The 144,179-nt window shown below is 39.2% G+C and overlaps 4 protein-coding genes across 5 annotated transcripts in view; all 4 read right to left on the bottom strand.

Moving 5' to 3' along the window:
* MYLK3 (myosin light chain kinase 3) overlaps positions 1-17,619 on the bottom strand; it is a 59,740-nt gene extending 42,121 nt beyond the window's left edge. The window contains exon 1 of one of the 2 annotated variants that reach the window (XM_082366809.1): positions 15,184-17,619. In XM_082366809.1, the coding sequence (XP_082222935.1) occupies positions 15,184-15,237 (54 nt within the window). In that variant the 5' untranslated portion in view covers positions 15,238-17,619. Of the gene's footprint in view, positions 1-3,818; positions 6,165-15,183 lie in introns of those variants that run through there. The other variant, XM_082366808.1, reaches the window with a different exon arrangement.
* Positions 17,620-22,912: 5,293 nt separating this feature from the next.
* On the bottom strand, positions 22,913-30,549 carry CEACAM18 (CEA cell adhesion molecule 18; the record flags this gene model as incomplete). The annotated part of the gene is given in 5 exon segments (XM_082370231.1): positions 22,913-27,488; positions 27,491-27,881; positions 27,883-28,028; positions 28,031-28,159; positions 30,504-30,549. Coding segments are annotated over 5 exon segments (942 nt in total). The 3' UTR covers positions 22,913-27,258.
* A 24,071-nt stretch (positions 30,550-54,620) lies between these two features.
* LOC309616346 (UPF0547 protein C16orf87 homolog) lies at positions 54,621-86,777 on the bottom strand. The gene is made up of 4 exons (XM_082366830.1): positions 84,745-86,777; positions 78,975-79,071; positions 66,251-66,433; positions 54,621-60,495 (listed from the first exon to the last, which is right to left on the bottom strand). The coding sequence occupies exons 1-4, from the start codon at positions 84,808-84,810 to the stop codon at positions 60,377-60,379; spliced, it is 465 nt and encodes a 154-aa protein (XP_082222956.1). The 5' UTR covers positions 84,811-86,777; the 3' UTR covers positions 54,621-60,376.
* Positions 86,778-88,203: 1,426 nt separating this feature from the next.
* On the bottom strand, positions 88,204-137,582 carry LOC309617712 (uncharacterized protein; the record flags this gene model as incomplete). The annotated part of the gene is made up of 5 exons (XM_082370230.1): positions 88,204-89,104; positions 89,426-94,160; positions 106,177-106,279; positions 136,747-137,105; positions 137,576-137,582. The coding sequence occupies 4 exons, from the start codon at positions 137,580-137,582 to the stop codon at positions 93,772-93,774; spliced, it is 858 nt and encodes a 285-aa protein (XP_082226356.1). The 3' UTR covers positions 88,204-89,104; positions 89,426-93,771.
* Between the last annotated feature and the right edge of the window lie 6,597 nt (positions 137,583-144,179).

Raw genomic sequence — 144,179 nt, 5'->3', positions numbered from 1 at the left:
AATCATTAGCTGCTTTGGCCTGCTCTTTTGTGACTCAGGGAGGCCTGGGAGACTTCAGCTTTTCTACAAACAAGAGGCAGGGGAGGTGGAGGGGCCTTTGTACTGGAGTGGGGGTGGGGGGTGGCACAGGGTTCTGCCTGGTTCCACGTTGGTCCCACTGGAACCAGTTTTCCTATGCTGTGCCCACTTCTCTCAGTCCTGTTTCCTGCTCATGTCTTTGGGATTCCAGGACAGCAAGCTTTGCCCTCTTAATGGTAACAACATAACACATGGAAACACTTAATAAATAACTGCTAGCTGCTGTCATCATGATTATCACCAGCATCATCAATGTGACCAGATGTCCTGCTCTGCAGAGACCTCTCCTTTGGTCTCTTTTCAGACTCTGTCCTGCCACCCCCGTAGTTGGGGGAACTGGAAGCATTATCACGGCTGCCTCCTGTTTCACCCACCAGTAGAGAAAGACTTGAACAGATTGTCCTTTGGTAGACCTTGTGGGGCTCAGACTGTCCTCTCCCGCCCTTTGTCTTTGGTGGAGAGAGGCGTGCGCACACACACACACACACACACACACAAACACACACACATGCAGAGCTGGGTTTTGACTTCAAGGCTCAAACTTTTGGTTCCTGCCTTGTCCGATGCATCCATAAGAAAAAGGCTAGACCCCGAACGCCTAGGCATCTGGAGGACTGATGCCTTCTGAGCAGCTTGACTGTGATTCTACACGTCCTGGCTGAGCCCTTCCCTGTCCATGAGAGAGCACGCGGCTTCCGGTAATAATCTGATTCATTGTTACAACCAAACGAAGTGCCACTGGGCACTCCAGACCTGAGGAGGAGCTTCCCGAGGTCCTGGCAGCCAGTGCTAAGACTGAATTCAATTCCACAGATGGCTATGCCCCTACTCTCCTAGGAAATACAAAGAGGATCTCCAGAAAGTCTCCACAATGCACTGCTTTCAGCGTGGACAGTGTGTTAAATAGCTGGGGCTCGGTCACAGCTGTCTAATGGCCAGCCCTGCCAGCACACAGAGGGAAGCAGAGCCCTCACAGTCAGCAGGGAGCTGACAGCCTGACTGGGAGACTAGATCTAGCCCTGCACATAGTTACTGACATGTGTATTAAACACAAAGACCAGAAGAGAGATCAATCACGTGCCAGATCAATCACAGGCAAGAACTATGGCAAGAACTCAGAAAACGGAAAGTTCCATGACTTCACCCTATCCAGAAATGCCTAAATATCTGCAACACGTATGACAGCTAATTTCACTAATATATGAAGAAGTCTTACAAATCAAGAAAAAGGCAAAAAAAGAAATAGAGGGGAAAGGGCATGAGCAAATTAAAACTACAATGAGATATATCATTCTGTCTACTTTTGGTTATGTTTGAAATTTTTCAAAATAAAAAGTTGTTTTTTTTTTAATTTTAAGAATTAAACAAAAAAAGTTAGCTTTAAGAGGCAGATGACCAATTGCCTTATTTGGATTTTAACTCAAATAAACAAATTATAAAAATAAATAAATAAGGGACATTTGAACACTGACTGGTAATATCAAGTTACCATTCACATTTTAGATCATGATAATGTTTTTTAAAAGAGCCCTTATGTTGGGCTTCCCTGGTGGCGCAGTGGTTGAGAATCTGCCTGCCAATGCAGGGGACACGGGTTCAAGCCCTGGTCTGGGAAGATCCCACATGCCGCGGAGCAACTAGGCCCGTGAGCCACAACTACTGAGCCTGCGCGTCTGGAGCCTGTGCTCCGCAACAAGAGAGGCCGCGATAGTGAGAGGCCCGCGCACCGCGATGAAGAGTGGCCCCTGCTTGCCACAATTAGAGAAAGCCCTCGCACAGAAACGAAGACCCAACACAGCCAAAAATTTAAAAATATAAAAATAAATAAATAAAAGATTACTCTAAAAAAATTAATTAGTTGATTAATTAAAATTAAAAAAAGAGCCCTTATGTTTTAGATATATAGCTGAAATGCTTATGGAAGAAATAATCCATTATCTCAGATTTTCCTCAAAATAATCTGGAAAGAGGGAAGTGGGTGGGAAGCATCAGTCCAGTTATGGGCTCACAGGGTTCATTGTACTAATCTCTATTTTTATAAATGTTTGACATTTTTTATACTAAAATGTTTTTTTAAAAACACATGCATAATAAGATGTTTTCATCCACCAGACAGGCAAAGAGTCAAAAACTGGATAATATGCTTTGTTAGCAAAAATGGGGCAACAAGCATTCCCATACGTTATCGAATTAGAATAACTTCTTTGAAGGTTGGTTTGGCTTCATTTATTGTATAAATTTACCCTTTGGCTTAGCATTGCCACTTCTAGGAGTGTGTCATATAGATAAACTCACACTTCCATGGTTAGTCACTACATCATTATTTATAACAGCTAAGAATGAGAAACAATATAAACAAACAATGATATGGGACTGATTAACAAATTAAGACACATCCTCAAAAATAGAGCTCTCTGCAACTTAAAGAACAAGAACGAGGAAGCTTTCTAGCTATAAATATGAAACAATGCCCCAAATATATTAAGTTAAAAAAAAAATCCAGGCCAGTACAATGTGAATAATATTTGTGTTAAAACAAAACAAAAAAAAGAGGGTGGTGTGTATACCAGTGTGCTTGTAGATAAACAGACTCTATCTGGAAGGCTTCACAGGAGACTGGTTCCTATGATTGTCTGGGGTGGAGGGTTGTCCCGGGGACTGGGGGGATGCAGTAGGAGGGAGAATGTTTTTTTACCATGTGCATAAATTAGATTTATTTTCTGTTTTAAGGCTGAGGTTGGTTATCACTGTCAAGAGCAGAAGGTCACATCTCCCCTGCAGGCCTGACTCTCAGGGGAGGTGCAGAAAGCAGGGAGCTGGGGTGGGAGGGGCCGGCTCTGGAGAAGCAGCTGGGCGGGGAGGGGAAGGGATCGGCAGAGCGAGTTCTGGCCTGGCTGGGGAGGGGGAGGGAAGGCAAACTCCTGCAGCCTTGCTCCTGAAAGCCTCAGTCGCTGACAGAGTTTAAGCGCAGACTCCATGCTGGGGGGAAGCTGCAGAGATCTGAAAGGGTGGCTCCAGGCCATCTGAGTGTTGCTAGGTGGCTTACCCTCGCTGTTCCCAGTGTTGCCTCTGCACACACACACACACACACACACACACACACACACACGCACGCCCCAGCCAAGCTTCCATTAGCCAGTGGATCAGATTATGCAACCCTTGGGAACAGCCGCTCCCAGAAATGCCACACTCCACCCCCAGGCTCCGGCTCCCGCCTGTGTCCCCCGTGGGTCACTGTCAACACTCATCGCCCCACAGGCAGCTGCGCACTCCGCCCACTCGGGGACAGAGCACACGGCTGGGGACAGGAAGGGAGGGGGGTTTGGGTTTCTGAAGGGGGCTCTGTCAGGGTAAACTGAGCGCTCCCCACCTCTCTCCCACCCCAGGTGTAAGGAGAAAAGAAATTCCTGGGATGTCAAAGAAGTGTAACTGCCCTCCTCTCCCTAATGGCTCATTTGTCCCCCACTTCTAGGTTCCCTGCACAGCCCAGGGCCCCACAGAGGCACTGCCTCTCCCTTTCCCTGGGAGAAATCCACCTGTCCTGCCCTGTCTGGAAATCCACCTATGGTCTTTAAGCTTCCATCTCTCCTTGTTCCCATCAACAGGTCACGCAGGGGGCACAAGAGGGGACAACAGCCCTCCAGCTCTCCTAAGACTAGCTTCCTGTCTGGTCTCCCCACCAGGGCCCCGAGCCTCCCTTCCAGCCAGAAGGGCACCGGGGCAGGGCAGCAGGAACCAACCTCCGCAGGGCCGTCGGCCAGACTTCCCTTCCTCCAGGGAACACTGCCTTGCATGATGAAATCCACCACCTTCGAGTTCTGGAGCACGGCCCCCAACAAAGCTATGGCTTTGTCCACAGCCACCACCATCCGGAAGAGGGCTTCTAGCCTGGCGCCCTGCTGGGCGACATCCTGCCGCCCGGCCCTCACCAGCTCCAGGACCTCCGGCCACCCAGCCTGCATGTCAGCGGGGGGAGTGCGGTCGGCCCCAGCTGGGCCCAGAATACGGGAGGCCTCCAGCCGGTGCAGGCCTTGCTCCAGGTGGCCCATGCCTTGGTACACGCTTTGCAGTTTCTCCATGACGTCTTCTTGGAAATTTAAGAGTTTGTCAACCTTCTCATCCAGCACGTTAAGCTTTTGGTCCATGGTGGTTAAGCAGGCCTTGCCCAGCCCCGGCAGCCCTGGCAAACTCTCCTTGGGGGCTCCTGACATCCTGATGAAGATCGCCAAGGGTGAGGAATCGGAAGAGCCGCAGACCTCTGGCTTTCACTTGGGCAGTGGCGTCTGGAAGTTCATTGTTCTTTAGCTAAGGCTCACCTGGGTTGTTCAGGGCGCCCAGAGGACCAGACTCTCTCCGAGCCGTTGCCTTTGCTTATCTCCCACTCTGCCATGGCCATGAGTGACAGGCTGGGCTTGGCCCAGGCCCTTCCCCTTGGGGGCCCCTTTGACATCACGGCAGCATTTAACATTCCTCTCTGAGAGGCTGCTGATGGGCAAATATTTTAAGAATCTGCCCAGGGCAGGCAGAGTTCGTGTAGCTGAAACTAAAGGTTAGAAGAAAAGGGATCCTTTAGGTAACGTCCTGATAGCTGGACTCTACAAGGGGGCCTCCGGGATACCAGGGCAGAGTAAGGGCTTTAGAGGTCCAAAGCACTGAGAAGCCGATGGGTCCCACCCATCACATACACATCCAATTCACAGTAAGAAGCTAGACCAAAACAGAAGGAAATGTGAGGCCATTCAACAAAGTTCTGATTTTGCCATGATGAAAAAATTTGACGCTTCTGCAAATTAAAAACAAAATTTTGGTTCCCCTACTTTGCTGATGCCCCAAAAGTGTTTAGTCTGCTCTGGGGTGAATCAGCAGGTCCCTCCCCACATGGGGCCAACAGTCACTAGTCACTTATCCCTAAAAATAGAAGTGAGGAACAGTGGCCTAGGTTACTCACCAAGGATCGTCCCCGCAGGTCATGTTCCTTGCAGATCCCTCTGGGGACCATTTGCCAGTGACCCCCTTCTCCCCCAAGGATGACTACACAGACATCAGGCACCCAGCCTCTAAACTGAAACAGGCACAGTAAGGCCCTAGAGAGCAAGGGGGCCTGCGTTTCCTGTGGTTTCCAAATATTTTAGCCTCAGAAACACTTGGTTCAAATGAAACTTTTACAGAAGCCACTATAAATATACCAGACAAAAGGACACGCTCAGGCTGACACTAAGGTGGGGTGTGAGGGGGCACCGCAGAGCCCAAGGTTGCCGCGGAACAGTCCACTGACAGCACTTGCATCCAGGCCCTCAGAGAGAGAAAACAAGGCCAGAGAGGGACTCTGTGCAAGGTGGCCCCGGCACACGACCTCCTGAGGATAGCGCAGCTCTGGTGAAGGCTGGCACCAGGGAAGCGAGTGTTAGCATACCCCTAAACGCCCTCCTTCTGAATAAAAGCAATTATGAGAATAAATTTGACCTGGAACTCTGACATCTAAAAACACCTTGGGATCGTTTTGCTGTTTTAAGCTGTAGGTGAGTGGTAAACACAGTGTGCAGCTTGACCACAAACCCCTCGCCACTCACCCTCTGTCAGGACAGCTGCCCTTAGCAGCCCATGTAGAAGTCCAGACCCATTTCTGGGAGCACAGACTGGGTGTCACTGATGGAACGGCCCAGAGCATGCTCAAAAGGGCACTGGTCTGTTACATTTACTGTGATTTAAAACACACAGATAAACTCTCCTTGGAAAAAGAAATTTGGGACACACCAGGCTCCAGTCCCTCCTGGGGATTCTCCCTCAGCAGGACCTCAGCTGTCACAGAAAGAAACCAGCACCTGGGTAGGGACTTACTTCTTCCCCCGTAATTCCTGCTTAATACTTCCCTGTGGAAATACTGTTCCCTGGATCAAACTTTGGGAAGTGTCCTCCTAGAGAAATCTCTGGAAGTCTAACACCCAGCACAACGTCTGTCCTACAATAGGTGCCGATAATCTCTGTGAAAGGAAGTCCCCACAGTCTAAAGAGACAGATGCTGTCTCTGGGAGACAGTTCCCACCAATCCTTGGCTTCACTATGACCGCTGCTCTAGAGAGTTTCAGAACAGCCTGCATCCAGGCAAGTCCTGGGTTAATAAAGCCTGGAAAGATATCCCGAAAGTCTAGATGAACACAAAGGACACAAATAAATGTCCAAGACACCTATTTATATCAAAAGCTAATTATTTAAACTACAAAAGTATTTGCCCCAGGTCTCCCTTAAGCGACAAGTAATTGCAAGGCAGCTGGTTTACTGCAAACATGTCTGCTGCGTCATCCACTGTTACAGAACCACCTTGAAGGCCTCTGAGGCCAGAACAGTGCCCCTTTGGCTTGCCTTGATCCCCAGCACACCAACGTGCCTGGCACATAGGTATTCAAAGCAACTATATGGAAGGAATGAATAAAGGAGGCTCCAGCAGGAGCCGGAGGCTGGGCTGGCCACCGGGAGAATTGTGGAAGGAGGAGGCTGCAGCCCAGATTTCCCAGAACAATCAAATGAGCAGAGGGCAGGAAGCCCTGACAATTCCCAGAAGTAAGCTCTGGGACCCTCTGGGAGAAAGCTCAGAATATGCCGACAGGACAAGTCCTTAGGCCTCTTTGATGAAAAGGAGCAGCCAGGAAAACCAGCTTTGAACCCCTTTCATTTCTCAGCCTCCAGAAGACATGAGTTTATGAGCACACGGGTTCTCTGAGGGCTGGTGCATGGCTTCTCTCCAACTCCCCGATTTAGAGGGCACAGCGAGAGCCATGGGCAATTCCTTTTGGGCCATGCCGCCTGCCCAGAGGACGGGGGAGGCATTCCACCCACCAAGTCAAGAGAACGCAGACCAGAGAAGAGGCAGCCAAGCTGGATGGACACAGAGCAGCAAGTGCAATGACTCCTCATCCTTCCTGGGTGAGGACTGAGCTGATCCACTCCCGGAAAAACACAGGCTGACCTCTGTTTGCCGTAGGCTGCGGTCAGTGTGTGCTGAACCCCAAGACTCTTCCCTTGTCTTTCTGGTGACAGCCAGCTTCCCCTGAAAAACCCCAGAGAGGCCTGTGGACCCTGAGACCCTAGGTGGAGGAAGAGGGGAGCAGAAATGCAAGGCTGAGGAGTCCATCCAAAGCTGTGGCTCTCCTCCCTCCCCACCCTCCCTGCAGATCAGAGATCTGTTTCTGGAGAGATGGAGCAGTCCACAATACAACAGTTCTATGCACTGGCTTTGGGGTCCCTGGGGAGCTCCCCATCTGATCCTCTACAAAGCCAAGCAGTCAACAAGCCTCAACCACCCACCCAGGTTTTTGTGCCTTATTCTGAAATATGCACAGAAAAAAAGGATCACCAGGTATTCAAAGAAAGCCCCCAAGATGAAAAGGGGAGCTCAGAACAAATAAACAGAAATATGATTGTGGCAGAAACAGGGAAAACAAGAAACAGAGGAAAGTTTTTAAAAAAGGTTCTCATTAGTAACCACAGAAAAGTGTGAAAGACTGTTCCATCCATTAAAAAAAGAAGAGGGTGTTATGGAAAAAGAACAAACATAGAATAAAAGAGAGGTCTTTTACAAATACGAATGTTAACATTTAAAAATCCAATATAGGGATTAGAAAACAAGGTTAAGATAATATTCCAGAAAACAGAACTGAAAGATGAAGATGTATACATTAGGAGAGAAAAGATAAGAAAGAGGGACAGTGGATCCAGCTGGTCCTACATCTAATTAACTGGAGTTCAGGAGGAGAAATGAAAGAAAGAGGGAAGGAATTTATTAAAGAAATACTACAGACATTATGCAATTTTAGAACAGAGGATTAAAGAGAAGATTATAAAAGCTCCCTGAAATTTAAAAGAAAAAAAAATCACATATCAGAGAACTGGAATCAGAATGACATCAGACTTCTCATCCTAAAAACAGCCAGATGTGGCAAGACAGTTAGGTTGTATGTAAAATTCTAGATGAGAGAGAATTAGAATTTTGAAGACATTGCACCATTGTCAGAGGACAGAATAAAGAGTTTTAAGACTTTCCAAGATGTAAAAAAATGTATGCCCCCTTTCTAAGGAAGCTGCTTGGAGGATAAACACCAGCAAAACCAGGAACTAAACAAACAAACAAAAAAAACAGAGCTCCAGGAAACAACAGCTTCTACCTATGCCCAAAGTTGAAGCAGGAAGATGGAGGGTCCCCAAAAGGGAGGACTTCAGGGGGGAAAAAAACAGTATACAATATAATATAATTAAAGACATGTAGTAAAATATTAAGAGCATGGGGCCTAGGGTCAGACCATCTGGATTTAACTCCTGCCTCTGCCAGCTTTTAGACAGAATCATGAGCCAGTTTATTTAACCTCTCTGAGTCTGTACTTCCTGGGCTGTAATATAATAACAATGCACGCACTTCATGGAGTTGCCAGGAGGGTCACTTGAGAATGCTTGCAAGGCACCTGGAACAGAGCTTGGCACACAGTGAGTGCTCAAATGTTAGCCATCAGTATGATGCCGGCAACAGGGCAAAAGGGGAACAAAAGGAATCAGAGACTCCGAGAAAATCAGAGATCAGGAAAGAATGAAATTAAGTACATGATTGAATTTTCAGTGAATAATATTTATATAATATAATATTACATTATATATATTATATAATTTTATGCCATAATAAAGTAAATACTTTATTAAGTTAAAACAGTGATATATGTATTACAAGAGTTGTGAAGGGAAAATGGGGAGAGCTAAATCTTTGTCTCTCTTAAGAGGAAGTCCATAGATAATGAACAAAATTGATGAGGAGAGAATTGGAGGCGAACACCAGGAGAAACAGCTCGAAGACTTCAGCGTGTTTGCGGCTGGGGAGCAGGATGGGAAGCAGGTTTTGCAAAGCTCAAGGGCACAACAGCTGAGGGGGAGACGGACATGCGGTAGACTGTGTAGGTTTGTGGATTTATAACAAGTGTGGCAGCACAAGGCAGTGAAAGGTCTTGTTCTAAGAAAATCAAACATCATGACAGTTTTCTGAGAGACAGAGGCCACGTATCTTGAGGAAAGGGGTGCTTACCTACTTTCATACCTAAGTGCCCGTAGGGGCCAGCGGCGTACCTGGAACTTAATCTCCCCGAACACAGCTTTCCTCATTTGTAAAAGGGGCCCATAACAGCGCAATAACCTCAGGGCTATTTGAGTATTCGGATAAGTAAAACACTTAGCACGGCACCTGGCACATGGTAAAGTACATGAAAACGTAGAGCTTGGAACTCACCACCCCTCACCACACCCATCCCACCCCAGAAGGTCAGCCAACAAGGATGGCGGTGTACTCAGTCCCCTCATTGTGCGGTGGGGGCAGGAGGACGAGGGGGTGTCTTCCCAGTCCTAAATCAGCTCCCCCAGCCACCTGGCCTGGCCCAGGCCGCCTCCCCGCATGCACCATCAGCTGATGTGTGCTCAGAAAGGGCAAACGCGTCCTCCACGAAGCTGCGCTTACTCCTGGAAGGAAACCAGAGCTGAAACAGAACCTCAGAAAGTCTCGCAGGCTTCAACGTGGACAACTTCGGGGTTAGCGGCCCCTCAGCCTCCTCTGCCCGCTATACGGCACGTTAGTCGGGAAAGGCCTGCGCTGACCGTCCCTGGGCTGCACCCATCAACCAAAGCTTCCTGCTGATGGAGCTTCTTGGTCCAAGAGGACCCAGATCGGGGGGACAATTGTCACCGAGACTCCCTTAGTCCCATGAACCGAACAATGCTTCCTCGGGTTCCTACTTCAAAGCAGACCGGCCTGCTTACCGCAAATATCTGGGTGTAATCCGACGCCCGCTACTGGCCTCTGGCGCTGGGACTGCGAAGTGCCAGAGTGGGGCACAGTGTCCCGTCCTGCTGCTGCGGCTGTGCCAACCCAGTGTTTACTCTGCCTGGAGATGCCCGACTGGCCGGAGGCCTGGGAACGACGTGGGCCGGCCAGGATAGCTTCTCTAGAACTCGGCCCACAGCGATAAGCCTGGCATTTCCACTTATCACTGAGCCTGCCCCAGGCCCCAGAGGCATCCAGAGGTTTCACTTGGTTATCTGCTTTGCTGGGCGGTATCTGCCTCCCTGGGGGCCTACTTCCTGCATCACTTAGCGGAGTGTCCAGTGTGAAACAAACACCACGTGGTCCAAGGAGAGAAGAAAGAAGGGAGGGAGTCCTAGGACAGAGCTGACCTGAGTTCAAAACCCAGGGGCCCAGGAGAAGAGCTGGGGCTCCTTGCCTTCAGGCAGCCCTCCAAGACAGAGCAAAGCCCTGAGCAGCAATAGAACAGGTTGCTTCCGGAGATGCTTGCACCCTGGCTGGGAACCTGGTTAGTTATCTCCCGGCTGGGGGGGACCAGCTATTGCCTCTTCAAGGAAAACTGCTCAGGAAACAATGAAGATATCTAGAGCCCCAAAGGCTGCGGCATGCTGCAGTGAGGGGAAGGCTGTGACCTGCCCCTTCTGCTGAACGAGACACCTGCTCCAACTCAGCTGGTGCCCTCAGGGAAGCTCCCTGGACAGATCTTCCCAGAGTGCCCTGGGGGAGGCCAAGCCCTCCACATATACTGGCACATGTCCACAGACAGACAGACGGAAACACGCGCATATCACTCCAGGGCCCCAACTCACCTGGCCTGGCTGACAGGAATCAGAGAAGGGGCTGCAGGCTTTTGATATTGGCTTGCTTTGCTGAACCTGACCATGGGCAGATCCTGCGCTAAGCACTTTAGCCGCACATGTCTTATTTAAACCTTGCTACAACCCTATGGGGCAGATTACTATTTACCATCCCCATTTTACAGAGGGGGATCAATCTAAAGAACTAAAGTGGCCTACCCAAGGCCACGAAGTCAGAAAACAGTGGAGCCAGAATTCCAACCCAGGTTGATAACTCACAGCACTTTGTCACTCTCAGAGACAGAGAGGACTTCAGAGACTGCAAGGGTCAACTCCCTCATTTTGTAGACGGAGAGTCTGAGACCTGGAGAGGGGAAGGGACTTTCTGAAGGTCACATAGTAAGTCAAAGGCAAAGGCAGGACCAAATAACAAAACTGTTGCCCTCAGAGTGACCATGGAACTCCCCATCCTGCTCCCTGGGTTTCAGAAGGGTGTGTGTGTCATGAAATAGGCCTCTGCCCACAGGCTCAGCTCTGACAGTTGTCTGAGGAGATGAGGAGGGGGCCACAGGGCAGGGACCCCCAGATACTATATTGGTTGCTTATTCTTTCGTAGAAAAACGTCTACAGCTTATCTCATCTGGCTACCCAGAAAGATAGCCACAGTCCTGCCAGGATGAAACCAGGAAATGTGCTTGGGAATAAAACCAAAGTCAAGTTGGCCTCTCTGAAGAAGCAGAGAGGGAAATGACAGCTGCATGACTGGCCTGGGCCTCAGGGAAGTCCCCTGTTAGCTCTCAGGTGGCTAGTGGGTTTGTTCCCAGGATCTCACGGTCTTCTGTAGTCAGCATTCCTACCCCTGGTTGAAGCCTTTTTATTTCATCATTTTCTTTCCCACATACCTAGTCAAAGTTGTTCCCAGCCAAGCACGGTCAGATGGAATCAGCCTGAAAATACCAGAGAAGAGCAAAAAGCACCCTCATAAGCCAAATCCACACCAGCAGCTATTCATTCATTAAACATGTACAGAGCAACACTTATAAGGAAATGATAAAAGCACTAATATTCATCGAGCGTTTCTATGTGTCAGGCACTGTGCTATATCTTCACATAAATTACTTTTGCCCCTCACAACAATTCTAAGAGGAAGAGACTATTATCCCCATTTCACAGACAAGTCAACTGAGGCTTGGAATGACGAAGCCGTTTTCCAAAGTCAGTGTAAGGACCTGTATATCAATGCAGGCAGCCAAACTCCTGAGTCTGCTTACCACTGAAGGAGTCGAACTGAAACATTTTGTCTAGAACCCGACTTTGTCTCTGGGGGGCTGCATTTGCCAACTGCCAATTCAGAAACACAATTATATTTGCAAGTTGGAACTAGGCCAACCAGTTTCTTGCCAGCACATTGTATTGCCTGTCCTTCTACCGGCTCACACTGGCAGGGTGGACCCACCTGCAAAGTGCTTTGATGTGTGCTCTACTTACGCTCATCGGAGGTGCATGGATTATGAATCTTATTTTACTCAGGAAGAGACTGAGGGTCCCAGGGAGAGGCAGTGCAGAGCTGGTCTTGGCCCCAGGGCCTGTGTTCACTGTAGTAGGTAGGGTTTCTGACCACACACACACACTCACACACAATCACAATCACTTTAGGATCCCCAACACATCTGACTTGATAGGAATCAGAGAAGAGGTTGCAGGCTTTTGATAGTAGCTCTGAGCCTGACCACGGCAGACCTGTGCTAAGCCCTTTAGCTGCAATATCTTACTTAAACCCCTTGATTGTGCTGACTCTTGCGAGCTCAGAACTCTGCTTGTGCCATGGCAAACTTGGGAAGTCTGGGCGGGAGCAAAGTTAACACACTGGAACAACAGAGAAGGTGGCACAGCCACTAACTGCTGGGTGCAAAGGATGTGGGTGGGATGGGGCAAAATTATATGATGCACCAGTGTTTCCAGCCTTCTTGTATCTGAGAAAAAGAATTCCATCATCATCTGCTCAAATTCTCTCCCCGCATTTTATCCCTACCCTCCGAGGAGAGCCTGGTCTCAGGATTTTTGGTGTCAGATCTGAAGAAGGGGTGGAATCTGACGTCTGGAGGAGACAATTTAGTGAGCTGGGTAGCAAAGTACCAAGAAGGGGAAGAAAAGACGGGGAGAGATAGACAGGGAGCAGGGCCTGGGGTTGGGGAGCTGCAGACCTGGGGCAACCCCATGATGTGAGAGAATGGGTGAGAAAAGAATGGAGGGTTTGGAAAACTGTGTGCTGCCACATGTGGATGGTCATGGGGAATCATAAGTAGGAATGGCAGAGTGGCCTACCTTCCATGGCCCCAAGTCTTTGCAGAAACTCAGTCACTTGATGTCAACCAATACAGGGTGTAAGAGGGAGGTAAAGAACTTGGAAGAAGTTTTGGCAAAGTGAAAGGACTTCTTGCCAGAAACAGGACTTGGGCTGAGCCTTGAAGGATGGGTGAGATTCGGGGAGGCCAGGGAAAGGTGAGGGCACAGAGTGAACAAAGCTCCAGGTGGAGCCTGGCAGATGGAAGTGACAGTGCAGAGACTGGCCTCAGGCCACGAGGTGTCAACGGAGGCCCAATTGATTCAGCAGGCAGGACCCTTAAGAAAGTGGACCTGGGGCTTCCCTGGTGGCGCAGTGGTTGAGAATCCGCCTGCCAATGCAGGGGACGCGGGTTCGAGCCCTGGTCTGGGAGGATCCCACATGCCGCGGAGCGACTGGGCCCGTGAGCCACAACTACTGAGCCTGCGCGTCTGGAGCCTGTGCTCCGCACCAAGAGAGGCCGCGACAGTGAGAGGCCCGCGCACCGCGATGAAGAGTGGCCCCCCGCTTGCCGCAACTAGAGAAAGCCCTCGCACAGAAACGAAGACCCAACACGGCCATAAATAAATAAATAAACCCAAGGTTAAAAAAAAAAAAAAAAAAAAGAAAGTGGACCTGGAAAGTCAAGCAGAGACATTTAGACCCAAAGGAGCAAGATAAAGGGACAACAATCCTGTGGAATGTTTTTAGGTGGGAAACAACATGATAAAATTAGTGTCTAAGAATGGACGGAATGATTACCTAGGGGTAGGACGGATTGACTCAGAGGTGACACAAAGCCACTTCTGGGATGTTGGAGGTGTTTTATAGCCCGGGTGGTGGTTACATTGGTTCATGCCTATGTGCATACAGGTCTGCAGTATTCAATTCAAAAGGCTGTAAGATTTGTGCAGTGCGCTGCATATAAACCATGCCTTAATCAAGTTCTGTTAGTATGAAGAAAAGGGAGGAAGGGGGAACCGATGGATGTGACGGCAGAATGCAAACAGATCAGGAGGGCACAGGGTCATCATCTGCACAGACGTTAAGATCAGCAAGTGTTTACCAGTTCTGGGATGTATGCTGTTGCCAAAACACGGGAGCGCTGAGGAAGTGGAGTGACATCTGAGAGAACAAGTCTTTGAAACTCCTTTCGCAAGTGCTGACTAAAGCTCTGAGGCCCTCCTTCCACCACCCCCATGCCCGCAACCGAAGCAGGACCCCTCCCCAGTGTAGGCCAGACACTCTAAGGATCTGCGGTGTTCCACCCAGATCCACTAGGTGAAGGCTTCAGCCCAACAGCAGGTCGCAAAACAGCAAGTACGTACATTAGACTCCCATATTTGTTTAAAATATATATATATATATATGCCAGTATGGTTAATTCTGCATGAGAGAATTGCAGATGATCTTTCTCTTCTATATTTCATTTATATAATTATTCTAATTTTTAAGTGTATTATTTGTGTTATTAAACAAGTTTGTTTTTCTATAATAGTCACCATTCACCTGGACCCACAGGAATTATTCTAGACAGACAATATGCACCAGAGAAAGGTTTAATTAACCAAGAACAGAGTGACAGACTACCTCAGGAACCCAGCTAGCAGAAAGCAGCATTTAATAACCTTATAGGGAGGTCAGAGGTCAATTGCTTAACCTTAAATGAACAGAACAAATGTATAGGTAACAGACTCAGGACTCCTCAGAAATAGCAGACCTCCAGGGGATAGAGCAACGATTCCTCTTTGCACTTTGTTTTTTAAATAGATTTTTGCCTCCTTCCAACTTGGGAACAAAAGTTCCAGACTCCACGTGCAACTCATAAACTATACAGGAGAATTAACTTGGGAATTTTTTAGAGCTAAGTTGGCAAACATCTGGAAACAATCAACAACCACAGCATTCTCAAATGATTTGAGCCAGAAGTATTACTAATCACAGCAATGTTTGAAAACAGTCTTGAAGTCTGAATTACACATGCAATTCCCCCAAACCTGCACAAAACCAAAGACAAATCCATGCACTTAAAATTGTTAGTTTTTATTATTGTTTGCTTGTGATCAGACTCTAAATGTGTTTTCCGGAGGGTCTACATGCCCCTAATGCACCTGCTGAAAACACACACACACAGTAAGTTTACCATCTGCACTTACATACCACCTTCCATCCATGGATCCTGAGTGGTCTGTCAGAAATGTTGTTTTCATAAGTCCCCAGTGAGATGCGTAAATATTGTTACCTCCATCTTATATGCAGATAAACTTAAACATGGGGGCAGCTAAGTGGCTTGTCAACAGTTATAACCCAAGACAAAATCCATGCAAGCCACCCTCTGGTCTCCCTTCCTCTTCTGACCCTGCCTTTGAGCTTTCTTGTTGGCCCTGGTTTAAATCATGCACGCAGGCCATTGTTTCCCTGGTGATGGAGGTGGCATTCTATTTCCTGCCCTGAATCTGGCCCGGGGCCCTGGTGGCACCGCATTTAGCCACAAGTGCATCAGCCATGCGTGAGTGGGGACAGCTTGGCTCTTTGGAAACCTAAGTGGCATGTGTCAGCTGGCACCAGCCTGCTAAGAGCCACTCCAGGCCACCCTGCTAACTCTTCCATCACTAGCCCAGAGCAATCCATGATGAAGGCAATGACGACTCTCCAGGAGCTGGATGAACAAATGGGAGCAGCTCAAAGGCAAACTCTCTGGCCCGGCTTCAGTCCAGCCCTCAGGGAGAAATAATCCTTACATGCCTGGGAATCAGGCCCCTAGACAAGTCCAGCACTCCCTCTGCTTATTTCTATGGACAAAGTGTGATGGTCACAGATTACATTCCTAACAGGCAACTGAATTTACACTTCCAGTTTCCAGCTGCAGTGTTTATTTTTATGGTTCATTAATTAATGTGTCCTGGAATGACCACTCAGAATCACCTCCAGAAAAATAAAGTCGCTGGGGCATCCACGAGGTAATGAGTTACCACCTGAAAAGTTTCTCTGGCGGCTGCAGTCACTCTTAGAAATTAAGGGTGGAGATTGTTTTGTGAACTCTCTGTCATTTGGTCAATAAATGCCATATACTGTCATTTTTAATTAATTTCAACTTCTCTGTTAACCTTACTGGATGGTCGTGTGCATTTATGAACTGCAGGCTGGGTTAAATGCCCTTCCTTCCCATGTGCTCCCGAAGCACCACGTACATATTCCTCTCAGACCCTGCGAGTGACAATAGCTCTCTGGAGCATCTACCTTGTGCTAGGTAAATGCTAGCACTTTACTTTTTTTTTTTTTTTAATTCTAGGTATTACCACTAATAGCCTCATTTTACAGATAAGGAAACTGGCCTAGAGAAATCACAAAGTCACCTGTGATTGCCATAACAAATTACCACAAACTTAGTGGCTTAAAACAACAGAAACATATTCTCTCAGAGTTCTGACGGCCAGAAGTCTGAAACCAGTATCACTGGGCCAAACCAGGTGTCAGCAGGGCTGTGCTTTCTCCGGGGGCTCCAGGGGAAACTCATTCCTTGTTTTTTCCAGCTTCTGGTAGCAGCTGGCATTTCTTGGTTTGCAGCCGATCAGTGCAGTCTCCTCCTGCAGTGATCGTGGGATCACACTGCCTTACCAACTCTTCTGTGTGTGTGTCAGATCCCCTGCCTCCCTTTCATGATGATATATGTGACTGTATTTAGATCCCACCTGGATAGTACAGGATAATCTTCCCATCTCAAGGTTCTTAACTTAATCACATTTGCAAAGTCCTTTTTCACCATATAAAGTAACATGCACAGGTTCCAGGGATGAGGAGGTGAATACCTTTTGCGGGGCCATCATCTATCCTCCCAGCCACTCACCTAGTAGGTAGGGCCTTCAAGTTTCTCTTCTCACGTGCTCATGAGGGTTCATTGGCTGAGTGGTGAATGTGTAGCACAGAAGTCAGAGCTCAAGCTTTGGTGCTAGGCAGGCCCAGGTTTGAAGCCCAGCTCTACCACTTACTGTGTGACTTTAAGCAAGTACCTTAACCTCTCTAAAGCTAATATATGGGATTGTTTTGAGGATTAAATGAGATAATGAATGTGAAATGCCTAATACAACAGTGCCTAAACATAGTTTAGTGCTTGGTGAATTTGTTAAAAGCAGAGTGTAAGCTGGAGTTCTGACCTGCCAGAACTGGCCATGCAGAAGGATTTCTGCTCTTCAAAAGTGGAGAATGTGACCTTTCTCTAGGGCAGGTGTGGATCTGGGTCCCCAAAATGTGTATTTTTGTCATAGATATTCTTACCATTGTTAGAAAGAGGATTCATTTGGAAATTAACACTCTGATGATTCTCTTGAGGTTAAACTGATTCCAGTTTCAAGACCTGTAACAAAAAGAATGAACAATAAATCAAGAGCTTAGAGCATGGTGAATAAACTAAGAAAAATGGCAGGAAAGGGTAGGAAAAGAACAGTAGGAAAAAAACAAGGACGTTTTAAACCTGGGCATTTGTTATTAGTATGTTTGAGAGATGACACGCAAGCTGGTTTGCCTCCTTAACTCTGATCAAAATAAATGTGATCTGATTCTGTTCCATTCATTAACTGGGGTAGGATAATATGAATTTTGTTTTTGTTTTTGTTTTTGTTTTCATCCACATTATTATTTAGATCTCTTTCAGTTTCTTAAATAGCTGTGGGTGGCTGAGAGGCATGTATACCCACCTCTTCTTTGTGCCAAGACTGCAGACTGATGAGCTGCAGGAGGGGAAAACAACGCAGGCAGATGGGTCCTCCATGGGGGCAGGTTTCTCATAATCCCACCTGCACACATGCAGTGATAAACTGAACGCTCTCCCAAGCTTTCTTCATCCACGTGATAATTTCTTGAAAACCTTCCCCTCTCGACCAGGCACCACGGAGATAGATCTGCAAGAGCCAACTTCAGTAACAACTGTCACCCTTTGCCGGCTTCTGCCAGTTTTCCCAGGATGCTGTCTGCTGGCTCTGGAGCGAGTGGACTGTCCCAGGGGGTCTCATCCTGGTCACCAGAAGCTTCTGTGGCAGAACTTCCTCAGAGCCGTTTGTAAACAGGTAGTTCATAGTTTCACACTATTCTAGTCACCACCTCCTGTCCTCGATTTCAATTTCCAAGATTTCAGTTACCCGCAGTCAAACTCAGTCCAAAAATACGAGACGGAAAATTCCAGAAATAAACATTTCGTAAGTTTTAAGTTGAGTGCCGTTCTGAGCAGCGTGATGAAACCTCGCACCGGCTCCCTCTGTCCTGGGTCGTGGATAATATGAATTTTAATAAAGAAGTTTTAGTACTGTACCTCTAAATATTATCATATATTATGATCTGTTCAACTTGCTATATTTCATTCAGTCAGGTTTTTTCAGTTTAATCCACTGGGGTTCTTTACAGATATGACAAGGATTTCTCAATTTGAGTGGAAAGCATGCTAAGGGACAATGAAACAGGAAAGTAATAGATTTTGCCTCTCTGAAAAAGAAAAACTACAAACGACTTAGATGTCAACTGGTAGGGGAAAGAATGATAGCTCTACATCTACTGCCATGAAAAGCTATCCAAGACATGTGGTCAAGTTAAAATTCACAAAACAACATATAAAACTTGATCGATCTAAATAAAAAAGACAAACAGCCTGATAACCAAACAGATACAGATATATAAATACATTAGCAATAGTCAAGGATATATACCTAGTTATTAACAGCAGTTACTTCCTGGGAAAAGAGCAGAATTGCGTTGGGGAAAAAAAGAAGGGAACAGCCAATTTCCCGTTATAGTCTACATGATTTTTTATTTGCATTTTTATAAGGAGCATGTTTTTATATATTACTTGTACACTTTTTAAGCAATAAAAAATAATTTTTTATTTTTAAAATAAAGCAATAAAAAATAATAATTTTTTATTTTTTTATATTTTAATTTTTTATTTTATTTTAATGTAACCATTACATTAATTAATAGTTCTTTTGCTAGAAATATTATTTGTGGGGTAATAAACAGTAAATGTGTATTGTTGCTTTTTATTAGTGAACCAGACATGCTCTCTCTGCCTTGACTCTTTGTACTAAAGGAACAGAAGTACAAAAGGAATAAATCCATACCTGAAGGAGAACAGAGTAAGGAGGTATTACTTGGGGATGAGATAGTTAGCATATATCTGGAAGCCAGAAAGTTGATGGAAGAGGGTTAACAGGTAAAGGATGCCTTAGACAGCCAGCCCAGGACAAGCTATGAGGGCAGCAGGGGAGGGCTGCCAGTTAGCCTGGAGAACTGGGCAAACTCTAAAGGTGGATCAACTGTACCCACCTGCTTTTCTCCACCACCCGCTTCCACCCTCCAGTCCCTCCCTCATACCCAGTAAGTACAGGCAGCTGGCACTTATCCTCAGGCAAAAGTAAACAAACAAGTTCCTGATAGCTCTTCTTTAAAGAAATTAAACAATTCTCCATATTGGAGAATCTAAGGTTTTTAGTCATCAACTTCATGTCTCACAGTAAAGTTCTCATTCTGGCCATCAGGTGGGCTCAGCCTAAAAATGAGTTCCCACTCACCTCCCCCACCTCATGTCCAGAGCACCCAGTCAGAATTATCACTGGAGAGATGTCACTCCAATTGCATGGACCTTCTTTCTTAAATATGACCAGATAAGCAAAGATCACCAAGATATTAGCAGATCCAGCAGCTTGAAAGGGAAAGACCAAGATATATAAACGTGAAAAACAAATTCTGGTGAAAACAAAAATAATCAGGGAATAGAAGAAAACTTGACTCAAAGAGATTTAAGAAAGATTTTTATGAAGAAGATGTTGATTTGAAAAAAGAATAATCAGAGAAGTGATTAGGGATTTAAAATATGATAGCAGAAATAAAATGTTCACAAATCATAACATAAAGTAGAGGAAATCTCCTAGAGCATAGGATAAAAAGAGAGAAAATGTGAAAGAACAGATAAAATCCGAAAGTCCAAGGTTCAGTAAATGGAGTCCCAGGAGAAAAGTATAGAGGAAAGGCTGGGAGTGGGAGGGGAGGGATGAGTGAACTCCAGCCATTTTCCCATCTTTGCATCACTCATTTCCCGGGGAGCTCTAATGGGATTCCCATCACGACTGAGGGGTAGTATGCTCAGGAAGGGGAGTTGAGGGTGGCCAGAAAATGGCAAATGGCTATCACTTTCTTAATGTGCCCTGATATCACCAAGGAAGCCAGGGCCATAGCTTCTGTTCCTGTGGGCACTTGCATTCTAGGGATAGCTCATCTGAATCACTGAAAGAAACGTTAAAATCCGGGCAGGGTGAGCAGAGTCTTTCAGCTCATCACTAATGACCTGCCTTCAGGCTAACATCAGTACACCTTCTTTGGATGTGATTGTTCAGTTACTTACAATTGCACCCAATTCCCCAGGATTCAGCTCATGTTTCTCCATCTTGTTTACAAGGATATCATAACTTTTTCCAGTGCCCTGGTCTACAGAGTGAAGAAGGTACCTCTTGGATAAGTACCTGGCTAGTAAACATTCTGCCTTTTCCAGGAAAGCCCCTAACGAAGTCAGTAGACTCCCAGCAGCCATGTCTGTACTATGGGATTCTGGTCCCTACTCAACTGGCCATGACTGACTGATCCAAGAGTAGATTTCTGATCAATTCAAAACAACTGGTTTTTCCATTCTAGAAAGTTGAAAATTGGTCTAGTAAGAGAGATTCTGGAGACAGTCTTTAGGTTTCAACCTACAGAGAAGGGCCATGAATTCCCATAAATTCAAAAAGACAGGGTAGAAAAAAGCCAAAAAAACCCAAAAAAGGCCACAAGTGAGAAAGTATACGACAAGAGTCTCAAAAGTATGGTTGTCAAGAACCAAGAACTACAATATAGGCAAAGGTAGATTAACTGGAGACTTTCAAACCTCAGATGAAGAAACGGAATCCATTAGACAGGGTTAGGGAAGCAGTCGAGGCTTAGAATTGAAAGATGGGGGCATGGTAAGAACTCTTAGGAAAGGAAACTTTTTTTTTTTTTTTTTAGGGAAGGAAACTTTTGAATTAGCATTTTGTTCAGAAAGAGGTGGTAAGGCCAATGAGGAGAGCATAATAGTCAATATAAAAGCCAATCAAAACGTAAACAAAATATTTTAATCCAAAATTTAAATACGAAAAGAAAAACTGCAACACACTTAAAGAAGATACCAGCATCAATCAGGAAGGTTAAGACGAGCACTTGGCTTTCTGCATTTTTTGTTTTAATTTTATTTTGGCTGTGTTCGGTCTTCGTTGCTGTGTGCGGTCTTTCTCTAGTTGAGGCGAGCGGGGGCTACTCTTCATTGTGGTGCACGGCCTCCTCATTGTGGTGGCTTCTCTTCTTGTGGAGCACAGACTCTAGGCACACGGGCTCAGTATTTGTGGCTCGCGGGCTCTAGAGCACAGGCTCAGTAGTTATGGCGCATGGGCTTAGTTGCTTCACGGCATGTGGGATCTACCTGGATCAGGGCTTGGACCCGTGTCCCCTGCAATGGCAGGCGGATTCTTAACCACTGCGCCACCAGGGAAGCCTGGCTTTCTACATTTCTATGTAACATACCCAACACAGTTAAAAAAAAACAAGTTCTGTCTACTTAAATCTCCTACTATTTTCTAGATGATGTCTATGCTGCCTTCAGCCAGTCGCAATAATATTAAGCTATTTGAAATGTATTTCCCTGTTTCTCCTCCATCCAACAAGATGTTGTATTTCTGTTATGAAGTTGGAGTCACACTGACCTGGCTTTGTATACAGTCTCTGCCACTTCCCAAGTATGTGACCTGAGCAACTTTCTTGAATCTTTGAGCTTCATTTTCCTGATTTGTAATTATTAAACACAATCATACGTGGAAAGCATTTGGCATGGTGCCTGGGACATAGTGAGTACTCCATAAATGGTAGTTCTTTTCTATTGTTTCTGCTATTGTTCCTTTTATTTGCACTCAAATGCTGGCACTACCATAAAAGACATAAACAAATGTACTCAGATGTGTTCAACTGATTCTTTTGTTACAAACATGTTTGACATTTTTAAGTGTGCTTTATATTTCTACAGCCTCAAAATCACACTTAAAACTTTTAACCCTGAGCTTCCTGATGAAGGTCAGAAGTTAGTTACATTTATCAATATATTTAGCACCAAATTTATATAGCTCTTGGGTTGTAGCTTTTGAGTTAAAAGAGGCGCCTGGCAAACTTGTGTCAGAGCTGCCTTTGCTGGAGCAGAAGCAGATGCTCTCAATAATGACGCGTGAAATTTCGAAAGTGAATTTCTCATCTGCAAGTCTAATTAGCAACCGAAGAGTGAAGGTGTTTTTGTTTGTTTTGTTTATGTTTTGTATTTCACTGAGATAAAATTTTCCAACCCAAAGAAAAGTGAAGTCTAACAGGTCTATAACTGGAGCCTTGGGAGTCTCACACACAAATCACTTCCAATTAGTCTAGTCAACCATTCTTTTCTGGACGTTTGCCATATAGAAACAAAAGGAGAACACTGAAAACAGCCCAGATACGTGGGAAGCAACTTGGAATCACTGTCTGCTTCATCTATTACAAAGAAAGATCTGCCACATATGTCACACCACTGTCATAGAAACACGGAAAAATTTTCTGTGGAGCATTTTCTAGATATGTTAGATATAAAATACCAAATGAATATCTAAACTCCCAGAAGATCTTTGAAGAACAGATAGATTTGGGCTTACAGCTCTCCCGCAAAAACCAAACAACCCAATTCAAAAATGGGCAAAGGATGTGAATAAATATACAATAGCCAGTAAGCACATGAAAAAGTGTTCAATATCACTAGTCATTAGGGAAATAAAAATCAAAACCACAATGAGATACCACTTCACACCCATTAGAATGGGTACTGTTTTTTTTTAAAAATGAAGGAGGAAGGAAGAGAGAAAGAAAAGAAGAAAAACAAGTGTTGGTAAGGATGTGGAGAAATTGGCACCTTTGTGCATTGCTGGTGGGAATGTAAAATGGTGCAGCCATTATGTAAAACAGTTTGGTGATTTCTCAAAAATTAAACATAAAATTACCATATGATCCAGCAATTCCACTCCTAGGCACATACCCAAAAGAACTGAAAGTAGATACTTGTATACTAATGTTCCCAGCAGCATTATGCACAATAGCCAAAAGGTAGAAACAACCCAAGTGTCCATCAACAGATGAATAAACAAAATGTGTTATATACATACAAGGGAATATTATTCAGCCTTAAGAAGAAATAAAATTCTCATTCATGCTGCAATATGAACCTTAAGTATTATTCTAAGTGAAATAAGCCGGATACTAAAGGACAAATGTATGATTCCACTTATATGAGGTACCTAGACTAGGCAAATTCATAAAGACAGAAAGTAGAATAAAGGTCACCAGGAGGTGGGGGGAGGAGAGAATGGGGAGTTATTGTTTGATGCGTACAGAGTCTCTTTGGGATGATGAAAGAGTTTCAGAAATAGATAGTGGTGATTGTTATACATGATTGTGAATGTACTTTATGACACTGAATTATACACTTAAAAATGGTTAAAATGGTAAATTTTGTTATGTAGACTTTAACCACAATTTTTAAAAAACATAAATCCACCTCAACCCACATAAAACTAAAATAAGACGTCTAAAGTCCTTGGGCCAAGTATAATGCCACAAAAATGTTCGATAACTACATCTGGCAAGCAGCTCAGCCCAGGAATGTGATACCATAATAGCATAATAAATACTAAAAGGCTCTGAAGCAGATTTCTCTTACTGGTTAAAACAGATGGAATTTTTTCATTAAAAAAAAAAAGAAGAAAAATATTAGAGCTTTTTGATGGTTATGTTGTTAACAGATTCTGAATAAAGATTAGTTCAGAGACCAAAGAGATGGCATGTGCTTTATCACACATCAGGAAAACATGTATAATCAGACTCTAAAGTGTTTTCTATTGATAGCAACTGGTTAAAACCAATATGTGGCCTTTTTGTACATTTTAAAACCTGAGAATAATTATGAGGTAAATAATAGAGGCAGAACACTTCTACTTTCAGCCAAGATGGAGTAAGGACTGGATTTACTCTACTATCAGTTTTTTTTTTAATTTTAGTTGTGGCATGCGGTATCCTTTAGTTGAGGCATGCGGACTTCTTAGTTGCGGCATGCAGACTCTTAGTTGTGGCATGTGGATTTCTTAGTTGTGGCATGCATGCGGGATCTAGTTCCCCAACCGGGGATCGAACCCGGGCCCCTTGCAATGGGAGTACGAAGTTCCACCCACTGGACCACCGGGGAAGTCCCTACCCTGCTATCTGAAACAACTAAAAATCTGGACAAAGCATATGAAAGAACAGTTCTCAAGACGTTAGCCATCAGGCAATAAAGGACAGTGATGCATGAGAGATGGGGAACAAACAAGGTGAACCCCATGATTGCTCCAGTTTCCAGAAACCCAGAGAAAAAGTAGAATGTATTAAGTAGAGACATGGAAGATATTAAAAAGTCTTAAAATGAAATTCTAGAAATAAAAACTACAACATCTGAGATGATAGATACACTGGATGGAATAAAAAGCAGGTTAAATGTTGCAGAAGAAAAGATTAGTGAACTTGAAGACAAAGCAATGGAAACTATCCAAAAAGAAATTAAAAAAAAAAAAGAGAGAGAGAGAGACTCTAAAAAAAGCAAAGAAAGAAAGAAAAGATGAGAGCAATAGTGAGATATGGGACTTCAGGAGGCCTAATATGTGTATAATTAGTCTCCAAAGGAGAGGGAAAGAAATAATGGCCAAAAAGTTTCCAAACTTGATAAAAACTGTAAATCCACATATATAAGAAGCTCAATGAACACAAAGGATAAAAAAAGTCACTCCTTGTCATTCAGGTTTCAGCTAAAATGGCACCATCTCAGAGAAGCCTTCCCTTACCACCAAACCTTAAGTAGCATTATGGAATTATCTTGTCTTAAAAATTGTTTACTTTTTATTGCATATCCCTAACTCCTCCCCTCAGTATAAGCTTCACAAGGACAGGCCCTTTTCTGCATTCTTTACTAGAACACATAGGCACTGTGTTCCCAGGACCTAGCAGAACACCTAGCATTGAGAAGGTACTCAATACATATTTTATGGGTGAATGAATAATTTTATCCATTCCTAACCTTTAGTAAAGAATTCCCATTTCAAAATCCTTCTCAAATGATCAAAACCATTCTTTTTGCATTCCCAACATTTCCTTTTGCTCCCAGATTGATATAACGTTGCCATTGAACAATAAGGCATCTATTAGTACTAATTGTCTTTGCCTAAAAGTAAAGTCACCTCACCATTTCTCCAGGAATGACCTATAAGAAAACAGTGCTTCCAGGCCAGATTGACTCCAGGCAAGGCTCTGGCAACACTGCTGCCAAACTTGACATCCAGCTTTCCAGAGAACATATTCTCAGCTCTCCAGTAGAACATCATTTCCATCAAAACAGTGGTTTACTGGACAGCTATTATAGGCAAACATTTTACACTTTATATACATTATTTAATCTATGATGAGATTACGGATAAGGCAACTGAGGCCTAGGAAGGTGAAGTAATGTACCTAGTCACATGACTAGTAAGTAGCAGAATATAAACCTAAGTCTGTTTGACTCCAAAATGTTGTTCTTTATACAACACTGAGATGAAATTTAAAGTGTTATGAAATTGCGGCTAAGTATCAAACAGCATACATCTCTGTAGGAGGGATATAACTTCCAGTCTGCTTTCCACCTAATAAAATGAAAAAGACCAAATTAGTAGCTCAATCACAGAGCCTCTACTATTGTCTGAGATGATAATCAACAACAAACACTTGCCTCAGCCAAGGTATTTTCTCTTAAAGCTAGGAAGATTTAAACACCTGAAGTCTTGAATAAAGGAAAATTATTTTACAAAACTTCATGTATCAAAGATATGTGACTATATGAAGAAAATGAAGTTTCTACATTCTAGAGGATTGGTTGAAGGGTAACAGAATACCTTTCATTAACTTTAAGATGTACTTTTTCATTTTTCACATTTCAGCATCTCTGAATTTCATGTGCATCTTACAATCAACCATCACCCAGGCAGCAGTTTATGATGTGGCTATCAACTTACATGAGTGAATTCAGCCATAGCCATTCATATTATCATTGCTTCTATGTCTAAATAAGTCTAAAATAACTTTTTTAAAAAGTTGTTCAAGATATATTTTTCCTTTTTTATGGAGATATAATTGACATATAACATTGTACAGTTTAAGTTGTACAATGTGTTGGTTTGATTCATTTATATATTGCCATAGGGTTCCTACAGTAGTGCTAGTTAACACCTTTATCATGGCACATATTTATAATTTCTTTTTTTGTAGTGAGAATAGTTAAGATTTAGTCTCTTAGCAATTCTGAAGTTGTAATACAGTATTGTTGACTATAATCCCTATGTTGTGCATCAGATTTCCAGAACTTATTTATCCACTAGTTGTAAATTGGTACCCTTAAACAGCATCTTCTCAGTGCCCCCACCCCCAGGTCCTCGTGACCACCATTCTAATCTCTGTCAAAATAACTTTTTTTTTTCTTCCTTCCCCGCCCGCCTTCCAAAATAACTTTTTTTTTAACTTCATGCTGTTTTACCATTATTGGGGTTTTTTTCTAATAATAAGAACAATTTATATACTTTGTGAAGAAAAAAAAAACCACTTCAGAATATACAGTAAAGTGAAAAGAAGGAAATTGAGATAGCACTGTTGATAGGTAACATTTTCCATAATTTTTGCACAGGTGCGTATATATGTGTGTATATATATGTGTGTGTGTGTGTACACATAAAACTGGAAAACACATACATACATACACACTGTAATATTACAACTATATCAATTAACTAATCTATACTTTTCACAATATGATCCTATCAGATGCAGGTTTGCATTATGCATTTCTAACCTGGCAACAAGTTGTGAACATCCTCTGCATCAGTAAGTGGCTTTCACCAGCGTGTTTTCTAACAATGACAGATTCACTCAACATGTGCTGCATCCCATTTAAGCAATTCCCGGTTATTGGGCATGTATAGGTTGTTCCATTTCTCCGCCCCTGGCAATGTTGAGATGGGGCATATCTGATGGTCCCATGGTGTCGGATAAGGAAGTGGAGGAGTTGGAACCCTCCTTGCCCACCTGGTCTTGTCTTCTATGTCTGAGGTGGATGATCATGTAGCCCAATTTGCCCTGGTAGAGTAATGTCTGATCAGGGTATGAATGAGGAATGCACAGAAGAGGACACCACCCACTGCTGTCACCATGATGAGAAATATCAGCAAGGATCCTGAGATGGTGAAACCTTTACTAAAAACAGTCCTGTGCCAGGGCACCTGGAGCTGGACTTCCTGATATCTGTATCTGCCCATCTGGTCCCAGATCAGATTCAGGAGGGTAATTTTTTCTCTGAGAAGTTCAGGAGGAAGCCGTTGTGGATCCACTGGTACTTGAATTCTGGTCTGGAATAGGAGATACACTCCATCTCCACCTGGAAGCCCATCTCAGCAGGCAGGATGCCATTGAAGTTACGGGGCTTACTCCTGATCAGCACACTGGAGGGACCATAGGTCAATGTCGGAAAGATTACTTCACTTCTCTCAATAATCTGTGGGAGGATTTCTATCCCACACCGAAGTGGTGAGTTGTAGCTGCTGACCCTTTGGATGATGAGTGTCTTGCTGTCTGGGGAGACTGTCATGTGGTCATAGCTGAACACCTGTGTGTAATTCACATACCACTTGACGTTAGTGGCACTGGTGTGGCAGACAGCAGCCACGGAATCCATGTTCTCTGCCCACGGAGCTGATGCTGACTGAGATGCCTGGGATTTCCAACTCTCGAATCTCAGGCCAGCCAGTTGCTCTCTGGGTCCCATTGCTGGCTTCTACCCACACAGTGTAGCTCCCTGTGTCACTTAATTGAGACCCCCTGATCAGCAGTCACCTGTCATGGACATGCTTTCCCGACTGCTGAACATGGGCCCATGCCACAAGGACCAGCTCCCCCCAGAGGCTGCATCTATATCTGGAAAGGTCCATGAGCTGCGTATGTCCTCCTGGTGGAGGGGTCTCTCTAGGGACCAGGAAGCCTCTTATGCCCTTTCACAGACCTGCATCAAAATAACTTTTAAATAAGTATAAAATTAAAATTCTAAAGGTTGCTTATTTCTTTCTTAGTATTACATAAAATAAGGGTGTGGCTCACAGTTGATGATGTCTTAGATTTAATGAAGTTCAATATTTCATTTGGGAAGACAGTTTTATTGGCCTTTTGGTTATGAACAGGTTGGCACCCCTATCCCTTCAGGCCCCCACCCCAATATGGGAGGCACAGCACAACAAAACCACAGGAATTTTCCATTCTTCAACATACATTCAGGCAGCCAAAGGATTGGGGCTCCTGAGAAAGAAAGGTGATGGGACAAAGAGAAAGGGCTCTGTAGGCAAAGGCTTGATGTCAATGAAGAAACAAGCAAGTGCAAGTTTTAAAGCTGAAGTAGTCAGCAGTAGTAGCAACAGCATAATCACACTATCTCTAAGCACCTAAAACAAGTCAGGCACCAAGTGCTTTACATTAACTCATTTAATCCTGTAACAAATATATGAATTAGGTACAATTTTTATGTCCACCTCAGAAGTTCAGAAAAGCTAAGTAACTTATTCAAGGTCACATGGCCAATAAGAATGACCTTGGTTAATTCCCTAGTCAGTCCCATGCAGTAGTGATGTCTAGAAAGCTTTACAGACCAAGATATATGTGGAGGGCATATTACAGCCAAGTGAAGGGTCTATCAGGTGAACACTCACTGTCAACTGCAAAAAATGTGGAGAGTTGAGTTAGGGACAATCCAGGAGCTTATGTCCCTAGCAGAAGATTTAGAGAAGACTTAGAAAATTGTGGATTACATAAGGAGTACAGTCAATTGATAGAGATAATGCCCAAAGAAATGGGATTATCACTAGGGTGGAAGGCTGAATGGAAGTGAAGATATTCAAGCAAGGACCTTACCATCCCTCTAAGGATCTGATAGATTTTTCTCATTGGGACTCAAGCCTGTCCCAATCATCATACTGTTGTCTTAGGGAGATGAGAAAGGAGGAAAAGAGTCGATCCTTAGCTACCTCCTATATCCCTGGGGCTTTATTATCAGTGCCTGAAATTTGTGGTCAAGAATTGAGTCCTTGATTTTGTGAGGTTCCACCATTCTAAACATTACTGAGCTGTCAAAGAACCCAGCAAGGTACAGTGCCAAAGATCTAATTGAAAATAATCCTAGTTATTACCCAAGCTTTCCTTGACCCCCCAGTAAGGATAGGGGTTGGGAGGTTTATACATTAGACATTCTTTTCCCTACTTAAAAAGGAATATATCAATACCAGATATAATGAAGGTAGACTGGTAAAAAGATCAACTCCATGACTCTAAAAGCCTGTTTCTGTCCCTCTACTCTACCCTCTTTTATGTAACAATTACTGGTGTTATTTTTTGAGCACCTTCCAGGCACTATGCTACACACCCTGCTTCCCCAAATAAATTCCACTTGTGGACAGCAGCTTCACCCCATGCCCGAGAGTTCCAACCTGCCCTTCATGATGGCCTGTCCTGTGGATTTCAGACTTGCCTAGCCAGCCCCCTCAATCATGTAAGCCAATTATTTGAAATAAATGTCTTAATATATATCTACTTCTGATTCTGCTTCTCTAGTTGAACCCTGACTGATATAGACTTTGATACCAGAAGTGGTTCTAGAGGAACAGAATTTAAGGATGAGTTTTTGTAATTGATCCTGGATTTTCTGCAATTGGTTCTCTAATCTTATTAACGGCACTAATGACTCTATTTCCAGTGGTAAAAAGGACAATAGTAGTTCATGACATGATGTGGCAAGAGAGATATGCAAAATATCATCATTGGTTACTCCTAATCAAATACCTATAGAAAGTGAGATTCTAGGTGACTGTGTATTTGCTATATTAGGATATTTTACTCAAACTAAGGAATGTGATGCATTAAACACAACTCACATTAATATAAAACCCCATGTTAAAGACCTCTTACCCTCCTGGCCCCATGTGACCAGAGGGGCTGGCAAAAACACCTGCAAGTGGTGCTCAAGCCAAGAGAGGGGCAGGCGGAGCAGGTCAGCTTGAGCTAAGACAATAAAGAGCTTTGCCAGCTTTAGAGCTACTTCTCCCACTGTGCCTGGGCAGGGAAACTAATTCGTAGCCCTGCTCATTGCTGAATACAGTCTCAAACCTGCATGACCAGGGAATCTGAGCAGACAGGAAACTGCATAGCCCATTCAACAGCCCTGCTTACAGTAGCACTTGAATAGAGGCACAGCTTGTAGATTTCCCCATCAGCAGAGCAAAACCAGTGGCCTCACCTGACCAGAGAATTCAGTGCACCCTCTCACCAGATTCAGGTCCCCAGACAACAAGCCACACAGACCTGGGTCCCATCCTGTTGCCCTGCCAGGGCAGAGAAGCTAATTCAGAGGTCTGTCTACTACTGAATGTAGTACCCAGTCCTGACCATCTAGTAAGCCTGACCAGAGAATCCAAGCAACCATAGAGCCCATCTGACAGCCTCATTTGGGTAGGGAAACTAGCCAGTACTTCTACCCAACTGTTCTCAGCCAGTGGCACCCCCCTCATCTCCATCTTCAGAATTCAAACAGTTGTCTCTCAGAAAAACAGACCATAATAGCAGGTTCCATCTGCCCAAGGACACTACCAGCAGACATGCCCAGAAACCTAAACTGAGTTGACTGGGGAAGATCTGTCTCTTCCAAAGCAAACCTGATAAGCCTGGAAGAGAAAATCCAAGTACTCAAGTGTGCAGACACGTCCATAAGGAATCAAGGATCATGAAAAACTAAGTAAATATGACACCACCAAAGGAAACTAATAAAGTTCTAATAACTGATTTAAAGAGAGAGCTATAAACTGTCAGACAAAGAATTCAGAATACTCTTAAAATTGAATAAACTACAAGAAAACACAGGCAAACAGCTAAAAGATATTAGGAAAACAATGCACACACAAAACAAGAAGTTCAACAAAGCAATAAAAACAACCAAAACAAACAATCACACAGAAATCCTAGAGTAGAACACTACAATAACAGGAATGAAGAATTCATTAGAGAGTTTCAAAAGCAGACTCAACCATGCAGAAGAGAGAATCAGTGACCTGGAAGATAGGACATTAGAAATTATCCAGTCAGGGAAGAAAAAAGAATGAGACAGTGAAGAAAGTCTAGAGACTTATGGGATGCAATGAAAAAAAAAATTCACATTATGGGAATTCCAGAAGGAGAAGAGAAAGAGAAAATGATAGAAAGTATATTTAAAGCAAAATGGCTGAAAATTTCTCAAACCTAGGGGGATACATGGACATCCAGATCCCTGAGGTCCAAAGACAGGTTGAACCTGAATAGGGCCACACCAAGACACGTTATAATTAACTTGTCAAGGAATTTTTAAAACAGCAGAGAAAAGAGAGAAATTACATACAGGGGGACCCACATAAGGCTAAAGGCATATTTCTCAACAGAAACATTTCAGGCCAGGAGAGAATGGGACAACGCATTCAAAATATTGAAAGCAAAAACTGTCAACCAAAAATACTATACCCAGTGAAGCTGTCCTTCAGAAATGAAGGGGGGATAAAGACTTTCTTGAACAAACAAAAGTGAGAGAGTTTATTACCACTAGACCTACCTTACAAGATATGCTAAAGGGAGTTCTGTGAGTAGAAGTAAAGCACACTAAGTAACATCATTAAAAGGTAGTGTAAAACTCACTGCTAATGGTAAATGTACAAAGTTAGATTCTGTAATTTGGTAATGATGGTGCATAATTCACTTACAACTCAAGTTTAAAAGTTAAAAAACTGAATGTATTAAAAATAACCATAACTATAATAATCTATTATTAGTTACACAATAGAAAAATATGTAAATTTAACAGCAGTAATCTAGAATGTGAAGGGGAGGAGAAGAAAAAGTGTAAAGTTTAGAAATTCTATTGAAGTTAAATTGCTATCAGCTTAAAATAGGATGTTATAATTTTAAGCTATTTTATGTAAGCCTCATGGTAACCACAAGGGGAAAAACCTGTAGCAATTACACAAAGGAACATGATAAAGAAGTCAAAACATACTGATACAAAAGACATCAAAACACGAATATAGAGGGCAGGATAAGAAACAAGGAACAGTTAATCTATAAAACAACCAGAAAACAGTCAACAGAATGTCAATAGTAAGTTCTTACTTATCAGTAATTACTTTAAACATAAATGGATTAAATTCTCCAATCAAAAGACAGAATAGCTAAATAGTTTTTTTCTTCTTAACAAAAAACAGGGTAGTTACACTTATATCAGACAAAATAGACTTTAATTTTAAAATGGTAAAAAGAGGCAAAGAAGATCATTACATAATGATAGAGGAGGTCAATCCATCAAGAAGATATAACAATTATAAGTATTTATGTGCCCAAAATTGGAGCACCTAAATACATATAAAGCAAAAACTAACAGAGTTAAAAAAAATAAAAATTAAAAAATAAAAAATAAACAGTATTACAATAATAGTTGGATACTTTAATACCCCACTCTCATCAATGAATAGACTATCCTGATAATCAATAAGGACACAGCAGACTTGAACAACACTGTAGACCAAATGGACCTAATAGGCACATATAGAACAGTCTATCCAACAACAACAGAATACACATTCTTCTGAAGTGCACGTGGAACATTTCATAGGACAGACCACATGTTAGGTTGCAAAACAAGACTTAGCAAATTCAAGGAGATTGAAATCATACCAAGTATCTTCTTTGACCACAATGGTATGAAACTAGACATCAATAACAAGAGAAAAACTGGAAAATTAATGAACACATGGAAATTAAACAACACTCTCCTAAACAACCAATGGATAAAAGAAGAAGCTAAAGGTGAAATTTAAAAGTTTCTTGAGACAAACGAAAATGGAAACTAAACATACCAGCACTTATGGGATGCAGCAAAAGCAGTGCTAAGAGGGAAGTTCATAACAATCAATGCCTGCATTAAAAAGCAAGAAAGATCCCAAATAAATGACCTAATTCTATGCCTTAAAGAACTAGAAAAAGAAGAATAAACTGAGCCCAAAAATAGCAGGAAAAAAGGAAATAATAAGATTAAAGCATTAATAAATGAAATAGAAGATATAGAAACAACAGAAATGATGAGCAGAACTAAGAGTTGGGTCTTTGAAAAACTAAAATTGACAAACCCTTAACTAGACTAACCTAGGGAAAAAAGAGAGGGGACCCAAATCAACAAAATTACAAATGAAAAGGAGACTTTACAACTGATACAACAAAAATTCAAAGAATCATAAGAGGCTGCAATGAACAACTATACACCAACAAACTGGACAACCTAGAAGAAACAGAAGAATTCTAAGAAACATACAAGTTATCAAGAGTGAATCAAGAATACATTAAATATCTGAATAGACCAACTACTAGTATAGAAATTGAATTAGTAATAGAAAATCTCCAAACAAAGAAAAGCCCAGGACAAGATGCCTTCACTGCTGGGTTTTACCAAACATTCAAAGGATTAACACCAATCCTTCTCAAAATCTTCCAAAAGCTCAAGGAAGAGGGAAAACACACAGATGGCTAACAGGAACAAGAAAAGATGCCCAAAATCACTAATCATCAGGGAAAAGCAAATCAAAACCACAATGAGAAATCACCTCGCACCAATCGGAATGACTATTATCAAAAAGACAACAAAAAAACAAGTGTTGACAAGGATGTGGAGAAAAGGGAACCCTTGTGCACTGTTGGGGGAGTGTAATGGCAGCATGCATTCCATAATGGGTGCAGCCATTATGGAAAACAGTATGGAGACTCCTCAAAAAACTAAAAATAGAACTATCATATGATCCAGCAATTCTAATCCTGGGTATTTATATGAAGAAAATGAAAAAAATTAATTAGAAAAGATATATGCACCCCTATGTTCATTGCAACATTATTTACAATAGCCAAGATATGGAGGCAACCTAAGTACCCATCAATAGATGAATGGGTAAAGAAGATGTGGTATATATACAAAATGGAATATTACTCAGCCTAAAAATGAATGAAATCTTGCCATTTGTGACAACATGGATGGACCTACAGGGTACTACTTTAAGTCAAATAAGAGAAAGAGAAATACTGTATGATTTCACTTATATGTGGAGTCTAAACAACAAATGAACAAACACAACAAAACAGAAACAGAGGTATAGCTAGAGAGAACAAATAGGTGGTTGCTAGAGGGGTGGGGGGTGAGGGGAGAAAAGAAATAGGTGAAGGAGATTAAGGGGTACAAACCTCCAGTTGCAAAATAAATGACTCACAGGTTTTAAATGTATAGTGTGGGGACTATAGTCAATAACTATGTAATATCTTTATTTAGTGACAAATCACAACCAGACTTTATTGTGGTGATCATTTTGAAATGTATAGAAATATCAAATCACTATGTTGTGTAACAGGAACTAACCCAGTGTTGTAGGTCAATTATACTTCAAAAACAAACAAACAAATTCCTAGAAAAAGAGATCAGATTTGTTACTACAAGAGGCAGGAGGTGGGGGGAGGGGAAATTGGACAAAAGTGGTTAAAAGGTACAAACTTCCAGTTATAAGATAAAGTACTAGGCACGTAATGCATGACATGATAAATATAATTAACACTGCTGTATATTACATATGAAAGTTGTTAAGAGAGTAAATCCTAAGAGTCCTCATCACAGGAAAAATAGTTTTTCTATTTCTTTAATTTTGTATCTATAAGAGATGATGGAGGTTCACTAAACTTACTGTGTTAATCATTTCATGATGACTATAAGTCAAATCATTTTGCTATACACCTTAAACTTATACAATGTTGTACACCAATTATATCTCAATAAAACTGGAAGAAAAAAATTAACTGAGACAAGATTTAAAAAAATAAAGGCAATAGGCATCATATTAAAGTTGCAAACAAACAAACAAAAACAAAAAAGAGGAGGAACACTCCCAAACTCATTTTACAAGGCCAGCATTACCCTGATACCAAAAACCAGAAAAAGACATGATTAGAAAACTACAAACCAATATCCCTGATGAATATAGATGTGAAAATTCTCAATAAAGTACTAGCAAACTGAATTCAGCAGCACATTAAAAGGGTCATTCACCGTGATCAAGTGGGATTTATCCCTAGGATGCAAGGATGGTTCAACATACATAAATAAATCAATGTGATATATCACATTAATAGAATGAAAGAAAATAATTATATGATCATCTCCACAGATACAGATAAAGCACTTGGCAAAATCCTACACCCATTCATGATAAAAACTCTTAGCAACTTAGTCAGAAGAAACATATCTCAGCATAATAAAGGCCATATATGACAAGCCCACAGCTAACATCATACTCAATGGTGAAAGTTTAGAAGTTTTCCCTCTAAGATCAGGAACAAAACAACGTGCCCACTCTCACCACTCCATTTAACATAGTACTGGAAGTCCTAGTTAGAGCAATCAGGTCATAAAAAGAAAAAAAGGGTATCAGAACTGGAAAGGAAAAAGTAAAACTGTCTTTGTTTGCAGATGACATGATTATACATATAGAAAATCCTAGACTCAACTAAAAAACCATTAGATCTAATCAATGAATTCGGTAAAGTTGCAGGATATAAAATTAACATACAAAAAGCAATAGCATTTCTATACACAACCAACAAATTTTCTGAAAAAGAAAAAAAGATGTCGATCCCATTTACAGTAGCATCAAAAACAATTAAATACTTAGGAATAAATTTAACCAAGGAGGTGAAAGAGCTCTACCCTGAAAACTACAAGACACTGATGAAAGAAATTGAAGAAAACACAGATAAATGAAAAGGTAGCCAATGTTCATGGATTAGAAGAATTAATATTGTTAAAATGTCAATACTACCAAAAGCCATCTATAGATTCAATGCAATTCCTGTCAATATTCCAATGGCATTTTTTAACAGAAGTAAAAACAAACAAATGAAAGACTCCTAAAACTTATATGGAAATACAAAAGTTCCTGAATGTCCAAATAAGTGCTGAGAAAGAAGAACAAAGCAGGGGGCATCACACTTCCTGATTTTAAGCTATACTATAAAGCTATAATAATCAAAACAGTATGGTACTGGCAAATGCCAGTGAGCCTATAATTGGCCCCAGCCCTTGCTACCTGCTCTGGCCCCCTCTGCCACTACATAGGCACCTGCAGCTGGCCCCTGCAGCTGAGTATGTGCACACCACTGGCTCCAACCACCACCACTGCCTGCCCTGCTACCAGTCTTGGAGGTGCCACTTAGGAGCCCAAAAGATCTTGAAGCCACAGAATTCCTGCAGTGCTTTCCAAGGACCACACAGTTGTCAATACTGTGGACCCCAATGTCCTGGACCCAAAGAGACATCATATACCACTGGACCCAGTACCACCATGCACCTTTCCACATGGCACTCTGCATCACTAGACCAGGGTCACAGCATAACCAGTAAGGGTCCCTATCAGCAGATAGAAGGCTTCCCTTAACAAAATCAGTCAGTAAAGTCTGGAGGAGGTGACTGCTTTTTCAAATGTGCAGATACCTATACAACACTACAGGGATCATGGAGAATCAGGGGAAACATGTCTCCACGAAAGGAATACAGTAAAATTCCAGTATCTGACCGCAAAGAAATGGAAATCCAGGAATTGCCTGACAAAGAATTCAAAATAATTCTTCTATGAATACTCAGAGAGCTACAAGAGAACACAGATGAAAAATTTAATGCTATCAGGAAAACAATACAAGAACAAAATGAGAAACTCAAAAAGAGATAGAAAACATAAAAAAAGAACCAAACAGAAAATCTGGAGCTGGAGAATACAATGACTGAAATAAAGAATTGAATAGAAAGCTTCAAGAGCAGACTTGAACAAGCAGAAGAGCGAATTGGTGATCCAGAGGACAGATTGATTGAAATTTTACAAACAGAAGAGCAAAACGAATAAAGAATGAAAAGGAATGTAGAAAGCCTACAGAAGTTATGGGACACCATCAAAAGAAATAATGTATACTAGGGGAGAAAGGAGTAGAAAGCTTATTTCAATAAATAATGGCTGAGAAATTCCAAAATATGGGGAGAGATTAGGCCATCAAAGTACATGAAGCAAATATGTCACCTCAAACTCTCAATCCAAAACGTTTTTCTCTAAGACACATAGTAATAAAAGTGTCTAGGACTTCCCTGGTGGTGCAGTGATTAAGAATCCACCTGCCAATGCAGGGGACATGGGTGTGAGCCCTGGTCTGGGAAGATCCCACATGCTGCAGAGTAACTAAGCCCATGTGCCGCAACTACTGAGCCTGCCCTCTAGAGCCTGCGAGCCACATCTACTGAGCCCATGTGCGACAACTAATGAAGCCCACGTTCCTAGAGCCCTGCTCTGCAATGAGAAGCCACTGCAATGAGAAGCCCATACACCGCAATGAAGAGTAGCCCCCACTCGCTGCAACTAGAGAAAGCCTGCGCGCAGCATCGAAGACCCAACACAGCCAAAAATTAATTACTTAATTAATTAGTTTTTTTTTAAACTGTCTAAAAACAAAGGCAAAGAGAGAATTTTAAAAGAAGCAAGAGAGGACTTCCCTGGCAGTCCAGCGGTTAAGACTTCCACTCCAGGGGGCACGGATTTTATCCCTGGTCAGGGAACTAAGATCTCACACGCTGCACATCACGGCCAAAAAAAAAAAAAAAGAAGCAAGAGAAAAAAATCTCTCTCATACAAGGGAACCCCCATAAGGCAATCAGTGGATGTCTCAGCAGAGACCTTACAGCCCAGGAGAGAATGAGATAATATATTCAAAGTGCTAAAAGAAATAAACGACTGAAGATGGTGGACTAGGAGGACGTGGAATTCGTGTCTCCACACAACTAGGGCACCTACCAGGCACTGGTGGGGGACCACAGACACCTAAGGGGATGGGAGGAATCCCCAGCAACAGGGTAGGATGTGGGGTGGGGAGTGAGGGGGGAGGAGAAGTGGAGGCGGGACAGGACCAGTGCCCCTGAGGGGCGGCTGGGGGAGAGGAAGGGATCACACGCCCAGAGGGGGAAAGGGGGGGACCATTGGAAGGTCAGAGGATCAGAAAGGAGCGTAGCCAACGTTTCCCCTGTGCACTTGGGCCCTGGGGAGCCTGCTGAGATCCCGGGCCTGATCCTATGCCAACCAAGGTCCCCTCCAACCGTATGGGTCTTGAGGGAGTGGGAGGGAGGGAAGGGGGAGCAAAAGTAAAGGCCAGACCGACAGGACTGGCACCCCTAGGGGGCGGCGGGTGGAGAGTACAAATTCCCACACATGGTGGGACCCACCCACGATTCAGCAGCGAAGGGGGAGACGCTCGGGAGAGTGGAGGAACGGAAGGGAGCATGGCCAGCACTTTCCCTGCTGACTTGGGCACCAGAGAGCGTCTTGGGATCCTGGGCCTAATACTGTGCCCTCAGAGGCTCCCTCCAGCATTGCAGAGCTTAAACCCTGCCCCTACACCCCCACTCAGGGCCCTACTTCTACAGGCGACACTCAGAGACCACTTCTGAGACCTGCTCCAGCCACACTGGGCCTAAACCTCACCCACAAAAGCTCACTCACAGCTTACCTCCAAACTCTGGAGCTCCACTCTCCAAGGCCCCCCTCAGAACGTGCTGCCTTTCCCCTGCCGCCAAGTCCTAAGCCTAGGACCCACCCCACTCTTGAATGTCACCCTGCCTAGGCCCCGCCCACAAGGCCTTTTCCAGCTGCATGGGTCCTGAGCCTAGTCCCCATGCCCACCCTAAACCCCGCCCTTGCCTAAGCTCCGCCCCCCACAGCCAAGGCCTTTTATGGCATTTTTTTTTTTCTTTTTTCTTCTTTTAGGTTGTGGTTCTGTTTTACCCCATTGTTGTTGATTCATGTATATTATAATTTTTTTAATAAACCTTTTATTTTTCTAATTTTATTTTATTATTTATCCTTTGTTATTGTTCTGCTCCCCCCCCCTTTTTTTATTCTTTATTTTCTTTCTCTTTTCTGTTGTGGTTCTGTTATACCTTGTTGTAGTTCTTTCAATTATATTTTTATTTTTCCTAATATACTTTTTATCTTTCTAATTTTTTTAATTTTTAAAATTTTTTAAATGTTTATTTATTTATTTTCTTATTAGTCATCCATTTTATACACATCAGTGTATACATGTCATTCCCAACCTGCCAATTCACCACACCACAACCCCAACCCCCCACCGCTTTTCCCCCTTGGTGTCCATACGTTTGTTCTCTACTTCTGTATCTCAATTTCTGCTCTGCCAACCGGTTCATCTGTACCATTTTCTAGGTTCCACATATATGCGTTAATATACGATATTTCTTTTTCTCTTTCTGACTTACTTCACTCTGTATGACAGTCTCTAGATGCATCCACATCTCTACAAATGACCCAATTTCATTCCTTTCTATGGCTGAGTAATATTCCATTGTATATATGTACCACATCTTCTTTACCATTCGTCTGTCGATGGGCATTTAGGTTGCCTCCATGACCGGGCTATTGTAAATAGTGCTGCAATGAACACTGGGGTGCATGTGTCTTTTTGAATTATGGTTTTCTCTGGGTATATGCCCAGTAGTGAGATTGCTGGGTCATATGGTAATTCTATTTTTAGTTCTTTAAGGAATCTCCATACTGTTCTCCATAGTGGCTGTATCAATTTACATTCCCACCAACAGTGCAAGAGGGTTCCCTTTTCTCCACACCCTTTCCAGCATTTGTTGTTTGTAGATTTTCTGATGATGCTCATTCTACCTGGTGTGAGGTGATACCGCATTGTAGTTTTGATTTGCTTTTCTCTAATAATTAGTGATGTTGAGCAGCTTTTCATGTGCTTCTTGGCCATCTGTATGTCTTCTCTGGAGAAACGTCTATTTAAGTCTTCTGCCCATTTTTGGATTGTGTTGTTTGTTTTTTTTTAATATTGAGCTGCATGGGCTGTTTATACGTTTTGGAGATTAATCCTTTGTCTGATGATTCGTTTGCAAATATTTTCTCCCATTCTGAGAGTTGTCTTTTCATCTTGTTTATGGTTTCCTTTGCTGTGCAAAAGCTTTTAAGTTTCATTAGTTCCCATTTGTTTATTTTTGTTTTTATTTCCATTACTCTAGGAGGTGGATCAAAAAAGATCTTGCTGTGATTTATGTCAAAGAGTGTTCTTCCTATGTTTTCCTCTAAGAGTTTTATACTGTCCTGTCTTACACTTAGGTCTCTAATCCATTTTGAGTTTATATTTGTGTATGGTGTTAGGGAGTGTTCTAATTTCATTCTTTTACATGTAGCTGTCCAGTTTTCCCAGCACCACTTATTGAAGAGACTGTCTTTTCTCCATTGAATATCCTGCCTCCTTTGTCATAGATTAGTTGACCATAGGTGCATGGGTTTATCTCTGGGCTTTCTATCCTGTTCCATTGATCTATATTTCTGTTTTTGTGCCAGTACCATATTGTCTTGATTACTGTAGCTTTGTAGTATAGTCTGAAGTCACAGAGTCTGATTCCTCCAGTTCCGTTTTTTTCCCTCAAGACTGCTTTGGCTATTCGGGGTCTTTTGTGTCTCCATACATATTTTAATATTTTTTGTTCTGGTTCTGTAAAAAATGCCATTGGTAATTTGATAGGAATTGCATTGAATCTGTAGATTGTTATGGGTAGTATAATCATTTTCACAATATTGATTCTTCCAATCAAAGAACATGGTATATGTCTCCATCTGCTGGTAGCATCTTTAATTTCTTTCATCAGTGTCTTCTAGTTTTCTGCATACTGTCTTTTGTCTCCCTAGGTAGGTTTATTCCTAGGTATTTTATTCTTTTTGTTGTAATGGTAAATGGGAGTGTTTCCCTAATTTCTCTTTCAGATTTTTCATCATTAGTGTATATGAATGCAAGAGACTCTGTGAATTAATTTTGTATCCTGCAAATTTACCAAATTCATTGATTAGCTCTAGTAGTTTTCTGGTGGCATCTTTAGGATTCTCTATGTATAGTATCATGTCATCTGCAAACAGTGACAGTTTTACTTCTTCTTTTCCAATTTGTATTCCTTTTATTTCTTTTTCTTCTCTGATTGCTGTGGCTAGGACGTCCAAAATTATGTTGAATAATAGTGGTGAGAGTGGACATCCTTGTCTTGTTCCTGATCTTAGAGGAAATGCTTTCAGTTTTTCACCATTAAGAATGATGTTAGCTGTGGGTTTGTCATATATGGCCTTTATTATGTTGAAGTAGGTTTCCTCTATGCCCACGTTCAGAAGAGTTTTTAACATATGTGAGTGTTGAATTTTGTCAAAAGCTTTTCTGCATCTATTGAGATGATCATATGGTTTTTATGCTTCATTTTGTTAATATGGTGTATCACATTGATTGACCTGCGTATATTGAAGAATCCTTGCATCTCTGGGATAAATCCCACTTGATCATACTGTATTATCCTTTTAATGTGTTGTTGGATTTTGTTTGCTAGTATTTTGTTGAGAATATTTGCATCAATATTCATCAGTGATACTGGTCTGTAATTTTCTATTTTTGTAGTATCTTTGTCTGGTTTTGGTATCAGGGTGACGGTGGCCTCATAGAATGAGTTTGGGAGTGTTCCTTCTTCTGCAATTTTTTTGGATGAGTTTGAGAAGGATGGGTGTTAGCTCTTCTCTAAATGTTTGATAGAATTCACCTGTGAAGCCATCTGGTCCTGGACTTTTGTTTGTTGGAAGATTTTTAATCACAGTTTCAATTTCATTACTTGTGATTGGTCTGTTCATATTTTCTGTTTCTTCCTGGTTCAGTCTTGGAAGGTTATACCTTTCTAAGAATTCATCCATTTCTTCCAGGTTGTCCATTTTACTGGCATAGAGCTGCTTGTAGTAGTCTCTTAGAATGTTTTGTATTTCTGTGATGTCTGTTGTAACTTCTCCTTTTTCATTTCTAATTTTATTGATTTGAGTCCCCTCCCTCTTTTTCTTGATGAATCTGGCTAACGGTTTATCAATTTTGTTTAACTTCTAAAAGAGCCAACTTTTAGTTTTATTGATCTTTGCTATTGTTTTCTTTGTTTCTATTTCATTTATTTCTGCCCTGATCTTTATGATTTCTTTCCTTCTGTTAAGTTTGGGTTTTATTTGTTCTTCTTTCTCTAGTTCCTTTAGGTGTAACATTAGATTGTTTATTTGAGATTTTTCTTGTTTCTTGAGGTAGACTTGTATAGCTATAAACTTCCCTCTTAGCACTGCTTTTTCTGCATCCCATTGTTTTTGGATCATCGTGTTTTCATTGTCATTTGTCTCTAGGTATTTTTTGATTTCCTCTTTGATCTCTTTAGTGATCTCTTGGTTATTTAGTAACATATTGTTTAGCCTCCATGTGTTTGTGTTTTTTACGTTTTTTTCCCTGTAATTGATTTCTAATCTCATAGCGTTGTGGTCAGAAAAGATGCTTGATATGTTTTCAGTTTTCTTAAATTTACTGAGCCTTGATTTGTGACCCAAGATGTGATCTATCCTGGAGAATGTTCTGTGCGCACTTGAGAAGAACGTGTTATCTGATGTTTTTGGATGGAATGTCCTATAAATATCAATTAAATCTATCTGATCTATTGTGTTATTTAAAGCTTGTGTTTCCTTATTAATTTTCTGTTTGGATGATCTGTCCATTGGTGTAAGTGAGGAGTTAAAGTCCCCCACTATTATTGTGTTACTGTTGATTTCCTCTTTTATAGCTGTTAGCAGTTGCCTTATGTATTGTGGTGCTCCTATGTTGGGTGCATATATACCTATAATTGTTATATCTTCTTGGATTAATCCCTTGATCATTATGTAGTGTCCTTCCTTGGTCTTGTGACATTCTTTATTTTAAAGTCTATTTTATCTGATATGAGTATAGCTACTCCAGCTTTCTTTTGATTTCCATTTGCATGGAATATCTTTTTCCATCCCCTCACTTTCAGTCTGTGTGTGTCCCTAGGTCTGAAGTGGGTCTCTTGTAGACAGCATCTATATGGGTCTTGTTTTTGTATCCATTCAGCAAGCCTGTGTCCTTTGGTTGGATCATTTAATCCATTCACGTTTAAGGTAATCATTGATATGTATGTTCCTTTTACCATTTTCTTAATTTTGGGGGCTTAGCTTCTGTAGGTTCTTCTCTTGTGTTTCCCACTTAGAGAAGTTCCTTTAGCATTTGTTGTAGAGCTGGTTTGGTGGTGCTGAATTCTCTTAGCTTTTGCTTGTCTGTAAAGCTTTTGATATCCATTGAATCTGAATGAGATCCTTGCTGGGTAATCTTGGTTGTAGGTTCTTCCCTTTCATCACTTTAAGTATATAATGCCACTCCCTTCTGGCTTGTAGAATTTCTGCTGAGAAATCACCTGTTAACCTTATGGGAGTTCCCTTGTATGTTATTTGTCGTTTTTCCCTTGCTGCTTTCAATAATTTTTCTTTGTCTTTAATTTTTGCCCATTTGATTACTATGTGTCTCGGTGTGTTTCTCCTTGGGTTTATCCTTTATGGGACTCTCTGCACTTCCTGGACTTGGGTGGCTATTTCCTTTCCCATGTTAGGGAAGTTTTCGACTATAATCTCTTCAAATATTTTCTCTGGTCCTTTCTCTCTCTCTTCTCCTTCTGGGACCCCTAAAATGCAAATGTTGTTGCATTTAATGTTGTCCCAGAGGACTCTTAGGCTATCTTCATTTCTTTTCATTCTTTTTTCTTTATTCTGTTCCACAGCAGTGAATTCCACCTTTCTGTCTTCGAGGTCACTTATCTGTTCTTCTGCCTCAGTTATTCTGCTATTGATTCCTTCTAGTGTATTTTTCCTTTCAGTTATTGTATTGTTCATCCCTGTTTATTTGTTCTTTAATTCTTCTAGATCTTTGTTAATCATTTCTTGCATCTTCTCGATCTTTGCCTCCATTCTTTTTCCGAGGTCCTGGATCATCTTCACTATCATTATTCTGAATTCTTTTTCTGGAAGATTGCCTATCCATTTCATTTAGTTGTTTTTCTGGGGTTTTATCTTACTCTTTCATCTGGTACATAGCCCTCTGCCTTTTCATCTTGTCTATCTTTCTGTGAATGTGGTTTTTGTTCCACAGGGTGCAGGATTGTAGTTCTTCTTGCTTCTGCTCTAATTTTTTAATTTTTTACTCTTTGTTATTGTACGCTCCTTTTTTTCCTTTTCTTTTCTATTGCTGTGTTGCGTGGCTTGCAGGATCCTTGTTCCCAGGCCAGGGTCAGGCCTGAGCTCCTGTGGTGGGAGTGCTGAGTCCAAACCACTTGTGTAACAGAGAACCTCAGACTCCTGGTAATATTAATCAGAGTGAGGCCTCCTGGAGCTCCTCATAGCAGCAGCAAGACCCAGCTCTACCCAACTGCCTGCAAACTCCAGTGCTGGATGCCTCAGGGCAAGAAACCAGTAAGACAGGAATAAAGCCCGGCCCATAAAAAAAAAAATGAAAAGATAAAAAAATATGTTACAGACAAAGGAGTAAGGTAAAAACCTACAGGACCAAATAAATGAAGAGGAAATAGGCAACCTACCTGAAAAAGAATTCAGAGTAATGATAGTATAGATGATCCAAAACACTCTAGAAGGAATCAATAGCAGAATAACTGAGGCAGAAGAACAGATAAGTGAGCTGGAAGATAAAATGGTGGAAATAACTGCTGCAGAGCACAATATAGGAAAAAGAATGAAAACAATTGAGGACAGTCTCAGAGACCTCTGGGACAACACTAAATGCATCAACATTCAAATTATAGGGGTCCCAGAATAAGAAGAGAAAAAGAAAGGGTCTGAGAAAATATTTGAAGAAATTATACTTGAAAACTTCCCTAACATGGGAAAGGAAATAGCCATCCAAGTGCAGGAAGTGCAGAGAGTCTCATACAGGATAAACTCTGGTAGAAACACACCAAGACACATATGAATCAAACTAAAAAAATTAAATTCAAAGAAAAAATATTAAAAGCAGCAAGGGAAAATCAACAAATAACATGCAAGGGAATCCCCATAAGGTTATCAGATGATTTCTCAGCAGAAACTCTACAGGCCAGAAGGGATTAGCAGGATATATTTAAAGTGATGAAAGGGAAAAAACCTACAACCAAGATTACTCTACCCAGCAAGGATCTCATTCAGATTCAATGGAGAAATCAAAAGCTTTACAGACAAGCAAAAGCTATGCAAATTCAACACCACCAAACCAGCTTTACAACAAATGCTAAAGGAATTTTTCTAAGCAGGAAACACAACAGAAGGAAAAGACCCACAAACACAAACCCAAATCAATTAAGAGAATGGTAATAGGAACATATATATCAATAATCGCCTTGAATGTAAGTGGATTAAATGCTCCAACCAAAAGACACAGACTGGCTGAATGGATACAAAAAAAAGACCCTTATATATGCTGTCTACGAGATACCCACTTCAGACCTAGGGACACATACAGACTGAAAGTGAGGGGATGGAAAAAGATATGCCATGCAAATGGAAATCAAAAGAAAGCTGGAGTAGCAATACTCATACCAGATAAAATAGACTTTAAAGTAAAGTTACAAGAGATAAGGAAGGACACTACATAATGATCAAAGTATCAATCCAAGAAGAAAACATAACAAGTATAAATATTTATGCACCCAACATAGGAGCACCTTAATACATAAGGCAAATGCTAACAGTGATAAAAGGGGAAATCAACAGTAGCACAATAATACTGGGGGACTCTAGCACTCCACTTACACCAATAGAGAGATCATCCAGACAGAAAATTAATAATAAATACAAGCTTTAAATGACACAATAGACCAGGTAGATTTAATTCATTTGTATACCACATTCTACCCAAAAGTGGAAAGAAACACTTTTGTCTCAAGTACACACGGAACGTTCTCCAGAATAGATCACATCTTGGGTCAAAAATCAAGCTTCGGGGGCTTCCCTGGTGGTGCAGTGATTGAGAATCTGCCTGCTAATGCAGGGGACACGGGTTCGAGCCCTGGTCTGGGAAGATCCCACATGCCGCAGAGCAACTAGGCCCGTGAGCCACAACTACTGAGCCTGTGCGTATGGAGCCTGTGCTCCGCAACAAGAGAGGCCGCGATAGTGGGAGGCCCGCACACCGCAATTAAGAGTGGCCCCCGCTTGCCACAACTAGTGAAAGCCCTCGCACAGAAACAAAGACCCAACACAGCCAAAAAATTAATTAATTAATTATTTTTTAAAAAAAAAGTAACAAATGTTCAAGTACAATTGGTGTCTTTAAAAAAAAAGAAATCAAGCCTTGGAAAATTTAAGAAAACTGAAATTGTATCAAGCATCTTTACTGACCAGAATGGTATGAGATTAGAAATCAATTACAGGGAAAAAAAAGTATAAAATACACAAACATATGGAGGCTAAACAGTGCACTGCTAAATTACCAAGAGGTCACTGAAGAAATCAAAGAAGAAATTTTAAAATACTTAGAAACAAATGACAATGAAAACGCAACAATCCAAAACCTATCAGACACAGCAAAAGCAGCTGTAAGAGGGAAGTTTATAGCAATTCAAGCCCACCTCAAGAAACAAGAAAATTCTCAAATAAACAATCTAACTTTACACCTAAAGCAACTAGAAAAAGAAGAACAAACAAAACCTAAATTAGTAGAAGGAAAGAAATCATAAAGATCAGAGCAGAAATAAATGAAATAGAAACATAGAAAACAATAGCAAAGATCAATACAACTAAAAACTGGTTCTTTTAGAAGATAAACAAAATTGATAAACCTTAGCCAAGCTCATCAAGAAAAAAAGGGAGAGGACTCAAATCAATAAAATTAGAAATGAAAAAGGAGAGATTACAACTGACACCACAGAAATGCAAAGGATCATAAGAGACTACTACAAGCAACTCTATGCCAATAAAATGGACAACCTGGAAGAAATGGCCAAATTCTTGGAAAGGTATAACCTTCCAAGACTGAACCAGGAAGAATTAGAAAATATAAACAGACCAATCACAGGTAATAAAATTGAAACTGTAATTAAAAATCTTCCAACAAACAAAAGTCCAGGATGAGATGGCTTCATAGGCAAATACTATCAAACATTTAGAGAAGAGTTAACACTTATCTTTTTCAAACTCTTCCAAAAAATTGCAGAGGGAGGAACACTCCCAAACTTGTTCTATGAGGCCATCATCACCCTGATACCAAAACCAGACAAAGGTACTACAAAGAAAGAATATTACACACCAATATCACTGATGAACATAGATGCAAAAATCCTCAACAAAATACTAGCAAACAGACTCTAACAACACATTAAAAGGATCATACACTATGATCAAGTTGGATTTATCCCAGGGATGCAAAAATTCTTCAGTATATGCAAAACAATCAATGTGATACACCATATTAACAAATTAAAGAATAAAAATCATATGGTCATCTCAATAGATGCAGGAAAAGCTTTTGACAAAATTCAACACCCATTTATGATAAAAACTCTCCAGAAAGTGGGCACAGAGGGAACCTACCTCAATAATAAAGGCCATATATGACAAACCCACAGCAAACATCATTCTCAATGGTGAAAAACGGATGTCCACACTCGCCACTCTTATTCAACATAGTTTTGGAAGTCCTAGCCACGGAAATCAGAGAAGAAAAAGCAATAAAAGGAATACAAATTGGAAAAGAAGTAGTAAAAGTGTCATTGTTTGCAGATGACATAATACTGTACATAGAAAATCCTAAAGATGCCACCAGAAAACTACTAGAACTAATTAATGAATTTGGTAAGGTTGCAGGATACAAAATTAATGCACAGACATCTCTTGCATTCCTATACACTAGAAACAAAAGATCAGAGAGGGAAATTAAGAAAACAAACCCATTTACCATCGCAACAAAAAGAATAAAATACCTAGGAATAAACCTACCTAAGGAGGCAAAAGACCTGTACTCAGAAAACTATAAAACACTGATGAAAGAAATCAAAGATGACATAAATAGATGGAGAGATATACCATGCTCCTGGATTGGAAGAATCAATATTGTGAAAATGAGTATACTACCCAAAGCAATCTACAGGTTCAATGCAATCCCTATGAAATTACTAATGGCATTTTTCAGAGAATTAGAACAAAAAATTATACAATTTGTATGGAGACACAAAAGACCCCGAATAGCCAAAGCAATCTTGAGAAGAAAAAAAAAACAGAGCTGGAGGAATCAGGTCCCCAACTTCAAACTATATTACAAAGCTACGGTAATCAAGACAGTATGGTACTGGCACAAAAACAGATATACAGACCAATGGTACAGGATAGATAGCCCAGAGATAAACCCATGCACCTGTGGTCACCTAAACTATGACAAAGGAGGCAAGAATATACAATGGAGAAAAGACAGTCTCTTCAATAAGTGGTGCTGGGAAAACTGGACAGCTACATGTAAAAGAATGAAATTAGCACACTAACACCATACACAAAAATAATCTCAAAATGGATTAGAGACCCAAATGTAAGACCGGACACTATAAAACTCTTAGAGGAACACATAGGAAAAACACTCTTTGACAAAAATCACAGAAAGATCTTTTATGACCCACCTCTTAGAATAATGAAAATAAACACAAAAGTAAGTGAATGGGACCTAATTAAACTTAAAAGCTTTTACACAGCAAAGGAAACCATAAACAAGACGAAAAGACAATCCACAGAATGGGAGAAAATATTTGCAAACGAAACAACAAAGGATTGATCTCCAAAATATACAAACAGCTCATGCAGCTCAATAGCAAAAGAACAAACAACCCAATCAAAAGATGAGCAGAAGATCTAAATAGATATTTCTCCAAAGAAGACATACAGATCGCCAAGAGGCACATGAAAAGATGCTCAACATCACTAATTTTCAGAGAAATGCAGATCAAAACTAAAATGAGGTTATCACCTCGCAGTCAGAATGGCCATCATCAGAAAATCTACAAACAATAAATGCTGGAGAGGGTGTGGAGAAAAGGGAACCCTCTTCCACTGTTGGTGGGAATGTAAATTGATACAGCCACTGTGGAGAACAGTATGGAGGTTCCTTAAGAACCTAAAAATAGAACTACCATATGATCCAGCAATCCTACTACTGGGCATACACCCTGAGAAAATCATAATTCAAAAAGACACAAGTACCCCAATGTTCATTGTAGCACTATTTACAATAGTCAGGACATGGAAACAACCTAAATGTCCATCAAGAGACGAATGGATAAAGAAGATGTGTTACATATATATAGTGGAATATTACTCAGCCATGAAAAGAAATGAAACTGGGTCATTCGTAGAGATGTGAATGGACCTAGAGTCTGTCATACAGTGAAGTAAGTCAGAAAGAGAAAAACAAATATTGTATATTAATGCATATATGTGGAATATAGAAAAACGGTATAGATGAACCTATTTGCAGGGCAGGAATAGAAAGGCAGACATAGAGAACTGACATGTGGACATGGGGTGGGAAGGGGAGGGTGGGACGAATTGGGAGATTAAGTTTGACATAAATACACTACCATGTGTAAAATAGCTAGTGAGAACCTGCTGTATAGCACAGGGAGCTCAGCTCTGTGCTATGTGATGGCCTAGTTGGGTGGGATGGTGAAGGTCCAAGAGGGAGGGGATGTGTGTATGTGTATGGCTGATTCACTTTGCTGTGCAGCAGAAACTAACACAACATTGTAAAGCAATTATACTCCAATAAAAAAAAAAAAAAGAAAGAAAATGCCAACCAAGAATATTTAACCCAGCAAAACTGTCCTTCAGAACTGAAGGCAAAATTAAAACTTTCCCTAATAATCAAAAGTAGAGGGAATTCATCACCACTAAATTTGCCTTACAAGAAATGCTAAAAGGAGTCCTTCAAGCTGAAACAAAAGGATGCTTATAAGTAACATGAAAACATACAATACACTGGTAAAGGTAAACAAATAATCAGATTCAGAATACCCTAATACTGTAAAATGGTGATGTGCTAACTACTTAACTCTAGAATAAATGTTAAAGGACAAAAGCATTAAAAATAACTATAAGTTCAACAATTTGTTAATGGATATACAATTAAAAAATGTAAATGGTGACATCAAAAACATAAAAGGGGGGAGTAAAAGAATATTTTATATATGATGTTATAGGTGATATAAGTTTAACTGTTTTCACCATAAAATAGACTATTAAATCTATTAGATGTTTTATGTAAACCTCATGGTAACCACAAAGCAAAAGTCTACAATACATACACAAAAGATAAAGAAAAGGAAACCATACTACCACTACAGAAAAATATCAACTTACAAAAGAAGACAGCAAGAGAGGAAGAAAATATATGAAATTATAAAACAGCCAGAAAACAATAAGATGGTATTAAGCAAGTTCTCACCTATCAATTACTCTAAATGTCAATGGATTGCATTCTCCAATTGAAAGGCATAGAGCAGCTGGACAGATTAAGAAACAAGAGCCAACAATACGCTGCTTACAAAAGACTCAGCTCTAAGAACACACATAGATTCAAAGTAAAGGGATGGCAAAAGGCATTCCATGCCAAGTGGAAACCAAAAGAGAAAAGGGGTAGCTATAGTAACATCAGACAAAATAAGTTTTAGGCCAAAAATGGTAACAAGAGACAAAGACGGTCATTATATGATGCTAAGAGGGTCAATTCATCAAGAGGATATAACAATTATAAATATATATGCACCCAAAATCAGAGTACCTAAATATATACTAAGCAAATACTATAAGATCTGAAGGGAGAAACAGACAACAATACAATTTAATAGGGGGACTTCGATACCCCAACGTCAACAATGGTTAGATCATCTAGACAGAAAAATCAACAAGTAAATGTTGGACTTGATCATACTTTAGACCAACTGGAACTGGACCTAACAAACACAAAACATTCTATTGAACAGCAGCAGAATACACATAATTCTCAAGCAGAAATTGAACATTTTACAGAGTAGATCACATGATAGGTTACAAAACAACATTTAACAAATTTCAGAAGATTAAAATCATACAAAGTATCTTTTTTGACCACAATGGTGTAAAAGTGGAAATCATTAACAGAAAAGCTGAAAATTCACAAATATGTGGAGATTAAACAACATGCTCCTGAACAACCAACGGATCAAAGAAGAAATCAAAAGGGAAATCAAGTAATATCATGAAAAACAGTGAAAACTGAAGCACAACATATCAAACCTATGAAATGTTGCAAAAGCAGTTCTAAGGGGGCAGTTTATAGCAATAAAAGCCTATATTAAGACACAAGGAAGATCTCAAATAAACAGCCTCACTTTACACCTCAAGAAACTAGAAAAATAACTAAACCCAAAGTTAGAAGAAGGAAAGAAACAACAAAGATTGAAGTGCAAATAAATGAAAGAGAAGAAAAAACAATAGAAAAGATAAATGAACCAAGCTGGTTTTTTGAAAACATAAACAAAATAGACAAACCTTTAGCTGGACTTACCCAGAAATAAGAGAAAGGACTCAAATTTAAAAAAGAAAAAGAAAAAGAAATGATAGAGGAGACGTTACAGCTGATACCACAGAGCTACAGAAGATCATAAGAGACTACTATGAATACTTATGCAATCAACAAATTGGACAACATAGAAGAAATATATAAATTCCTAGAAACATACAACCTAGATGACTGAATATGAAGAAACAGAAAATCTGCACTAACAAGTTACTAGTAGGAAATTGAGTCATTAAAAACCTCTCAATAAAGAAAAGTCTAGGACCAGATGGCTTCACTGGTGAATTCTACCAAACATTTAAGAAAGAATTAATAGCAATCCTTCTCAAACTCTTCCAAGAAATTGAAGAGGATGGAACACTTCCAAACTCATTCTTACGAGGCCAGCATTATCCTGATACCAAAACAAGTTGAGGACACTGCAAGAAAATCGAAGGCCAATATCCCTGATGAACATAGACGCAAAAATTCTCAACAAAATATTAGCAAACCAAATTCAACTGCACATTAAAAGAAACAGACACCATGATCAAGTGAGATTTACTCCAGGGATGCAGGGATGATTCAACATCTATAAATCAATCAATGTGATACACCACATTAACAAAATGAAAGATAAAATTCATACAATCATATTTGCTGAGTTTGTCTATTAGCTATAGTGGCTTTCTTGTGGATTCTTTTGGATTTCCTACGTATAGGATCATGTTTTATGCACATAGATACAGTTTTGCTTCTTTCCAATTTTCATGTTTCTTTCTCTTTCCTGTCTCATTGCTCTGGCTAAAACCTCCAGTACAATGTTGAATAGCAGCAGTAAAAGTGGGAATTCTTTTCATGTGCTTTTTAACCAACTGTATGTCTTCTTTGGAGAAATGTCTATTTAGATCTTCCACCCATTTCTTGATTGGGTTGCTTTTTTGATATTGAGCTGCATGAGTTGTTTGTATATCTTAGCGATCAATCCCTTGTTGGTTGCTTCATTTGCAAATATTTTCTCCCATTCTGAGGGTTGTCTTTTCGCATTGTTTATGGTCTCCTTTGCTGTGCAAAAGCTTTTAAGTTTAATTATGTCCCATTTATATATTTTTATTTTCATTACTCTAGGAGGTAGATCAAAAAAATCTTGCTGTGATTTATGTCAGAGAGTGTTCTGCCTGTTTTCCTCTAAGAGTTTTATAGTATCCAGCCTTAAAAAGATGCTCAACATCACTAATTATTAGAGAAATGCAAATCAAAACTACAATAAGGTATCACCTCACACCAGTCAGAATGGCCACCATCAAAAAATCTACAAACAACAAATGCTGGAGGGTGTGGAGAAAAGGGAACCAACCCTCTTGCACTGTTGGTGGGAATGTAAATTGATACAGCCACTATGGAGAACAGTATGGAGGTTCCTTAAAAAACTAAAAATAGGATTACCATATGACCCAGCAATCCCACTCCTGGGCATATACCTGGAGAAAACTATAATTCGAAAAGATGCATGTACCCCAATGTTCATTGCAGCACTATTTACAATAGCCAAGACAGGGAAGCAACGTAAATGTCCATTGACAGATGAATGGATAAAGAAAATGTGGTACATATATACAGTGGAATACTACTCTGCCATAAAAAATAACAAAATAGTGCCATTTGCAGCAACATAGATGGACCTAAAGATTGTCATAATGAGTGAAGTAAGTCAAAGACAAATATCATATGATATTGCTTATATGTGAAATCTAAAAAAGGGTACAAATGAACTTATTTACAAAACAGGAACAGAGTCACAGATGTAGAAAACTTATGGTTGCTGGGGGTAAGGAGGAAGAGGGGTAAATTGGGATATTCGGACTGACATATACACACTAGTATATATAAAACAGATAACTAATAAGGACTTACTGTATAGCACAGGGAACTCTACTCTGTAATGGCCTATATGGGAAAAGAATCTTTAAAAAGTAGTGGATATATGTATACGTATAACTGATTCACTTTGCTGTACACCTGAAACTAACACAACATTGTAAATCAACTAAACTCCAATAAAAATTTTTTAAAAAAACTTATAACGGAAAAGAATCTGACAAAGGGTATATATATATATAATATATATAACTGAATCACTCTGCTGTACAATGGAAACTAATACAACATTGTAAATCAATTATACTTCAATAAAATAAAAAATTAAAATTAAAAAATAAACTAGGGTCATTTCATAGGAAAGTTCAATGTAACTGCAAAATGATGGGAGGAGGAAACATGTCCTTCCTTTTATTTTACATGTAATAAGATTGGGACTCAAATAAAACAGATTAAAAACAAACAAACCTCAGCACACAGTGATAGATGGAATTTCCTCAATTTGATAAGGAGTATTCTGCAACAAAAATCTACAGTTAACATCATACTTAATGCTGTAAGACTGAATTTCACACCCCACCCTCAATATTGGAATCAAGGCAAGGATTTCTTCTCTCACCGTTCTTTTTCAACACTGTACTGAGTGAAGTCCTTGCTAGTACAATAAGGCAAGGATAAGAAATAAAAGGCATACAGATTGTAAACTAATAAAACATTAAGGAGGTGGCGGCGGGGTGGGGAAGGACCCCTCAACAATAAGAGGATAAAATAGATTCCTTAATAATACAAAAGGAAAATATTTGACTGTGGTAAAAAGAATAATTGTTCCAGTCCAGCCTAGAGCTTCACTATGTTTCTCATACTTTTCATTCCAGAGAGTTTGTTTTGTATGTTAGAATACTCATTATTATAATTGTCATCTTTGATCAATAAATACTACTAATAACTAAGTGGGTTAAACAGCACAAAAGAATAACTTTAAAAAAGTGTATGCATAGGGAGGGTGGGAGGGAGACGCAAGAGGGAAGAGATATGGGGATATATGTATATGTATAGCTGATTCACTTTGTTATAAAGCAGAAACTAACACACCATTGTAGAGCAATTATACTCCAATAAAGATGTTAAAATAAATAAATAATTAAATAAATAAAATATACTGTGAATACATTCCAAAAAAAACTGTATGCATATAGATACTATAAATATACCTCCAAATGTAAAAACAAGGCATATAACAGAACTAAGAGAGAAACAAAACAAAAAAACACCAGCTACACACACAAAAAAGTTTAATTAAAATGAGATTAGTTTATAAAAAATGTTTTAAAGGCTAAAAAGATAGAAAATGCTAGTGAAACTTCAAGAAAATAAGGCATCAAACCAAAATCAGAAGGCAGAATGGAAATAACTTTTTTTTTTTACATTTTTTCTTTTCTTCTTTTTCTTTCTTGGCCATGCCAGGCAGCATGTGGGATCTTAGTTCCCTGACCAGGGATCGAACCCATGCCCTCTGCAGTGTAAGCACAGAGTCTTAACCACTAGACCGCTAGGGAATTCCCAAAATAATAATTTTAAAGGAATTTCAAAGAATAATAGACATGTTTTAGGGAAGAACACATTAAATTCGGCAGTGTGAGTGACTACCTGTATCTTGAGCATATTTTGAATGCAGAATCAAACAAATTTGATTAATACTTTTGTATGAAGTTATGTAAAGAGCTTAATTTCTCCAAATTTAAAGGATAAACATGCAGGTTGGGAGGAAAGTAAAAATTAAATATATTGCTGAGACATTTCTACAGTAAGAATTGGAGAATTAAGTGCAATTACCACAGTTTAGAAAGTCAAGTACTTTTCCATTGGAATTCTTATCTCAGGAAAAACATTTCTAATAGTACTTTTAGGAAGAAACACAGATGTCATGCCATAACGACCATTATTTTTTTAAGTATTTCTGAAATTTAAAGACGTGAATTTACTTTGGCTAAATTTCTAAGTCATGTGTATTTAAAATTTTTATTTCATCATGATATAAACTGCCTCAAGCTGTGTGATCATTTCCACTGATTGCCACAGAAGTAATCTGCAGTATTTCCCTTACTTTTAGATAATTTTCACCTGCCCATAAAAATATAAGAAATGTTCATACTTTAAAAAAAAAAAAGCACACAAAATCAAATCTCAAGCATTTAAGTGCCCCCCAAAACATTTTGGAATATTATGGGATTGGGTAAGTAAACATACAAATTTGTATAGGTTAGCCTAACAACCCCCAAATAACTTTTATTTAATCTTGCTCACATTTAAGAATGAACATATCTTCAACAGACCTAATCTAATTATGGAATCATTTTAGAACATTTTGAATAATTGTATCACTTATAAATATTAGAGCAGAACAAACTTTGGATTATGTAATTAAATTACTATAATTATGCTTTTAGGACATCTGCTGACAAGAAAGGTTTCTTCAACACCAGTGACAAAGTACTATTTCCTGAGACCACTACAACATACATAGACAAATTCAGCTTTACAACGAATTAGCTTATATACATATTTATCAGCAAATATGATTTTTAGAGAAATTGGTTAAATAGGTTACATCACATACAGGGGAAGCCTAGTTTGCCCCTCCATCAAAGAACGTTTAAAATAAGCCAATGATTTGAACGTCTGAAACAATTACATTTCTAAGTGGCAAACTCCAGCCTGGTCACCAGTCTCCTCCCTTATTGTATCCAATGACTATTTTAACATGACTTTCCTCTAAGGGCCTTCAGCTTTAAATGGAATGACTCTGACATCAATAATTCTTAAAGAGATGCCTACTCCATAAGCTGTTCTTGCCTTTCCTGAGGACCTCCATAGGCATAGGCATACTTCATTTTATTGAGCTTCGCAGATACTGCCTTTTTTTTGCTTTTATTTTTTTTTTACAAATTGAAGGCTTGTGGCAACCCTACAAGCAAGTTTACAGGCGCAATTTTTACAACATCATTTGCTCACTTTGTGTCTCTGTGTCAATTCTGGTAATTCTCACAATATTTTGAACTTTCCCATTATTTTTATATTTGTTATGATGAACTGCAATCAGTGAACTTTGCTGTTACTATTATAATTATTTTGGGGTGCCATGAACTGTGCCAACATAACGACCTTAATAAATATGTGTATTCTGACCGCTCCACCACCAGCCATTCCGTGTCTTCCTCCCTCTCCCCTGGCCTCCCTATACTGAGACACAATATTGAAATTAGGTCAATTAATACCTCTAAATGGACTCTAAGTGTTCAAGTGAAAGGAAGTCACGTCTCTCACTTTATATCAAAAGCTAGAAATGATTAAGCTCGGTGAGGAAAGCATGTCGAAAATCAAGACAGGCTGAAAGCTAAGCCTCTTGCACCAGTTAGCCAAGTTATGAATGCAAAGGAAAACTTCTTGAAGGAAATTAAAAGTGCTACTCCAGTGAACACATAAATGATACGAGAAACAGCCTTATGGAGGCTGATATGAAGATCTTCCATATGGACAGAAGATCAAACCAGCCACAACATTTAGCCAAAACATAATCCAGAGCAAGGCCCTAACTCTCTTCAATTCTATGAAGGCCGAGAGGTGAGGGAGCTCCAGAAGAAAGTTTGAAGGTAGAAGTTGTTTCATGAGGTTTATGGAAAGAAGCTGTCTCCATAAAATAAAAATGCAAGGTGAAGCAGCATGTGCTGATGCAGCTGTAACAGGTTATCCAGAAGGTCTAAGTTAATTAATGAAGATGGCTACACTAAACAACAGATTTTCAGTGTAGACAAAACAGCCTTAAATTGGAAGATGCCATCTAGGACTTCCATGCTAGAGAGAAGTCAATGCCTGCCATCAAAGGTTCAAAGGACAGTCTCTCTTGTTAGGAGTCAATGTAGTAGGTGACTCTAAGTTGAAGCCAATGCTCATTTACCATTCTGAAAACCTTAGGACTCTTCAAAATTATGTTAAATTTACTCTCTCTGTGCTCTATAAATGGAAAAACAAAGCCTGGATGATAGCACATCTGTTTACAACATGGTTTACTATTTAGAGCCCACTCTTGAGAACTACTCCTCAATAAGATTCCTTTCAAAATATTAATGTTCATTGACAATGCACCTTGGTCACCCAAGAGCTCTGGCGATGTACAAGCAAGATTAATATTGTTTTTGTGCCTGCTAACATAACATCCATTCTGCAGGCCATGGATAAAGGAGTAATTTCAACTTTCAAGACTTATTATTTAAGAAATACACTTCATAAGGCTATAGCTGCCATAAACAGTTGATTCCTCTGATGGATCTGGGTAAATTGAAAACCTTCTAGAAAGGATTCACTATTCTAGAAGCCATTAAGAACATTTGTGATTCATGGAAAGAGGCCAAAATATCAACATACAGAGGAGTTTGGAAGAAGTTGATTCCAACCCTCATGGATGACCTTGAGGGGTTCAAGACTTCAGTGGAGGAAGTAACCGAAGAGGTGGTGGAACTAGCAAGAGAACCGGAATCAGAAATGGAGGCTAAAGATCTGACTAAATTGCTGCAATCTCATGATCTAACTTTAACAGATGCTTTGTATGAATGAGTAAAGAAAGTGGTTTCTTGAGACGGACTCTACCCCTAGTGAAGATGCTGTGAAGACTGTTGAAATCACAACACAGGACTCAGAATATTACATAAACTTAGTTGATAAAGCAGGGCAGGGTTTGAGAGGACTGACTCCAATTTTGAAAGTCCTACTATGGGTAAAATGGTATCAAACAGCAGCACATGCTACCGAGAAATCATTTATGAAAGCAAGAGCCAGTCGCTGAGGCAGACTTCATTGTTGTCTTACTTTTAGAAATTGCCACGGCCACCCCAGCCTTCACCCTGATCAGTCAGCAGCATCAACATCAATGTAAGACCCTCCACCAGCAAAGATTATGACTCGCTGAAGGTTCACATGATGGGTGGCAGTTTTTAGCAATTAAGTATTTTTTAAATTAAGGTATATACATTTTTTAAAGACATACTGTTATTGCACACTGAAAAAACTACAGTACAGTATAAACATAACATTTATATGCACTGGGAAACCAAAAAATTCATGTGACTTGCTTTACTGCAATATTTGCTTTATTGCAGGGGTCTGGATCTGAACCCACAATATCTTGGAGGTATGCCTGTATTAAGTTCATAAGCATTTTTAGATATTAATCTTAAGTTTTTTTCTCAAAATTTAAAGTTTTCTTATATTTCATAGATAAAATCACATTAACATTTCTGGGAATAAACTTTATTACTAGGGCTTTAAAATGCATACAAGATAATTGTAGTAATACTTGCAGGTAAATATGGGGATTGAGGGAAAAGGAATTTTTAGGAAAATCCTACACCCTACCTAGAGAACCTCTTAAGCTCCCTCTGCTGGCTACCATTTAAATAAAGTAGAAAAAAAGGTAAACCTCTTTTCTTCTGGGAGGTAATGGGAGATGCACTCTGAAGCTGACAATGCTGTTGTTGAAATTGAAAGGAAAGTTCTCTTAAGTAAGGACTAAGTCTAACTGCTGCCTACATTCCCTAATAAGGCTTTAGGACTGCCAAACAGATGGGGGGGGGGGGAGGGGGAGGCCACAGTCGACTTAAAATAAGGGAAGTCATTATCAAGTTTGAATATGTTAAGCATTAAATCGATATACAAAAATGCAAAAGCATTTAGTATAAAACAAATCAACTATAAACAATTATCATTTAACACTAGAAAATTAATAATTTAAATACAGTTCACAAACTTCACTAGAACAAAAAGCTTATACCAAACTATTTAATCTATTAGTTTCAATATTAAGGTTTATTTTTTTCCTCCAGAGTGAGGTTAAGTAACAATTTAAATAATTTTCAGGATGTATAAATGAACATCCATTCAGAAAGAACATTACTGCTTCAAAGTGGCTATCTAAGAAATATTTTGCATGTAATAAATATATTTTATGTTTAGGTTAACAGGCACCATCTTGAGAGCAAAAAAGTATTTTTTTTAATTAATAAATAAATTACATTCAAGAAAACAAGGAGTTTATATCTGAAGTATGATATATCCTTAAATGTTTTTCTTCATATAGCACCCAAACTTCCAAACTAGAAAGTAGCTTCTAAAATATAACTCATACCTTAAGTTATAAAAATAAAGGCCAAGAAAAAATCAATTTAAGACAAAATTTACAGTTTATATTATTAATTCCCCATTCAATAAAATATCAATTGCCAATTTACTAAATGAACTGCAAATATGCAATGTTAGTGCTGAAAATCTGAAATATATATTTTTAAAAGTCACTCTTTTTCAAAGTATTTAAAATATTGCATCTCTGGTGTCAAATCTGCAAACTATCATTTTATTTCTCTAGTTTTCTTACTTCCACTCCCAACCCTACCCCTTAATCCTGTAAAAGCCATCCAGCTTTTTTTCTTTTTTTCAGCAGGGGGGGTGGGGGGTGGGGGGGTTAAAACACTACATCCCAAACACAAAACACTGACAATACTCCTTGGTAAACAAGGAAATCCCAGAACAGTCCAAGCCTGCAGCTTTGCTCCCAAAGTGTGCCACAGGCTAAATGATAAAGAAAAAAAAAAACAATCAATGGCCCTTATTGATGCAGTCAGAATGCTCCTGGGAGTTCATAACTGTTTGAGAATTTGCTGATGTAATCCTGAAGAAAGTTTCAACACATTTTGCAGACAAATATCAGAGAATAAGTCTTTGATTAATAATTTTTCTATTTATTTCTGCCAAGGCGACTGAAAACACGAAAGCCTTTTCATCAGAGAGGTTAGCATAGATGTCAATTTCCTTTTCCTGTTTCTCTGTTAAAAGAAAAAGGGAAAGATTTTAATATAAAGGCAGTAGATGCAGTATTTTTTTTAATTTAAAGTTTTCAAGTATTCCTTTAAATGACAATAAATATAATACATAATACTACAACATACACTAAATGTTATAAAGTATTATGCTACTGAATTGAAATTTTAAAATTACACAAAGGGGTTACTAAAATGTCAAGAACTCAATTCTAAGACTAAATGGAGACTGTATATATTTCTATACACACAGTCTAATATCAATATCATTTCTGTAAGAATCTCAAATATTTCTTTCTCCTCACTAGCATGAGCTGTTTCAATCAAAATGCATTTCCTCACCCTAAATATGGTCCCTTCTGAACATCAATGGTGCCTTTATGAATATATTAAGTTCTTCACCTTAGCCCTGCTATGGAAAATATGAATAACCAACATTTATTTCTACTTTTCCCCACCTGATTACAAATGTAATCCAAGTCCATGGTAGAAACTTTGAAAAATACAGAAAAAGAAAAAAGAAAAATCACCTATTATCTCATGAGCCAGCTAAAATCACGATTAACATCTTTTGTGTATATTCTCCCAAATGATTTTTTCAGGCTCTACTATGATTCCACTTTTGTCTCGTTTTTTGTTTTGCATTGACTTTTTAATCAAAGTTAAACATGAATATAGTTTAGAGTCAAATTATTTTTACAAAACGTGTTACAAAAAAAACAGAAGTCCTCCTCCCCTCACGCACATTTCCTACTCTTCAAATAAAACTACTTTTCCAGGTATTCCTTTTGGTTTTTACCTAAGTAACAAATTTACCTGATGCAACAGCTTGGATTTTTGGTTTTAGGCATGATTGACTTTCCACCATGAAATATTAGGATTTATTGTTTTCTGTCTCTTGCCCCCACCATACTCTTCTTATCACATCTTCCCATTATAGTTATATTACCATTTTGATGAGATCAATATTGTGTTTACATTATTCACTGTGTAAATGATTTCACTTTTCCTGTACACTGTTTTCACTGAAGGGATTCTCTTTTTTCATTTGCTTAGTTTTCATTACTAATTGAACCCAAACTCTCTCCTAGTTGGATAAATCTTTCAGAATGTTTACACATATCAATCTTATCTTCTTGAAGAAATTCTATGCTCCAATGTGAAATGGTTGCTTTCTAGGCCTATTGCACAATTATCATCTGGAGATCTCTTGTCAACATCATGCTGGAGATTCTCCTCATCTCTCTCTTGAGTTGGACCCCGTGTCGTAGGTCCAGGATACTTTCTTGGTTTACTTCTTCATTGATGCCACATATCTTGCAGTAGCCTCCTGAGAAAGGGAGTATGGGTAGCAAATTTTTTGAGACCCTGAATATCAGAAAGTGTCTTTAGTCTTTCTTCACACTAGTTAATAGCATGATTGAGTTAAGACTTGAATATTTCCTCTTAGTATTTTAAAGGCAAAATACTGTCTTCCAACTACTGGTGTCACTGTTAAGAAAACCCTATACCACTTTTTACAGTTATTTTTTAAGTTATTGCTAAATTTACTACAGTTAAATATACAGATCATAAGTGTACAACTGGATGACCCATACCACAATCAAGATACAGAAAATCCCTCATGCTCCTCTCCAGTCAATCCCTCCCCACCGCACCAGCAACCATTGTTCTACCACCATAGATTTATTTTGCCTGTTCTTGAACTTCATATAAGTGGCATGGTATAGTATGTACTGTTTTGTGTCTAGCTTCTTTCATTCAACATGTTTTTGAAATTCACTGATGTTGCTCATACATGAGTAGTTTGTTCCTTGCTGGGTAGTATGCCACTGTACCACTTTGATTATTTTCTCTGAACACTTGAAGGACCTTCCCTTTAACCAGAGAGATATGATTTATGATGATACGCTTTGGCATAATATCTAGTTTTAACCATCCATTGGTCTGGGAATTTGGTGAGGCATTTCAATATGGAAACTCAATGTCCTTCCTGTTTGGGAAAACTACTTGAATTATTTCACTGATGACTTCCCATCTACTTCATCTTCTATGTTCTTCTTCTGCAACATCAGTTATTTACAGATGTTGACCTCAAACTGGTCCTCTAAATTTCTTATGTTTCTTATTCATTTTTTCATCTCTTTTCCTATTGCTATACATTCTGGTATATTTCATCAATTTTGTCTGTAAGCCTTCTGTTAAAGTTTTACATTTCTGCAAATCATATAGACATATACATACATATATATATATTTTGAGATTCTCATTTTAAAGTTCATTTTCCAAGTACTTTTTTGACATCTGCAATTCCTTTTAAACATCATCTTGTTCTTCTTTCATGACTACCATATCTTCTCTTACAAAGAATATTAATGGTAGTCTTAATTTTTTTCTTCTCCCTGCAAAAACTTATCATATCCAAGTTATTTTTTTATTCCTTTGTGAAAGCCTGACTGGAGAACTCAGTATTTACCATCTCCAATTTTCACCTAATCTTCCTCATCTTAATTTGGTACTCCTGCCCTCAATGATGCCTGGTGTTTCCTAGACCAGAGACTCTGTTTTCCCTTTCAAAGGATAAACTTGCAGGGAAGGGAGGTCAGGGTAAAGAGCCCTAGCAGGCTATTAAAACACAGAGTTCAAATAATCTTGTTTTTAGCCTCACCTTCACCTCTACACTTCCAGACATAACTGAGGTAAAAATTCCTGACCTTAGGCAGACGTGAAACAAAAATCAGTTTCTTTCTCAGCTTTCCTCAAAGGAGTTTACGATTTGGGTTTCTTGGGTCTGCTAAAGAAGTTACCACTTTCCAGAATTTTGCTGCTTCTCCCACTCCTTGTCCTTGTGGGACTTGGCCCTTTAAAAAAAAATCCCTTTCATCCCTGTCATTTTACTAGGATTTGGGGAGGGTGCAGAGCTAGATGTGTTTATTCAATCCACCATCTTTAACGTGAAGTCTACATTAACTCTCTATGTTCATTAATAAGGTATTCAGAATTGCCCAATATATTTCAATCAGTCAAAATGTCACTCCTACTTTACTAATATCCAGAATAATCATACCCCCCACATATAAAATAAAGACTTATTTTAAACCATCCAAAACTGTTAAGTTTAATGGTTGGCTTTTATGATAATGTTGTTATCTAGATGTCTAAAAAGATTTCCTTTTCATTCCTTCTTCTTCCTATTTTTTTCAAAACATAGAAAACAGTAAAGCCAATTAAAAATGTGCTTTTAGACACACTGTCAGGTTTTCCTTATTAGAATAAAGGTAAAGCTTGCTTCAAATTCTTCAAGTGCCCTATGAGCTGGGAATCAATAAATACTGAATTTAAGTAGCTACTTAACACTAAGAAGCATATCAAAGAAGTCTATTCTAAAATATATAGACATTTCAAAAGTTCATATTTTCTATCAGTATTATATTTAGAAAACATGGTCTGCCTTAAGGGTTTGTAAAATACAGCCTGCAAAATTGGTAAAATACAATTGGCAAAATCTGGCCTCCCACCTGTTTTTACAAAGTCTTACTGGAACACAGCCATGCCCATTCATTTACGTATTCCCTATGGCTGCTTTCCAGACACAACGACAGAGCAGACTAGCTATGACAGAGACCGTATAGCCCACGAAGCCTAAAATATTTATTATCTGGCTCTTTACAGAAAAAGTTTGCTGACTGCCCTTGCCTCTGGCCTACATTAAAAGATTCTATTTTATTATACAAAAATTCCTTTGAGGTCCTCCCTGTTTGTATTAAAAGTATATCTTACTCTAGAAATAGCTTTCTTAAAACTTTCCTATAATAAACTAAAATTACCTGAAAACAATTTATACCCAAATAAATGCTTTTTTCAAGTTAACATGAAATAAAAGATCCAAACCTGCATATATAGAGTCCTACCACAACTACAGAGCCTTCGTTCCCCCAAATAAAGTACTGTCATTATCTATTCTCTCATCTCCTCTGACCAGAAGCATTCCTTTTCCATTCTTTGGGTTATATTCCCTGTACTTCAACGGTAAAGAATGTTCTGTTTTCTGGGCCAAGCAGTATTTCCCTCTTTTCTTTTTTCTCCGTTTACTTTTTTTTTAATTTATTTATTTTATTTTTTGGCTGCATTGGGTCTTCGTTGCTGTGCTTGCGCTTTCTCTAATTGTGGCGAGTGGGTGCTACTCTTCGTTGCAGTGCGTGGGCTTCTCATTGCGGTGGCTTCTCTTGTTGTAGAGCACGGGCTCTAGGTGCACAGGCTTCAGTAGTTGTGGCACGCGGGGCTCAGTAGATGCAGCTTGTGGGCTCTAGAGCGCAGGCTCAGTAGTTGTGGCGCACGGGCTTTGTTGTTCCGTGGCATGTGGGATCTTCCCAGACCAGGGCTCGAACCCGTGTCCCCTACACCAGCAGGCAGATTCTTAACCACTGTGCCACCAGGGAAGCCCCTCTGTTGACTTTTCTTTACCTAGTTTTCATTCTGTAACAGTCTTTAGCATATATTTTCTGATCATCCCATTGTTAAAGAAGCACCCTCAAGTTGAGAAAACAACTCAAACTCTCTGGAAGATCAGCATAATAGAAAGAAAGAGAAAAAGCAGTAAAACTACCCAAAGAAATTAAGGAGTATAGAAGCACAGAATACAGTCAAAGACATTATAAACCTTAGTCCTTTAGCCATACAGTATTAAAAAAATCTTTAACTTTGATAAAAGCTGTACCAGTGAAGTTATTTTCCCTAACAGTAGTACTTTTATTCAAATAGAAGCACACAAAGCAGAGAGAAATGGTGATCAGGTAAAAAATTCTCAATGTCTAAAATACATTTATATTTGAATACCTAAGACTGAATACCTGAAAAAGCAAAGCATAACTCACAAATAACATAAGAAGTTATAAACACATTTCACTGAAGAAATTATTTTAATAGAGGTTTTTGTGGTGTCTAACAACATTGTTATATATTTTTAATTGAAGTATAGTTGATTTACTTGAGAGAGATTTTTAAAGAATTATAAAAAGCAACTATCTCTTTTTTTCTTTAATTACTGGCTTGAAAGTCCCACTTTTTAAAGGATATTCATGGGCATATAGGGTGCATTATACTATTCTTTTTACTTTTGTGTAATCTTTTAAATTTTCCACAATAAAAGGTTTTTTAAAAGATGTATAAATCAAAAAAAACGAGAAGTTTTAGTTGATGGTTACAAACAAGTTATTGGTAGACACACTACTTATCAGAAGAAAAGAGAAAATCTATAAGGAGAATATGAATATGTTTTAGACCAAGAAGAATTCACCTTACTATCCAAAAGCTGCCTCAGAATAGGAAACAGAATAGGAGTAATTTAAAAATTCATACTGAAGAACACTTGATAGCAAAATTTTAAAACTCACAGTATAATAGTTTGAAATAAGTCTTAACAGAATTCAGATTTATCTTTAAAAAAGTATAACTATTTTAACAGACTTATCCAGGATGTCATACACAAATTATCTCTGAACTTTACTATCATCAGTTTATAGCAAGGTGAATTTTACCTAATTTAAGCCTTTAATTTTCCAATAAGAATTAAATTTATATGACTTTTTTAAAACAAGCATCTACCTGTAGGGAAATGTTTTTACAAACGAAAATATGAGTTGGAATTTTAAGTCTAGGAGTTCAATGCCTACCAAACACTTTCTTCACTACTATCTAATTTAGATGTTAGAAAACTTTAATACCTGAAAAAAAAACAACAACTGCTTGGATTTACTCATACCTCTTTCTTCCTCATGTTTTTTGGCAGATGCACTTTTAGGTCTTCCTCTTCCTCGTCTGATATGATCTGAATGGCTGTTACTTCGAGACCTCTTTCTGTTTTCTAAATCCTTATTTACTGTAGAATTTATCTTCTCTCGCCTAACTCTCTCTGTTCGCCTCCTCTTGGCCTCATGCTTGTTTTCTGTATGGATGAATAAAAGTGATATATTTTAGGGCTTAGCAAGAACTGTTTGCCCATGTTCTCATTGCTTTCTTCTTTTTTTTTCTAAATAGCACTAGAGTTTGCTGCCTGGCATATTTTATAAAACTACAACCATAACATCTATATGTCCCTCACACCTATGCAGGAAAAAAAGAAATTCAAAAGAATTCAGATCCACACTAACACATGAGGTAGTAGGAATCTTATAACGGAAGACAAGTTTCTTTATTTGATACTTTTAATTTCAGCCCCTACAAGTTCACACAATTCCACAGCAACCTTTTTCCTTCTCTCTGTATCCAAGTTAAAAATGGTGAAGTATTACAAAAGGAAAATAAATATTCCATTCCTTTTTTCCCCCTACCCAAATTACAGATTGAAATATGTCAAATACACAGAAGCAAAACTGACCTTAGCCATAATATTTATATTAAAGTTCCCAGTAAAAACCAAACAGAAAGTATCTAGGGAAAACATTAAAACACTAGGGAAGTAAGCAGTTATCACTTTATCCACAGATGAGGTCATTTCTGACATTCTAAGAGCATGTTTATCCCAAATAAATAGCAATAGGGGAACTTTACTCAACATGGTGATTTAATTAATGCAAGGAGCCACCCCTCTCACTCCAAACAGATCAAAAGGTTGGATAAGACAAACAACAATTTTTTTAAAATTGATTTAATACGTACCTGAATTCAAAAGAAAGAAAGAAAATTCCCCAAATGCCTAAAACCATGGTGGTAAAAGGGCAAAACATATAAGAAAATTCATATCCCAAGAACTAAAGAGAACAATTTAAAAGGCTATAAAGGGCTTCCCTGGTGGCACAGTGGTTAAGAAGCCGCCTGCCAATGCAGGGGACATGGGTTTGAGCCCTGGTCTGGGAAGATCCCACATGCCGTGGAGCAACTAAGCCCGTGCACCACAACTACTGAGCCTGCACTCTAGAGCCCACAAGCCACAACTACTGAGCCCACCTACCACAACTGTTGAAGCCCACGCACCTAGAGCCCGTGCTCCACAAGAGACGCCACACGCAATGAGAAGCCTGCACACTGCAACTGAGAGTAGCCCCCACTGGCCACAACTAGAGAAAGACCGCGCACAGCAGCAAAGACCCAATGCAGCCAAAAATAAATAAATAGAGTAAATAAATTAAAAATAAAATGAAATAAAAGGCTATATAAATTAAGTACGCTTAATAGGCTACTATAAAATAAAATAAATTTAAGTAAAATATTAAAAGTTATTTCCAAATACCATATCCTTGGAGAATTAGTTAATTCCAGGTCTCAGATTAACATATACCAGATAATGCAAGAATATTTAGTTATTCCAGACTGTAAGAAAGTTATCTAAGATCATCAGCATCTTGTTAAAGCACTCAAGGGCTAACTTGAAGAGGCTCCTGCTGACCATTATAATTTGAGCATCAATAAAAATAATAACTATAATAGACTGAAACACCTAAAGAACCAACTCACTATTTTGAAAAGTGAAATAAAGGAAAAGAATAAAGCATGTACCCTGCTTTTTCTATTCAAACTGTACCACTCACTGGTAACAAAAGGGTAGATGAAGAGCAATTTCTCATTTTAGAATCACTGTGGCTAAAAAACTGAAGAAGGAATAAGAGTATCACCATTTTCAACTTGAAATGAACTAAATGTAAACATCAACAGCTGCTAACATCACAAAAACAGAGATAAGTAGACTTTGTGCCTCCTTATAGAATACCTACCTAAGTAGTCTTGCCAAAAAAAAAAAAAAATCAAATCTCATCAAGCCCTTGGATCCAAATTACAATTTATAAGAAAAAGAGAAATCATTCAAAGAATGTGTTAACATACACCACGGAGACACAAACAGTAAATCCAAATGGACAAGTGATAGTTTAACATATAATTTGCAAGGAATAAAAGAGAAAATAATAGATAAAGAGAGAGCCAAAAAAGATATCAGTCATATGCAATGTGTGGACCTTATTTGGAATCTGTTTTTAAAAACCATTTATGAGAAACCTGAAAATTTCAACACCAGTTGGATATTTGATATTACGGAATTATTGTTAATTTTTTATTGTGCTTAAGTTTTTAAAGGTCTATCTTTTATTTTAATTTTTTTAATTTTTAATTTTATTTCTTTTTGGTTGCACCGCATGGCATATGGGATCCTAGTTCTCTGACCAGGGATCAAACCCATGCCCCCTGCATTGGAGGCATGGAGTCTTAACCACTGGACCGCCAGGGAAGTCCCAAGGTCTGTCTTTTAGAAACATGTAATGAAATATTTATAATTGAAATTATATGAAATTTGCTTTAAAATAATATACAAGAGAAGGCGTGGATGTGGATGGGACAGGGTATGCTTAGAATTTCTCAAAAAGAAAAAAGTTGAAAGAAATAGTAACAGGTAAAGCTTTTTACAGTATGTCTTTTAGAGTTTAACACTGAATTTAAGTTTGTTCCTTCAGCTACCCACCCATCTCTGCAAACTTCTTCATAGCCAACTTCTCAAAAAAGAAGTATCTGTACTTTCTGCCTTCAGTTTCTCACCTCCCATTCACCCATCAATTCATTCCAGTATAGCTCCCAACTCAATGAAAATGATCATCAAGAAGGACAAAAACCTCTGTCAGTAAATCTAATAGACACCTCTCTTTAATCATCTTAATACCATCTCTCAAAAATTCAACAGAGGACTACTCTTTTCCTTGAAATTAATTTTTTACTTGATTTTCAGGTTCTGCAAATTTCCCATCTCACCAGCCATTCCTCTTTATCGCCTCTGCTGTCTTCTCCTCCCTGCAGGTTCTTTTCCATCTCTAATATTAAAGTCTTAGGACTCTGTCCTGAGCCCAGAAAAACCATGGACCCAAAACATTAAAAACTATTGTTATAATGGTTCCAAAATTTATACGTTCAGCTCTGACTTCTTCCCAAAGCTCTAGACTGCCTACCTGACAGCTTCACTTGTATGACTCACAAGCATTTCAGATGCGCCAAAAAATAACTCTTGATTTTCCTTCCTCCAACCTTCATTATACTAGTAAATAGCACCAACCAGTTGCAACAGCCAAATAACTTGTAGTCATTTGTGACTCAGCTTGTTTCTTCTATCATCACAGAAGTCCATAGGTACTCCGTGCAAAATACATCCACAATTTCTTCATTTCTCCCACTTCTATGGGCAACATCCAAACCGAACACATTCCCTAAATAGCTGCCAAAATTATGTTAAAAAAAAAAAAAAAGACTGTATAAATAAGCTTCCTTTCTAAAACCTTTCATTAGCTTTTCACTTTATTTAAAAGAAAGTCAAATTTCCCGACCAAAGACTGTAAGTCCCCCTATAAGACCTGACATTTGCCTCTCACCCATCTAATCTCATACCACTAGCCATTTTGTTCAGTACTCTCCAGACATGCCTTCCTTTTAATAAAACAAGTTCCTTCCTCCCCTTGAGTCTCTACATTTGCTAATGCTTCTGCCTAGAGCTTTCTTCCCAAGGCTCTTCATGAGACAGGCTTTATTTATTTCCTTCAGATGTCAATTTATAGGTCGCCCCTCTGAGTCTCCCAGCCCAAGTTACTTTCTATAATCTTCTTCTACTACTACTACTATAGTCCTTCTATAATTTTCTTCTACTACTACTTCTACTTCTACTTCTACTACTACTACATTTATTTATATGTTCAATATGTCTCCCCCTTCGAAATATAAGTTCTATGAAAGTTGGGATGCTTTTGCCTGTCTCATTCACAGAACCTAGGACATTACCTACACATGTTAAGTGGTGCTGAATAAATAAAATCAGACTGAACACATGATTTATTTCATTATCTTCTCAAAAATCCTACTGAAATGAGAACAAACATGGGTAAAAAGGTAAAGGCAAAAAGGAAAATAAATCTGCAGTGCTTGAAACAGAAAAGGGTGCTATTAACGATCTGAAATTACAGAATTTCAGCAAACTGGCAAGCTGACAGATTCTAAGTAACCAGAATAGAAGAAACTAAAATTCAAAATAAGAATAAGAGATATCTCCTATAGAAGGGATCGCTGTTCTTCCCAAAGATACTCCCAGGACAGGACAAAAAGTACAGTAAGGAACAGCAGGCCACAGGGTGATCATCAGAATAACTAGAACTACTGCAGAACAGTTGGGCCTATGTATACAAAAGTAACACATAAAGATGTAAAGCTCTTGGGAACCAAGCGATGTTCAAGGGGACTTTGAACCTCCACAACATAGAAAGAAGAAACAAACAAACAAAAAAGGCAGTTCCTCATAAAAATGAAATACTATAAAGGATTTCACATTCTGTCCCAGAATGAAGCCTTCCTTATTTTGGTAATCATGGATTTCAACAGCATCCCCCAGCTCACCTAATTTACATCTAAAAGCCTGCCAATAAGCTGCTTCCAATTGTACACTAAAGAAATGTCAAAATAGACTTTCAAAACAGTGTAGGATATTCATGCAAGTTATCTACACTGATAAACCAAGATCTTCATTTATAAATATCAACAGGCAATTAAGGATTACCAGCTATTTGAAGAAAATAAAAAGTGTGAGAGAGAGAAGGAGCAAGATAAAACATGAGGAACAGGGAGTTCCCTAGTGGCCTAGTGGTTAGGATTCTGGGCTTTCACTGCTGTGGCCCGGGTTAAATCCCTGGTCAAGGCCAAAAACAAAACAAAAACAAAAACATGAGGAACAAAGGTAGTTCAGGAAAACAAAAAATCTTCCAACATTTCAAAGCATACCTTCAGAGAGTATTATATCATTAAGATTTTTTTGCAGAAATAGAAAACTCCATCCTAAAATCATATGGAATCTCAATGGACCCCAAACAGACAAAACAATCTTGGAAAAGAACAGAGAATCACACTTCTTGATTTCAAAACTTTTCTAACAAAACTACAGTAATCAAAAAAATGTAGTACTGCCTTACCAGAGACATACAGACCAATAGAATAAAATAGCCCAGAAATAAATCCTCGAATATATGGTCAAATGATTTTCAATAACAGTAGCCGTGAAAAAACAGTACTTTCAACAAGTGGTAATTGGGAAAACTGGATATCCACAGGCAAAAAAATGAAACTGGACCCTTATCTTATACCATATACAACAGCAGTCCCCAACCTTTTTGGTACTAGGGACTGGTTTCCTGGAAGCCAATATTTCCCCCCCCCCGGCGGGGGGGGAAGGGGCAGGGCAGGGGGGACGGTTCAGGAGGTAATGCGAGCGATGGAGAGCGGCAGAAGAAGCTTTGCTCGCTCGCCCACCACTCACCTCCTACTTTGCAGTCCGGTTCGTAACAGGCCGCGGACTGGTAGCGGTCCACGGCCCAGGGATTGGGGACCCCGATATACAAGAATTAACTCAAAATGTATTGAAGATCTAAATATAACAACTAAAACTATAAAATGCTTAGGGAAAAACTTCAAGACAGTGGATTTGTCAATGATTTCTTGGATATGACACCAAAAGTACCGACAACGAAAGAAAAAATAGACAACTTGGATTTCATCAAAATTAAAAACTTCTGTATGTCAAAGGACACTATCAACAGAGTAGAAAAGCAACTCATGGAATGGAAGAAAATATTTGCAAAAATATATCAGATAAGGGATTAACATCCAGAATAAAAAGAACTTCCACAATTCAACAACAACAAAAAATGGACAAAGAACTTGAACAGACATTTCTCCAAAGATAGACAAATAGCCAATAAACACATGAAAAGATGTTCAACATCACTACTCATTAGGGAAATGCAAATTAAAATCACAACAAGACACCACTTCATACCCATTAGTATGGCTATTATGAAAAGCACATAAAATAACAAGTGTTGATGAGGATGTAGAGAAATTGGAATCGTTGTGCATTGCTGGTGGTAATGAAAAATAGTGCAAACAATATGGCGACTCCTCAGGAAATTAAACAGAATTACTACCTGACTCAGCATTTCCCCTTCTGGGTATATATTCAAAAGAAATGAAAGCAGGGAACTGAACAGATATTTGTACACCCAGGTTCACAGCAGCATTTTTCACAATAGCCAAAAGGTGAAAGCAACTCAAGTGTCCATCAATGCATGAACAAAATGTAGTAAGTACATACAATCGAATATTATTCAGGAAGGAAATTCTGACACGTCACAGCGTGGGTGAAGGCATTATACTAAGTGAAACCCGACACAAAAAGACAAATATTGCATGACTACACTTATACAAGGTAACTACAGTAGTCAAATTCAAGTTCACAGGCACAGAAAGAATAGTAGTGGCCTGGGGCATGATGGGGGCAGGGAGTAGGAGGAAAATGGGGAGTTATTGTTTTATGTGTACGGAGTTTCAGTTTGGGAAGATGAAAAGAGTTCTGGAAATAGACAGTGGTGATGATTAAGCACATGATATGAATGTACTTAATGCCACTGAACCGTACAACTTAAAATGATTAAAATACAAAATTTTGGGACTTCCTTGGTGGTGCAGTGTTTAAGAATCTGCCTGCCAATGCAGGCGACGCGGGTTTGAGCCCTGGTCTGTGCTCTGAGACACGCCTAGAGCCTGTGCTCTGCAACAAGAGAAGCCACCGCAATGAGAAGCCGACACACCGCAATGAAGAGTAGCCCCCGCTCACCGCAACTAGAGAAAGCCCATGCACAGCTACAAAGACCCAACACAGCCAAATAAGTAAATAAATAAATAAATAAATAAAATTAAAAAAAAAAAAAGAAAAAGTAGGGGACTTCCCTGGCGGCCCAGTGGTTAAGACTTCACCTTCCAAAGCAGGGGGTGCAGGTTCGATCCCTGGTCAGGGAGCTAACATCCCACATGCCTGGTGGCCAAAAAACCAAAATACAAAACAGAAGCAATACTGTAACAAATTCAAGACTTTAAAAATGGTCCACATCAAAATATCTTTAAAAAAAAAAAAAAGAAAGAAAAAAAGTAGGATTATCCTTATAGTACAATGGAAAGAAATTTTAGCATGACAGCTGTGCAGCAGACCTAAAATCAGTCTTGATTAGAAGAAATCAGAGGATTCTATGAAAAATGTCTTTTAAAGATGAATATAGATACCATTATATAAACTATATGATTAAGAACTTTAAAAAAAGGCACAGAGATGAAGGTATGTATTTTTTCATCAAAAGGCAAAATAAAAACTATGTTCCATATATGAATGTACAGCAATTTTAAGTGATTAGCATGTAAGGAACAATGTTTTCTGAAATAACAAAACCAAATCTTCACTGTCAAGTAATTCAGAGTTGAGGATCACTTACTACTGATTAATGTTCAATCATTTTGGGTTTCTAAAAGGTACTGGTGATAATCATTTCTCCATTTTTCTTCCTTAACTACAAAAGTGAGTATGTCATTTATAGACTTTGCTTATTTATCAGCCTTTCCCTGTTAGAGAATAATTTAAAAATTATGTTTAATATTTTTATCCCTTTTTCCTTCCAATAAAAAATGGAATTTATTTAATTTTGCTATTTATTTGACAAAGCTTAACCCAAAGCGTATACTCACTGAGAAATTAACAGTTAAATACTAATAAGCTATTCAAAATTCTTACCATTTTAAATCTTTTTCTTATCTTTAGAGGAAGTCTTTTATAAACTAGTATCTCAGTTAGATTTTCAGTTTACTTTTTCTTTACAGTTTTTATAATTAAAAATTTTTAAAGGTATATCCATTGTTATTAAATACAAAATAGCACCCTTGATGCCACTAAACCACCCAGAACACCCATTTGGAAAACCAAATTTAAAGATTTGGAACAAACTGAGTTTGTTCTCACCAAAAACTGCTTCTGTCAGTATTTGGTGACTGACCAAATATCTGAATAGATTACTACTACAGTACTGAAGGTTTAGGCCACAGTACAGATACTTTCAATTTTAGGAAATACAGTATTTCCTTTAATTTCTTTTTTTTAAAATTTCTTCAAATTGACAGATGAAGACTCAACCTCAAGGCTACTTTTTAAACTCTCAGTCAACCATTCAATTTAGAAATGAAATCCTACATGAACAACATAGTCAATTTTTAAAAATTTATCTCCATTTAATATTGACCCCCTAAAAAGGATAAAAGAAACAATACTACATTCCTAACGCATTTAGAAAGGTATCAAAGAATAATTAATTGCCTTGAGGTTCTATGCACTTGTACAAAACACTGACCATTAATACAGCTTTATTTGTAACACTCATCTTTTCCTCTCACCGAAATTAATATATTTTTACAATTTAAAATTAATTTCCATAATAGATTTTATTTATCTATATTTTCAGCTAGCAAAGTTCTATATTGTTCTAGCGTCCCACCTCCCTATTTTCATGTATGTTATGAAGATATAAAGATGATTAGTATATTTGCAAAATGTGAGATTTCAACATTTCAAATCTAGATAAATCTATGACTTAACAGATTATTTTCCTCCTGCATGTCACACAAAGTTACAATAATTAAATAAGAGGTTTCAACCCACTGAAATTTCAAATAATCTTTTATAGCTTTGATTTTAAGATAAGTGCAATCTGAGCTTTAAAGATGTTTCTTTTTTGTTTTAAATGTTTAATTATGCAAATAAAAGTCTTCCCTGGGGACTTCCCTGGTTGTGCAGTGGTTAAGAATCCGCCTGCCAATGCAGGGGACACGGGTTCGAGCCCTGGTCCGGGAAGATCCCATGTGCCATGGAGCAACTAAGCCCATGCGCCACAACTACTGAGCCTGCACTCTAGGGCCTGCATGCTGCAACTACTGAGCCTGCATGCCGCAACTACTGAGCCTACATGCCACAACTACTGAAGCCCGCGCGCCTAGAGCCCATGTTCCGCAACGAGAAGCCACCGCAATGAGAAGTCCGCGCACTGCAACGAAAAGTAGCTCCCGCTCGCTGCAACTAGACAAAGGTCACGTGCAGCAACGAAGACCCAATGCAGCCAGAAAAAATTTAAAAAAAGAAATTTAATTGTAAAAATTAGTATTTATTGAGCACCTATAACATACCAAGCTTTCTTTATGTTAGACATTTTCATATGCACTTCATCTACACTTCAATCCTCTAAGGTTGGTACTATAAATCTACATAAACACAAGTAAACAGCAGCTGCCCCTGGAGCTTAATTAACCTGTTAGAGAGTGACCAAACTGGAATCTGAATCTGAAGCCAGATCTTCCGTATAATATATAACAACATATAGTACACGTCTGTACTATACCAAACTGATTTCCAGGCTTTGAGTACTCTTAATCCTTCTTAAAACCCTTTCCTCCTTTGGTTCTACAGCACAGTCTATCCCTGATATTTCTCTGTCCTTTCTATTCTTTGTTTCTTTTGCTGGTTCTTCTTCCTCCTCCCTAGGATTTCTAGGCTTCAATGTTTCATCTTCACTTCAAGGTCTCAAGTCTACTCTTATTAAACAACAGAACCTTAGGAAACTCCAAACGTAAAATAATAATGAACTGCTTCTCACTCATCACACTGACTTATGTAACACCACTCTCTGTTGGCTGTTCTCCTGCGGCTGACATTTCTTCTCAGTTGACATGACCTCCCTACCCACTTCTACCCTTAAAGTTCAGTCCCTGAACCTGCTTCCTCTTCCTACCCTATAGACTCTATAGAACTAGCTCATCCACTTCCATGATATCAACAACCATGATGATTCAAAACCTTTCTCTCCGGCTGAGGCTATTCCCTGAGCTTCAGACTGTATGTCCAACTGGGGGAAAAAAAAAAATCCACACGGATGATATTTCACAACTATATCCAAACATAGTTTCTTCATCTTTCCCTCAAAACTTGTCTTCCCTTTTATCTTCCCTTTCTAACCAGTAAAATCCATCAGAAATCTGGGAGTCATTCTAAAGTCTTCCCTCTCCTTCAAATGATTCTAAATTCTTAACACTTGTAGCATCTGTCCCTTTTCTCTGTCCTCATTTACATTTCTTCCTTACCTCATTTCTCACCTGAATTGTTGGTATATAGAAGGGTCTCAAAAATATTTGTTGAGTGAAAAACTAATAAACACAATTGTCCCACTAATAGCATGGACCATGTCTTATTCATTTTGGAGCCTCGGAACTGAGTTGACATGCCACCCCAGCAAATCTACTGAATGAATCATTCCAAGGTTCCCATACCCAAATCACACTCTTAGGAAACAAGAACCAGGAATTGATTTTTAACAGTTCTCTGGATGACTCCTATATAACCAATCCAGCAACAGCCTTTAAGAACTAATGAATTAATAGTCCATTACCATGTTGAAAGGGAGCAAACTCAGAGGCAGAAATGGAATTAAAACTGCTTTTCTCCCATCTCTCCACAGACCTAGGATAAACAGACCTCTCACAGACATAAATATAAGTAATTCTTGAATCACCTCCTACTATAACCATTCTTTGCCTAACTCGGCATCCTCACTCAGTTAACATACTGCAAAAGCTCACTTCCACCTTGTAACCCCACAAACTATTCTCTAGACAGAAGTCAGAATGATCTTTCTAAAAGGCAAATCAGAGCACGCCACCCTCCCCTCACCTCATCGCACATCCCAGGGATAGTTTCTCCTCACACCGTAAGAATAAAAACCAAAATCTTACTCTAGTTTACAAAGCCTTAAATAAATAATCTGGTCCCTGCTTATCCCTCTTGCCTCATATCGAACATTCTCCTGGTTTTACTGTCTACACTGCAACCATGCTGGCCTTTTTGTTCCTAAAATATACCAAACTTTTAACAACCTTAAAATTTTTGCATTTGCTATTTCATCTGTCAAGAATGGTCTTCTTCCTGGGCTTCCCTGGTGGCGCAGTGGTTGAGAATCTGCCTGCCGATGCAGGGGACACGGGTTCGAGCCCTGGTCTGGGAGGATCCCACATGCCACGGAGCAACTGGGCCCGTGAGCCACAATTACTGAGCCTGCGCGTCTGGAGCCTGTGCTCCGCAACAGGAGAGGCCGCGGTGGTGAGAGGCCCGCGCACCGCGATGAAGAGTGGTCCCCACTTGCCGCAACTGGAGAAGGCCCTCGCACAGAAACGAAGACTCAACACAGTCATAAATAAATAAATAAAAGAACGTGAATTTCAAAAAAAAAAAAAAAAAAAGAATGGTCTTCTTCCTGATCTTATCATGGCTACTACCCCCCTGTTCCTATTCAGCCTCAGCCTAAAATGTCACCTCTCAGAGAAGCTTCCAACCACTCAATCAAAATTAGCCTTCCAGTCACACACCTCAGCACTCTATCTTAATTTCTTACAAGGCGTTTATTCACAAGTTGATATTCTCCCTGTTTATCTGTTCTCTATTTCCTGCCCACAAGAATGCATTAAGCTCCATGACAGCAGTGAACCTGCCTTGATAGTAAATTCATTCATTACTTTAGGCCCAAGGCTTAGAACAGTGCCTAGCATACAGCAGATGCTCATATATACACTTGCAATCAATCTACTCTTATTTGGGGATCATGAACATACAAAGTTCTGACTTTATCAAAGAACAAATAACAAAATTTCATTTTTTAATAAATATATCTGCTGAACAAATCCAATTTGTTTATATTAATGGGAAGGTAAAATTCAAACAAAAAATTTTTTAGATATTCTATATCAGGGAATTACAAAAAATAACCAATGTATCTAAAAATTATATTCACACCAAAATCAGGTTATATTTTTTCAGTCACCAGTTTAAAAAAAAAAACAAACCTACTTTAAAGTTGTTACACATTGTACCAGCACTATGAGAGGAAAAACCAAAATGTCCATCAAGCAGTAAACAGATAAACAAATTGTGGCATATCCACACAAAGAATACTATTAAGCAATAAAAAGGAATGAATTCTTATTGATATACACAACAATATGGCCGAATCTTAAATTACGCTCAGTGAAAGAAGTCAGGCAATAAAGATTACATACTGTATGATTCCACTTGTATAATGTAAAGTTCTAAAATAGTGACAGAAAGCAGATCGGTGGTTATCTGGGGGAGTGGGAAACAAGATGGAAAGATTACAAAGGGGAACTAGAAAGCTTATGGGAATGATGGACATGTTCATTATCTTGACTGTGGTGACTGATTGGTGTAAACACATGACAAAACTTATCAAACATACACTTTAAATATGTACAATTTATTGGAAGTCAATTATACCTTTAGTAAACATTTAAAATTTTTTTAAAAACATCAGATTAGGTCACTCCCTTGCTTAAAACCCTTCAATGGCTCTCCATCCTCCAAAAATAAAAAATAGAAAATTGTTACAAGCTTTATCAGCATTACAAGGGAGTTAACATTTAAATAGAATGAACGGCATACTAATGTCATAAGCTGATTTCCAATAGCTACTAAAAACCAAACAAATACTTCAATAGACTTTAATTGTTAACTTCAACAAAAATTGAATAGTAAATTCACAAAAATTAATTTTAAATTTCTACATCAAAAAGCTAAAAATGTGGTAAACTCTTACAATTACCTGTAGAAGATGGTGATTTTTCTGGGTGTTTTGCATTTAAAAGTTTTCTGCTAATAAATATGTAACCACAGGGACATGATTTACATGCAACAGGAACCTGTAGACAAAAAAAAGAAGCAATTTATTATTACAATTTTTCTGTTCTTAAACTTCTCAGTGTTTATGTACTCTCCTAAACTGAATGATAAATTACTTGAAGTAGGAATCATGGATTTATTTAAACCCCACCTCCTGACAACAAATTATGAGATGGGTATTGTGTCCTCTAAATCTTCACATTCTACTAACGCACTACAATAACCATGAATGTAGCAAATGCATGATAAACATGTGCTGATGTGAGTGAACAACAGAAAACCACAATAGGGTCAGAGCCAAGGAAAATATATGGGAAAAAAGGTAGCATTTCCTAAAATATTAGTTTGAAAGCAGTTTATATAGAATAAATTGGAAAGGGGGGCATGATTGGGAAATCATTAAAGTAATCCCAGCATTACATTATGAGGGCCCCACTGGAATAGTGAGAATGGAAATGGAGAGAAGGTAGATCTACAAGACATTTCAAAAGGGTAAAGAACTGAAAACAACCCAGGTTCCAACATGAGCGGGTAAGATGCCGATTACTACCAATAGAAAAAAAAAAAAAAAGTTTACAACAACCAGTTTGAGGGGCAAAAGTGTTGTACAAACAAAAGAGAATGTGGGACAAAGCAGGAGTTAAGACATAGTACCTTACAGTCTCAGCTCCAGGAAGGACGTTGGATAAAACACAAGCTCTTCAGGCTTCTGTTTATAAATCTGTAAACTATTTTTACAAGTGTCTCCTTTCTCCATTTCAAGTCTGTCAATATCTTTCTAAAGCCAAATGTTAGGGACTTCCCTGGTGGCGCAGTGGTTAAGAATCCGCCTGCCAATGCAGAGGACATGGGTTTGAGCCCTGGTCTGGGAAGATCCCACATGCCATGGAGCAACTAAGCCCATGCGCCACAACTACTGAGCTTGTGCTCTAGAGCCCACAAGCCACAACTACTGAGCCCATGTGCCACAACTACTGAAGCCCGAGCGCCTAAAGCCCGTGCTCTGCAACAAGAGAAGCCACCGCAATGAGAAGCTCGCGCACCGCAATGAAGAGTAGCCCCTGCTCACCGCAGCTAGAGAAAGCCCGCGTGCAGCAACGAAGACCCAACACAGCCAAAAATAAATAATAAATAAATAAATAAATTTATAAAGCCAAATGTTATTGAAAATCATTGAAAAAAGCTTTAGCTTTCCCTCCACAATTGTTCCACTAATATTCATCTTAATGATCCTTGGACTCAGGGCACATTCACTGAAAACCAGAAATTAATCTCAACAAAAAGTACTCACAGAATAGTAATAACAATTCCCTTTGTAAGATAAGTTCCATTTGCCCACTGTTCTGCTTATGTAAAAGTTTAATCACTACTATAAAGCTTTCATCCATTTATGTAGAGAATGCCTCATGTTCTAGAATATAAATATGTGATCTAAATAAGCTAAATCAGAATTTTGGCAGAATTCCTTTTCTTTGCATAAAAATACTGAACAAAGAATTCTAGTTTGTATTTATGAAAAATAACAATGAATCTATAAAAATAATCAAACTCCAGGTATGTCTAACAGCTTGCTTTATCAAGAATGTAATGAGATTCTTCCAAACCACGACAGAAAATGTAATGTTACATTTCTTAATAGTGTAAAATCTGCCTAAAATAGGTATGTTTTGTCATTTTAAAAATTTCACATCTTCAGAGAAACCAAGCTCAAAGGTACTGACTCATTTCCTTTATACTTAAACACATCATTTACGGCATCCACGGCAGTATAAATTGTTTTAAGTTAATGCTACCCAAAAAAACACAGAACGTGATGTTCTTATTTAACATACCCTTTGCTACTCAACAACCATTTTCTTTCAGCTATTGAAACTCAACAAATTGAAATTTAATTGTCTGATACACAAAAAAATTATACCAATCCATGTCCAGAATTAACAGAGTGCTACAGTTAGATGAGAAATGTACATTCGGCTTTGGGATGACTAATTCAATTGACAGGCTGATCTACATCCCTTAATGAAAGTGTCTTATGCTCAAGGAACATTCATGCGCCTGAGCTAAGTCACCCTAAGGTCCTTTTGAAAATATAAAGTTCCTTCCCCTCACACCAACCCTGAAAAAAACCCAACTAACCACCACCACAATACAGATCCTGTAAAAAGAATTATTAAATGAGGTAGACAACTTCAGTTATATTAATCTCTTTAAATTATTGTATAATTTGGATTTTAAACAAACACCTAAACTTCCATGAAATTTCAGTTGTAATGCCAAAGACAACAGTAATGAAAGTTCTAATGCTATACTTTCAGGATTTTAAAATGCAAGAAAAAAAATTTGAAGTGTTGTTTACTGATGGCTTGTGAATCAATTTATTCCTTGAAAAATAGGTATTGAGATTGTAGGCATGTTTTACAAGTAAGACAGGCTTAAAAAACAACTGCAAAAAACAAAATCCTGACCCTATATTGTTTCACTGACTTTAAAAAGCTCAAAAATAACCACATTACAGAGAATCCATCTATACTCTTTGTTGCTAAGAGCATCAAAGATACGTACAGCAGACATATTTGCTAAATGTCACATAAAATTTCCTAACATTCTTTCCTAAAAGGGGGAAAAAGCTGATGTAATAAAGAAAAAAAAAAAAAAAGCAAAATCAGAAACATACACCAGAGATCCCAGAAAAATAAGAATCCTGACTACTACTACACTCAGAATGGCTCAGTAACTTGAGTTAGTGGATGTGAAACCCGTTGAAAATGAAAAGTATTGTGGTTTAGATGTTTCAGAACTATATTTTCAAATGGGGGAATGTAAAAGGGGATGTAATAAAGCAACTGAAAATCTAGGTCTTTCTTGTTTGCTGATCTCTGTACCTGTTTTTAAACTTACACACACATATACAGAACTTATGTAAATCTACTCAACTGAGGCAATCTCAAACTTTAAAGATTTTATATTTATGTTTATAAACTATATCTAAATTCTAATTTAATATTCATCAGGCAACTCAGAATAACAGCAGTGTTCTAAAGCTTTTTTTAAAAATGGCTTTCTGGATTATAATTTTTTTCTCATTTATAAGAAACCTGTACTTTCAAATAACTAGAAAACTAAAATTAATCTATTATTTTCTTCAACTGAGTTACTTTGAGTAAAAGATAAATCGCTTTTAAGAATCACCAAAAGTTTGAATTAGTCACCACGTTATGTTATCTTCTCTTAAGTATTTAGAATAAAGAACACTACAAATCAACATTTTAAATTATGTTGTTGTAGCCTGTTATGGAATGAATTGTGTCCCCACCCCCAAAAAACACCCCAGCAACAAATTCGTATGTTGAAGCCCCAACCCCCCAACGTGATAGTATTCTTTGGAGATGAGATAATTAGGTTTAGATGAGGTCATGAGGGTGGAGTCCTCACGATGGCATTAGTGTCCCTGGAAGAGACACCAGAAAGCTCTCTTTTCTGCCAGGATCTTGGGACTTCCAGCCTCCAGAACTGTGACAAAATAAATTACTGTTGTTTGAGCCACCCAATCTATGGTATTTTGTTATGGCAGCTGCAGTGGAGGTTTTGTGTGTAACAACAAAACAGAATGTGATATTTCCAAATAAAATGCTGATCACGTTTTGTTGAATAGTTACAGGGACTCCTACAAGTTTATTATCCTTTCCTCTTTTTTTAACGAGGATATTAAAAATAGGTTATTTTCCCCAAAAGGTTACTGTATGCCAAATACAACAAGGTCAGGATTTGCAATAACTGATGCCCTACAGAAACTGGAATGCATAATGCATACCATGTAAACCTTATACTTCTGCACAATTAAACGGAACAAACAGAAATGATTTAAATATTTAAATAATCTTCGACAAGGAAACTTAAATAGAAAAGTCCAACTTTTTCAGAATTTAACAAATTTAGTTTAATGGTAAGAATGGAAATTTAGGACTTCTCTGGTGGCGCAGTGGTTAAGAACCCGCCTGCCAATTCAGGGGACACAGGTTCGAGCCCTGGTCCGCGAAGATCCCACATGCCGCGGAGCAACTAAGCCCGCGCACCACAACTACTGAGCGTGCGCTCTAGAGCTCGCGAGCCACAACTACTGAAGCCCGCGCGCCACAACTACTGAAGCCCTCGCGCCTAGAGCCCATGCTCCACAACAAGGGAAGCCACCGCAATAAGAAGCCCGTGCACCGCAACGACGAGTAGTCCCCGCTGGTCGCAACTACTCGAAACCCCACGAGCAACAACAAAGACCCAACGCAAACAAAAATGTAAAAAAAAAAGAAAGGAAATTTAACTCTGTTTTGGAAAACATGGCTAAATTGTTTTTAGAATGCATACTCAATAAACTCATACAATCAATAAACCGTAATTCTCCTCTGATCAGCATATCTATCATTGCCCATAAAAGATACTGAATAAAACATGTAACATTTTCTGTTAATAGATTTGATCAACCTTTAAGCTTGCTCCTTAAAGTATGCACTAAAATCAGCTTATTAAAAAAGTCTTCAGCCATTTCAAATTACTCCTGATTTAAAAAAAAAAAAAAAGGAAAGAAAGAAAAAGGGAGAAGAGGTAATCATTTTTAAAAAATTCTCAGTGGAAAAGAAATAAACACACCCAGATCTGCATGTTGGCGTGAAATAGGGCCCTAACTAATGCTTTTAACTGAGAGAGTCTTAACTCATTAGATTATAAGGTTTAGAGGAACTTGTATCATTCTAGTAAAAAATGAGGCATCCTTAAACTAAAATGGTAAGATGAGATTTTTTTAAATTACAGCTATGACATCATTAATTCTGTGTAGAAAGCAGTCATTTAAAATTCATAAAACCACATATATATTTTTTAGAAGATCTGGAAGCAGAAAATGCCAAATTTTTAACAGTGGATACCGCGGCGGGTAGGGGGAAGTGAGGAGCGCTCAGAAAGGAAGGGCTTCAATGGGGGCGTTATTCAATAACGTTCCATTTAAAACAATGTACAGAAAGGATTCACGATTATTTACGTCAAAAATATAATAATTATATTTAAGAGAAAAAAATCTCCATATTTCGCCAAAACTTAAAACTATTACACTGCGGGCCTTTCTGTCACATTTAAGCATCCGCCCAGGTCGCGGGGGGACAGTTTTGGGGGTCCACCGTACACATCTGAAACGGGAACAAAGCAACCCTGCCTGGCAGAAGGCGGATTTCGGAGCCAGGAGCCCGGACTCGGAGTCGGCACATCGGGCATTCTCTTCGGGGCAGGAGGGGGCTGAGGGACCGAACTCGTCCACTTGGGCTGCTGCCCCACACTCCTGCCGCTGTCACCGGAGCCGGACAGGCGATTCGGGGAGGGTCCGGACAGGGCGCCCCGTCAGCTCGCGATAAACCCACGCCCCCTCTCACGCGGCTGGCCACAGGGCAAGATACTCGCCCGTCTGACCGCCGCCAGGTGGGCACCGGCCGGGCCGCGGCCCCGGGCGCTTCCCCCGCAACCCCTCGGCTCTACCCGGCCGGTTCCGGGCTCCCATCGTGGCCAGAGCTCGAGGGCCGGCCCACACGCTCAGCCGCTGGGACCCCGGCAAGGCGGCCTCTCCACAGCCAACGGCCGCCGGCAACGGACGCCCGCCCGCGCGCACCCGCCCCACCGGCCCGTGTGCCCGGTGCTCGGCCCCCGGCGCCCACCTGTTGGTCGCACTCGGGGCATGATTTGGTGGCCATCTTCACTTTCTTGGCTCGAGTTGCAGACATGCTCCTCTCTGGCGGCGGCGGCGGCGGCGGCGGCGGCGGCGGTGGCGGCGGTGGCGGCGGCGGTGGCGGCGGCCCGGGCTCCGCCCCTCGTACTTCAGCAGCCCAGCCTCCGCCCGTTGATCCCCGCTGGCCAGAGTGAGGCTCTGAAAAGTGCGCGCACGCGCGTGCGCGAGCTCGCGCGGAGCCTGCGTGCCGAGGGGGCGGGGCGCGGCGTGCGCCGGCTCCGCGGGACCGCGGAACACGCCCCCACCCACACCGCTCCGGTCCTCTAGGGCGTACTGATTCTCACGAGAGGAGACTGACTGGATCGTGCGGCGGGACGATGGACACGCCCTCTCTGGGCCAGACGAACGGCCTGGAGGCGTGGTTTGCCCGGGACTCGGCAGTAACGGGCGTCGGGCTCGACCAACGAATGCACAGATGGGGCGGGTCGTGGTGCTGAGCCCGCCCCCTCCCCCAGAGGAAGGAGAACGTGAGAGTGAAAAAGGCGGTGGGGGGTAAAGCGCTTGGCACAGATCCTACCGTTTGATAAACTTCAGTAAATGTTAGCGAGTCTAATCATTGAGGAATTGTAATAGACATCTAATGAATCTGCTATATGCCAGCCCTGGACTCGGTTCTGCGAGGTATAAAATTCGTTAAGTCAAATATGAATTGAGGGCCAATTCTGCCAGACAAATGTGAATACTAGGAGGTGCCTGCCCTCAAACACGTAGTCTAGAAGTGTAGACGGCCCAACATTCGAATGTTGTTGGAAAGAATAAGTCGGCTGACTAGAGTGTTATATCAAAATTTAAAATTCACCTCGACTTTGATCTTGTAATCCCATACCTAAGAGTTTGGAAAGATAATCTCCATGTGCTCAAATGGATTTGTGCAAAAATGTTGCACTTCGCAGCACTGCTTGTCAAAGCAAAATCAGAAACAGCCCATGTGTCCATCAACAAATTGCTTGAGCAAATTAAGTTATGCATGCAACGAAATGTCATTGCAGTTCTTCAAAAGAATGATAGTTCTGTATGTAAAGTGATATAATGATCTCCAAAATAGTATTAACTGGAAAAACATAGTACACCTTGTTTAAGACTGTGCAAAAATAATATGAAAATATATTTATTTATGCTTGCATATACATTAAGAAACTGGAAATAGGAACTGGAGGGCAGGAAAAGGAGGGAGACATATTCCATATCCTATTGTATTATTTGAATTTTCTACTAGGTTAACCTAATATGACCCCCCCACCCCCGCAAAAGGGAAAAGGATTTGTACACAGCTAATGAGGTCACCTGACCCACTGTTGAGGGTGTTGGTGGTCCTAGAAGGCTTTCTAGAAGAGTCATCTCCAAAACTGAATCCCTAAGTAAGTCAGGTGGAGTTGCCCAATCAAAGGTGAGAACTCACCAGGCAGATGAGACAGTGTAAGCAAAGGCAGAGAGGTCAGCAGTTTAGCAGTTGTGAGCACACCAAGTGCAAGGCAAAGAGTTAAAGCTGGAGATGTGGGTCATATCCAGCTATGCAGGCAGGGTCTTTGCTACCATGGTAAGGAGTTTGGACTTCATACTGAGTTCAATGGGGCAGTAAGGGTTTTAAGTTGGGGAGTAACAGGATTATATTTGAAGTTGATAATGACTGGGCCAGAAAAATACCTCAGGTGTTAGACCTGAGGCATGGGGAGAGGATGGACAATAAAGAGAGGGGCGGAATTTTAAAAATATGAAGGCCAGGGCTTCCCTGGTGGCGCAGTGGTTGAGAGTCTGCCTGCCAATGCAGGGGACACGGGTTCGAGCCCTGGTCTGGGAAGATCCCACATGCCGCGGAGCAACTGGGCCCGTGAGCCACAACTACTGAGCCTGCGCGTCTGGAGCCTGTGCTCCGCAACAAGAGAGGCCGCGATAGTGAGAGGCTCGCGCACCGCGATGAAGAGTGGCCCCCGCTTGCCGCAACTAGAGAAAGCCCTCGCATAGAAACGAAGACCCAACACAGCCAAAAATAACAAAATTAAAAAAAAAAAATGAAGGCCATAATATTAGCAAAACTTAAGGAGCTATTTTGCTGGGGGAGAGTGGTGGTCATGGACATTTTCAGGATGACTCTGAAGTTTCTAATGCAAAGAAATGGAGGAATAGAAGTAGCAGAGGAAGATAGTACCTCAGTTTTCCCTGGAGAATGGTGTAGGGCATGAATCGGGAACCCAGGCCCTGCAATGCTGGCCCTGAGGAGTTTTCTGAAAATTTCATTTGACTGGGTCCTTTTTATGGAAATCTCCCCAAAAGGGCACTTGGCTGGTGTGGGTGTTAAGGAAGAGGTCTTCATCTCTGTGGGGCTTTTGAAGTGCTTTACGTGGCAGGCACTGACAGCTGTCTGATGCAAACTCCATCCAGGTCCCCCCTTCTCTCTAGCCATCTTCTAAGTAGGAGTGGGTCATGTGGTGTTATCTCTGGCCAATAAGATGTAAACCAAAGTCTGCTGAGTGAGATTTTTGGAAAGGCTCTGAGTTCCTGATAAAAATGAAGCGATTCATGTCCGAAAAAACCTCTTTGTCCTTTGCCTTTCACACTTTTCTTACTGTCTGGAGCATGAATATGAGGCCCTAGAGGTAAAGCAGCCATCTTATGACAATGAGACAATGAGGTGTTGTATTAGTTATCTATCATTTCATAACAAATTACCCCCAAAATTAGCGGCTTGAAACAGATGTGATTCTGCAGTCTCATCTGAATGCTCAACTAGGGGGAGATCCACTTCTAAGTTCATTCATTTGATTGTTGGCGGCCACAGTCCCTCATCACATGGGCTCTTCACAGACGTGCCTTGAAACATGGCAACTGGCTTCCCCTAGAATGAGTGATCCGAGAAAGAATGACAGAAGCCACATTCTTTTTATAACTTAATCTCGGAAGTGGCATCACATCAATTCTGCTATATTCTATTAGAAGCAAGTCACTAAGTCCAGCCCACACTCAATGAGAGGAAATTACACAAGGGCAAGAACACCAAAAGGCAGAGATCATTGGGAGCCATCTTAAGAGGCTGGCCACCCTAAGTGCCATGCATGGAATTATCATCAATCCACTAAGAAGGATGAATAGAAAACTAGAAAGTGCCTGGGTTGCTCATTGTTGAGTAGCACCCCAGTTGTGACCTGCCTCCCTAGATCCCCTATAATGTGAAAGGCAGAAAATAGCTCAAAATAAGATTCAGCTCCACACCCACTAGAATAGATAAAATTAAAGACTAATAACATCAAATGTTAGTGAAAGGGGGTAAAAAATACTGTAATTACTTTCGAAAAAGGTCTAGGAAAACTAAATATACACATAGCCTATGATCCGTATTTCCAATCTTAAGTATTTATTCGGGAGAAATGAAAATATATGTCTACAAAAAGACTTGTGCAAGAATATTCATAACAGCTTTATTCATACTGGACCCAAAATGAGGAAAATAACACACAAATGTCTATCAATAGGTAAACATAGATAAACAAATTGTAGTATATTCATTTAATGGAATATGAATCAGCTTTTAAAAGGAACAAATTACTGTTACAACAAAATGGATGAATCTCAAAAACATTATGCTCAGTAAAAGAAGCCTTACACAAAAGAGCACATACTGTAGTTCCATTTATATGCAGTTCTAGAACAAGCAAAACTATTCCATGGTAGAAAAAAATCAGAGCAATGTTTGCCTCTTGGAGGATAAGGGTGGGGATAAAATGAAAAGGGGTATGAGGGAACTTCCTGGGCCGATAGTAATAGTCTGTATCTTAATAGGGGTTTGTGTTACACAAGTATTGGCATTTGTCAAAATGTATTGAAAAGTACTCTTAAGATTTAGGCGTTTTATTGAATTTAAATTTTATCTCAACAAGAACCTTAAGCAAATATTGAACTCTGAGTAATGATATGTATGCTGAAGTATTTAGGGGGAAATGTGCTAATGCCTGCAACTTACATTGAAATGCATAAAAAAAATATGGCTACATGGGTAGATAAGTGATAAAGCAAATACAGTATAGTAAAATGTCAGTGGTACAATCTAGGCTGTTGGCATACAGGTGTCCACTGTAAAATTTAAGTATTTTGTATGTCTGAAAATTTTCATAAATTATAGGAAACAAGACCTACTTTTTAAACCACTGTTCATTAGGTTTTCAATTATCTGCTGTCAAACATATTCCTTACTTACACCATTACCAAAACAAGGGTTTTCTACAAAATGGATGATACTGGCCCTGACACTTAATTCATTCATTTAATACTTACTAGGTACCTACTATGTGCTGGACCTTGTGCTTTTTTTTTTTTTTTTTAAATGAAAGCTTCTTTATTTATTTATTTTTGGCTGTGTTGGGTCTTCGTTTCTGTGCGAGGGCTTTCTCTAGTTGCAGCGAGCGGGGGCCACTCTTCATCGCGGTGCGCGGGCCTCTCACTGTCGTGGACTCTCTTGTTGCGGAGCACAGGCTCCAGACGCGCAAGCTCAGTAATTGTGGCTCATGGGCTTAGCTGCTCCGCGGCATGTGGGATCTTCCCAGACCAGCGCTCGAACCCGTGTCCCCTGCATTGGCAGGCAGATTCTCAACCACTGCGCCACCAGGGAAGCACTGGACCTTGTGCTCTTGATGGGGATACAACCTTGTGAGTAAAATAAAGTTCCTGCTGTTGTGAATCTCATACAAACACATACTATTATACAAATAAATATATAACTACAGTGATCACAATTATGAAGGTACTATTCTGGGGCTTCCCTGTGGAAGTGGAGACTTCCTGGAGGAAATATGCATGATGGGTAGAGTTAGTGAGGTAAAGAGGATTAGCAAATATTCAGCCAGAAGGAACAGCATGGGCAAATTAACTGAGGTAAAAGGAAATGAAAGGAAGCTATTATGGCCGAAGCACCAAAAGAAAGAGGAAGAGAGAATCTGACATACTGAGGATGGGTGCTGGAAAAGCCCACTTTCCACTGGCTTTCGATGCTACTTCTAACTTTGCTCAAGATCCTTCATGTGTGCTGTTGAAGTGGCTGTAGGTGCTCTAGTCTCATAGGAAGCAATTAGACCAGGCAGGAACTTTTTTTTTTTTTTTAATTTCCTTTGATTTATTTATTTTTGGCTGCATTGGGTCTTCGTTGCTGTGCGTGGGCTTTCTCTAGTTGGGGCGAGTGGAGGCTACTCTTTGTTGCAGTGCACAGGCTTCTCATTGCAGTGGCTTCTCTTGTTGTGCGGAGCACGGGCTTCACTAGCTGTGGCTCGCGGGCTCTAGAGCACAGGCTCAGTAGTTGTGGCGCAGTGGCTTAGTTGCTCCTTAGCATGTGGGATCTTCCCGGACCAGGGCTCGAACCTGTGTCCCCTGCATTGGCAGGCAGATTCTTAACCGCTGCGCCACCGGGGAAGTCCTCAGGAACTATTCTAATACAGGTATTATGTACTTGAGAAACCAAAATGGCCATTCAAAGCCTTTTTTTTTTTTTTTTTTTTGGCCGCGCCGCTCTCCTTGTGGGATCTTAGTTCCCCAACGACGGATCGAACCAAGACCCTTGTCAGTGAAAGTGCGGCGTCTTAACCACTGGACCACCGGGGAATTCCCTCAAAGCCATTTTTTATCCCCTTTTGTAATTACAACCCAAGTTCCTGGGGGGTAAGGGCAGGTGAGATGTAACAGCCTCCATCTCAACTCCTTTATTTTGACACTCAAACAAACCAAAGTTTCTACCAAGGAACCTTTTAAAGCTTTTCTTTCTTTTCTGGGAAAGGATAACAAGAGCACTAGGCTGCTTGGGAGGTCTTGTGTATAAAATTTCTCATTTTTCTTGAAACCCAATATAGCTCCTAAATTAAAGAGTTATAAGTTTAAAGCTGTAGTTCCTACTTTTCCAAAGCAACGGAGAGATAATCATCACAATGATGAAAATGTAGTCATTTTGTGTTGATTCTGTTCACATTATACTCCATATTTCCAAAAAGGAATGGGCTATGATTTTTTTTAAAAAAGATACAAATAATAGACAAAGAAGATGCCATCTTTGTCCTGAAAGAGAGCTTTTCTTTTTTTCCTGCGAGGCCAATAATACACTGGGTCAGGGAAAACTCATTGCAGGAAAGCCACAGGCTCAACTCTAGAAGCCAGCCCTCCTTTACAGCTGAGTACCTCTGAACAGTACGAGACAGGTATCAGCCTTCGCTGAGCACTGAACTCAGCCCACTGGCCTGCCCTGAACACAGAGGGGCCTCCAGAGGTGTCTTACGCCTCGCTTTGCCTCCTTTTGCTTTTTCTCTCATAGTATTAAATACTACTTATTGGGCATCTACTCTGTGCCTGTCCTTTACATTAATTGTCCCTCTTCCTCCCCAAGCCCTGCAAAGGTTACAGTTAAATAAAGTAAGGCTCAGGGAGCATTATCAGTCAGGAATTTTTTTTTTCCAAACAGAAAACCCAACTCAAAATGGCTTAAGCAAAAAGGGTTACTGGCTACTAATACTACTAATAAGTAGTACCAGTTTCAGGCACAACTGGATCCATGTCCTCACAAGAACCACAGGGCCCGTTTCTGTCTCTTGGGTCTACACCCCTTGTTGGAAATAGTAGGGAAGATGGCTAAGATAGCTCACCATCCTGTATTTGCTCCTTTTCCTGTCTCATCATGTTTCACTGCTCCTATTTGGGTTTCCTACCCATCCAGGAACCACTGATTTGGGCTGGACAAAGATATTCACTGATTGTTTTAGACCAAAATTCAGCATCCAGCCCTGGAAGTCTGACAAGGGGTCTGAGAATTGAGGGAAGGATAGATGGGTCATAAAACAACTACCATCCAGAAACACCACTTTCTTTCCCATTGGCCAAGCCACTGCCTCTCACCCTGTTACCATTTAGCCTCACCCTTGTGCTGCCTTTGAAATAAAGTCCTTCCCACACTTCCAGTCTTAGTCCTCTTACCCTATCAGTCTGAACTAATCAGAAGCTTTACTCTCCTGGGAGTAAGCAAGAGTCCACAGAAACTCTGTAGATTCCTTGATAAACCCAAAGATGGAGTAGTAAATGAGCAGGTGACTCCCAACCAGGGCATCCAGCCAAGGGAATAAATTAGGACTGAAAGCACCCTATGCTCTGCTCACCAAGCCATGTGTCATGGTGCAGGGTTGCATCTACCCAAAGGAAAGGACAATTTTTTTTTTTTCTTTTTTGCAGTAAACCATCCCATGGTCCTTAATCCTTGGGCTCATAGTCAATTCTACTTTCAGGGAATTTCCATTCCATCTCTCCCTCCATTTCCCTTCTTCCTTCCCTTTCTGTGTCTCTCTCTCCCTCCAGGTAAGATCCATTCCAGGATGTCCTCTCACCTCTTAACCTTTCAAGATTCCTTAACTCTCCTCTCCTTCATGGATTAGACATAGCAGGTTGTCATGAGCGAAAGAGGCAGGAAGAGGACCATCCTGATATCTTTATCCCAACTTAATCCCTAGATGCCACAAAGAGTAACTGCAATCTAGTTAAAAAATCATAAAGAGGCCATTAATTATGGTCTCTCACAGGCCACCTACATTTTTAAAAAATATAAAATCAGAATGGAAAACATATGAAAGAAAGGACTGGCTCTGTGTGACAGAGTATTACACCCAAAAGCATCACTGAGCCATGTGTGCATGCCTTCTAGTGTTAGAAACATACTTTCATTTCTTTAGTCAAAAAATATTTTCTGAGAGGACTTCCCTGGTGGTGCAGTGGTTAAGAATCCGCCTGCCAATTCAGGGGACACGGGTTCAAGCCCTGGTCCGGGAAGATCCCACATGCCGCAGAGCAACTAAGCCCGTGCACCGCAACTACTGAGCCTGCGCTCTAGAGCCCACGAGCCACAACTACTGAAGCCTGCGCGTCTAGAGCCCATGTTCCGCAACAAGGGAAGCCACCACAATGAGAAGCCTGTCCACTGCAACGAAGAGTAGCCTCCACTCACTGCACCTAGAGAAAGCCCACGTGCAGCAACAAAAACCCAGAGCAGCCAAAAATTAATTAATTAATTAAAAAAAATTTTTTTTTCTGAGAGCCTCAGAGCCTCTAATGAGGCAGCTCATCTCCCTGGAACCCACTTTACCCAGACCTTTGCATGGCTGACCCCTAAGCATCTTTCACACACACATACACTGGGTTGCTCCACATTCCTCCAGTGAAGAAGCCCAAAGCTCAGGGGCAGCTTGTAGTTTTCCATACCTTAGGTACCTTTCAGTCTTCACATTCTGCCAGGGTCTGGGAAGGTATCAAGTTGAACCACATGAAATTGCCTTTTTATGGGTCAAATGAAAATGTTAAATATTTTGGAGAAAAAGAAAAGCTTTATTCAACCAAAGTATGCACTGTTAGCATTAACTGCTTTCCCCAAATATTAAATGGCATATACCATATTTATAAAATTTAGCATTGTTAATGTTTATTCAAATCCTCCAATTACTGCTTCTCAATTGGAGAAAGTTTTGTTTCTCAGAAAGAGTTCCAAATGACAGAAAAGGTGGTAATTGGTTGAAAAAAAGTCAGGTGAATATGATGAATGTGGGAAAATTTCTTAGTTCAATTCAGTTAACTTCTCTATGATGGTTTGTGATTTCTGTGGTCAAATGTTGTCATGCAACAGTATAGGTCCATGTCTGCTAACCAATACAGAGTGCTTTTAGATCACCTTTTTTGATATATAATTTCAACTTTTTGACAGTGAGATGCTACTGTTAGTTATACCTGGGTTAAAAAGCGGTAATGAAACACTCTTTGTAGACCACCAGACATTACCAGAACCTTTTTTGGTTGCAGTGATTGTTTGAACACATTCGGGAACTTCATCAAAATCCAACCATTGCCCCAACCACTTTCAATTTCATTTTTTATCAGAGCTTATGATCCTCTCCAAAATATGTCTCTGTTCTTTCAAATTTTAAGGGATGAGCATACCTCTAACCATCTGAGTTTATGATAGTCCATTAACTGGTGTGGTACCTACCCACTTGTCCAATTTTTTCACCTTTCCTATTGCAGCCAGGTGTCGAGAAATTGTTGTAGCAGAAACTCCTAAGTCTGCTGCAAGACCTCGAATTGCTGTTCTGGGGTTATCTTCCACCATGGCTCTCAACTGATCTTCATTTAAAACAGATTTGGGTCTCCCTCGAGGCTCATTTTTCAGACTCAGATCCCCAGAACGAAATTTTTCAAACCACCATCGGATAGTCCTTTCACTAACAGAGCCTTCTCCAAAGACAGAATTGATGTTTCTACTTGCCGTGGCTGCACTATGTCCTAGTTTAAATTCATATAAAAAAAGTATTCGTAAATCTTTCGAAGACATGGTATTGTTCACTTCTGTAGAGAAAATAAACAATAAAAACTCAATCATCAAAGAAAACCAAATCTATATAAAATACTATACTTAGATTCTATACAAAACTTTTGTTTCTCCTCAAATTTTCACTCACTAATTTTACTGTCCATCAGTGCATCTTGTCTGCAACAATAATTACTGTTTAGCTAATGCTGGCTTTCTACTTCCTGCAATTCTTCCACAGTTATTAATTGAAATTCTACTATAAAGGAAGAACTGTCCCTTCCCCTGCCCCATTTTTAAATTTATATCAGCATGGACTCATGGATATTTACTTTATTAATTCAATGATATCATTATTTCTTTTGCTCAAATTGTTCCAGCTTTGGTCATTAGAACTCCTTCAGGTTGGCTCCCATGTTCCTTCAACAATATTCCCCCTTTTCTTTCTTTTTTTTTTTTTTTTTTAAAGCATTTTGTTATTATCTGGCACACCTAAAGATTTTCCAGGCACCTTTACCCCATCTAAGTCCTGCAGTCGACCACTTCTCTAAAGAGCCCTGGTTCCTTTTATTGGAGAATCATACTTAGAAATAAAAAATTGGATGCTAAGTTTGTTCATTACTGCTGAGGTGTCATCACTTCTAGTTCCTCACAGTGGACAGAGTTAGGAAATATATGTATGCATACTAACGCACACATATAGTGATATCGCAGATTCCAATCCAACCCAACAGAGTTCATTTTAGCCTCCTCCTCTCCTTATGAGAAACCCAGTTCTTATTATCTAAAAACATATTTACCTATTTGTTCAGTTAGTACACACATAAAGCATAGATAGAATTGCTAATCTATACCCCTGTGAGAAATACATTTACTGACTAGATTACAGCATTAATGCACAGTTTTTTTATGTCTTCAACATTACAGTATCCAGTCAAGATGATATTTTTCAAAATTACTTGGGTTAGTTCTTTTCTTCCCCATCCTATTCAATGTCACTCCTTCCTCATTCCTACTACCGAATTCCCGCCTCTCCATTTCCTTGCACCCCTTTCCCACCTACCCCCTATAGGTTACCAGTAACTTCATTTTCTGGTTTAACCCCCCCGGTACTGATTTTGCACAGATGAACAGATATATGTGTATTGTCTTATATCTCCTTTCTTACATAAAAGGCAGTATGCTATAAGTACTATTGTGCTTTACTTTTTTCACTTAACTGTATATTCTCAAAAACACTCCATATCCACATCTCCATTGATAGAGATCATCCTCATTCTTTTTTTATAGCTCCATTATTCCACTGTATGGATACACAACAGTTTAATTACTTTCCTATGTATAGGCATTTAGATTGTGTCCAATATTTTGTAGTTATATACAATGCTGTAATGAATATCTGCATATGTATTTTCATATTGTTGGAGGTATATCTTCATGGTAGATTCCCAGAAATGGTCTTGCTGGGTAAATAAATACCTATGCAGTATTTTTAGGTATTGCCAAATCTCCCTTCAGAAGGAGAATTATAAAAATTATAACAATTATAACAATTTTTATTCTCACCAGCAATGTATGAGAGCACCTGTTTCCCCACAGCTTCACCAACAAAGAATACTGTCATATTTTTAAATTTTTGCCATTGATAGGTATTGTTTTAAATGCATTTCTCTAATTATGAGTGAATGTTAACTTTTTTTCCTATATTTGAGAGTCATGATTATGGCTTATTTTTTGTGAGTTGTCTGTTCATGGCTAATTCTCACTTTTCTATCTGGTTGTTATAACTTGGTTGTTATAACTTTTTCTCTCAATTTTTAAGACCTCTTTGTAGATAAAAAATATTGTTAATAAGGACCTACTGTACAGCACAAGGAACTCTACTCAATACTCTATAATAACCTATATGGGAAAAGAATCTAAAAAAGAGTGGATATATGTATATGTATAACTGATTCACTTTGCTGTACAGCAGAAAGTAACAATTGTAAATCAACTGTACTCCAATAAAAATTAATTTAAAAAAAGAATTATAGAAGTATTCTCATCTAAAAAAAAATTATCCTTTTTTGTGGCATAGATTGTGAATACTTTTTCCCACAAACTTCTTTTATGGAATTTTTGTCATGCAAGAATTTAATTTAGTGAAATTTATCACTTTTCTTTTAACGCTTCTGGATTTTAAGTCAGAGTTAAATACCCTTACTTTCTACACCAAGATTATAGAGGAATTAGTTCATGTTAGCAGTGCATTAAGGTGAACTTTTAAATAATGTTACAGGGACAAATGGGTAGCCATTTGGAAAATGCTAAAAGTAGATCATTCATTATTCCATGATAAAAGTAGATCATTTTCCAAATGGCTACCCATTTGTCCCTGCACTAGTATTAAAAGGTCTATTTTACCCATAGCTAACGTCATATTCACAGATGAACAACTGAAAACTTTCCCCCTAAGATCAGGAACAAGATAAGGATGCTCACTTTCACTGCTGCTATTCAACGTTGTACTTAGAAGTTTTAGCCAGAGCTATTAGACAAGGAAAAGAAATAAAAGGCATCCAAATTGGAAAGGAAGAGGTAAAACTATCTCTATTCATAAATGACATGATCCTATACATAGAAAATTCCAAAGAATCCATAAGAAAGCCACCAGAGCTAATAAACAAGTTTAGCAAAGTTGTAGGGTCCAAGAACAAAAATCAGTTTTGTTTTATACACCAGCAATCTGAAGAGAAAATTAAGAAAGCAATTCCATTTATAATAGCATCAAAAATAATAAAACACTTAGGGGTAAATCTAACGAAGAAGGTAAAAGACTTATATGCTGAAAACATTGCTGAAAGAAATTAAAGAATGAAAAGACAACTGTGTTCATGGATAGGAAGATTTACAATTGTTAACATGTCAGTATTACCCAAAACAATCTACAGATTCAAACACAATCCCTATCAAAATTCCAATAGTCTTTTTCACAGAAATGGAAAAGCAGATACTCATTTTCATACGGAATTGCAAGGGACCCTGAACAATCAAAATAATCTTGAAAAAGAAGAAGAAAGCTGGAGGACTCACATTTCCGAACTTTGAAACTTAACACAAAGCTACAGTAATTAAAACTATGGTATAGGCATAAGGACAAACATAAAGACCAGTGGAATAGGAAGTCTAGAAACAAACCCTCACACATATGGTCAACTGATTTTTTGACAAGACAGTCCAGTGGTTAAAACTCCGTGCTTCCACTTCAGGGGGCACAGGTTCAATCCCTGGTGGGGAACTAAGATCCTGCATGCTGTGTGGTGCAGCCAAAAATATATATATATATATTTTTTTGACAAGGTCATGTCAAGACCTTTCAGTGGGAAAGGACAGTTTTTCAACAAATGGTACTGGGAAAACTGTATATCCACATGCAAAAGAATGAAGTTGGACCCTAACCCACACTATATACAAAAATTAACTCAAAATGGATCAGAGACCTAAATGTAAAAACTAAAACTAAACCAGTCTTAGAAGAAAACCTTGGGGAAAATTTTCATGACATTGAATTTGGCAACAATTAAAGTAAAAATAGGTAAACTGAATTACATTAAAATTTAAAACTTCCATGCTAAGGACACAATCAACAGAGTGAAAAGGCAACCTACAGAATGGAAGAAAATCATATATCTAATAAATGGTTAAATATCCAGAATATATAAAGAACTCTTACAACTCAATAACAACAACAAAAAACAAATAACCTGATTAAAAAATGGGCAAAAGACTTGAATAAATATTTCTCCAATGAACATACACACATGGCCAACAAGCATATGAAAAAATGCTCAACATCACTAATCATTAGGGAAATGCAAATCAAAACCACAATGAAATATCACCTCACACCCATCAGGATGGCTGTTAACAATAACAAAACAACAGAAAATAACAAGAGTTGGCAAAGATGCAGAGAAATTGGAACCCTTGGGTACTGTTGGTGGGAATGTAAAATGGTGCAGCTGCTATGGAAAACAGTACGTTGGTTCCTTCAAAAATTAAAAATAGAATTACCGGGACTTCCCTGGTGGCACAGTGGTTAAGAATGTGCCTGTCAATGCAGGGGACACAGGTTTGAGCCCTGGACAGGGAAGATCCCACATGTCACCGAGCAACTAAGCCCATGTGCCACAACTACTGAGCCTGTGCTCTAGAGCCCACGAGCGCCACAACTACTGAGCCTGTGCTCTAGAGCCCGCGAGCCACAACTACTGAGCCCGCATGCCACAATTACTGAAGCCCGCGTGCCTAGAGCCTGTGCTCCGCAACAAGTGAAGCCACCGCAATGAGAAGCCTGTGCACCGCAACAAAGAGTAGCCCCCATTCGCTGCAACTAGAGAAAGCCGGCACGTGGCAACAAAGACCCAATGCAGCCAAAAATAAATAAATAAATAAATTTATTTTTAAAAAAATTTTTTTAAATAAATAAATAAATAAAACTAGAATTGCCATATGATCCAGTAATTCCACTTCTGGGAATATATCCAAAAGAATTGAAAGCAGAGTCTCAGAGAGCTATCTGTAAACCCAAATTCATAGCAGGATTATTCACAATAGCCAAAAGGTAGAAGCAACCCAAATGTCCATCAAACAATGACTGGATAAACAAAATATGGTAAATACACAGCGGAATATTATTCAGCCTAAAAAAGGAAGTAAATTCTGACACATGCTGCAAAATGAATGAACCCTGAAGACATTATGCTAAGTGAAATAAACCAATCACAAAAAGACAAATACTATATGATTCTACTTATATGAGGTACCTAGAGTAATCATATTCATAGAGATACAAAGTAAAATAGAGGTTACCAGAGGCTGTGGGGGAGGGGAAAATGGCAAGTTGTTGTTTAATGGGTATAGAGTTTCAGATTTGGGAGATAAAATAGTTCTAGAGATCAGTTGCACAAAGATGTGTATATACTTACTACTACAAAACTATACACTTAAAAATGGTTAAGATGGGGACTTCCCTGGTGGTCCAGTGGGTAAGACTCTGCACTCCCAATGCGGGGGACCGGGGTTCAAACCCTGGTCGGGGAACTAGATCCCGCAAGCATGCTGCAACTAAGACCCGGCACAGCCGAAATAAAAATAAATAAATAAAATATTTTTAAAAATGCTTAATGTGGTAAATTTTATATTTTGTGTAAATTTTATATGTTGTGTATTTTACCACAATTAACAATAAAAATTAATGAAAATTAGATAAATTGGACTTCATCAAAATTAAGAGCTTTGTGCATCAAAGGTCACTATCAAGAAAGTGAAAAGACAATCTACAGAATGGGATAAAATATTTGCAAATCATATATCTGACAGGAGATTAATACTGAGAATATAGGGAATTCCCTGGTGGTCCAGTGGTTACGACTCCACGCTTCCACTGCAGGGGGCATGGGTTCCATCCCTGGTCGGGGAACTAAGATCCCACATGCTGCGGGGCAACTAAGCCCACGGGCCACAACTACTGAGCTCGCATGCCTCAATCAGAGGAGCCCACATGCTGCAAACTACAGAGCCCACGTGCTCTGGAGCCCGCACGCCACAACTAGAGAGAGAAAACATGCACGCCACACTACAGAGAAGTCCACGCGTCACAACGAAGAGCCTGCGGCAACGAAAAAGATCCCGCACGCCTCAACAAAGCCCCTACGTGCCGCAACTAAGACCCGATGCAGCCAAAAATTAAAAAAAAAAAAAGAATTCTAGACTTTGAGGGGTAAATTAAAAAAAAAAGAGAGATCAGATTTGTGGTTACCAGAGGTGGGGGGGGAAGGGGAATTGGATGAAGTACACAAAAAGTACACATATCCAATTATAAGGTAAATAAGTACTAGGGACGTGATGTACAACATGGTAAATATAATTAACTCTGCTGTATGTTACATATGAAAGTTGTTAAGAGAGTAAATCTTAAGAATTCTCATCAGAAGGAATTTTCTTTTTCTTTTATTTTGTATCTATATGAGATGATGGATGTTCACCAAACTTACTGTGGTCATCATATCATGATGTATGAAAGTCAAATCATTTTGCTGTAAACCTTAAACTTATACAGTGCTGTATGTAAATTATGTCTCAATAAAACTGGAAGAAAAAAAAAATAAACCCTAGTAGACTTTGCACTAACCTCAGAGGCTGTTTACTTAGGGCAAGATTTAAGAATTACCTTAAAGAAGATTATTTAATCCTGAAGATGGCTGGCCAGATCACATGGAATTATTGGGAAGGCTTGAGAAAAAAACAAATGGAACAAAAAATAATAATTCAATGGTGTAATTCAATGGTTTTTAGTATATTCCCAGGGCTGTGAATCTAATTTTAGAACATTTCTTGCTCCATCTCCCACAAGAGAAACTCTGTACCCATTAAGTTATTCCCCATTCCCTCTCTATCCCTTTCCCAGCCCTAAACTATTAATCTATTTTCTGTCTATAAATTTGCCTATGTGGATGTTTCCTATAGTTGGAATCATACAGTATGTGATCTTTTGTGACTAGCTTCTTTCACGTAATATATTTTCAAGTCATTCACATTGCAGCATATATCATTACTTCCTTTCTTTTCATTGTCAAATAATATTTCATTATATGGATATACCACATTTGTTTATCAAATAGACATCAGGACTCTTTCCATTTTTTAGCTATTATGAATAATGCTGCTAATAACAGCATGTACAAGCATGATTCATGTATAAGTTTTTGTGTAGACATAGGTTTTCAATTCTCTTAAGTATATACCTAAGAGTGGAATTGCTGGATCACATTGGATCACTCTGTTTAACCATTTGAGAAACTGGCAGACTGTTTTCAAAGTGGCTGCACCATTTTACATTCCTATCAGCAGTGTATGAGCGTTTCAATTTTCCACTTTCTTTACCAACAGTTGTTATTTCCTGTCTTTTTTATTATTGCCATCTTTTTTTGTTATTGCCATCAGTGTGTGAAATAGTATCTCATGATTTTGATTTGCATTTCTCCAATGCTGAATATCTCTTCATGTACTTATTGGCCATTTGTATATCTTCTCTAGACAAATTCTATTCAAATCCTATGCCCATTTTTAAAATTGGGTTATTTCTTTTCACTATTTTTTTTTAACATCTTTATTGGAGTATAATTGCTTTACAATGGTGTGTTAGTTTCTACTTTATAACAAAGTGAATCAGTTATACATATACATATATCTCCATATCTCCTCCCTCTTGCGTCTCCCTCCCTCCCACCCTGCCTATCCCACCCCTCTAGGTGGTCACAAAGCACCGAGCTGATCTCCCTGTGCTATGCGGCTGCTCCCCACTAGCTACCTATTTTACATTTAGTAGTGTATATATGTCCATGACACTCTCTCACTTTGTCCCAGCTTACCCTTCCCTCTCCCTGTGTCCTCAAGTCCATTCTCTAGTAGGTCTGCATCTTTATTCCCATCTTGCCCCTAGGTTCTTCATGACTTTTTTTTTTTTTTTTAGATTCCATATATATGTGTTAGCATACGGTATTTGTTTTTCTCTTTCTGACTTACTTCACTCTGTATGACAGTCTCTAGATCCATCCACGTCTCTCAAATGACCCAATTTTGTTCCTTTTTATGGCTGAGTAATATTCCATTGTATATATGTGCCACATCTTCTTTATCCAGTCATCTGTCGATGGACACTTTGGTTGCTTCCATGTCCTGGCTATCTCTTTTCACTATTGAGGTGTAAGAAGTCTTTATATATTCTGGACACAAGTCCTTCTCAGATATGTGATCTGCAAATAGTTTTTCCCATTCTGTGAACTGTCTTTTCACTTTCTTGATGATATCATTTGCAGCAAAAAAAGTTTTAAATTTTTATATAGTCCAATTTATTTTTTGTTTTGTCACTTGTGCTTTGGTGTCATATTTAAGAAACCACAGCCTAACCTAAGGTCACAAGGACTTACTGCTGTTTTCCTTGAAGAGTTTTATAGTTTGATTAGCTCTTACATTTAGGCTTATGATCTAATTTGAATTAATTTTTGTGTATGCTGTGAGATAGAGGCCCAACTTCATTCTTTCACATGTAGATATACAGCAGGGTGTACTAACACTATTTGTTGAAAAGATTTTCTTTCCCATTTAATTTCCTTGGGACCCTTACTGAAAGTCAATTGACAATTTTCCTGGTTATTTTTTGCATGTTTGTTTTTCTGTATGAACTTTAAAATCAGTCTGTCTAACTCAATAAAATAACTCAGATTTTTTATTAAGGTTGCATTGAGTTTATAAATTAACTTAGGGAGGATTGACATCTTCAAGTTTTGCCATTTGTTTAAATCTGCTTTAGTATCTTTCAGGGGTGTTTGAAAGTTTCGTTGTATAGGTTTTGCACCTTATTAAATTTATTCCTAAGTATTTAATCTTCTATTTTGCTGTTGTAAACGGGCTTTTCTCTAACATTATGTTCTGTTTACTGTAAGTATATAGGCATACCTCGGAAATATTGAAGGTTTGGTTCCAGACCGTGGCAATAATGAATATTGCAATAAAGCAAGTCACACAGATATTCTGGCTGCCCAGTGCATGTTTATATTATATTGTAGCTTATTAAGTGTGCAATAGCCTTATGTATAAAAAATGTACATACCTTAATTTAAAAATACTTTATTGCTAGAAAATGCTACCCATCATCTGAGCCTTCAGTCATTCTCTTTTTGCTGGTGGAGGCTCTTGCCTTGATGTTGACGGCTGCTGACTGATCAGGGTGGTGGTTGCTGAAGGCTGGGAGGGCTGTGGCAATTTCTTAAAATAAGACAAAAGGAAAGAAATTTGCCACATCAACTGACTCTTCCTTTTGTTGCAGGAAAGGGGACCCCTTCCAGGGCTCGAGAGTGGGCTCTTGTCTAACACTCGGAAATGAATTGTCCGAGGAGACACACGTGCTGACAAAGCAATAGACTTTATTGGGAAGGGGCGCCCAGGTGGAGAGCAGCAGGGTAAGGGAACCCAGGAGAACTGCTCTGCCACGTGGCTTGCAGTCTCGGGTTTTATGGTATGGGGTTAGTTTCCCAGTTGTCTCTGGCCAATCACTCTGACTTAGGGTCCTTCCTGGTGGCATGTGTATTGTTCAGCCAAGATGGATTCCAGTGAGAAGGATTCTGGGAGGTTGGCAGGACATATGGACTGGAGTCTCCTCTCTCCTTTTGACCTTTCCCGAATTATTCCAGTCGGTGGTAGCTTGTTAGTTCCACGTTCCTTATCAGGACCTCCTGTTGTAAGATAATTCACGCAAATATCTACTATCTTGCCTGGCCAGGGAGGGCAGTTTCGGTCAGTGGTTCCCCTAACACTTTCATGAACGATTTCTCTGTAGCAAGCAATGCTGCTTGATAGCATTTTACTCCTAGTAGAACTTCTTTCAAAACTGGATTCAAGGGCTTCCCTGGTGGCGCAGTAGTTGAGAGTCTGCCTGCCAACGAAGGGGACACGGGTTCGAGCCCTGGTCTGGGAAGATCCCACATGCCGCGGAGCAACTGGGCCCGTGAGCCACAATTACTGAGCCTGCGCGTCTGGAGCCTGTGCTCCGCAACAAGAGAGGCCGTGATAGTGAGAGGCCCGCGCACCGCGATGAAGAATGGCCCCCGCTTGCCACAACTAGAGAAAGCCCTCGCACAGAAACGAAGACCCAGCACAGCCATAAATAAATAAATAAATAAATAAATAAATAAATAAATAAATAAAGTGGAAAGTCATTCTTAAAACAAACAAAAACCTTTCAAACCCTGCCTCTGCTTTATCAACAAAGTTTATATAATATTCTAAATTATTTGTTGTCATTTCAACAATCTTCACAGTATTTTTACCAGGAATAGATTCCATCTCAAGAAACCACTTTCTCTGCTCACCCATAAAAGAAACTCCTCATCTGTCAAAAAGTTTTATCATGAGATTGCAGCAATTCAGTCACATCTTCAAGCGTCACTTCTAATTTTGTGAAAATTAACAAAATGTGACACAGAGACACAAAGTAAGCAAATGCTTTTGGGAAAATGGCACCTAAAGACATGTTTGATGCAGTGTTGCCACAAATCTTCAATTTACAAAAATGCAGTTATCTGTGAGGCTCTATAAAGCGAAGCAAAATGAAATGAGGTATGCCTGCATTATGAAAGCTGATTTTTGTTTGTTAATTTTAAATCCTGCTCCTTCAGTGAATTCTTTCACTGTTTGAGTTAGTTTTATTACTGATTCTCTGGGGTCCATGTACACTATGACCTACAAATAGTTACTGTTTTACTTCTTTTATGCCTCTTACTGATTTCTCTTATTTAACTGCCTTGGCGAATTTACTTCTAATATAATACTGAACAGTAGTGGAGACAGTGGGGATGCTTGCCTTGTTCCTGATCTTAATGGATATGTCTGTAGTGTTTCCCCATTTAAGTAAAACACTAACTTTAACACTAAGATATATACTTTATCAAGTTAAAGTATTCTTCAATTCCTACTTTCTTGAGTGTCTCTATTATGAATGGGTACTGAATTTTGCCAAAGACTTTCTCAGCATCTATAGAGATAACCTGATCAGATTTTTTCCTTATACTTATTAATATGACATATGATATTAATAGATTTCCTTATATTATACTGATGGGGCCAAATGTGCCACTCTGACATGTGGATTATTTTGAGCTAAAAACAATCAAAGCACAAAAGGCTCAGGAAGAAACTTTGAACTTCCCTCTTAAATGCCTAAAAGAATTTAAGATATGAAGCCTGTCCCAGGAAGAAGCTATCACCATAGATAACTATAGTTAAGTATTAGGTGTGGTAGAGGGAGGAACCTAGCAAAGCACATTTGATCAAATTCCTCTCTGTGTCCCACTAGCTTTGGGCAAACATTTGTTAACCAAACATTAACTCTTTTTATCTTCCTGTGAATTACCTTACTTCCCCTTGAAGCTTCAGACCCCTATGGCCTTCTCCCTAGTCCAGAATATATACATACCTCACCTTGCCTTCTGTGAAGTTCTTTATACTTATGTAGATTCCCATGCACATGTAATAAACTTGATTTTCTCCCGTTAATCTGCCTTATATCATTTTAATTGCCAGACATAAGAACGAAGAGGGGAAGGAGGGGAAATTTCTCCTCCCCCATAGTACCAACTTTGCACTCCTGGAATAAATCTAGCCTTAGAACTTTTACCTTTGCTTTTTCCCTCTGCTTTTCCCTGGTTTTAATGTTTAGCCCCTTCATCTATTCAGATCTTAGCTAAAATATTACTTCCTCAGAGATGCATTCCCTGACTACTCAAGCAAAAGTCACCTTCCAGTCATCTTCCAAAACAGTTCCCTATTTTAATTTCCTACCTAGCACTTATTACTAGCTGCTATTTTTCCTATATATTCCATATGTATATTCTTATATATATTTTCCTTTACTGTGATAGCATTGAACCTGTTTTGGGAGTAGATTTATTGCTGTATGCCCAAGATACACAGTACCTGGCACATGTTAGCCACAATAAATTTTGTGATAAATCTACTCCCATTTGGGGTTCACTGTTAGAAATCTGATCTTATCACAGAAAAAGAAAAGAGTAACGAAAACCCACCTTCTCTGAATACATTTATTGAATAAATCTAGATTTGTCAACTTTAAAGAGAGAGCTATAAACTCAAAATTAAAATCAGCAATATTTTAGATAGTCTAACTCAGTAAACGGAATAAGATAACTGGTACTTTAAAAAATTATATTAATAATAAAACCAAAGTTCTCTTTCTTCCAGTTAACATTTTCAAATTAAATTTCTCACTAAAATTTGTTACAAAGTTTATCAGTATTGTGAAGTAGTTAACATTTAAATTGGATAAAGAACAAATCATCATAAATTGATATACTGTATCAATAAAAGCCAAAGACATACTTCAACAGACTCTAATATTATAATTTAACCAGCAAAAAAAATTTTAACTCACAAAAATTAATTTTAAATTTATATAATAGATACATAAAAGATGAAAAAGTGGTAAACTCTCACGGTTACCTGTAAAAGGTGATGATTTCTCTGAGTGTTTTATTTTTAGAGGTTTCCTATTAATAAATACATAACCACAGGGACAAGATTTACATGCAACAGGTACCTAGAGGGGAAAAAAATGGAAAAAAATATTACTATTTTACTATTTATTAAACTTCTCAAGTGTTTATGTGGTCTCTTCAACTAAACAATAGTAACTTGAAGGTAGAAATCACATTTATATTTAAACTCCACCTCCTCAAAAATTATTTGAGATAAAAATCACTTCCTTCCCATTCTCCTTTACAGTTCCACACATATAGTAAATGTTCAATATGTGAATGGCCAGGGGAAGAATGTGAAGTACAAAGTTCATTTCCTAAAATGTCAATCTCAGAATAGTTACAACATGGATTAGATGAGAAGAAAGGGATTAGTTAGAAAAATATTACATTTATCCCAGAATGAGAGGCTCTTGGCCCGTTCTGCAATGGCCCGTTCTGCAGTGCTGGCACAGAGAATGTATTAAAAAAAAAAAAATTTGACAGAGATTTCAAAGGGAGGAAGGAACAAGACTTAGACACGAATAGATTACTGATAATAAAACAGAACTGAAAATAAGTCTAAGAATTCAAACATGAGAGGGGAAGAGGGTCAGTGCCAATTACAGCAAAAGGACAATTCACAATAGCCAGTTTGAGGGAAAGGAACATGGAAGACTACAGAAAAGGTGTTGAGACATAGGTTCTCCTATTCTCTGCTTGAGGAAAGACCTTGAACAAATCCCGTAAGCCCTGCAGGTTTCTGTTTCTTTTCTAAATTTCTTTACTACCTGAAGTAGTCCATGATTTTTACATATTTTTTAAGTGAAAAAACTATTTTATCATTTAGCAACTTCACTAAGGTATAATATACAATAAAGTACATATATTTAAAATGTACAATTTGATATGTTTTGATATGTGTACATGCCCATGAAACTATCACCACAATCAAGATAGTGAATATATCCATAAGACCCAAAAGTTTCCTCATGCCCCTTTGTAATCCCCCCTCCTACCCTTCCCTCTTAATACCCCCCCCTCAAAATCCCCAGGCAACTACTGATCAGCTTTCTGTTACTATAGATTAGTTTGAATTTTCTAGTTCTACGTAAGTGGAATCATAAGTACATGCTTTTTTTTTTGTTTAGCCTCTTTCATTCAGCATAATTATTTTGAGATTTGTCCACATTGTTGCATGTAATAAGTTCATTGCTAAATACTATTCCATGTAAGGATATACCACAGTTTGCTTATCCATCAACTTGATGATGTACATATGGAGTATTTCCAGTTTTTAGCTATTACAAACAAAGCTGCTATGTATGTAGCAAATACAAGTCTTTGTATAGGCATACACTTTCTTTCCTCTTGGATAAAGAGCTACTGGCTGGATTATATAGTAGGTAAGTGTTTAACTTTCTAAGAAAACTGCCAAACTATTTTCCAAAGTGGCTGTATCATTTTACATCCTCACCAGCAGTGTATAAGAGAGTTCTAGTTCCTCCACATCCTCAGCAACACTTGGTAGGTTCAGTTTTTAATTTTAGCCATTCTAGCAGGGTAGTGGGATCTCATTGTAGTAATATCCCTCATGACTAACGATGTTGAACATTTTTTCATGTGCTTATTGTCATCTATATGTCTACTTTGGTGAGGTGTCTATTCAAATTTTTGCCCATGTTTTAATTAGATTGTTTTCCTATTATTGAGTGTTGAGAGTCCTTTACCTATTCTGGATACAAGTCCTCTTATCAGTGGCTTTCAAAGAGCAGAACTTTTAATTTTGATGACGTCAGATTTATCATTTTTTTCTTTTATGGATCATGCTTTTGGTGTGTAATTAACAAACATGTGCCTAACTATGTTCACAAAGATTTTTTACTATTTTTTAGAAGATTCATAGTTTAAAATTTAATTAAAATGTATACTTAAAAATGGTTAAGATAAATTTTATGTCATGTGTATCTTACCACAATAAAAACAAGTGGGAAAAAAGTTTTGTTTTCTGGGTTTTTGCATATGCATATCCAATTGTTCCAGCACCATTTGTTGAAAAAAAATATCCTTTCTCTACCACTGTGCTCACGCTACAGAGATGAATGGACCTCCTATCCAAAATTCGGTTCAGATGTTGACCCTGACGATCCCATCCATGCACCTGGAGGGTATGTAAAGACTTTCATAATGAGGCTTTTTGGGGAGTACAGGGAAGGCTCCCAAGGAGGTCCAAAATGGCTTGAGAGCAGAGAAAGGAGATTGGCTCTGTTTTTATTATAGTTAGGGAAAAGGACTGGGGTGAGGGTTCCTGTATGTGAGAAGCTGTGGCTTACACGGTTTGAACTTTCTGCTGGCATTAAAGAAGAGAGTACCTGAGCTTTCTTAGCAATTTCCCCAGATGTGGGACAGAAGGGGAAAGAAGTGCTGGGGCTTCAAAGCTGTTAACAATCAAATATAAAAAACGGAGTTGGGCATTTTATTACAATTCACTACTGATGTTTAACTGATGACATTCTACTTAATTGAATGTGAACTTGTTTAATTAAGCCATTTTGGCACTATATGAGGTTGGTAGCTTGAGACTAGTAAAGAAGGGGAGAGTTCCACCGAATGCCTTGTTCAGCAGCTCAGCATTGTGTATTTTGAAAAGTGAAATGAGTGCCTTGGTCACTATGGATAATGTATGGAACTCCAGAAGGAATAAGGAATGTCTTAGCGAGGCCTTGTATTGTGGCTTTAGCATGTGCGGAGAAATGTTTGGTTAATATTGGGTGTCTTGTGAGGCAAGAGATTCCCAGAAGTCTTTCTACCCAAAGGGGCAACCTTGAGTAAGGAGTTGTTGCTGCCACTGGCAGGACCAGACAGCCAAACTATTGGCCATGGCCCAAGAGTCAGTAAAAATGCGGAGAGAACTGACTGTTGGCCAGAGCATCTAGTGCTAAGATAATTGAGTGAAGTTTGGCCAGTAGTGCTGACCCTTGGATCCTGTCCTTGATCAGGAACATCCTGCTTAAGGAATTAACAGCAACAGCTTTCCCATGTGCTCCATCAACTGTGATACCATCCAAAACTGTACAAATTCCCTTTAGTATTCACTCAGTTGATCCCAAGGGGCTCCCCAAGTATCTAAAGAGTCCAGTAGAGGGGTGACATCCTCCAGCATTATGGCATCTGGCAAAGGACTGAGGACAAGGGAGACCAACCCATCCTATAGGTGGGATATGCCAGAGAGCTCAGGTTTGGCTATACTGTAGGTACTACTTTTGTTTTGGCAAGGAGGCCTTGATGAGGTACTGAGTTTACAGGGTACCGCTTCCATGACCCAAGACATAATAGGCGGCTAAGGAGGGAGCGTCATGGGCTCAGGGCCTATAAAAGCCTCTAATTGCCAGGAAAATCAGTATGTAACCAGCAATTACTGCTAATGGTGTATAGCATGGGATCAACGAGAGTAGTTTCTTGCATCAAAAGTTTACAGACAATTTATGGCCATAATGGGTAGCCTAGAGACTTCAGGAGGTGTAGAAAGAGGTTGCTAAAGCCTCTACAGTGAAGGTCTTTGGGGCACTAATGTGACTGCTGTTGACTGTTTTTTGCAATTCGGGCAGATTCTAGAGCATTTTTTTATAGGGTCTCCATTCAAGGTATCTGTAAGTAATAGCATAATTGGGCTTAAGTAAAATTTGTAAATGAGGAATATGTTGTCTTCAAGAGCCCAAAAGATGTTAGGCTTATTTGAACACTGGTGAGAGAGTCAACAGCTATTTCTTGACAGTATCAGGGACAGAGCTGTCCCAGCTTACCAAATAATTTTTCAAGACTTTAACCAAGATGGCAGGGCTTTGTACTATGGCATTATGTGTGGGGCAATGGCCCATGCCCTTTTTGTGAAATCCTTTGTTATTTGTATATCCTGAATTGAGTGTGTCAAATCAGTCCCCTTGGAGGTTGACATCACTGTGATGTCATACCTATGCTTCTGTAAGAAGCTGGATACTTTTAAGATCTTGCATATAAAGACTGTGTGCGATGGTAGGGCTGTTGAGGTAGATAGGTAAAGGTGTATTATATTCCTTTGAAGGTGTAGGCAAACTATGAATGAGAGATTCTGGAAATAGGCACTAGCCAGAACATATTAGTCAAATCTATGCAAGGTATTTATGAGATATTGATTGGAAAGAGTAAGTAATTTCAATAATAGTGCATATAGAGGCTTTAACAGGTAGGACCATGGCATTAAGGTTGTAGTAATTCACTGTGAGGCGCCATTCATTCTTTCTAAGTTTAAAAATCAGGTAAAATTGGGCTATTAAATGGAGAAGCAGTGAAGATAACCCCCCTTTCTCTAAATAAGTCTTGAATAACAGGTTTCAATTCATCAAGGCCCTGTTTTAACTTTTATTGAGCCATATTAACTATTTTAACTGGGGGAGATGGGGAAGTCCGTGGGGTCCCATTTGGTCAAGCCAATTGTGAGTGCCATAGACTTACTTTTAATGTATTACTTGATAGGTCAGATCATCCATGCCCACTATGGGATATTTTATGGCAGTAGCCGCTATGACTATAGGGAATTCAGGCAAAGCAGTAGTTCTGATAGTTCTCTCTGTGTGGTAACTCTACTAAAAGTATAGGGGTATCTTGTTTAAATTTGGTGGGATCCCAGGTATAACTATAATTTGAGCCCCAGTATTAAGGCCATGAAGGTTTGCCAACTGGTATACTTCGGTATATATTAAAGTCAACTCAGAACCTATGTTGTAGAGGCAAAAAGGGCAATAAGAGACCTTTTATCTTTTCATTGCACAAAACCTAATAGGAAATTTTGGATTTCTGATAGAGTTAAATTGTGGACCTGTTTCAGCTTTTTGTTTCCTTGATCTCTCTGAGCTCTTAACTCCGTCTCCTCAACTCTTAGCTCCGTCTGCCATACTACTCCTGAGTTTCCTTTCCCTGTGCCACAGCCAGGAATTCTCTTAAGGTGGTTAGCTAGGGCAATCATAGGGCTCACCTAATTTGTTTCTCAATTCTCAGGGTCACTACCCTACATTGCCTAATGTCAAGTGTCTTGAAAACCATTGTCTTAAATGTTTCATCTGCTTTTTATGGTTGCTGCAGGTGGGAAAATAAATCTGGTCTTTCATCATATTGCTTCTTGTTTAAAGGAAATTATAGATTCACATGCAGTTATAGGAAATACTACAGAGACAGCCCTTATATACTTTGTCTAGTATCCCCCAACAGTAAGATTCTGTAAAACTAGAGTATAATACCAGAGTATCGATATGATACAATCCACCGTGATCTTATTCAGGCATTTCATCATATTTTAGCACGTCAATCCCACGCCAAAAAAAAAAAAAAGGCTTTTGAAGAGACACTGCCCCCAAGATTTCACTAATGATGATCCCTGAATTAAGAATTACTCACCAAAAACCAGAAATGATTTTCAAATACCAGCAAGAATAAGTTCAGACAGAAAACTGCAATTCCATATGTAAAGAAGTCTATTCTCCTACCGTTCTTCTTGCATAAAGCTTAGCTGTAGTGCTTTACATTCATGTATTTTTAAGATGCCTCATACTCTAGAATACAAACATTTTGTCTAAACTAATTAACACTAAGCTAACTAAAATTCTGGTAGAATTCTTTTTCTTCAGTAAAAATACTGAAAAAGCAGATCTCTAGCTTGTATTTAAGAGGAAAAAAACTTTGATAACTGACTTCTAAATCACAACTGTTACTCCAGATACATCCAAGTCCATAGTTTATTAAGTATATCATGTGGTTCTTTCTAATCACAAATAAAAATGTTAATTTTTGAAAAGAGGAAACTATACTAGAGATAGGTATGTTGGTCATTTTTTCAGTTTACATCTTTGTTCAAATAAAATTCAAAGGTATCAATTCATTTATTTAAAATTAAACATATCACCAAGAAAGGCATATATGCCTTCACTCAGAACTAGCAAAGACTGTTTTGGTTAAATGAGAAATGATACACAAACACTCACATTCAATTAATAGGTTGATTTCCATTACTTAATGAAAATGTTTAATGTAACATTCCTGCAACTGAGCTAATTATCATCTTCCAAGACAACAACAACAAGCAACTACTACCTCCACCAAATTCATTTATAAAAAGAGCTTCCTCTAGAAACAACTGTAAAATGGGTTGGACAAGTTGGATACTATTAATCCAAGAGTTAATTACACTACAATTTGTACTCTGTATTGAAAATATTAATGACTTGCTGTAACATTGCATTTCCAGGATCTTTTTTTAATTCAAAGTATCACTTGCTAATAATATCAATTGTGGGAACACTACATCAATTGATTCCTTGAATGTAGATTGTTTTTACATTTTTCCAAGTAAAACTGGAAACAAACTATAAGGAAAAAGTCCTTGTTTTATTTTGTTTCTTAGATTCAAAGGAGCTATAAAATAACCACATTATAAATAACTCATTCCAATCCTTTATTACAAAGAGAACTGAAAATCACTGTCAGCAGACATATAATTCATAATGTGATTGCTCTGTGTCAAATAAAACATTCTCCAAATTAAAAAAAAAAACTGCTTTATAAGAAAACAAAAAACATACAAACACACACCAAAAAACCCTAAGGTAATAATTAAAACAACAAATACACAAAAAGTACTAAAAAGAACAAATATTTTAATGATTTCCCTTACATGAGGTAACTAGAATAGACAAATTCATAGACAGAAAGTAGAACAGGGCTTCCCTGGTGGCGCAGTGGTTGAGAGTCTGCCTGCTAATGCAGGGGACATGGGTTCAAGCCCTGGTCTGGGAAGATCCCACATGCCGCGGAGCGGCTGGGCCCGTGAGCCACAACTACTGAGCCTGTGCGTCTGGAGCCTGTGCTCCGCAACAAGAGAGGCCACAATAGTGAGAGGCCCGCACACTGCGATGAAGAGTGGCCCCCGCTCGCCGCAACTGGAGAAAGCCCTCACGCGGAAATGAAGACCCAACACAGCCAAGGATAAATAAATAAATAAATTAATTAATTAATTTTAAAAGAACAAAAAAAAGAAAGTAGAACAGAGGTTACCAGGGACTAGGGGGAGTGGGGAATGGGGAGTTATTGTTTAAGGGTACAGGGTTTCAGGTTGGAATAATAAGAAAAGTTCTGGAGACAGATGGTGGTGATGCTTATACAACACTGTGAATGTACTTAATGCCATTGACCTGTACACTTAAAAATGGTTAAAATGGTAAATTTTATGTTATGTAGATTTTATTAAAAATTTTTTAAATGCTAGAAGGCTAACAATAATTTTGAATACTATACACTCATAAGGACTTGGTCAACTCTGAGTTATATGAATAATAGATGTGACACACCTTGGAAATGAAAAGCATAAATGATGTTGATGGATATTTCTCAACTTTGGCACTATTTTGTTTGTGACCAATAACTTGCTGTGATGAGCTGTCCTCTGCATAGTAGGATGTTTATCAGCATCCCTGGCCTCTTCCCAGTAGAAGTCAGTAGCACTTCCCATCCAATTGTGACAACCAAAAATGTCTCCAGATTTTGCTGAATGTCCCCAGGGGAACACAATCACTCCTGGTTCAGGACTACTGGTTTAGATGATTCTGAACGACATTTTTAATACAGGTCTGCAGAGAATTTTACAAAGAAACTGAAATATTCTACCTCTTTCCTGCTTATAGTATTTCTATAACTATGTTTCTAAATTTTTTAAAGGATAATATATTCAAATGGAAAAATTCCTTCAAACTCTAAAGATTTTATATATTATGTATAAAATACATAGAAAAACTTAATATGATATGCTTCAGGTATTGTAGAATCATCATAGTACTCATATGCAATATTCTAATAATCTTATTTGTTGTGTAGTCAAAAAAAAAAGTAAGAAACAAAACATGGCTTTCTGGTTTCCGATTTTTTTTAGCTTATATCTTAAAGAATTGTTTCTTAATCCAGTTTAGAAAGAAAAAACTTCACCTTTAAAAAATTAGAAAACCTCAACTATAACATAATATTACTTTCTTCAGTTTTTTACTAAGAGAATATAGCACATTTAAGAATCAACAGGGCTTCCCTGGTGGCGCAGTGGTTGAGAGCCTGCCTGCTAATGCAGGGGACACGGGTTCGAGCCCTGGTCTGGGAAGATCCCACATGCCGCGGAGCGACTGGGCCCGTGAGCCACAACTACTGAGCCTGCGCGTCTGGAGCCTGTGCTCCGCAACAAGAGAGGCCGCAATAGTGAAGAGGCCCGCGCACCACGATGAAGAGTGGCCCCCGCTTGCCGCAACTAGAGGAAGCCCTCGCACAGAAACGAAGACCCAACACAGCCAAAAATAAATATAAAAATAAATAAATAAATAAAAGAGCCTTCCCTAAATTAAAAAAAAAAAAAAGAAAAGCAGCTTCATTATTAAAAAAAAAAAAAGAATCAACAAGTTTGAGGGACTTCCCTGGTGGTCCAGTGGTTAAGACTCTGTGCTCCCAATGCAGGGGGCCCGGGTTTGATCCCTGGTCAGGGAACTAGATCCTGCACGGCACAACGAAGATCCTGCATGTGGCAACTAAGACCGGGCGCAGCCAAATAAATAAATAATTTTTTTTTTTTAAATCAACAAGTTTGATTAAATTCTCATGAATATTCCCTTAAGAATTTACATTAAAAATTGAAACAATGTGCTTCAACGTACGTAATATTTATTATATTCAAAAGAATGTATGTAGCATAATTAGCTCTCTCCAAATGAAACTGAGCTCTTATTATGACAAAAACTTCTAGTTGTCCTTAGATTTTCTTTTCACCTTTAAGCCAGCATATTAAAAAATAGGCTTTTTTTTTTTGTCCTGAAAGATTATTTTCTGCCAGGTGAAACATATCAGGATTTACAATAGTTTCTGACCTGAAGAAACTGGAAGATATTATGCATACAATGTAAACCTAAGCTTTTACTCTATTAATCAGAACAAATGAAAATGTTTTAAATATTGAAATATTTTCTTCCAAAGTAAAATTACTCAAGTCAGTTATGTCAGAACATAATAAATTTAATTTTAAGCTAAGAATTAGAGTTTAAATAGGTTTTCCTTACTTCAGAAAACCTTACCAAATCCTTTTTATACTATATACTGGCAGTGCTTATTGGCACTGGAACAACATCAACTATATTTCTCTTGTTTAATCTTTCTCTGATCACATTTCCACCACTGTCCATAAACCATATTTGTATAAAACACAATACAGATTTGGTTGGTCCACAAGATTGCTCCCCAAACAATGTACTAAAATCTCCTTTAAAAAAAAAAAGAGGGGGCTCTCCAGTTTTCACAAATTACTCATATTTAAAATAAGTATATGTGTATATATTTTTTTCTATTATTTTTTTTTAAAGACATATATAGTTGGTTAAGGAAGGCATCAGCAGACTTTTTTTGCACAGATTAGTAAATATTTTTGGCTTATGATCATATAACTGTTCGTGTCTCATATTTTTTTTTTTCCTTTTTCTTAGTAACTCTTTAAAAATGCAAAATATTTGATCTTAAAAAAAAATGCAGAAAACATTCTTAGCTTGTGGGTCCTACAAAAACAGGCCAGGAGCCAGATTTGGTATGGGAGCCATATTTTGCTTGAGAGCCATATTTTGCCCACCTCTGACTTAAAGCAAAAAGTACAACATCATATTGTTGAGTTTATAACATTTATAGATGTAACAAAGATGATAACAATAGCAAAAATGACCAACCTTTCCAATTTGCCCAGGACTGAGGGAGTTGCCCAGACACAGAACTTTCAGCGCTAAAACTAGGAAATAAAACTTATCAGGAGATAAGCTGATCACTCTAATTATAGCACAAAGGCTAGGAGAAGTAAAGGGAACTAGATGGTTGCAAAATTCCTATATTTTTCCTGAACTAATCCAATATTGCCTCTAGACTGTGATAAGTTAGAGCTGCATAACGTAATTCCTAGAGCAATCACACACACACACACACACACACACAAAAGCAAACAAATAAAGGTAAGAGGCCAAAAGAGAAATTAAAACATAGTACCAATAACATGTAATTAAGACAAAAGAGGGAGAAAAAGAGAAACAGAAGAATAAAAAGCTGATGAGACAGAAAACAAACAGCAAAAAAAAAAAAATTAAATCCAAACATATAAGTTACATCATATGTGAATGGATTAATTCTCCAATCAAAGGGCAGACATGGTCAGATGGATAACAAAGCAAAACCAACACTAAGCTGTTTACTTTAAATACAAAGAAACACACTTTAAATACAAAGACACTAACAGGTTAAAGGGATAAAGTAAGAAAAAACATACATGAATTTTTTGGTTTCCCAGTGTGTATAAAATTAATGCTTACACTATACTGTAGTTTAGTAAGTATGTAATACCATTATGTCTACAAAAACAATGTATATACCTTAATTAAAAAATAATGCTGTTGGAAAAATGGCACTGATAGACTTGCTCAACACAGGGCTGCTATAAACCTTCATTGTGTAAAAAATGCAGTATCTGCAAAGCATTGTACAATAAAGTGCAATAAAACAAGGTATGTCTGTAGATGCAGAAAAAACATTTAACAAAAATCCAACACCCATTCATGATAAATGCTTTCTGTAAACAAGGAATAGAGGGGAACTTCCTCAACTTTATAGTAGATATCTACAAAAAACCTACAGGTAACATAATACTTAATGGTGGGAAACAAGAAGCATTCTCACTAAGATCAGGAAGAAGACAAGGATGTCCCCTCTCACCACCCTTTTTCAACCTCACACTGGAAGTCCCAGCTAATTCAATAAGACAAGAAAAGGAAATAAAGGGCATACTGATTAAGAAGGAATAAATAAAATTGTCTTTTTTGCAGATGACATGATTGTCTATGTAGAAATCCAAATTAATCAACCAAAAATCTCTTGAAATAAGCTACTGTAACAAGATTACAGGACACAAGGTTAATGCAAAAAAGCCAACTGCCTTCCTATACCCCAGGAATAAACAAATGGAATTTGAAATTAAAAGCACAATACCATTTATAATTAGCATGGCAAAAAAATGGAATTCATAAGTATAAACCTAATAAAATATGTACAGTAAGTCCCCTACGTACGAACCTTCAAGTTGCGAACTTTCAAAGATGCGAACATGCATTCACATGTCCAATCATATAAGTTAGTTCAAGTGTCTGGTGTACATTGTCACGTGCGTGCATCCTCTACAAGTGGTTGTGCTTTTGTGTACTTTACAGTCCTGTATAGAGTACAGGAGTACAGGATCTTTATTTCAAGCCCAGGATGTCCAGAAGCAAGTGTAAAAGCAGCAGTGATGTAGCTGGTACTGCTAAGAAGCACCAAGCAATAATGATGGAAACAAAAGTGAAAATAATTGAGACAGTGGGGCGAGACAGTAAGATAGTAGACGTTGCTCGTTCTTATAACATGAATTGTTCAACCATCAATGATTCTAAAGAACAAGGACAAGATCATGGAACATGTGAAGTCTGCTGTGCCAATGATGTCAACAGTAATATTGAAGAAGCATGGAAAAGTGATAGAGGAGATGAAGAAATTTCTCAGTTTGTGGATGCAGGATCAGCATCAGTGTCAAGTCCCACTCAGCTTAATGTTGATTCAAGAGAAAGCTAAAAGGCTTTATGAAGACTTGAAGAAGAAACACGGTGAAGAATCAGAGGGCACATCTTTTAGTGTCAGCCATGACTGGTTTCATCAGTTCAAGGCTAGAACCAACCTTCACAACATAAAAGTAAGTGGTGAGGCAGCGAGTGCAGATACAGTAGCTGCCCAGGAACTTCCTGAAATGCTTTGAAAAATTATGGATGAAGGCGCATATTTACCCGAGCAGCTTTTTAACGTGGATGAGACAGGACTGTACTGGAAGAGGATGCCAGACCAAAGTTACATCAGTAAGAAGGAAAACTTGATGCCAGGCTATAAACCAGCGAAGGATACGCTAACTCTGTTGTTTGGTGGCAATGCTTCCGGCAATATGAGGCTGAAGCCTCTCTTAGTTTATCATTCAGAGAACCCAACATAGCCAAGGGCTCCCTTCCTCTTGTGTGACTGAGTATCCCCAAAGCCTGGGTTACACAGGCCATTTACCAGGACTGGTTTTTCCACCACTTTATCCAGGAGGTAGCGAAATGTTGCTTGGAGAAGGACATCCCATTCAACATTCTTTTGCTGCTTGACAATGCTCCGGGCCACCCCCCATTAGTGGACAACTTTTATCCTAACGTCGAAGTAGTGCATCTGCCGCCAAATACTATGTCGCTCACCCAACCTATGGACCAGGGAGTTATAGCAACTTTCAAGAAATATTATTTAGGTCACACTTCGTCAGGCGGTAAAGGCGAGTGACACGAATCAGGAACAACCTTGCAACAATTTTGGAAGGACTATAACATCTACAAGGCCATAAAAAACATTAACTTTGCTTGGCATGAGGTTACGGTTGTCATCATGAATGGGCTTTGGAAGAATCTTTGCCCACAGTTTGTTCACGATTTTCGTGGGTTTGAGAAGGTGGATGAGAGTCCAAAGAGGTCTAAGCTGGAGCGAGATCTGCAAGACAACGACTTCACTGAACTCCTTGCTGAGCAACACAAGGAGCTTCCTAATGAAGACCTGATGGAATTGGAGGCCGAGAGAAAGGATGAAGAGAGACAAGAGGAAGAAGAAGTAACTGAAGAACCAAAGAGATTCACAATGCAGGAAACGGCAAGGGGATTTTACTTGAGGAGGCACTGTTAGTTTTTGAGGCACAGGACCCGAATGTAGAATGGTACACAAAGCTTGCAGCAGCTGTTCAGAATGCTATCCAGTGCTATCGTGTCATCTATGATGAGGAAAAAAGAGCTACTACCCAGACATCACTGGATCGTTTCTTCAAAAAGGTACATAGAATTGAATCCAGCAAAGAACCAGAACCTGTGCCATCACCGTCAGGCGTGAGTGAAATTGCAGCTTGCACTCTGTCTCCTATTGCTGACGATCCTTCAGCTCTACCATCTCCCCCCTCCTCTCCCTCCTCCAGCCAGTAACCCTTCTCACCTGTTCACTCAATACAAGCCCCTGTATGACAGCTGTTGTACTGCACTACTGTACTTTTCAAGGTACTGTACTGTAAGTTTTAAAATGTTTTCTTTATTTTTTGTGTTTGTTTTTTATGTATTATTGTGTGAAAAGTATTATCAACCTATTACAGTACAATACTATATAGCTGACTGTGTTAGTTGGGTACCTAGGCTAACTCTGTTGGACTTAACGAACAAATGAGACTTTCAAACACACTCTCAGAACAGAACACACTCTTGGAACGGAACTCGTTCATAGGTAGGGGACTTACTGTACAAGATCCATATTAGGAAAACTACACAACTATAATGAACAAAATCAAAGAACTAAAATATACGGATATTCCATGTTCATGGATAAATAGACTCAATATTGTCAAGATGTCAGTTCTTCCCAATTGATCTAAAGAGTCAATGAAATCCCAATCAAAAGCCCATCACGTTACTTTGTGGAGATCAACAAACAGATTCTAAACTTTACATGTAGAGACAAAAGACCCAGAATAGCCAACCCAACATGTAAGGAGAAGAACAAAGTTGGAGGTTTACTATAAAGCTACAGTAACTAAGACAGTGTGATACTGGTGAAAGAACAAATAAATCAATGGAACAGAAATAAAGGGCCTAGAAATAGACACACATAAATCAGTCAACTGAACTTTGACAAAGAAGCAAAGGCAATACAATGGAGCAAAGATGGTCTTTTCAACAAATGGTGTTAGAACAACTAGACACCCACATGAAAACAACAACAACAACAAATGGAATCTAGACACAGATCTTGCATCCTTCACAAAAATTAACTCAAAATGGATCACAGACCTAAATGTAAAACACAAAACTATAAACTCCTAAAAGATAACATAAGAGAAAATCTAGATGACTTTGTGTTTGGTGATTACCTTTTACATATGACACCAAAGGTACAATCATGAAAGAAAGAACTGATAAGCTGGGTTTCATTAAAATTACAATTTTCTGCTCTGCAAAATATACTTTCAAGAAAATGAAAAGACCAAGCCACAGACTGGGAGAAAAGATTTGCAAGAGACATATCTGACAAAGGACTGCTATCCAAAATATACAAAAAACTCTTAAAACTCAACAGTAAGAAAAATAACCCAATTTTTTTTTAAAGGGCCAAAGACCTTAAAAGACATGTCACCAAGAGCATTTAAGCATATGAAAAGATGCTCCACATCATATGTCATCAGGGAAATGCTAACTAAAACAATGAGATTCCAGTACACACTTATTAGAATGGCCAAAATCTGGAACACTGACAACACCAAAATCTGACAAGGATGTGAAGCAAAAGGAACTCTCATTGCTGGTGGGAATGCAAAATGCCACAGCCACTTTGGAAGACAGTTTGGCAGTTTCTTACATAACTAAACATACTGTTATCTTACAATCCACCAATCTTGCTCCTTGATATTTACCTGAAAGAGTTGAAAACTTATATCCACACAAAAACCTGCACACGTTTATAACAGCTTAATTCATAATTGCCAAAACTTGGAAGAAATCAAGATGTCCCTCAGTAGGTAAATGGATAAATAAACTGTGGAACTTCCAGAAAATGGAATATTATTCAGTGTTTGTAAAAAAAAAAAAAGGCTAGGGTTTCCCTGGTGGCGCAGTGGTTGAGAATCTGCCTGCCAATGCAGGGGACATGGGTTCGAGCCCTGGTCCGGGAAGATCCCACAGGCCGCGGAGCAACTGGGCCCGTGAGCCACAGCTACTGAGCCTGCGCGTCTGGAGCCTGTGCTCCGCAACAAGAGAGGCCGCGATAATGAGAGGCCCGCGCACCGCAATGAAGAGTGGCCCCCGCTTGCCGCAACTGGAGAAAGCCCTCGCACAGAAACGAAGACCCAACACAGCCATAAATAATTAATAAATAAATAAGTAAATAAATAAGTAAATAAATAATAAAAAGAAACGTCAATCTTTAAAAAAAAAAAAGGCTATCCAGCCCTGAAAAGACATGGAGGAAGCTTAAATGTGTATTACTAAGTGAAAGAAGCCAATCTGAAAAGGTCACACACTGCATGATTCCAACTATATGACATTCTGGAAAAGGCAAAACTATGGAAATGGTAAACAGATCAGTGGTTCCCAGGGGTGAAGGGGAGGGAGGGATGAACAGGCAAAGCACAGAGGATTTTTAGGGCAGTGAAAATACTCAGTGATACTGTAATGGTGGATACATGTCATTATGTATTTGTCCACACATGGAATGTACACCACCAAGAGTGAACCATAATGTAAACTATGGACTTCAGATGACAATGATGTGTCAATGTAGGGTTATCAATTTTAACAAATTTACCAGTCTGGTGGAGGATGTTGATATGGGGGAGGCTATGCATGTGTGGGGGCAGAGGGTATATGGAAAATCTCTGTACCCTCTTCTCAATTTTGTTGTGAACCAAAAACTGCTGTAAATAAATAAATAAAGACTTATTGTGTGATCATTTCACAATATATACAAACATCAATTCATTATATTGTACACCTGAAACTAATATAATGCTATAACTAATACATATAACTAATATAACATTATATCAATTATACCTTAATTTTTAAAATATTTTATTGAAGTATAGTTGATTTACAATGTTATGTTAATTTATGCTGTACAGCAAAGTGATTCAGTTATACATATATATATTCTTTCCCATATTCTCTTCCATTACGGTTTATCACAGGATATTGAATATAGTTCCCTGTGCTACAGGAGGACCTTGTTGTTTATCCATTCTATATATACCAGTTTGCATCTGCTAATCCCAAACTCCCAATCCTTCCCTCCCCCAGCCCCCCTACCCCTTGGCAACTAAAAGTTTGTTCTCTATGTCTGTAAGTCTGTTTTTCTTTCGTAGATATGTATATTTGTATTGTATTTTAGATTCCACATATAAGAGGTATCATATGGTATTTGTATTTCTCTTCCGACTTACTTCACTTAGTATTATAATCTCTAGGTCCATCCATGTTGCTGCAGATGGCATTATTTTATTCTTTTTTAGAATGAGTAATATTCCATGGTATATATATACCACATCTTCTTTATCCATTCATCTGTCGATGGATACTTAGGTTGCTTCCATGTCTTGGCTATTGTAAATAGTGCTGCTATATATGTAGGGGTGCATGTATCTTTTCAAATTATAGTTTTGTCTAGGTATATGCCCAGAAATGGGATTGCTGGATCATATGGTAACTCTATTTTTAGTTTTTGAGGAACCTCCACACTGTTTTCCGTAGTGGCTGCACCAATTTACATTCCCAGCAACAGTGTAAGAGAGTTTCCTTTTTTTCACACCCTCTCCAGCATTTATTATTTGTATTATTTTTTTTGAGGTTAATTTGTGCTTTTATTTGCCAGTATAACTTAACTATGGTGGCCTGCAAACTTTTTTGATCTAAAAAAAAATTTTACATCACAATCCAACAAACACACACCATATAATATATATACTTATATAAAAGTGAAACAAAAGTTTTGCCAAAAACTTCTACCCTGAGCGTTAATTCTCTTGAGACTTTTTTTTTAAGCAGTTTTAGGTTTACAACAAAATTGACAGGAAGGTACAGAAATTCCCCCAAATACCCCCTCCCCTCACATGCATAGCCATTATCAACAGAGTGGTACCTTTTTTTTTAACACCAAGGATGAACTGCATTGACAGATAATCACCAAAGTCCACAGTTAACCTGAGGGTTCACTTTAATGAAGTGAATAGTGTTGCACATTCTATGGGTTTGGACAAAAGTATGATGACATATAGCCAGCATTATAATGTCATTCAAAGCATTTTCACTGCTCATAAAAACTTCTGTACTCTGTGTATTCATCTCCCCTCTCCCCGCAAACTCCTGGCAACCACTGATCTTTTTATTGTTTCCATAGTCTTGCCTTTTCCAGAATGGCATATAGAATCTATTTTTCTTTTTCTTTTCTTTCCTTGAAAAGAGAGGTTCAAAGCCTTTATGTCTATAACACCACTTACAGCCCACCCAACGTGTGGACCAGATAGGCTCTAGGTGGCAAACTCCCCCACTAAATACTGTAGCTTTCCTTCCAGTATCGAGCCCTGCCCCACTGTCCTGCCCAGCAGCCACATGGAGGTGCAGAGGGACAGGTGTTGGGTATTTGTTCACAGGAAGGCCACAAGTTTTGTGCCTCTTGTCACAATGAAGCCAGATTCCTCTTAGGTTTGTTGTAAACAGAGAAGCCATTTCTTCAGGCCCTGTGCTCTGAGCACATCCCAGGCAGACTTTTTAATGATGGCCATTCAGACCAGTGTGAGGTGGTACACTTCATTATAGTTTTTATTTGCATTTCTCTAATAATTAGCAATGATGAGCATCTTTTCATGTGCCTATTGGCCATCTGTATGTCTTCTTTAGAGAAATGTCTATTTAGGTCTTCTGCTCATTTTTTTTTTAATTTTTAAAAACATTATAGAAAATAAAAACAATAAAATATAAACAAAAATAGCAGTATAATGAACTCTTCTGTATCCATCATCCAGGTTCAATCATAATCTTTTTTTTTTCTGAGATATACATTTTAAAGTAATAACTAGAATCATGACTTATAACATTATACCAGAACATATAAGATTTTTAGAAATTTCATGTAATGTCTGAAACATTTATATTAACATATTTCCATACAAATAACCCAATGAAAGTTTAGTATTAGTTGTTCTGTTTGTTTGTTTTTATACTGCAGGTTCTTGTTAGTCATCAATTTTATACACATCAGTGTATACATGTCAATCCCAATCACCCAATTCAGCACACCACCATCCCCACTCCACCGCAGTTTTCCCCCCTTGGTGTCCATATGTCTGTTCTCTACATCTGTGTCTCAACTCTGCCCTGCAAACCGGCTCATCTGTACCATTTTTCTAGGTTCCATATACATGCGTTAATATACAATATTTGTTTTTCTCTTTCTGACTTACTTCACTCTGTATGACAGTCTCTAGATCTATCCACGTCTCAGCAAATGACTCAATTTCTTTCCTTTTCATGGCTGAGTAATATTCCATTGTATATATGTACAACAACTTCTTTATCCATTCGTCTGTCGATGGGCATTTAGGTTGCTTCCATGACCTGGCTATTGTAAATAGTGCTGCATTGAACATTGGGGTGCATGTGTCTTTTTGAATTATGGTTTTCTCTGGGTATATGCCCAGTAGTGGGATTGCTGGATCATATGGTAAATCTATTTTTAGTTTTTTAAGGAACCTCCATACTGTTCTTCATAGTGGCTGTATCAATTTACATTCCCATCAACAGTGCAAGAGGGTTCCCTTTTCTCCACATCCTCTCCCGCATTTGTTGTTTATAGATTTTCTGATGATGCCCATTCTAACTGCTGTGAGGTGATACCTCATTGTAGTTTTGATTTGCATTTCTCTAATAATTACTGATGTTGAGCAGCTTTTCATGTACTTCTTGGCCATCTGTATGTCTTCTTTGGAGAAATGTCTATTTAGGCCTTCTGCCCATTTTTTGATTGGGTTGTTTGTTTCTTTAATATTGAGCTGAATGAGCTGTTTATAAATTTTGGAGATTAATCCTTTGTCCGTTGATTCATTTGCAAATATTTTCTCCCATTCTGAGGGTTATCTTTTCACCTTGTTTATGGTTTCCTTTGCTGTGCAAAAGCTTTTAAGTTTCATTAGGTCCCATTTGTTTATTTTTGGTTTTATTTCCATTACTCTAGGAGGTGGATCAAAAAAGATCTTGCTGTGATTGATGTCAAAGAGTATTCTTCCTATGTTTTCCACTAAGAGTTTTATAGTGTCCGGTCTTACATTTAGGTCTCGAATCCATTTTGAGTTTATTTTTGTGTATGGTGTTAGGGAGTATTCTAATTTCATTCTTTTACATGTAGCTGTCCAGTTTTCCCAGCACCACTTATTGAAGAGACTGTCTTTTCTCCACTGTATATCTTTGCCTCCTTTGTCATAGATTAGTTGACCATAGGTGCGTGGGTTTATCTCTGGGCTTTCTATCCTGTTCCACTGATCTATGTTTCTGTTTTTGTGCCAGTACCATATTGTCTTGATTACTGTAGCTTTGTAGTATAGTCTGAAATCAGGGCGTCTGATTCCTCCAGCTCCGTTTTTTTCCCTCAAGACTGCTTTGGCTATTCGGGATCTTTTGTGTCTCCATACAAATTTTAAGATGATTTGTTCTAGTTCCATAAAAAATGCCATTGGTAATTTGATAGGGATTGCATTGAATCTGTAGATTGCTTTGGGTAGTATAGTCATTTTCACAATATTGATTCTTCCAATCCAAGAACATGGTATATCTCTCCATCTGTTGGTATCATCTTTAATTTCTTTCATCAGTGTCTTATAGTTTTCTGCATACAGGTCTTTTGTCTCCCTAGGTAGGTTTATTTCTAGATATTTTATTCTTTTTGTTGCAATGGTAAATGGGAGTGTTTCCATAATTTCTCTTTCAGATTTTCCATCATTGGTGTATAGAAATGCAGAGATTTCTGTGCATTAATTTTGTATCCTGCAACTTTACCAAATTCATTGATTAGCTCTAGTAGTTTTCTGGTGGCATTTTTAGGATTCTCTATGTATAGTATCATGTAATCTGCAAACAGTGACAGTTTTACTTCTTCTTTTCCAATTTGTATTCCTTTTATTTCTTTTTCTTCTCTGATTGCCGTGGCTAGGACGTCCAAAACTATGTTGAATAATAGTGGTGAGAGTGGACATCCTTGTCTCGTTCCTGATCTTAGAGGAAATGCTTTCAGTTTTTCACCATTGAGAATGATGTTTGCTGTGGGTTTGTCGTATATGGCCTTTATTATGTTGAGGAAAGTTCCCTCTATGCCCACTTTCTGGAGAGTTTTTATCATAAATGGGTGTTGAATTTTGTCAAAAGCTTTTTCTGCATCTATTGAGATGATCATATGGTTTTTATTCTTCAATTTGTTAATATGGTGTATCACATTGATTGATTTGCGTATATTGAAGAATCTTTGCATCCCTGGGATAAATCCCACTTGATCGTGGTGTATGATCCTTTTAATGTGTTGTTGGATTCTGGTTGCCAGTATTTTGTTGAGGATTTTTGCATCTATATTCATCAGTGATATTGGTCTGTAATTTTCTATTTTTGTAGTATCTTTGTCTGGTTTTGGTATCAGGGTTATGATGGCCTCATAGAACGAGTTTGGGAGTGTTCCTTCCTCTGCAATTTTTTGGAAGAGTTTGAGAAGGATGGGTGTTAGCTCTTCTCTAAATGTTTGATAGAATTCACCTGTGAAGCCATCTGGTCCTGGACTTTTGTTTGTTGGAAGATTTTTAATCACAGTTTCAATTTCATTACTTGTGATTGGTCTGTTCATATTTTCTGTTTCTTCCTGGTTCAGTCTTCGAAGGTTATAACTTTCTAAGAATTTGTCCATTTCTTCCAGGTTGTCCATTTTATTGGCATAGAGTTGCTTGTAGTAGTCTCTTAGGATGTTTTGTATTTCTGCGGTGTCTGTTGTAACTTCTCCTTTTTCATTTCTAATTTTATTGATTTGAGTCCCCTCCCTCTTTTTCTTGATGAATCTGGCTAACGATTTATCAATTTTGTTTAACTTCTAAAAGAGCCAACTTTTAGTTTTATTGATCTTTGCTATTGTTTTCTTTGTTTCTATTTCATTTATTTTGGCTCTGATCTTTATGATTTCTTTCCTTCTGCTAACTTTGGGTTTTGTTTGTTCTTCTTTCTCTAGTTCCTTTAGGTGTAAGGGTAGATTATTTACTTGAGATTTTTCTTGTTTCTTTAGGTAGGCTTGTATAGCTATAAACTTCCCTCTTAGAACTGCTTTTACTGCATCCCATAGGTTTTGGATTGTCGTGTTTTCATTGTCATTTGTCTCTAGGTATTTTTTGATTTCCTCTTTGATTTCTTCAGTGATCTCTTGGTTATTTCGTAACATATTGTTTAGCCTCCATGTGTTTGTGTTTTTTACGTTTTTTTCCCTGTAATTGATTTCTAATCTCATAGCGTTGTGGTCAGAAAAGATGCTTGATATGATTTCGATTTTCTTAAATTTACTGAGCCTTGATTTGTGACCCAAGATGTGATCTATCCTGGAGAATGTTCCGTGCGCACTTGAGAAGAAAGTGTAATCTGCTGTATTTGGATGGAATGTCCTATAAATATCAATTAAATCTATCTGGTCTATTGTATCATTTAAAGCTTCTGTTTCCTTATTTTCATTTTGGATGATCTGTCCATTGGTGTAAGTGAGGTGTTAAAGTCCCCCACTATTATTGTGTTACTGTCTATTTCCTCTTTTATAGCTGTTAGCAGTTGCTTTATGTATTGAGGTGCTCCTATGTTGGGTGCATATATATTTATAATTGTTATATCTTCTTCTTGGATTGATCCCTTGATCATTATGTAGTGTCCTTCCTTGTCTCTTGTAACATTCTTTATTTTAAAGTCTATTTTATCTGATATGAGTATAGCTACTCCAGTTTTCTTTTGATTTCCATTTGCATGGAATATCTTTTTCCATCCCCGCACTTTCAGTCTGTATGTGTCCCTAGATCTGAAGTGGGTCTCTTGTAGACAGCATATGTTTGGGTCTTGTCTTTGTATCCATTCAGCAAGCCTGTGTCTTTTGGTTGGAGAATTTAATCCATTCACGTTTAAGGTAATTATCGATATGTATGTTCCTATGACCATTTTCTTAATTGTTTTGCATTTGTTTTTGTAGGTCCTTTTCTTCTCTTGTGTTTCCCACTTAGAGAAGTTCCTTTAGCATTTGTTGTAGAGCTGCTTTGGTGGTGCTGAATTCTCTTAGCTTTTGCTTGTCTGTAAAGCTTTTGATTTCTCCATCAAATCTGAATGAGATCCTTGCCAGGTAGAGTAATCTTGGTTGTAGGTTCTTCCCTTTCATCACTTTAAGTATATCATGCCACTCCCTTCTGGCTTGTAGAGTTTCTGCTGAGAAATCAGCTGTTAACCTTATGGGAGTTCCCTTGTATGTTATTTGTCGTTTTTCCCTTGCTGCTTTCAATAATTTTTCTTTGTCTTTAATTTTTGCCAATTTGATTACTATGTGTCTCGGCGTGTTTCTCCTTGGGTTTATCCTGTATGGGACTCGCTGCGCTGCCTGGACTTGGGTGGCTATTTCCTTTCCCATGTTAGGGAAGTTTTCAGCAATTATCTCTTCAAATATTTTCTCTGGTCCTCTCTCTCTCTTCTCCTTCTGGGACCCCTATAATGCGAATGTTGTTGTGTTTAATGTTGTCCCAGAGGTCTCTTAGGCTGTCTTCATTTCTTTTCTTTCTTTTTTCTTTAGACTGTTCCGCAGCAGTGAATTCCACCATTCTGTCTTCCAGGTCACTTATCCGTTCTTCTGCCTCAGTTATTCTGCTATTGATTCCTTCTACTGTACTTTTCATTTCAGTTATTGTATTGTTTATCTCTGTTTGTTTGTTCTTTAATTCTTCTAGGTCTTTGTTAAACATTTCTTGCATCTTCTCGATCTTTGCCTCCATTCTTACTCCGAGGTCCTGGATCATCTTCACTATCATTATTCTGAATTCTTTTTCTGGAAGGTTGCCTATCTCCACCTCATTTAGTTGTTTTTCTGGGGTTTTATCTTGTTCCTTCACCTGGTATGTAGCCCTCTGCCTTTTCATCTTGTCTATCGTTCTGTGAATGTGGTCTTTGTTCCACAGGCTGCAGGATTATCGTTTTTCTTGCTTCTGCTGTCTGCCCTCTGGTGGTTGAGGCTATCTAAGAGGCTTGATGGGAGGCCCTTCTGCTCATTTTTCAACTGTGTTTTTTGTTGTTGTTGTTATTGAGTTGTATGAGCTGTTTGTATATTTTGGAAATTGAGCCCTTGTCGGTCACACCATTTGCAAATATTTTCTCCTCAGTCATATATTAAATTAATAATTATGTATGTAATATATAATTATGCATATAATATATAATTATACCTTAATTTTAAAAATTGATGTATAGTTGATGTGCAATATTATATGCTACAGGTATATAATACAGTGATACAAAATTTTTAAAGATTATACTCCATTTATAGTTATTATAAAATATTGGCTATATTCCCTGTGTTGTACAATATATCCTTGTAGCTTATTTATACATGATAGTTTGTACTTCTTAATCCCCTACCCCTGTATCACTCATCCCCCCTTCTTTTTCCCCACTGGTAACCACTCATTTAATTACATCTCAATTTTTTAAAAGTCTTTAAAATTAATCTTGGACAAAGAAGACAAGAATATACAATGTAGAAAAGGCAGTCTCTTCTGCAAGTAGTGTAGGGAAAGCTGGACAGCTGCATGTAAATCAATGAAGTTAGAACACTCCCTCACACCAAACACAAAAGTAAACTCAAAATGGCTTAAAGACTTATGTATAAGACATGACACCATAAACCTCCTAGAAGAGAACAAAGGCAAAACATTCTCTGACATAAATCATAGCAACACTTTCTTAGATCAGTCTCCCAAGGCAATAGAAATAAAAGCAAAAATAAACAAATGGGACCTAATCAAACTTATAAGCTTTTGCACAGAAAACCGTAAACAAAATGAAAAGATGACCTATAGAATGGGAGAAAATATTTGCAAATGATGTGACTGATAAGGGCTTAATTTCCAAAATATATAAACAGCTCCTACAGCTCAATATCAAAAAAAACAAACAACCCAATCAATAAATGGGCAGAAGACCTAACTAGACACTTCTCCAAAGAAGATATACAGATGGCCAATAGGCACCTGAAAAGATGCTCAGCATTGCTAATTATTAGAGAAATGTAAATCAAAAGTACGAGATATCACCTCACACTGGTCAGTATAGCTATCATTAAAAAGTCTACAAATAATAAATGTTGGAGGGCTTCCCTGGTGGCGCAGAGGTTAAGAATCCGCCTGCCAATGCAGGGGATGCGGGTTCGGGCCCTGGTCCAGGAAAATCCCACATACCACAGAGTGACTAAGCCCATGCGCCACAGCTACTGAGCCTGCGCTCTAGAGCCCGCAAGCTACAACTACTGAAGCCCACGCACCAGAACTACCAAAGCCCATACACCTAGAGCCCGTGCTCCACAAGAGAAGCCACCGCAATGAGAAGCCCGCGCACCGCAACAAGGAGTAGCCCCCGCTCGCCGCAACTAAAGAAAGCCCGCGCGCAGCAATGAAGACCCAACGCAGCCAAGAATAAATAAATATATAAAAATAAATTTATTTAAAAATAAATAAACAAATAAAAATAAATGCTGGAGAGGGTGTGAAGAAAAGGGACCCCTCTTACACTGTTGATGGGAATGTAAATTGGTGCAGCCACTATGGAAAATAGTGTGGAAGTTCCTCAAAAACTAAAATAGAGTTACCATATGATCCAGCAATCCCACTTATGGGCATATACCTAGACAAAAGTATAATTTGAAAAGATACATGCACTCCTATGTTTATAGCAGCACTATTTACAATAGCCAAAACATGGAAGCAACCTAAGTATCCATCAACAGATGAATGGATAAAAAGGATGTGATATATATATACATACACACATATACATACACACACACCCTGGAATATTACTCATTCCAAAAAGGAATGAAATAATACCATTTGCAGCAACATGGATGGACCCAGAGATTATCATACTAAGTGAAGTAAGTCAGACAGAGAAAGACAAATACTATATGATATCACTTATATATGGAATCTTAAAAAATGATACAAAATGAACTTATTTACAGAACAGAAACAAACTCACAGACATAGAAAACAAACTTATGGTTACCAAAAGGGGAAGGGGGATAAATTAGGAGTTTGGAATTAACAGATACACATTACTATATATAAAACAGATAAACAACAAGGACCTACCGTATAACACAAGGAACTATATTCAATATCTTTTAATAACATATAATGGAAAAAAAACTGAAAAAGGATATATATATGTATATGAATCACTTTGCTGTACCCCTGAAACTAACACAACATTGTAAATCAGCTATATTTCAATTTTTTTTTGTTAAGTCTTTAAAAGAAGCCTGTGTATCCATGAGAAAAGAAAAACTAAACAAAACAGTGTAGTGCTGGCATAACAGACATATAGATCAATGGAGCAGAATTAAGAGTCCAGAAATACACCCATCAATCTATTGTCAACTGACTTTCAACAATGGTGCCAAGACCACTCAATGAGGAAAAAACAGTCTCTTCAACTAAAGGAGCTGGAACAGTGGGATAGCCACATACAAAAGAATGAAGCTGAACCCTTACCTCACACCATATACAAAAATTAACTCAAAATGAATCAAGGAATATATATAACAACTAAAACTATACAACTCTTAGATGAGAAAATAGGTAAATCATTATAACCTTGGGTCGGGCAATAGTTTCTTAGTTATGACACCAAAAGCACAAGCAACAAAAGAAAAAACAGACATATTGGACTACATCAAAATGAAAAACTTTTGTGCATCAAAGGGCACTATCAATGGGTTTTTGCAAATATTTGCAAATCATATATCTGATAAGGGTTTAGTACCCAGGATATACAAAACCTCTTAGAACTCAAACAATAAAAACAATGCAATTAACAACTCAAAAATAGGCAACGAGGGACTTCCCTGGTGGTCCAGTGGTTAAGAATCCGCCTTCCAATGCAGCGGATGCAGGTTTGATAGTTGGTCGGGGAACTAAGATCCCCGTGCTTCGTGGCAACTAAGCCCATGCGGCACAACTACAGAGCCCACGTGCTCTGGAGCCCGCGGGCCACAATTAGAGAGAAGACTGTACCGTCACAAAGAGCCCACATGCAGCAACTAAGACACAATGCAGCCAATAAATTAATTAATTAATTAATTAAATATTTTTTTAAAAAATGGGCAACGAACCTGAATAGATATTTCTCCAAGGAATATATATAAATGACCAAGAAGCACATGAAAAGATGTTTAATGCCTTTAATTATTAGGGAAATGCAAATCAAAACCACAATGATATCCCACTTCACATGCTCTAGGATGACTATTCTAATTCCCCCCGCCCCACAGGAGGAAGGGCTATTTGTCTCTCTTATTCACTGTTTTACTTCCTGAACTAGAACAGTCTCTGACACAGCATGTGCTTAATAAATATTTGTTGAATTAATTAATAACAAGCTCTAGGAAATTACATTCCAGAGGACCCTCCAGAACTAGGAAGATATCATCATGTCCATTTTTCTCCTCCATCCTCCCAGCATGCTCTCCGCTGAGAAACTGACAGGTTTGGTCATGGTTATAAAGAGCCAACAATGCAGCTTAAAGCTTTTCAAACATGAGAATTTTCTTTTCTTTTTTTTCTTTGGTGTCAAACTATACTAACTCTTTTAAAAACAAAAAATAACAAGTGTGGGTGAGGATATGGGAAAATTAGAACCTTCATACAATGTTGGTGGGAATGTAAAATGCACAACTCCTGTGGACAACAGTTTGACAATTCCTCAATAAGCTAAACACAGAATTACAATATGACCATGCAGTTCCACTCGTGGGAATATAATAAATGAAAACAGATATTAAAACAAAAACTTGTGGGAGTTCCCTAGTGGTCTACTGGTTAGGAGTCAGCACTTTCACTGCCATGGCCTGGGTTCAATCCCTGGTTGGGGAACTGAGATCCCGCGAGCCACACGGTATGGCCGATAAACAAAAATTGAGTAGTAAATAGAATATATTAAACACACACACACAAAAGAAAAACTTGTACATGAATATTCATAGCAGTACTATTCACAATAACCAAAAGGTGGAAACTACCAAAATGTTCATCAACTAATGAATGGACTAACAAAATGGGATACATCCACACAATGGAATGTCATTTGGGCATAAAAAGGAATGAAGTACTGATATATAATACAACATGGATAAGCTAAACAAAAGAAGTCAGATATCAAAGGACACATATTGCATGACTACTCCATTGAAACAGAAAACAAATTAGTAGTTACTAGGGGCTAGAGGGAGGGTGAATCAGGGAGTGACTGCTTAATGAAAACAGGTCCTCTTTTTGGAATGATGAAAATGTTCTGGAACTAGATAGTGGTGATGGTTGTACCACATTGTGAATGTATTAATGCCACTGAAATATATATATATATACTTTAAAATGGTTTACATGGTGAATTTTATGTTTTTACCACAATAAAAAAACAATTGTATTCCTATATATAATTAATGAACACTGATAAAATGAAAATTTTAAAACAATTCCACTTACAGTAGCATCCAAAAAATTAAATTCATAGAGATAAATTTAACAAAATATGTACAAAACTGAAAACAATGCTGAGAGAAAGTAGAGGCAGTAAATTTCTCTTGCTGAGACAGGGAAAGTAAAAGGAAAGGTAATTATTTTGAAAAGAAATACACATTAAGGTCTGCATTTTGGCATAAAACATGTCTTACAAATGGTTTTAATTGACAGAGCTTTAAATGAACTTCTCCTTTTTCTGGTTAAGAATAATCAAATATTATACATGTAGGAGTCAGTAAAAAAAATTTTTTTCATTGGGTTATGTATGACACATTAATAAAGAGTTAACAAAACTCCATCTTGAGAAAAAATACCTTTGGTTAACCTTCTATCACTCTGACCCTGTCAACTTGATAAAGATGTAATGGCAGCAGTGTTACTGTTACCAAAACGCAAGTCCATGTGCCCGACGCACAGAGGCCAAACAGTACCAAAACATGAGTTTGGAACAGAGAAAGGTTTACTGCAGGGCCATGCAAGGAGATGGGTGGCTCATGCCTTAAAAACCCCAAACTCCCTGAAAGCTTTCAGCAAAGCCCTCTTACAGGAAAGGTGAGGGAGGGGTACTGTTAGTTGTTGCAAACTTCTTGGTGTCAGATCCTTTATCTGAGGTCAGGTCATGGTCAGGAAACGATGTTCCTGTAAATCTCTACCAAACAAATGTTACTCTCTATTCTGACAAGAAAAGGGAAGGTCCCAAGGCACGACTCTCACCCTCCGAGGTCCAGGCCTAGCTAAGAGAAGGGGGTGTCTCCAGGGGCACTGGTTACCCTGCCCCAGAGCATTCGTCCAGCACCCAGTGTGGGTCTTCCCACCAGTGCCCAGGCCTGGTTGAAGAGGCAGATCTCAGTTGATGGATCCCTCAGGACCTGGTCCCCAGACCGTGCCCAGCTGTCACTGCTTAAGGAGCCAGGCGCCCAGGACCCAACTGGCCCTCAGGCTCCTCAGGCCACCCAAACAGCGGGGGCCAGGTTCCAAAAACTGCTTCCCACGCAGACTGCTGCTGCCATTAGGTCGCAGAGGCAGGTATGGGGGAGAGGTTCACCGCCGCCTCAAGGCCTGCACCCGGCCAGTGGGCGGTCTTGGCAAGGGCTCTGGAGCCCTGCAGGACACAGCCCCCAGCCTGTTCCCTGAGCCCCCCAACTCAGTCACTGGCTCGAGGCTGGGTGAGCTGGAGGGCCCGGTGAGAAGGCTGGGATCCGCCTCTTACCTCACTCTCCGCCTGACGACCACTGCACTGCTGACTGTTGGCTGAATGGGCCAACAAGGAGCTCATTGACAGTTGCTCGTTTGGGGGAGGGGCCCACTGCGATGCAGACCAAGGGCTGAATGGGGCCCACTGTAGCACCGACCAATGGCTGAGCAGGACCTCTAACACCGCTCTGACCATACAGCGTTAACGGTCTCCCGGTAACGTTGCCAGGTAACGGGGTGGGGGGAGTAACAGCGGGCAGCAAGGGCGGAGTGCTAAGAGCTCTGCACTGCCGGCTCTATTACATTACTAGGCAATACTGCCTAGGGTAAAAATGACCCCTTGTTGGTATCTGGACTGGAAGGCACCTGGTGAGAAGCCACAGCTTTGGGCTCCCTAAGTACAGTATAATCATGCCATTCTCTGCAAAACCTTGGAAGCTAAGGCCTTGCTCATGGGCTAAGAAGCATGAAATTTCTAAGCCATGGTAGCTCTTGCAACCACCTGCATGGTTGTTTTTCTTTACACCTGAGCTGTCATTAGATGCTGTTCTGATGCTGTGTTGATCACATGCAGTGTTTACTGTCATAGCTGATCTCCCCCTTTTTTTTTTTTAATATTTATTTTATTTATTTATTTTCCTTTTTTTGGCTGCGTCGGGTCTTAGTTGCAGCACATGGGATCTTTGCTGAGGCATGCAGGATCTTTCCATTACGGCGCACACTCTCCTCGTGTTTCTCTCTAGTTGCGGCACGCGGGCTTCTCTCTAATTGTGACATGCGGGTTCTCTCATTGAGGCGCCAGAGCTCAACAGTTGGGGCGTGCGGGCTTAGTTGCCCCGCGGCATGTGGGATCTTAGTTCCCAGACCAGGGTTCGAACCCTCGTCCCCTGCATGGGAAGGCGGATTCTTTACCACTGGACCACCAGGAAGTCCCCATAGCTGAACCCTTTTAAGTTTGAATGTCTATCTGAACCCCAGGCCACTAGTGGTCATAAAGCCATTGCATGACCTAGTGAATTTAGTTTAGAAAGCAGATATTAAAAGTTCAAGAAACCACATAAGGTAAGAAAGGTAAATTCATCTTTTAAAAAGTTAACAAGAATATACAGCATATTAAGAGGGGAGCACCTAGAAAAATAGGACTTTAACGGAGACAGTATTTAAAAGTGTTCTACTAAAAATTAGACCAAATTAATGACTATTGGGGTTATGAAAATTATTAAAAAGCATAAAGATCACCAATTTACTTAAGTCTAAGAGGAAAACATCATTACACTGCGGGCCTTTCTGTCACATTTAAGCATCCGCCCAGGTCGCGGGGGGACAGTTTTGGGGGTCCACCGTACACATCTGAAACGGGAACAAAGCAACCCTGCCTGGCAGAAGGCGGATTTCGGAGCCAGGAGCCCGGACTCGGAGTCGGCACATCGGGCATTCTCTTCGGGGCAGGAGGGGGCTGAGGGACCGAACTCGTCCACTTGGGCTGCTGCCCCACACTCCTGCCGCTGTCACCGGAGCCGGACAGGCGATTCGGGGAGGGTCCGGACAGGGCGCCCCGTCAGCTCGCGATAAACCCACGCCCCCTCTCACGCGGCTGGCCACAGGGCAAGATACTCGCCCGTCTGACCGCCGCCAGGTGGGCACCGGCCGGGCCGCGGCCCCGGGCGCTTCCCCCGCAACCCCTCGGCTCTACCCGGCCGGTTCCGGGCTCCCATCGTGGCCAGAGCTCGAGGGCCGGCCCACACGCTCAGCCGCTGGGACCCCGGCAAGGCGGCCTCTCCACAGCCAACGGCCGCCGGCAACGGACGCCCGCCCGCGCGCACCCGCCCCACCGGCCCGTGTGCCCGGTGCTCGGCCCCCGGCGCCCACCTGTTGGTCGCACTCGGGGCATGATTTGGTGGCCATCTTCACTTTCTTGGCTCGAGTTGCAGACATGCTCCTCTCTGGCGGCGGCGGCGGCGGCGGCGGCGGCGGCGGCGGCGGCGGCGGCGGCGGCGGCGGCGGTGGCGGCGGTGGCGGCGGCGGTGGCGGCGGCCCGGGCTCCGCCCCTCGTACTTCAGCAGCCCAGCCTCCGCCCGTTGATCCCCGCTGGCCAGAGTGAGGCTCTGAAGAGTGCGCGCGCGCGCGTGCGCGAGTTCGCGCAGAGCCTGCGTGCCGAGGGGGCGGGGCGCGGCGTGCGCCGGCTCCGCGGGACCGCGGAACACGCTCCCACCCACACCGCTCCTGTCCTTTAGGGCGTACCGATTCTCACGAGAGGAGACCGACTGCATCGTCCGGAGGGACGATGGACACGCCCTCTCTGGGCCAGACGAACGGCGTGGAGGCGTGGCTTGGCCGGGACTCGGCAGTAACGGGCGTCGGGCTCGACCAACTAATGCACAGACAGGGCGAGTCGTGGTGCTGAGCCCACCCCCTCCCCCAGAGGAAGGAGAACATGAGAGTGAAAAAGGCGGTGGGAAGTAAAGCGCTTGGCTCAGATGCTGCCGTTTGATAAACTTAAGTAAATGTTAGCGAGTCTAATCATTGCGGAATTGTAGTAGGGATTTTATATATTAACGCCCTGGACCCAACGTTGGAGATTGAAAATTCATTTATTTAATAAATAGTTGCCTAAGGCCCACTATTAGGCAAATTAAAATAGAATGCAATGTCTGCCCTCAAGGAGCACAGACTAGCTGTTTAGACCAGTGCTACTTACTGTCCATGATGAAAGACCAGTTCTTTTTTTATTTCATCATTTACTTTTAAGATAAAATATATTACTCCGGGACTTCCCTGGGCGCAGTGGTTAAGAATCCGCCTGCCAATGCAGGGGACACGGGTTTGATCCTTGGTCCGGGAAGATCCCACATGCCACGGAGCAACTAAGCCCCTGCGCCACAGCTACTGAGCCTGCGCTCTAGAACCCATGAGCCACAACTGCCGAGCCACGTGCCACAACTACTGAAGCCCCCGCGCCTCGAGCCTGTGCCCTGCAACAAGAGAAGAAACCGCAATGAGAAGCCCACGCACCACAGCGCAGGGTAGCCCCAGCTCGCTACAACTAGAGAAAGCCCGCGCACAGCAACGAAGACCCAACGCAGCCAAAAATAAATAAATTTAAATATAAAAAAAAGCAATTGGAACAAAGAAAATAATTTAAGAAATTACACTTTATTCTGACAAAATTTGCCAATCAGCATTTATTACATACAATGGCTGCTGCACTGGTATCTGTTCTACAATTTTAAGGAAAGCAAAGGTATTAGTGAAATCTCTATTCTACATATTAAAGCCTGTAAGCACACTTTCAATGAAAACAATGTATATAAATATTTAAAGCTTTCAGTGTGACAAATAAGATTGTTTCTTGTTTAGTTATTTATCTAAATCAGGTTGGATTGGTAAAAGCACCACTTGCAGGGAAAAATTTATGTCTAAACCATCTCAAGGCAGGAAAACTATCTTATGGAGGTATGTTAATGGTGATGGAAGAATAGATTTTAAAGCAATTTCAGTAAATTCGTGGTTCATTCTTAACCTTTATCCAAAATGAACTGATGATGTATTTTCAAAATTCATATTCAATCCTCATAAGTAGGTAGGTCTGACAATTTACCCCATATAGTAATGGTTAGAATTTAAAATGTCTTTCTTTTTCTTTTTTAATTAATTAATTTTTTTTTTTTGGTCTGCATCGGGTCTTAGCTGCGGCACCCAGGCTTCTCTCTGGTTGTGGCACGCAGGCTCCAGAGTGCGCAGGCTCGGTAGTTGCGGCGCGCGAGCTCTGTAGTTGTGGCACACAGGCTCCAGAGCGTGTGGGCTCTGTAGTTGCAGCACACAGACTCTCTAGTTACGGCGTGCAGGCTTAGTTGCCCCGCAGCATGTGGGATCCTAGTTCCCCCATCAGGGATGGAACTTGCGTTCCTTGCATTGGAAGGCGGATTCTTAACCACTGGACCACCAGGGAAGTCCCCTAAAATGTCTTTCAATGAAAGAAATTGATTCCAGATCCATGATTTTCCTATACGAGGATCTTCTTTTGAGGGAAAGTGCAATTCAAACTGTTCTATCACATTTGTAAAATATTTAATTATAATTTTTCACAGGTGTGCAATGTCAAGTTCATTTTCTCTTTCATTGATAATTGTCAAAATATGAAATAACAATATGTAAAACTGTTCTTTCAACTTTCTAACTTAAATTTTTGTTCTTCCGTCTTAACTGCCATACGTTGCATTCCTTCCTTCCATTGATATATTAAGATCCAAATATCCTTCACAAAATACTAGCAAACCAAATTTAGCAACATATTGACAGGTTTATACATCACAACCAAGTGAGATTTATTCTCAGAATTCTGGGATGTTCAACATACAAAACCATTCAGTGGAATAAACCACAAGAGTGACGGCAACAAAATGGTGAAATAGGAGTTTTCTACCATCTTTCCTTCAAAGAACACTGGTTTTGACAACACCCACAAATGAGAGTATCTTTGTGGAATTCCAGGAGTCCAGTGGAGAAGTTCTAGCACATACTTGGAGCAAAAAGTAAATCCAAGATTGGACACATTACAGAGGGCAAGAAAAGCAGTTTTACTTCATTTGTGTCTTCCCTCCCACAAGGCACACAGCTCAGTGGCAAAAGAGACCCCCTAGGCCTGGAATTTCTTCCAGAGCAGCAAGTGAGTGTCTGAGTGAGTGCCTAGTTTCCCCAGCTGTGCAGGACACTGCCAAAGAGGCCCACTTCTTTCTCACCCCTTCCAGAATACTGAGGTAGGTTGCACAGCTGAGAGTGGGGAGAGGCTGGGAGCACAGCAGGCAGGACTTGGAATGCATCAAAGAGATACGAATCCTACTAACTTCTTTGCAGACTCCATTAGAGGGACCAGCCACCAACTTCTGGAGGGGCCTTGCCAGCAGATCCCCCCAGCTGGCCCACAGGCATTCCCAACACTCCCCACACCTCACCAACATAACCTTCTGCCTTGTAACCAGCTCCCTGTGTGTGCCCCTCAGGTGGCAAGTACAAGCATTGGCAGAGAGCTTGTGAGCACATGCAGAAAGCTGGCCCAACTCTGCAAGATTGTGAGAAAGCAAACAAACTTGAACATTCACCACTACCTTAGGAAAAGTAAAGCAGATGCTGTCAGCACAAGGTCTAGTTTGTTGGATTAAAAGAAGGCATACAAATCTTAAGAATCAAAAAAGGGAACAAGAAGTGTGGAGTGGCTATATCCATAGAAAAGTTCTGAGAAATTCTCAGAATCCCTAGCCAGGATGATAGAAATTGTCTCCCAAAGCCAGACAGTAAAGGCCAGAGGTTACTGCTTTTTCAAATGCAAAGATAACAACTCTTCAAGGAACATATGAAAAATCAAGGAAATATGAAACCCCCAAAGCAACATAATTTCCCAATAACCTACCTCACAAATATAGATCTATGGATTGAATGATAAAGAATTCAAAATAGATGCTTTAAGGAAACTCAGTGAGCTACATGAAAACAAAGAAAGATAATTCAATGAAATCAGAAAAACAACACACAGGCTTCCCTGGTGGCGCAGTGGTTGAGAATCTGCCTGCCAATGCAGGGGACACGGGTTCGAGCTCTGGTCTGGGAAGAGCCCACATGCCGCAGAGCAACTAGGCCTGTGAGCCACAATTACTGAGCCTGCGCGTCTGGAGCCTGTGCTCCGCAACAAGAGAGGCTGCAATAGTGAGGGGCCCGCGCACCGCGATGAAGAGTGGCCCCCGCTTGCCGCAACTGGAGAAAGCCCTCGCACAGAAACTAAGACCCAACACAGCCATAAATAAATAAATAAATAAATAATAAATAAATAAAAGAAGAAAAACAACACACAAAATGAGAAGTTTAACGGAGACAGAAATTATAAAAAAAAAAAAAAAAGAACTAAAATTCTGGAACTGAAGAAAACAATGAATGTAATGAAAATTGTGATAGAGAATATTAACAGCTGACTTGAGAAAGCAAAAGAGTGTATCTCAACTTGAAGACAGGTCACTTGAAACTATCTATTCAGAGGAGAACAAAGAAAACACTGAAAAAGAGTGAAGGAAGACTACATGAATTATGGGATACCATCAAGCAAAAACAATTCCTGCGCTATTGGAGTCCCAGAAGGAAAAGAGAGGGAGAGGGAGCAGAAAACTTATTTAAAGAAATAATGGCTGAGAACTTCCTAAATCCAGGGAGAAATATGGACAAGTGAGTTTGTGAAGGTCATATGTCCCCAAAGAGATTCAACCTGAAGGGATTTTCTGCAAACACATTATAATAAAACTGTTTAAAATCAAAAAGAATAGTAGAAACAACAAGGGAAAAAAAAAAAAAAACTTCCTCACATACAAGGTCTCTCTCAGCACAAACCTTGTAGTCCAGGAGAGAGTGAGATGGGATGATACAGTCAACATGCTGAAAGAAAAAAACTGCCAACCAAGAATATTTTACCAGCTGTCATTCAGAAATGAAGGAGAGATAAAGAATTTCCCAGACCAATAAAGCCAGTGGGAGTTAATTACCACTAGATCTGCCTTAAAGAAATGCTGACAGGAGTTCTTAAAACTGAAATGAGAGTTGCTAACTAGTAACATGAAAAATATGAAAAGATAAAACACACTGGTAAAGGTAAGAATATAGTAAAATACAGAAAACTTTAATATAAGACTATGGTGGTGTACAAATCATTTAACTCTAATGTAAAGGTTAAAGACAAAAGTATTCTAATAGGGCTTGCCTGGTGGTGCAGTGGTTAAGAATCTGCCTGCCAATGCAAGGGACATGGGTTCGAGCCCTGGCCCGGGAAGATCCCACATTGCTGCGGAGCAACTAAGCCCATGGACCACAACTACTGAGCCTGAGCTCTAGAGCCTGCAAGCCACAACTACTGAGCCCACCTGCCACAACTACTGAAGCCTGTGCTCCTAGAGCCCGTGTTCAGCAACAAGAGAAGCCATGACAATGAGAAGCCCGTGCACCGCAATGAAGAGTAGCCCCCGCTCACCGCAACTACAGAAAGCCCGCACACAGCAACAAAGACCCAACACAGCCAAAAATAAATAAATAAATAAATTTATTTTTTTTTAAAGTATTCTAATAACTATTGCTACAATAATTTGTTAATGGATACAGAATATAAAAAGATGTAAATTGTGACATAAAAAACATAAAATGGGGGGAATAAAGGGTAGTTTTTGTATACAATTGAAGTTAAGTTGTTATCAACTTAAAATACACTGTTATAACTGTACAATGTTTTATATAAGCTTCATGGTAAGAGCAAGCAAAAATCTGCAGTAGATACCAAAAGATATAGAGAAGGGTATCAAAGCATACCACTATGGAAAAAAATCACAAAGTAAGACAGCAAGAGGAGAAGAAAGGGACAAGAAACTACAAAACAGCCAGAAAAAAAATTAACAAGATGACATTAGTTAAGTCCTTACCTATCAATGATTACTTTAAATGTAAATGGATTAAGTTATCCAAACCAAAGACATAGAGTGACTGAATGGGTAAAAAACCAAAACAGACAAACAAAAAAAAGACCCAATTATGCTGCCTACCAGATACATACTTCAGCTTTAAGAACACAAATAGCCTTAAAGTTTTAAGGGAGGAAAAAGATATCCTATGCAAATGGTAACCAAGAAATCATGGGTAGCTTTACTTATATCAGACAAAATAGATTTCAAATCAAAAACTGCAACAAAAGACAAAGAGGGTCATTATATAATAATAAAGGGGTCAATTCATCAAAAGGATATAACAATTATAAATATATATGTACCCAACATCAGACCTCCTAAATATATTAAGCAAATGCTAACAGATCTAAACGGGAAAATAAACAGCACTACAATAGCTGGCATTTTAACAGCCCACTCTCAACAATCGATAGATCATCCAGCCAGAAAATCAATAAGAAAACATTGGACTTGAACTCTAGTTTAGACCAAATTGAACTAACACACATATATAAAACATTCCTTCCGACAGCAGCAGAATACACATTCTTCTCAAGTGCACACAGGACATTCTCCAGGATAGATCATATGTTAGGTCACAACACAAGTCTTAGCAAATGTAAGAAAATTGAAATCATACCAAATATCTTTTCTAATCACAATAATATAAAATGAAAAATAAATAAAAGTAGGAAAACTGGAAAACTAAAAAATACATAGAAATTAAACAACACCCTCCTGAGCAACCAGTGGGTCAAAGAAGAAATCAAAAGAAAAATTTGGAGTAACTTCAGACAAATGAAAATAGAAACACAACATACCAAAACTTACAGGATGCCACAAAAGCAGTTCTAAGAAGGAAGTTTAGAGTGATGAATGCCTACATGAAGAAAAAATATGTCAAATATACAACCTAACTTTACATCTCAAAGAACTAGAAAAAGAACAAACTAAGCACAAAGTTAGCAGAAGGAAGGAAATAACAAAGATCAGAGCAGAAGTAAATTAAGTAGAGGAGAGAAGAAAAATAGAAAAGGCCAACAAAAATAAAAGCTGGAGTTTTGAAAAGATAAACATATCTGACAAACCTTTAGGTAGACTAAGACAAAATCAAAATGAAAGAGGAGACATTACAACTGATAGCACAGAACTACAAAGGATCATAGAAGACTACTGTGAACAATTATAATCCAGCAAATTGGATAACCTAAAGGGAGTGAATAAATTCCTAGAAACATACAGTCAACCAAGACTGAATCATGAACAAATTAAAAATCTGAACAAACCAGTAACAAGCAAGAAGATTTAATTAGTAATTTAAAAATCTCCCCAAATAGAAAAGCCCAGGTTTCATTAGAGAATTCTACCAAACATTTAAAGAATTAATGCCAGTCCTTCTCAAATTCTTCCAAAAAAAATTGAAGAGGGAGGAATACTTCTAAATTTATTTTAGTAAGCCAACATTACCCTGATATCAAAACCAGAAAAGAAAACAACAAGAAAAGAACAGTACAATATCCCTGATGAACATAGATGCAAAAATCCTCAGCCAAGTATTAGCAGGCTGAATACAACAGCATATTAAAAGGATTATACACCATGATCAAGTGGAATTTAACCCTGGGATTCAACATATACAAATCAATAATTGTGATACACCACATTAACAGATTGAAGGATAAAAATCATATGACCCTCTCAATAGATGCAGAAGCAGCATTGGTCAAAATTCAACATCCTTTCATGATTAAACTCTCAACAAATTAGGTATAGAAGGAATATAAATCACTTAATAAAGGACATATATGACAAGTATGAGTATGATAGCTAATA

This window comes from Balaenoptera borealis (genome assembly GCF_965194805.1).
Source record: "Balaenoptera borealis genome assembly, chromosome: 19".
NCBI lineage: Eukaryota > Metazoa > Chordata > Mammalia > Artiodactyla > Balaenopteridae > Balaenoptera > Balaenoptera borealis.
This window is presented reverse-complemented; position numbering and strand designations above follow the sequence as displayed.

What these genes read in the sequence shown, in the direction of transcription:
- LOC309616346 (XM_082366830.1), bottom strand. Translation starts at nt 84,810, where the DNA reads ATGTCTGCAACTCGAGCCAAGAAAGTGAAGATGGCCACCAAATCATGC. An exon ending in GCCCCGAGTGCGACCAACAG is followed by an intron (nt 79,072 to 84,744) that starts GTGGGCGCCGGG and finishes TTTTGTCTACAG; the next exon opens with GTTCCTGTTGCATGTAAATC. An exon ending in AAAATCACCATCTTCTACAG is followed by an intron (nt 66,434 to 78,974) that starts GTAATTGTAAGA and finishes TCATCCATACAG; the next exon opens with AAAACAAGCATGAGGCCAAG.